At 50.9% G+C, this 127,888-nt stretch overlaps 27 protein-coding genes across 27 annotated transcripts; 16 read left to right on the forward strand and 11 right to left on the reverse strand.

The window, feature by feature from the left end:
- Positions 1–462: 462 nt before the first annotated feature.
- UCRPA7_8723 (putative l-aminoadipate-semialdehyde dehydrogenase protein) lies at positions 463–1,673 on the forward strand (the record flags this gene model as incomplete). The annotated part of the gene is made up of 3 exons (XM_007921234.1): positions 463–506; positions 563–1,574; positions 1,641–1,673. The coding sequence occupies 3 exons, from the start codon at positions 463–465 to the stop codon at positions 1,671–1,673; spliced, it is 1,089 nt and encodes a 362-aa protein (XP_007919425.1).
- A 1,967-nt stretch (positions 1,674–3,640) lies between these two features.
- UCRPA7_8724 (putative mfs transporter protein) lies at positions 3,641–4,654 on the forward strand (the record flags this gene model as incomplete). Its single annotated transcript, XM_007921235.1, has 3 exons — positions 3,641–3,736; positions 3,797–4,278; positions 4,336–4,654. The coding sequence occupies 3 exons, from the start codon at positions 3,641–3,643 to the stop codon at positions 4,652–4,654; spliced, it is 897 nt and encodes a 298-aa protein (XP_007919426.1).
- A 5,039-nt stretch (positions 4,655–9,693) lies between these two features.
- On the forward strand, positions 9,694–10,223 carry UCRPA7_8725 (putative transcription factor cmr1 protein; the record flags this gene model as incomplete). The annotated part of the gene is made up of 2 exons (XM_007921236.1): positions 9,694–10,002; positions 10,053–10,223. 2 exons carry the CDS (start codon positions 9,694–9,696, stop codon positions 10,221–10,223), a joined length of 480 nt encoding a protein of 159 aa, XP_007919427.1.
- Positions 10,224–12,459: 2,236 nt separating this feature from the next.
- Positions 12,460–13,596, forward strand: UCRPA7_8726 (putative linalool dehydratase-isomerase precursor protein; the record flags this gene model as incomplete). Its single annotated transcript, XM_007921237.1, has 3 exons — positions 12,460–12,601; positions 12,695–13,251; positions 13,315–13,596. The coding sequence occupies 3 exons, from the start codon at positions 12,460–12,462 to the stop codon at positions 13,594–13,596; spliced, it is 981 nt and encodes a 326-aa protein (XP_007919428.1).
- A 26,110-nt stretch (positions 13,597–39,706) lies between these two features.
- UCRPA7_8727 (putative outer membrane autotransporter protein) lies at positions 39,707–41,551 on the reverse strand (the record flags this gene model as incomplete). The annotated part of the gene is made up of 4 exons (XM_007921238.1): positions 39,707–39,822; positions 39,872–40,102; positions 40,167–41,109; positions 41,273–41,551. The coding sequence occupies 4 exons, from the start codon at positions 41,549–41,551 to the stop codon at positions 39,707–39,709; spliced, it is 1,569 nt and encodes a 522-aa protein (XP_007919429.1).
- Positions 41,552–43,758: 2,207 nt separating this feature from the next.
- On the forward strand, positions 43,759–44,635 carry UCRPA7_8728 (putative glutathione s- protein; the record flags this gene model as incomplete). Its single annotated transcript, XM_007921239.1, has 3 exons — positions 43,759–43,801; positions 43,882–44,321; positions 44,420–44,635. 3 exons carry the CDS (start codon positions 43,759–43,761, stop codon positions 44,633–44,635), a joined length of 699 nt encoding a protein of 232 aa, XP_007919430.1.
- An 862-nt stretch (positions 44,636–45,497) lies between these two features.
- On the forward strand, positions 45,498–46,799 carry UCRPA7_8729 (putative peroxisomal membrane protein pex16 protein; the record flags this gene model as incomplete). The annotated part of the gene is made up of 2 exons (XM_007921240.1): positions 45,498–45,696; positions 45,781–46,799. The coding sequence occupies 2 exons, from the start codon at positions 45,498–45,500 to the stop codon at positions 46,797–46,799; spliced, it is 1,218 nt and encodes a 405-aa protein (XP_007919431.1).
- Positions 46,800–49,196: 2,397 nt separating this feature from the next.
- Positions 49,197–50,407, reverse strand: UCRPA7_8730 (putative pyruvate dehydrogenase e1 component subunit beta protein; the record flags this gene model as incomplete). The annotated part of the gene is made up of 2 exons (XM_007921241.1): positions 49,197–49,955; positions 50,018–50,407. The coding sequence occupies 2 exons, from the start codon at positions 50,405–50,407 to the stop codon at positions 49,197–49,199; spliced, it is 1,149 nt and encodes a 382-aa protein (XP_007919432.1).
- A 1,318-nt stretch (positions 50,408–51,725) lies between these two features.
- UCRPA7_8731 (putative sterol 24-c-methyltransferase protein) lies at positions 51,726–53,160 on the reverse strand (the record flags this gene model as incomplete). The annotated part of the gene is made up of 4 exons (XM_007921242.1): positions 51,726–52,301; positions 52,426–52,747; positions 52,839–52,873; positions 52,957–53,160. The coding sequence occupies 4 exons, from the start codon at positions 53,158–53,160 to the stop codon at positions 51,726–51,728; spliced, it is 1,137 nt and encodes a 378-aa protein (XP_007919433.1).
- Positions 53,161–54,761: 1,601 nt separating this feature from the next.
- On the forward strand, positions 54,762–55,937 carry UCRPA7_8732 (putative pre-mrna splicing factor slt11 protein; the record flags this gene model as incomplete). The annotated part of the gene is made up of 1 exon (XM_007921243.1): positions 54,762–55,937. One exon carries the CDS (start codon positions 54,762–54,764, stop codon positions 55,935–55,937), a length of 1,176 nt encoding a protein of 391 aa, XP_007919434.1.
- A 410-nt stretch (positions 55,938–56,347) lies between these two features.
- On the reverse strand, positions 56,348–56,822 carry UCRPA7_8733 (zinc maintenance protein; the record flags this gene model as incomplete). Its single annotated transcript, XM_007921244.1, has 3 exons — positions 56,348–56,451; positions 56,529–56,705; positions 56,765–56,822. The coding sequence occupies 3 exons, from the start codon at positions 56,820–56,822 to the stop codon at positions 56,348–56,350; spliced, it is 339 nt and encodes a 112-aa protein (XP_007919435.1).
- Positions 56,823–58,204: 1,382 nt separating this feature from the next.
- On the forward strand, positions 58,205–58,981 carry UCRPA7_8734 (putative glycoside hydrolase family 61 protein; the record flags this gene model as incomplete). Its single annotated transcript, XM_007921245.1, has 1 exon — positions 58,205–58,981. The coding sequence occupies one exon, from the start codon at positions 58,205–58,207 to the stop codon at positions 58,979–58,981; it is 777 nt and encodes a 258-aa protein (XP_007919436.1).
- Positions 58,982–60,730: 1,749 nt separating this feature from the next.
- On the forward strand, positions 60,731–61,164 carry UCRPA7_8735 (putative gcn5-related n-acetyltransferase protein; the record flags this gene model as incomplete). The annotated part of the gene is made up of 2 exons (XM_007921246.1): positions 60,731–60,797; positions 60,911–61,164. 2 exons carry the CDS (start codon positions 60,731–60,733, stop codon positions 61,162–61,164), a joined length of 321 nt encoding a protein of 106 aa, XP_007919437.1.
- Positions 61,165–61,421: 257 nt separating this feature from the next.
- Positions 61,422–62,548, reverse strand: UCRPA7_8736 (putative -dimethylguanosine trna methyltransferase protein; the record flags this gene model as incomplete). The annotated part of the gene is made up of 2 exons (XM_007921247.1): positions 61,422–62,248; positions 62,326–62,548. 2 exons carry the CDS (start codon positions 62,546–62,548, stop codon positions 61,422–61,424), a joined length of 1,050 nt encoding a protein of 349 aa, XP_007919438.1.
- A 592-nt stretch (positions 62,549–63,140) lies between these two features.
- UCRPA7_8737 (putative c2h2 type zinc finger containing protein) lies at positions 63,141–63,728 on the forward strand (the record flags this gene model as incomplete). The annotated part of the gene is made up of 2 exons (XM_007921248.1): positions 63,141–63,149; positions 63,213–63,728. The coding sequence occupies 2 exons, from the start codon at positions 63,141–63,143 to the stop codon at positions 63,726–63,728; spliced, it is 525 nt and encodes a 174-aa protein (XP_007919439.1).
- Positions 63,729–63,922: 194 nt separating this feature from the next.
- On the reverse strand, positions 63,923–66,231 carry UCRPA7_8738 (putative fungal specific transcription factor domain protein; the record flags this gene model as incomplete). The annotated part of the gene is made up of 5 exons (XM_007921249.1): positions 63,923–64,373; positions 64,444–65,138; positions 65,208–65,416; positions 65,589–66,043; positions 66,206–66,231. 5 exons carry the CDS (start codon positions 66,229–66,231, stop codon positions 63,923–63,925), a joined length of 1,836 nt encoding a protein of 611 aa, XP_007919440.1.
- A 12,290-nt stretch (positions 66,232–78,521) lies between these two features.
- On the forward strand, positions 78,522–79,646 carry UCRPA7_8739 (putative swirm domain-containing protein; the record flags this gene model as incomplete). The annotated part of the gene is made up of 1 exon (XM_007921250.1): positions 78,522–79,646. One exon carries the CDS (start codon positions 78,522–78,524, stop codon positions 79,644–79,646), a length of 1,125 nt encoding a protein of 374 aa, XP_007919441.1.
- A 2,192-nt stretch (positions 79,647–81,838) lies between these two features.
- On the reverse strand, positions 81,839–82,903 carry UCRPA7_8740 (putative short chain dehydrogenase reductase family protein; the record flags this gene model as incomplete). The annotated part of the gene is made up of 3 exons (XM_007921251.1): positions 81,839–82,609; positions 82,703–82,740; positions 82,813–82,903. 3 exons carry the CDS (start codon positions 82,901–82,903, stop codon positions 81,839–81,841), a joined length of 900 nt encoding a protein of 299 aa, XP_007919442.1.
- Positions 82,904–86,725: 3,822 nt separating this feature from the next.
- Positions 86,726–87,782, forward strand: UCRPA7_8741 (putative short chain oxidoreductase dehydrogenase protein; the record flags this gene model as incomplete). Its single annotated transcript, XM_007921252.1, has 4 exons — positions 86,726–86,730; positions 86,793–87,149; positions 87,200–87,247; positions 87,335–87,782. 4 exons carry the CDS (start codon positions 86,726–86,728, stop codon positions 87,780–87,782), a joined length of 858 nt encoding a protein of 285 aa, XP_007919443.1.
- Positions 87,783–89,386: 1,604 nt separating this feature from the next.
- On the reverse strand, positions 89,387–90,168 carry UCRPA7_8742 (putative nadh-ubiquinone oxidoreductase 21 kda subunit protein; the record flags this gene model as incomplete). Its single annotated transcript, XM_007921253.1, has 4 exons — positions 89,387–89,667; positions 89,767–89,972; positions 90,031–90,047; positions 90,109–90,168. The coding sequence occupies 4 exons, from the start codon at positions 90,166–90,168 to the stop codon at positions 89,387–89,389; spliced, it is 564 nt and encodes a 187-aa protein (XP_007919444.1).
- Positions 90,169–92,209: 2,041 nt separating this feature from the next.
- UCRPA7_8743 (putative antiviral helicase ski2 protein) lies at positions 92,210–96,208 on the forward strand (the record flags this gene model as incomplete). The annotated part of the gene is made up of 3 exons (XM_007921254.1): positions 92,210–92,427; positions 92,501–95,462; positions 95,528–96,208. 3 exons carry the CDS (start codon positions 92,210–92,212, stop codon positions 96,206–96,208), a joined length of 3,861 nt encoding a protein of 1,286 aa, XP_007919445.1.
- A 468-nt stretch (positions 96,209–96,676) lies between these two features.
- UCRPA7_8744 (putative snf7 family protein) lies at positions 96,677–97,572 on the reverse strand (the record flags this gene model as incomplete). The annotated part of the gene is made up of 4 exons (XM_007921255.1): positions 96,677–96,961; positions 97,028–97,243; positions 97,338–97,415; positions 97,522–97,572. 4 exons carry the CDS (start codon positions 97,570–97,572, stop codon positions 96,677–96,679), a joined length of 630 nt encoding a protein of 209 aa, XP_007919446.1.
- Positions 97,573–102,376: 4,804 nt separating this feature from the next.
- On the forward strand, positions 102,377–103,772 carry UCRPA7_8745 (putative transcriptional activator hac1 protein; the record flags this gene model as incomplete). Its single annotated transcript, XM_007921256.1, has 3 exons — positions 102,377–102,693; positions 102,753–103,300; positions 103,378–103,772. 3 exons carry the CDS (start codon positions 102,377–102,379, stop codon positions 103,770–103,772), a joined length of 1,260 nt encoding a protein of 419 aa, XP_007919447.1.
- An 888-nt stretch (positions 103,773–104,660) lies between these two features.
- Positions 104,661–106,073, forward strand: UCRPA7_8746 (hypothetical protein; the record flags this gene model as incomplete). The annotated part of the gene is made up of 2 exons (XM_007921257.1): positions 104,661–104,954; positions 105,030–106,073. 2 exons carry the CDS (start codon positions 104,661–104,663, stop codon positions 106,071–106,073), a joined length of 1,338 nt encoding a protein of 445 aa, XP_007919448.1.
- An 849-nt stretch (positions 106,074–106,922) lies between these two features.
- Positions 106,923–107,676, forward strand: UCRPA7_8747 (hypothetical protein; the record flags this gene model as incomplete). The annotated part of the gene is made up of 2 exons (XM_007921258.1): positions 106,923–106,934; positions 107,011–107,676. The coding sequence occupies 2 exons, from the start codon at positions 106,923–106,925 to the stop codon at positions 107,674–107,676; spliced, it is 678 nt and encodes a 225-aa protein (XP_007919449.1).
- A 4,435-nt stretch (positions 107,677–112,111) lies between these two features.
- UCRPA7_8748 (putative alpha-tubulin protein) lies at positions 112,112–113,801 on the reverse strand (the record flags this gene model as incomplete). Its single annotated transcript, XM_007921259.1, has 5 exons — positions 112,112–112,603; positions 112,997–113,118; positions 113,478–113,587; positions 113,642–113,716; positions 113,785–113,801. 5 exons carry the CDS (start codon positions 113,799–113,801, stop codon positions 112,112–112,114), a joined length of 816 nt encoding a protein of 271 aa, XP_007919450.1.
- A 1,736-nt stretch (positions 113,802–115,537) lies between these two features.
- UCRPA7_8749 (hypothetical protein) lies at positions 115,538–116,172 on the reverse strand (the record flags this gene model as incomplete). Its single annotated transcript, XM_007921260.1, has 2 exons — positions 115,538–115,869; positions 116,097–116,172. The coding sequence occupies 2 exons, from the start codon at positions 116,170–116,172 to the stop codon at positions 115,538–115,540; spliced, it is 408 nt and encodes a 135-aa protein (XP_007919451.1).
- Between the last annotated feature and the right edge of the window lie 11,716 nt (positions 116,173–127,888).

Raw genomic sequence — 127,888 nt, forward strand, 5'->3', positions numbered from 1 at the left:
CCAGATCAGTCGACATGGACTCGAATTTCAACACAGGCAATACGGTTTGAAAGGCAGGTGGAGCTCGTGAACGAGGAAGACACAGTCGCCTTCATAGTTCACTCGTCCGGTAGTACTGGTCTCCCGAAACCTATTTACCAGACACACCGACAATGTCTTGGTAACTACGCTACCGGCAATGGAATGAGGGCTTTCGTAACACTGCCTCTATTTCATAATCATGGTCTTTCCACCATGTTCCGCGGCATCGCGGCCGGCAAGTGTACCATGATCTACAACGCAAATCTACCGTTAACAAATAAGAATCTTGTTACGGCGATGAGCAGAACCAACTTCGAAAGTTTTCACTGTGTCCCATACGCATTGAAAGTTCTGGCAGAGACTAGCGACGGAGTAGAACAGCTGGCAAAAGCGACCTTGGTACTTTTTGGAGGCAGCAGTTGCCCCGATGAGCTAGGAGATATGCTGGTGGAAAGAGGTGTGAACCTCGTATCTCATTATGGCGCGTGAGTGTGGATATATCTCCCTTCTTTTTGATCATTAGGAGCTAACAAAGTCCAAGGACGGAGATGGGCCAGCTCATGACCTCGTTGAGAGACCCTGAGAAAGACAAAGCTTGGAACTACGTTCGTCCTCTGGCGAAAGTTAAGCCATATTTATTATTCGATGAGATCTCCACTGGCACATTTGAGCTGGTAGTCCTTGACGGCTTACCCACCAAAACAATCGCCAATTCCGATGACCCGCCGAAGTCCTACCGCACTCGAGACACCTTTGTGAAGCATCCCTACATTACCGATGCATGGAAATACCTTGGCCGTCTTGACGACCGCATCACATTATTCAATGGCGAAAAGGTCCTTCCTGTTCCCTATGAGCATCACATCAGAAAGCACGATATGGTGCACGATTGTCTGGTGTTTGGTGTGGGTCGAGCGTTCCCCGGCTTACTCCTCTTTCCAAGCGTTCATGCGACCAACAAAACTTCTGAAGAAATCCTGGACATCGTATGGCCGACAATACAAGAAGCGAATGAAAAGGCCGAGAAGTTTGGTCATGTGTCCCGTGAGATGGTCAAGATCCTGCCCCTGGGTACAGAACATCCTCGCACAGATAAAGGAACCATCATTAGAGCTGCATCCTATGAGCACTTCAAGGATGTCATTGAAGACGTGTACAGGCAATTTGAAACAGTCAAAAATGCTAGTCGCTTAGCATTGGACGTCCCAGAACTTCAAGAATACCTGTTCAAACTCCTGTCTGAGCGAATCGGAGTTAAAGGTCTTGATCTTCAAAAAGACTTCTTTGTTGCTGGTATGGACAGCTTACAGGCAATCATCGCTCGTGCTAGCCTAGTTCGAGAGCTAGACCTTGGTAAGCAAGAACTAGGCCATCAAGTTGTGTTCGAGTATCCCAGTGTATCGCAACTAGCCGAGTACCTATTCTCGCTGCGCATGGGGTCAGTGCGGCAAGAAAAGAGCGAGGAGGAAGTCATGGAAGAATTGGTAGACAAATATACCATGAACTTCGGATCCTTCAAGAGAGGAACGAAGATTCCAGATGGCGAGGTAGTTGTAAGTTGCACCTTCTGGCGTCGGAGTCTCTTTTACTCACCAGCAAAATTACACAGGTTCTGACAGGCGCGACGGGTTCCCTTGGTGCTCACATCTTAAGCCGTCTTATTCACCTTCCTCATGTTCGTCACGTTTACTGTCTTGTCCGCGCTTCGTCTCCAGAGAATGCCCAAGAACGTGTTTTCAAATCTCTTGCTGCTCGAGGTCTTACGCCACATCATAGCCAATCACATACACAGATAATTTCGTCCCTGGTGAAACAAGGACTGTCTCCATATCATCACACTGCTAACTTCACGGCGCTGCCTGCCGACCTGAGTTTTCCCGATCTTGGACTTGGCAAGGATATCTTTGGTGCTCTACAGGAGACAGTGACTTGCGTTATTCACTCTGCTTGGGCCGTCAACTTCACGTTGAATGTGCGGAGCTTTGAGGCTCAGCACATCATTGGTGTCCGTCATCTCCTGGATCTCTGCCTGTCCGTCCCTTTCAGCCGTCCAGCACGTTTTCAATTCATCTCTTCTATCTCTGCTGCCGCGGGCACACCCATGCCTGCTACCATAAAGGAGGCACTCGTTGAGAATCCTAGCCATGCACAAAGTATGGGGTACGCTCGCAGTAAGTGGGTGGCTGAGCATATTATCTGTGCAGCTGCCGCGTCTACTGGGATAGAGGCACGGGTATTACGCTCAGGACAGATTATCGGAGATTCGGCGAAAGGTCTTTGGAATCCTACCGAGGCAATCCCGCTCATGATTCAGACAGCGCGAACACTGGGTGCATTACCTGCGCTTGACGAAACTCCATCATGGCTACCCGTTGATAAGTGTGCACAAGCTGTGCTCGAACTGAGTGGGTTAGCTGCATTGGGACAGCAAGTCACAGGATACTTCCAGGTACAAGATGAACCTGACATTGTGTATCACCTGGTCAACCCAAAAACGGCAAGTTGGAATAAAGAGATCCTGCCCGCCTTGACCGCAGCAGGTCTCCATTTTGAGATTATTGGACAGCGTGAGTGGGTACAACGACTGCGGGACGGGGAGCAGGACCCTCGAAAGAACCCTACGGTGAAGCTGCTAGATTTCTTTGCAGACAAGTACGACAATGATAGGCCAGGGCGTAGTGGCTTAGTCTTCGAAACCCAGAAGACGGAAGAGAGAAGCGAGACAGTTGCACGCGGCTATGATGTAGTTGCAAGCGGATTAATTTCTCGATGTGTTGCCGCTTGGATGGAAGAATGGGCGTAGACACAGGATACGAAAAACGGCTGAGGGTTACGCGGTAGAGAATGACCTTGATGTGATAGTTCATCATCTCCATTTACCTAGTAAGGGTCTCTACTGTCATCGCGTACAACTTTGTTAAATAATACGTCTTGAAGCCTTAGTCGGCATGTTACCGAGTTTTCCCCTCAGTGTCTATGTACCAAAGAGCCTAGAACTCGTATAGATATCACTTGCAAACTGCACTTACGATCTATTCAGCAACCCTATTCTTGAGGACAAGCGGAGTTCACGTAGCCTGCTAAATGACTGGATCGATTTGTTCAAGCCTATGTCTTCCTAAAATCAATGACAATCCCGTGGTACTACTCCAGTAGATGTGAGCACGTTATCCTGTACTCTACTTGGAATGGATGAGCCAATGGTTACGAAGTTGAAGGGCGAGCTGACTACTCTGTTTACTTTTCCGATCCGACAGACTCGTACCTACCGGTTGCCGGAGTCAAATTGCACTGAAGTCCTTCCCCGCTCTGGTTGTATCGGAAATGCACCCTGCTTTGCCAAGGCGTATTACCAAATATGGCGGGTCCTTACCCCATGGGGTCACCAGTGCCTGTCAGATTGTCTTTAATAAATTCAACGGCGCCCATTCGAGTCAACCGACATTCCTATCCATTGACATTTTAATTGAGCAAGCGCCCTGCTGAAAAGTAACCACCGCTTGGAAATTCCTTGACTATCAATATGGCAACTCAGCATGGTCCAACGCCCACGGCAGTGGTTGACAAGGATCAGACTTTGCATATCGAAGCACAGTGTGATAGTCATCAAAAGCTTGCCATGCCAGAAATTGAGAAAGTGGACCACTTCGGTGCCCACACCAAAACAGATCCCAAAGAGATCGCTCTTGTGCGGAAGCTTGATATCTACATGCTGGTAAGTCTCCTAGAAATCGGCTTGCCATGTGTCCGCTCGCTGATTCTCATATTCTCGTAGCCAATCCTCTGGCTGATGTATTTTTTCAATTTCCTTGACCGCAACGCTATGGTGAATGGCAAATTGAGCTCCTTGACGAAAGATCTCAACCTCAAAGGCACTGAATACAATACTTGTGTCTCCATTCTTTTCGTCGGCTACCTCTGCGGCCAGGTTCCTTCGAACATGATTCTGAATCGCGTCCGACCATCCCTATACATGGCCGGTTTTTGTATGGCTTGGTCCATCGTTTCTCTTCTGACTTACAAAGCGCATGATTACAAGACAATGGTAATCTGCAGGTTCCTCCTCGGGATAACCGAAGCCCCTTTCTACCCTGGAGCGCTGTACATGATTTCCATGTTTTACACTCGAAAGGAGGTTGCCACGCGCATGTCCATCTTCTACACCGGAAACATGTTGGCGAGTGCTTTCTCTGGTTTGATTGCCGCTGGAGTCTTCGCCGGATTGGACGGCAACCGAGGTTTAGCGGGATGGCAATGGTCAGTGCAATTCAAGGGACATGCATATGTGGTGCCGAGCTGACACAGAGACCTTAGGCTCTTCATCATTCAAGGCGCTCTTTCTATCTTTGTTGCTGGTGTTGCCTTCTTCACGCTTCCAGATAGCCCTCTTCAGACGCGATGGCTGACTCCTGAAGAGCGTCAGCTCGCCCACAATCGTATCTTCTCCGATACTACAGACCGACGAGAAGGCACTAGCGTCATCAAGGGGCTTCGCGAAGCTGCTGCTGACTGGCGAACATGGGTTTTCTGCCTTATGGACAACCTCCACCTATCGGCCAATGGTTTCAAAAATTTCCTACCGTCTGTCATGAAGACTTTGGGATACAACACTACGATCACACTAGCCTTGTAAGCAAGATTTGGAGTGCAACCATTCCTTCTATAGTCGTGCTTTCAGCTTCTAATCCAAACTCATAGAACTTGTCCTCCGTATATTGTTGCCAGCGTTGCCTCTATAGTTGTTTCGTGGTCATCTGGTCGGTATAACGAACGCACTTGGCATATAACCATAAGTAAAGCAATCGCCATTGCAGGGTTCGTCATGTCTTGTGCAACTCTCAATGTCCCAGTACGTTTCGTTGGGATCGTTTTGTTCGTCGGGGCCACTTATGGAGTAAACAATATCATCCTTGGCTGGACAGCCAGCGTCATCGGCCAGACGGATGAGAAAAAGGCCGTAGCCATTGCTATGTGCAACACCTTCGGCAATCTGGCCAGCGTTTACACTCCATACCTCTGGCCGGACAGTGATGCGCCACGTTATCTCTCGCCAATGATGGCAAGCGTGGGATTTTCGGCTGGCGTGGTTATCTGCGCGTGGGTGATGCGACTATCACTTCAAAAAAGGAACAAGAAGATTCGGGAAGAGAACTTTGAGGCGACAAATTTCTACGTCTATTAGCAAACTTCTTGAGTTGAGAAGTCACGACTTGCTTCCAGTATGTAAGGCAATAATACGGCAGCTCTGAGGGAATGTGGATTTTTAAAGTATAACTCAATTGGAAGTCTGCAACGAAATTGACAAACAAAAGTCTCCAACATAGCTAGTAATAAGTTTTGATCAGTTCTAGTACAAAGAGAATCTCAGTACTAGCTTACTAGCAATAACCCACACGGTCTACTCCACTACAAGCCTCGGCACGCGAACATCCACTTGGGCACCCCTACAGGCTACGGCCAAAAGGAGGCTCCTCTAGTGCAATCCGAGCGGTGAAACCTGGGGAATGAGCTAAGATTCCCCAGCCAAGTGACAAGCCTAGCAAGCCTAGGTAGCTCGGGCGCCTTTATAAACCCGTCACTCCGCTGTGCCCCTGCGACTTTTCGTGAACTGCCACCCCAAGTTCTCGAGCAGCTCATTATTACCCCTGCTTAGGTGCATGTGGGACAGGGGCAAAGCCGTAAGCCTACTTGTCTAGCAATTCAGATATTTCATGTTGAGAGGTATTGCGGGAGTTCACCAAACTCGTCATTACCGTTGGAATGCCCTTAGAAAAGAATAAGTCGCCGCGGCACCCGCCAAAGAGAAAGGCAGACTCCGGCCCTGATAACACGAATCGTAAGAGGGCACAGAACCGGACGTCTCAGCAATGCCTGCGCGAGAAGAATTTGGCATATGTGCGCAGCCTTGAAGACACTGTTCAGCTCCTTCAGTCCGCTATCGCCAGCGACAATGATGACACCGAAGGCCAGCAAGACCGGTATACGAAGCTCCTCGAAGCACACCTAAAGCAGATGAAAGAGAATCAAGCATTGCGGGACGCACTCCTCCGTCTTCGAAAGAAGCTTTTGAGCTTCAGCAACGCCGCCGCTGCTGCCGCTGGTACGACACGAGAGCCCCTCTTTTGTACTCCTCGTTTTGCCGCTTTCATACTAAGCATACACGGTAACTAGACGATGAAATATTCAGCTCTATACTTGGGCGTGGATCCGAAGGGGCCGATGATAGCCCTCGTGGGGATCTGCAGGCTCATCCCGAGGCCTCATCATCCCAGTCGCAATCGCGCTATCAGGGTGATGTGGAAGATCAGCCAACCAGCACCGAACCCTCTGGAGTAATTTCGGGTGTCCAAGACTCCGGATTGCAAGATACTTGCATCCATGAGCCACCTAGTGTGTCAACCTCGGTGTTCGAAGATGCGGCGACAGCACTGCTAGACTTCCACACGGTCGCTTCTCACGTCGACGACGATAGTAGCATACAAGCTATACTGTTTTCCGGACAAGCGAATTCAAGTGTACATACCATTTCAGCGCTTGATATGCTAATTCCATCCCCGGCGCAAACTATCGTAGGTAGCGAGCGGGTTGTTATCACGTCAGGCACGGTGTTCGGAACCAAACTCTTTAGCGCATGCCAGCAGCTCATAAGAAAAGCGAATCCTTCCTTGATATCAAGCCAGGAGTTGCGAAATGACTTTGGCAAGAGGCTCAGTCTAGCTGCTTGCCACTTGGCATCATGTTGCTGGGGACTAGAGTCATACATCTACGGCGTGGTGAGTATCACAAGCCTTCTGCATTTTGACTCCCTAATCGTGCATCACTAATCACATGATTGGAACAGAATGGAGCTCAATATATTGAGAAAGTTCTCAGCTGGCGGCTCGGCCTTGAGGCCAAAGACTGCGTCCCTTCACCTTTCAGGCCAACACCTTTGCAGTCAAATGACCTTCTTCATTCGTGGTTTATCGACCTTTTCAACTGGCCTGACATACGAGATCAGCTCTTGTTGGAGCAGCATCCTGTTGACTATGATATGCTCACAAAGGATATCATGCTTCACTCGGTCATCGACCAACCTCAACGGGGCGTTGCGGTCAGTGTAATTGACGTTTTCCAGAATCAGATCCTCCGCCGCAAGGCAACCTCTACCCAGAGCAATCCCGTTCGTAATTATCTCAACGACCCGTCCTGGATCTTGTTCGAAATTAGTTCCGAGCTTAGGAGTCTGTATCCTTATGATGGGGACCCTGTGGAACATGCTCTCATTGCAGAACTAGAACGAAGGATGCAAGCCCTACAACCGATGTATCGTAACGATCAAAGCATCTTAGTGCCGACTGATGTGGAGCTCTGCCCAAATGATGTCGCCACCTTTCTGGGACTTGATAATGTGGCTGAGTGGAAGCTGAGCAAGGAATTCGCGAGGAAGTATCCGTTCCTGGATTGTTCAACTGGTACGCTCTTCATTTCTCTCTAAGACGAATCCTCCCGATATTCTGTAAAACTGACAGTGTACTATGTGTAGCTTTATCTTCTTGTGATCTAGCACCTTCTGCGACAGTGTTCAGCTGGTAGCCACATGCGCGAACCCAGAATCGCGTGGAGTCTTGAGAGCGATGGAGCACTTCATATCGGAAATCATTCGAGATTCGGCATGAATGCCATTCGTCTGAATTAACCTAATATTCAGTCCTAGATCGGCTTTGGTTCTATCTAACGCCCTTTGTCTTATCCTCACAATTCCTCGACCTATTACACCAGCCGGGCTACTCGAAGAAATGCTATCATTGTCGCTCTTTGAATGTTTTAGGGTAACAGCTCTGGTAGTATCCTCCTTGACCCCGATCTCAAGTGTTTTCTTTGTCTAACAGATTCCTGGAAGTATTAGTCTCTGTCTGTATTAAGCTGGCCTAGTCGTCATAGAAGCAGCCAGCTATCTCTCGTCATTAAACTCGGACAATTTCGCTACATTGTCCCGAGGCTTGAGATCAGTGAAGGCCCCTGCGGCAGAGTCTTGTAAGAGAACACGAATCCAGTCTGGCAGAGTCCTGACAAGAGTCGACAGTCCCACCGAGGCCGGCACAACAAGGTTCTGCGCGCGGCCGCTCTTGAGGATGCCTTCGATAGTCTCAGCAAGATATTGAGGTGTCAGTGAGGCCATGCCTGGCACGCTCTGTATACCATTAAACATGGCAGTCTGGACGTGGCTCGGGCTGATGCATGATATCCTAACGGCAGGTGCTTTGTGAACATGTTTCAGTTCAGAGTGCAGCCCCTCGTAGATGCTTATAGCGGCTGCCTTACTGGAGCAGTAATCTGTCGCTCCAGCTGTAGCCATGTATCCAGTCTGCGAGGCCACTATCAGGAAGTGGCCATGATTATGCGACGCAAGGGACGGAAGGAAGGTTTTGGCTGTCCAAAGAAGCCCGAGCGTGTTGACACCGAAGGTTCTGTTGCGCAATCAGCATCGAATCCCTGTACTTTAGGATTGACATACACTTGGATATCTTTCTGCTCCGCCTTCAAGATGGGCTTTCCGCGGCAAATTCCTGCGTTGGCAACTATTATAGTTGGTTCGCCAACTTCTCTATGCCCTTTGTGTCAGATGCTGTTGCACACATCACAATTTTGTTCATTGCTGCTAACTCACCTTCGAATTTTGGCAGCAACGCCCTGGAGTTGTTCGTAGTCCATTAGGTTGCATTGATAGTAATGGATGTTCTTGGCTATAGCAGATGTCAGCACACTCGCAAGGAATCTGAGACAAAGGCATTTTACAAGCTGGATATGATAACGGAATCAAATCCAGGACAATGACAGTTGTCCCTCCCGCAGCAAGGCGTTTTACTGTTTCACCTCCAATACCCCCTGACCCACCAGTAACGAGGACGACCTCCTTGGACCAGTCAAAAACTGCCTTGGTCCCATGATTCAAAGCTCTGATGCTCAATATCCTGTTCAGAGAGTAGATGGCGAGGGCCGTACCAGAGGCTAAAGCTGCAGTACGAACCCATGGCTTAGAGTATTCTCCTTGAAGGAAAGAACCGGAGGTCGACAATATGGCGCAGGCTTTCGCAGCAAAGCGATCGGCAAGGTCTTTGGCGCCCATTTGTAATAAGAACGACTTAATTGCAATCATATGTGTTCATGAATTCTTTCCTAAGCACCATCTTCTACTAATCGTTATATAACATACATGTACATCACTAAGATCACCGAAGCTGCGATGACACCCACACTTCGTGTTCGAAGCCTCCACTTCGCGCGTGAAAAACACTGTGAGAGAAATCTGACAGACGCACATTAAGCGCCAACAATTAAGGATTGTGACACAAAGTCGTTTGAGGGACACTTCAATTTCTTCTAGCCGAAGGCACAAGTATGTATGACTTGGTTTACAAGCTTGCGCAGCCTCTGTGGGCCATGAGGCAGACCAATGTCAGAAATTCTCACACCTCCAAGAAAGACCCACATTTCAGAACAGCAAAGGCTCCCTACCCTGGGACCGTGTTTATAACTATACTGATATCTTTCCTTGATCTACACACAGCGTATCCTTACGTGCCTCTGACGTTGGAGTTCTCAGCCAACTAGGTTTGACTAAGTTAATCAATTTGTATGATGGCGGAACCGTAAGTCTGAATCCTCAATCAGCCTGATCAATATTCACAAATGAGTTTAACATTCTTCCTCTGCTCAAGGACAGTTATACAACGTTTCAATGAGTTAATCAAGACTGGAGGGGCTCTCAAAGAGTCCGAAGTCCAAGAGGTCTATGACCAACTTCCCCCAGTGTCGCCCGATGCTATGATTGGAAAGTGGAAGGGTGGAAGCTTCGACACTGGTCATCCAACTCACAAGCAGCTCACTAACTTCAAATGGGCTGGAAAGGACTTCCGTTCCGCGAATGATGTTGACCCTATCATGGGTTGGGATGAGAAAGGAGGGCGGACTTGGTTCTCCGACTATGGACATGCAAGCGTTAGTGAAAGCCTCATCCATTAAGTAGCAAGTCCTAACCCATATCGCAGCTCAGGGAAGTCAAATTTCGAGGAGTTGTATCCGCAGCTATGATTTACGATAAATTTCCTATCATTGACTCGTTCCGCCGCGTATCAGATGGAGTGGTGATGGGTGCTATGGACAACAAAGATCTACCGGACGCCGGCACATATTATTTCTATCTCACAAAGTTTGAGTAAACTCATACATGACAGACGACGTACGAGCGCTTAATTCCAAATTTTCAGGCGCTGTGCGAAAGTCAGTCAAAGAGATCAGATTAGTTGTATCAACAAATTCAAAAATGACTTACGGAGCCATACAGAGCAAGCTATCGGGAAAGGCATGCTCCAACCACCGTTGCTATCGCCAGAATACTGTCAAAGTCCTAAGGAATTGGACGGAAATCAGTTTAGTCCTCCGATTGTTAGTCGAGATAAAGTACAATGTCACTGTAAATTTGGTCAAATGGCCAAGCTGCCAGTTGAACTTTACCTCAAATCTACTGAAGGCTGTTGGAACATTGAATGTAAGAAACAACATTTACATGCACCCTTTGGTCCTCCTTTATCTTAAATTTGATATGTCTGTTTCCTGCATCGATAAAGTCAAGATCCTTTGTCACATAGTAATCACGGAGATTGAGCCAAAACTGACACCAACTTGGAATATGATGTAGTGGAAGTGGTAACAAACTGTCTTCCGTGGTATCAGCATCATCACTTTGACCGCGAATGTTTTGGAAAACCTATCCTAGGAGCTTTAAGCGTTTTTTTGAAATTGCAATCCTTGGTCAGTGACATAATAATATGACCTCTCAGGTTTTCAGATCAATAATCTGTGAGTTTGGTTTGGAGTTACCCACAGGCGCCGGATGTCAGATATTTCTGACAATCCTAATAGCATTAGATTTGCGATTGCTAGTCTACATCATCCCCGCATAATAAGGTCACCTCAATTTATGTAACCGTTTGAAATTCAGCGGAGTGACTTATGTTCCAGAAGCTACACAAGAGGTACGAGCCTACAGCTAGGCTCCGATGCTCCGGGATTAACGTTCTCCCAAACCTTTATTGCTCTCCATAAATAGCCTTGATTGTCACTGTCTACCCAGTTTCCAATCTGGGGTTTTAATATCTCGTATTACTGTTAGCTTCATAGCGAAATAAACGAGAGTATCGATGACGGAATGGGATTTCAAATCAACGACAAAGCGGATGGGATAAGTGTCTCCACCCGTGAGGAGACGTCAAAGCATGCTGGATCAGTGGGTATTAAAGGTATTGTTTTTTTGGCATGGTGCTTGCCGTGATCTTTTGAAGAATATGTTCTAATACTAACACTTCACTTACCCTAGGCCGATATGTTCGTGAGTTGATTCCACCGAACGTTGGTACAGGGCCACATCGCAAGAACGTTCAGGCCCTCGCGCTTATAGTCTGGTCCTTGGCCGCTCTCAGTGGTACATTGGCGTTCTTTCAACCATGGTTTAATATCAGCTCGAACAATAGGGCGGCAGCCTTGGGATTGGTCTTTCCGGGGGCGGGATTTTTCGCTAGCGCCAATGTCTTCGGAGTTGTGCTCCTCCTCCTGACCTGGGCGGCTATTCCACTCTCTCTATTTGCAGTAGGTGTGAGCGAGGTCACCGTGAGGCCACAACTAATGATTCATTATTATAGTGGTTTGGGGCCGGTGCTATTATTTTTCCTCTGCTCGTCTGGGGCCTGTCCGTCTTTGGTGCCTACGTCGTCACCGGAGATGTTGTGTCAGAGTCTGCGGGGTTCTTCGCTCCAGGCATACTATTCACTGTCTTTTTCTTCACGAATAGGTCTGCGGCCGCTGGAAGAATTACAGCTTTCAAGAAGCGCCTGCATAGAAATGAGTTCATACCTCAGCAGCTCGAGGAGATAGATCAAGAGGCTGCCAGAGCATCAATTCAGGAAGAAGAGGGAGAATTAGACCTCGAATCCCTTCGCAGGCTCCAATTTCTCTTCGACCAAGCTTTTCAGAATCTGGATGACTGGTCAGGCTTCACCAAAATTGACCAGTTCCAGACTTCGGCATTACGGTATCAGATCTACCAGATGATGTATTGCCTAGGACTGTACCAGGCAGGCTACGCACCAAATTGCCATGCCTATGTGAGCGAGGCGTTCCGTAAAGTAATTGAGAGATCACTTACGTCAACCGTGCTTAATTTTTGGAAATGGGAGCGGCTCGCTGGCAAATTTTCCTTGGACTGGGATCCTGTGCAGAAAGACAACATGTAAGCAACTTTCGAAGTTTATTTTCGCCTCTTTTAGCCATGTTTGGAGTAATAGAGACAAAGACACTGCCCCAATGTGGCCGGTCACTCCCGAGACATCTCTTTTTTCAAGCTTATTCCTGCTCTTCCACTGTCTTTATCAGGCATCTACTGACTCCAGACGTTGTAGCATGGTCACCGGCTTTTTATTGCAGGGTGTCATGCTCTACACAGCCAACACGGGCGACATGAGATACACTGAGCCAGAAAGCTTAGTCTTCAATATTGAGGACAAGCTAGCCTACAAGTATGCTGTTCAGGACCTTCAGGAGAGTTTGTTGAGGCAGTGGTCAGCCAGTCCATATTGCCTGATCCCCTGTGAGCCAAATTGGATCTATGTCATGTGCAACTTGCAGGGTATGACAGGGGCAGTTATCTATGACCGAGTCTTTGGAACGAGATCTACAGAGATCATCCTCCCCAGCTTTGAAGAGTCTCTCAATACGAACTTCACTGAGCCAAGTGGCAGCGTCTTGCCGATCCGTTCTGAGCTCACAGGCTTCACAATTCCTGGACTCTGCGGTGCTTCGGGCGACCTAGCAACCGTAATTATGGGTGCCGGACCGCTACGAAACCTGTCCCGCCGCCTCTGGGCTATTGTACGCAAGGAGAACGTTCGATTCGACCAGAAGACGGGAAGTCTATCACTCACTGGCTTGGTTGGTGCGGATGCAATCGATCAGGGTAATTATCGAGCAAACGAATACGCCATGTATCCGTATATCGCAATAGCTGCTGCAGAACACGGTGACGAACGCCTGAAAGAAGCTGCGATGCTGAAGTTTGAGCAAGCCTGGGGCCTCGTAACGACGTCAACAGGGGCTAAAAGTCTCGACTTGACTAAAGCCTCCACGCTGATGAATTACGCGGCTCTAACTGCGACTCTAATCCGTCCAGGGGGCTATGAGCGCATGGTCAAGAAAGTAAGATATTGTTTGGAGCTCCGCCAGACGTTGAACTTTGCTGATTGACCTTCATCACCACAGGGTCCATCCAACACAGCATTGAAGGGTCCGATTCTATCAGAGGTCCCATATCCAGGGGTTCTCGTTGCTAAGGCGAGATCGCACATGTCAACAGATCTTGAAATTGTCCTATATCCATCTGCGGATCCAGGAACCTTCAAGCTTGGCATATCTCGCCTGCAACCCGGAAAGTCCTACGCTTACGGAATGAAGACGCTTGTGGCTGATGGGGATGGTAATTTGTCTCTTGATATCTTGGTTGATGGCAGAACACACGTCCATCTCAAGCCTGTCACCATTTAAAGACATAGATATGACTTGAGAGAATAGACCAAATGAAAAAAGTAAATCCTTACAGCCATATTAGCGTGCATCCATCTCCATGTGTGTGATTATTGTGATGATGACTTAGTGGCTCATCCTGTGCGAATATCAATTACACGTATCTACAGCTTCGCTAAATAATCGTTATGTTACCAAAGCTGTGAACAGCATTCCTGGGCTTATTTAAATTTACTTGCTTCATTCACTAAATCTGGTCAATTCTCATGCTATTAAAAAGAACGAAGACACTGCTCAATGTCATCCCTATACTAGAACACAGCCTAACACATGTTTTTAGCGCTTGGTTAGAATGCCATGAAACAGAGGTGCGGGCGAAACTCACGAAGAAGGGGAATACTTCACCCCCAAGGCCCCCGATGTCCAGAGAAGGGCGACAGTGTTGTACATAACGGCCCAACAAAGATTCTGAAAGATAATATGTTCCATCCGACGCGACAGTCTTATGAGGAAGAGAGTCCTACTGAGCGTACCATCATCTGCCATATTGGCATTGAATATGTTGGGTGTCAGTGTTGCGTCGGAGATATTAAGCTCACTTGAGGAGAACATGTCTGGATCAGGCGCGAAAATACTGAAAGATGCTGATGCGAAGGATGGAATGTCATTCAGGTTGTCACCAACGAAAACTGTCGGCGTGCGTTGGCGAAATTTCTTGACAATAAGTGCCTTCTCCTGTGGTAGACAACCAGAGAAGACCATGCTGTTGTCAATACCGACTTGGCGCGACACAGCCATTGCTGATGCATGACTATCCCCAGTGACCATTCCAACTCTTATTCCACTTCGCTTGAGCCCTTGAATGGTTGTACTAGCATCTGGACGAATGCTGTCTTGGAGGATAAGTATGCCAGCTTGCGCTCCATCGATCGCCACAATGACGGTAGATGTGACGGCATTCCTAAGCTCAGTAGGAACCGCAGCTAGGCTAACATGGATGCCCAAGGATTCCATGTAGTGGCGATTTCCAATGGCTAACGCCACCGACCATGACTGTCGACCGGTGAACGCTGCAGTCCCGCGAACTCCGCGCCCAATTTCGTAGGAAATTTCGGTCACTTTAGCTGAATCAACGCTGAGCCCAGGCTCGAGGCTTTTCAAATGCTTGTCTGCTTCACGAGAAATAGCAAGCGCTACGGGATGCTGATAACCGTCTTCCAGCTGTCGAATCGCGCTCCACATCGAGGTATCCCAAGTATTATGCTCGATAACGTGTGAGACTTGCAAGATGCCATTTGTCAATGTGCCTGTCTTGTCAAATAGAATGACCCCGGCAGATGCGGCACTCTGTATTCGATTGTATCTTGTTGTAAGTCGCACGCCTCTTTTGGAGGCTCTGACTAGAATAATATTAATATTTAGGGTCAGAATGTCAGAGGTCTCTGTTCGTAATCACGAACCTGTAGCTAGTAATTTAACCGTCGGCAGACTGAGGCTAAGAGCACAAGGGCAAGCAGCGAGAAGCATGGCAGAGGCTCGACCTAGCATGTCTACCGAGCTTATGCTGGAAGCGTACCAGAGTTGCCCAACACACACCACGGTGGTAAGCAGCAGATAGATTGTGACAAAATGCTGGATGTGATTCCCGGGAGGGGCTTCCGGGAAGATAACCTCTGCATCAACAATTGAGTCCAGTATCTTGCCCAGTCGAGTAGAGCGTCCGCATGACTGGACTCTGACATTGAGCGTTCCATGTTCGACTCTGCTACCAGCAAATACAGTGTCGCCACAGCTTACAACCCGTGGAATGTTTGAGCCATTCATCCAAGCTTCAAGAACTGTAGTCTCATCTTGGCTCTCTACTACGCCATCACCTGGAATTTGATCCCCCTGAAGGATAACGACACGATCGCCGGGAGAAAGCATGTTTATGGGAACTTCGGTCACACTCGTTGAGTCTTTCTCGCAGAGCACAGAAGCAGTTGATGGAATGAGTTTGATCAAGGGTAATCCGAAATCAAAACTTCGCTGAGACACAATAGCTTTGAGGAGTCGGCCACCAAGCACCGAGGTAGAAATGATTGGGATTGCACCCAAAGCCGAATTACAGAGTCCATGATAAATTGTTCCATGGCCTATGGAATGTGTTATTACACTCTGAAGCAAAGACGAGAGGATACCGAGGGATCCCAGGGTCGACATATTGGGCTTCCGGCCGTTCCAGATCAAGTGGCAGGTCTCAAGGTGCAACCTCGCGCCAGCTATGAGGCTAAGTGCAACCATAAAGAATATCGTCGAGTCAATAGAAATGTTCCCCTTTGGTGGTGCCAGGAGCGGAGATAAATATCTCGCGACTGAGATTGTGAGAGAGGAAAAGGCTGACAAGGTGAATGCTCGCTGCCAAATCTTGACCTGTCTCTCACGGGCGCCGACCGACTCCTGAATTACGGTGAAGGCTTCGCCCCACCCATTAGGTTCTGCTGTTAGGGAAGGCGAGGCTTCATACCCGGCAGAACGAATAGTGTCAATTATTGCCTGTAGAGAAACTGTTTCGTTGTATATGACGTGTGCACGAAGCAGGGCTAGAGATATCGATATGTGTGTTATCCCAGGGATGGTCTTAACGAGTATTTGAATGTCTGTCACGCAAGAGCCGCACGTGAGCCCTCCTAAGCTCAAAACAGCAGCTTCGCTATGTTGTTTGGACAAGACTGAATATTTGCAGGCCGAAAATTGTAAATCGTTCGTGGCGAGCGCCTCTTCCCCCTTTTCTGGTCGTCGAAGTACATCGAGCAACTGCTCGCGCATTCCTAAAAAGCGAAAAACAAGGTAAGCGGCAGCGGCACAACAAGCCATTATCCATTTTTGATGCTGGAAGCTGGTGTTTCAGGTGGCAACCTGGCTGTCTTCCTCTTTTGCATTTCCTCATCACTGCGGAGATGCGATCGCCTTGTAGCGCCACAGTTGACGGCCTAGTGCCTTAGTCACACTCGGAGCTGATCACATGGCAATGTCGGAGAGGTCTACATTCGCCAAGGTGACTGGATATTTCTGACTGTATTATTTCTGACATAGCTGGAAGCTGCTCGAGTTAAGTGGAGCTAAATAAAATAGGAGGCAGAAAATGGTGAGGGTGAGAAGAAACCTCACTAAGGGTGGTTAAGTGGACCTTCTACCTAATCGGGGTTTGGTGGCTTGGGGCAGGATTCAGTATATACTAAATAGATGATATACTTAGTCCTTGAAGATTATGCCACCAATCCCTTCCATGCAACGTGATGTAACAAAAAACGAAGTTGTGGCGGTTTTTGTATCGAGAAGTACGCTCGTCAGTTAACTCTCTCTGGCAAGCCAAGATGTGGTGATGTGATGATATGAGTTGAGAAATGAGCCGCGTGTTAATATTGAGAAATTAACATAACAAGCCAAGTTAATGTCAAATGGGATGCGTGGTAAGAGAACCAGAAGCATCGTGTTGAATTTACGCACGCACACTTTAGTCTAGATGGTGTATCCGGTTGGGCATGAGACGGGCTGTTCTCCAATTCAGTCTTTCTGTCGTCACATCCAGTTGTCTGGGTGGGGAATCCTGCCCCAGATCTCATCGGCTCGGATAAGCAAGCCGGCATCTGAGTTTGTCCACAGCGTCAATTTATGTTAGCCACTTCGCTTCTCCTACTTCAGAGCCGCGCACACCCATAATATTTTGTTTGGCACTGTCTCAGAAGACTAGGTATAGAAATGTCGTCAAAGAGAGTATTCAGCCTCAACAATGGCTACAGCATCCCCGCTGTCGGACTCGGGACGTGGGTGAGTCTCATGCTGTCCCGTGCGTGAGAACAACCTCAATGACGGTCAATGATTCTTTAGCAATCTGCACCCAATGAGGTTGCCCTGGCTGTTGAATTTGCACTGAAGCATGGTTACCGTCACATCGACGCGGCTATGGCCTATGACAATGAGGAGGAAGTTGGGGCAGGAATCAAAGCATCTGGGGTGGCACGCAGCGAGATCTTTCTGACTTCAAAGCTATGGAATACACACCACAAGGGCGAAGATGTCGAGCAAGCTGTCAACACATCTCTTGCAGCTCTAGGAACAGACTACCTAGACTTGTATTTGATTCACTGGCCAGTTGCCTTTAAAAAGTCTGATCAAGAGTCTCTACGATTTCCAATTGACAAGCGGGATGGTGGAATACATGTCATCGACGTTCCAATTGAGGAGACTTGGAAAGCGATGGAGTCTCTCGTGGATCAAGGGAAGATTCGCAGCATCGGAGTCAGTAACTTCACCCGAGAGAGGGTCGAAGAGATACTCAAATTGTGAGCGATTCCTCCCTCTTTCCAAATTGAGCATATCGATCAAGTCTGACAAGGGCTGAACTATGTAAGCGCACGAATCAAGCCCGCTGTGAATCAGATCGAGGCTCATCCATACCTCCAACAACTAGAGTTGCTGGAGTGGTGTAAGGGACAGGGAATTGTGGTCACGGCGTATAGCCCGTCTGGAAACAATATTTATGGTCTTCCGAAAGCCGTCGATGATCCGGAGGTTATATCAATCGCAGGAGAGCTTGGCAAAAATCCTACGCAAGTCCTGATTCAATGGGCAGTTCAGCGAGGGACAGTCGTGTTACCCAAGTCTGTAACACCGTCTCGCATTGCAGAAAACTTCGAAGACTTTACACTGCCTCCGGAAATGTTCGGGCGAATCAATGCATTGGAGAAGAACCATCGTTATAATATGCCTATTCGCTTGGGGGTGGACATTTTTGGGGAGCACGATAGTGAGACCTTAAAGAAGGCGCGACAGGATTGGATTGCGGCACAAAAGTAGAATCACCACTATCAGCAAAAGAGTTTAATATCGAATTCAAATTTGGAGGACCAAAAACACCCCCTCCCTACAAGACCTTCAGAAAGACCAAGAATTATATGCTAAAGTGAATGCCAAAGAAACCAACCCCTGATATGACTCACCTCCTGTTGTTGACACTTGCAGAGAGCGTGTCAAAGAAAATAGTCATGTAGGCAGCTCCTGCATCTCCCCTGCATGCCTATTCTATAGACCGGTCTCTTCGATAGAAAAGCGATGATGAGAAGCAAAGAACTTGGGCATTTCGGATAACGCTCCGCACATTACGGGCTGGACCCCACACCACCCCAGAACTACAACTGCCCCCGCGTCCATCCAAGGCGCTTATCCGACTTTTAATATATGAGGGGCATCCCCACGTTTTTCCGACAGGCACCTGTTTTCCGACCACACTGCACTACAACACAGAGAGAGACACATACAGGCGCTCGCACACCTCTGCAGTCTCGAGCGACATGGAGAGCGGCCATGTTAATACGGGCCAGGGGGAATGGCACAGGGCGGTAGATGAACGGGGTCTTCATCAACAAACTGGAAAGCGACGGAAGCCTCGAGTTCGGGCGAGCAGAGCATGTGACAGATGTAAATCGTGAGTTATTACCCCTATCTGTGTGATTGGTCGCGACTCCACATGTTAGATTTTCTGACTGAAATATTCCCAGGCGGAAGACTCGTTGTTCAGGCAAGTATCCATGCAGTGCTTGTGCTCGTCTTCGACTTGCCTGTAAATACACCGCCCTATACCGCCGTGGTCGTTTGCCATCAATTGAGATGGACAACGGAGAGCAGCACGCCGTACGCGCAGAACAAGATCCGGCCAATTCGGACGTACTTGGGGATTCGGAAAATGCCTCGATCCATCGGCCCCGGGACTACATGCCTAGCCCAATATCCATTGAGAACCGAAACAACGCTGTTGACCCCATTGCCGGGGTTGAGGGCTTGCCCCGAGGCTCCTCCCGCAACTCTCCGGAGCCAACGCAGACAGATGAGCAGGGCCACTATGTTGGCCCGGCGTCGGGTGCATCCTTTATGCTCAGGATACAGAGAAAACTTCAGCAGCAGCGACCAGCTAGTAGCATTTCAGGTACCTCCGTTTTTACCTTTGGGGACCTACCCCTGCCTGAGTCTGACCCTCGTTTTTTAATACTTCCGCCGAAAGAAGAGGCAGATGCATTGCTGTGTAGGTACTTCGAGTTTGCTTCCGCAACACACAGGTATCTCCACCGGCCAACTGTCGAAGCATGGCTGGAGGAACTCTATGTGCGACAAAGAACAAAGCGAAATGAGATGATAAGGAGTCGATTGGCTGTGCTGTTCATGGTGTTTGCCGTGGCAGAAACCTTCCCAAATTACAGATCTGGGCAGATTGATCCAGCCCCAAGGTCAGCAAAGACACAATGTTACGAGTATATCCAACTAAAGTATCTTACAAGTGCTCGTTACTTCTCTGCAGCTGAAGATCAATTAGCGTGTGAGAAGGGTGCCATTTCTCTCACGAGTGTACAGGCCAGATTAATGCAATGTTTTTATTTGCTCTCGCATTCTAGGATCAACCACTGCTGGAGCCTGTTTGGTACTGTCGGCCATTTGATGCTTGCGCTGGGCATCCACCGCAAGTCTCGAGTAGATCCGAACTGTAATGTCGACTGTGTAGATCTCGAATGTCGCAAGCGCACGTTTTGGTGCGCCTATAGCTTGGACACTTACCTCAGTGCGGCCCTCGGCCGGCCTCGTTCTTTCCACGATGAAGATATCGATCAGGAAATGCCTCTCTGTCTGGATGATTCTGATCTTATCCGAGGGCAACTGACATCCCTGCCGCAAGGTCATGATCGACGCTCCATGATGTCTGGCGCCGTGGCGCACATCAGGATCTCGCGCATCGTTGCTAATATCCTGCGGGAACTTTACGGCATTCACCGTATATCTACGGAGGACCGACTACGGATCGCACATAAGTACAATGACGAACTTGAAACATGGCGGAAAGATGTTTCATATCTCGTGCACGCAAATGGTGTTGATTCATCACTTCTTCAACCTATTTTTCTCCGCCAGAGAAACGTACTCGTCCTAGCTCACTGGCATGCTAAAATCCTCATCCATCGCCCGTTCCTGCTTAGTAACTTCGCTGACCTTGCAAATATCGGCACCGCCCACCGTGAGAGACCAGCAGAAGATAAAGCGGGAGTCGTATCGGACCATGTGCAGCGTTGCGTGGAAGCGGCCATGAATATTGTGGGTAGATTTGACGAATTAAGCACGAGCGGGCAGCTCTATGGGACGTTCTGGGTAAGATACCGCCACGATTTCCAGAGAGGCTTGTTAAATAGCTGATTTTCCACTTAGTTTTCCCACTACTTTGCGTTTTGTGCCGTGGTGATATTATATGTATATGCTATCCGGCAGAGTCAAGTTCCTGCAGAAGCATCTTTACGCGCATCCCAAGCCGCCACAAAATGTCAGGCACAAATCTCAAGCATTGCTACTCCCGGATCCCTTCCCGAAAGATATAGTGTTGTTCTACAGGAGTTGCAGTTGGAACTACTCCGCCACGACATGAATCTTGAGTCATCCGCATCCCAACAAACGGACAACGAGGTCACGGCATCCCAGTCATCGATGATCGGCGAGAATATGACATTGGGAACAGACCGCAGTAATGACAGTGGTGTTATGGCATTCGATTATAGTCTGGCTGCAGGAAATGCTGGGCTCTCTGTCAATGATGGGAGCTTAGAGCTTTCCAATGCAAGCCCGACAAGCTCGATCGCTCATATCACTGGCTGGGACAAATTTGATTCATTCGTGGGTCTTTTCCAGGTTGCGATGCATTGATAGATGAAAGTGATAAGGCTAACGGCGTTCTAGGTAATGAGTGGCATGGGTCAGATAGACTATGTGCTCGAGAATAGCAGCTCAGAAGATTGGGGCTTGCCGATGAGCAATAGTGTTTCTAGTTAAAATACGCCCTCGTGGTGTTTCAATAAGATACGTAAGAAAAAATAGATCCTCGAGGTAAGATGAGATGTTTCGCCGTCGAGCGATTGCTGTACTATCCGTTTAGGAAATTATTCTCACCCGGGAATGATGCTTTAACGCCGCATATAACACCAAAGTACTGGCCGACGCGAGATTTCTCTTGTTATCATTGGGTGAGCAAGTCGTACAGGCTTATTCTGGGAGATTCTTGCAGCCCGAAAGAGCATAAAGCGTAAGCCACGGACTCTCGCTTCGAGCCGTACTTGTTGATGTCATTCGGCTTTCTCGGGGCTAGCGAGTAAGCGCGAGCCCACCACCCTTGCTGCCTTATGTTATTGTGATGATTAACCATTATTAAGGCAATCTTTTTGTCTTACCTTGCCATGCCCATGAACATTATTTATTCGAGCGCTTGGCATCGAATGTGCATTCCGCTGCTCACAGCATTTATCAATCAACTCACAACGTTGTGGCTCCTTGTGACTACATAGTTAAGGCTGCTGATACAACATTTTAGAAGTAGCGATTTTTCGACCAACGCGACTTCTCCAAGGCATGGCCACATCTCAGTCTGAGCAGGCAACTCTCCGAGAGGAGAGCGACATCGACGGGGACAGAATAACCCGTCCATATGAAAGCGATGTAGAGCACGAGAAGGCTAGAATCGATAATCCTCAAAATGATTTTTCGGCGGATGAAAAGGATGCAGCCAGCGATCGCGGCCAGGTAGCTGGTGCCGTGGCGGATCATACTAAGACGCCACCCACAGCACCAGGGCCTCCGATGCCTGGAGGAACGCCACCCGACGGAGGTCTACAAGCTTGGATGCAAGTGGCTGGTGCATTCATGTAAGTGAATTGCGATGCGGCACAGCCAGGTTCAAATGTGACGACACGAAGCTGAGTGTACTTTCAAGGTTGTTTTTCAACACGTGGGGTATTCTAAATAGTAAGTTCGCCGATGTATAGAGTACAATCTTGTGTCCATCTCTTTGACCACTTATTTCAGCATTCGGTGTCTACCAGACTTATTATGAATCTGGCGAACTGTTCGATGCCTCGTCATCAGACATATCCTGGATTGGCTCATTGCAGGCCTTTTGTCTCGTAGCCACCGGAATCATTGCAGGGCCCCTATATGATCGTGGTTATTTCCGCATTCAGCTTATAGTTGGCACCTTTCTGATTGTCTTCGGGCATATGTAAGCAACTCTCGATCCGCCTTTTCACCTTTCATGGTCATATTTCGAATTTTGGAGACAAACGCAGTCCAAATTTGGACAGGTGCTATTAGGGCCTACTTTTATGGTCTATCGTCGCGTTTTCGTCGGATGTCTTCAAGTACTGACGACAAATGTTGTAGGATGCTGAGTCTCTGTCATGAACTCTGGCAAGCCATCCTAGCCCAAGGCTTCTGCATCGGTCTTGGTGGAGGCTGCTTGTTCCTTCCCGCTGTTGCTATTCTTCCAACCTATTTCCGCAAGCGTCTTGGTCTAGCAGTTGGCGTGGCCGCGTCAGGAAGTTCACTTGGCGGTGTCATATATCCGATCATGTTCTACAAGCTCATCGGGGAGGTAGGATTCGGCTGGGGGGTACGCATCCTAGGCTTCATGGCTTTGGCCACGCAAATGATACCACTCGCATTCATGAGAATGCGATTCAAGCCCCCAAAGGCACGCCAAGCCATCGATCTCACTGCTTTCAGGGATGGGCCGTATACTTTTTTCGTTTTTGGGTGCATTCTTGGCTTTGTAAGAAATCCTCATTTTATCTGCCCTCCCCGGGGCTATGTTTTGGATACTCAAACAAACGCCTTATTCCTGACCGGCCTGCTGTGTGCAACATTTGTGGCCAAGGACTTTCCCTTTTAATCATTATGATGAAAAGACAATTGCTGACTTTAATACTCATAGATCGGTCTTTACGTTGGCTTGTTCTACATATCCTACTTTTCCCAAGCTACTAGTATCACTGATGCGAGCTTGTCATTCTACCTAGTACCAATACTTAATGCTGCCTCGTGCTTTGGTCGAACGGTGCCAAATTGGGTATCAGACAAGACTGGGCCTCTTAACATGCTTATTCCAGGTAAGACGCGAGAACACGAAGTATCATTTTGTAGCTAACATTTCCAGGGGCTATGGTGTGCGGTGTCCTCGTGCTATGCCTCATTGCAACACATACTGTTGGTGGAATAGTTATTGTGGCTTTACTATTTGGTTTCTTCTCTGGTGTTTTTATTGCGCTACCTTCGGTAATTGTCGTCGCTTTGACCAAAGACAAATCAAAGATTGGCACGAGAATAGGGATGGCCTTTGCTTTCGTTGGAGCAGGTGTGCTTGCGGGCGGTCCGGGTGGAGGAGGTATTCTTGGCACAGATTCACAGGATCTACACTGGAATCCAATGTGGATATATGGAGGTGTCTGCTTCTTGGCTTCTTTCGTAGTTTTCGCAATTCTGCGAGTTTGGATTGCGGGGCCTAGAATAACGACAAAAGTGTAATGGAGGCGGGATAGTTTGGGGGGAGGGGCAGATTTGGAGGCCTGTCCGCAATTTTCTCGCTCCATATTGGTCATGGCGTTATTTGAGATGTTTGTTGTTCTATTCGCGTGAATCTCTGATATGTGAACTTTCACACACGTATCTATTGTGTCTAAAGAAGCATATGAGAAAGTAAGACATGGCGTAACGGTTCGACTATGGCTCGTCATACGGACTGAACAATTCATGTGACAATGGTCGTTCTTGTTGCTATGTTCATCGATACGAATCATAGAAGACAATAATACATGAAATACCGCCTTATGTTGGGAGCATCGTCGTGTCATAGGTGGTGGAACTAATGCGAACGGTATTGTAGTACAGTAATATTGAGAGAGAGTATTGAGATTGATAGTGTAGTGCATGGGTTACAGCGCAAATAGACACTCTTTTCTCAACTCTTTAGTGTTTCAAATGCGGCTGGTGTTCAAATATTCCCATTTTGACTTCTTGGCTATTGTTATCTACCTATTATTGAATGAAATGAACGCCTTCTAGCGTAGTCAGAGGACTTACGAGCTCAATACATGTGTGCTGACGACATAGGGTTGCGGTCGGAGGATTCGAGTGGGTCATACCCGGGTTGTTCCATTCGCTTGCTCGGAAGCCTTTTCCCACGTTACAAAAGGAGCCGAGCAAAATCTTCTTGATATAGTTGCTTTCTGCACTGAAACCCTTTCACTAACTAGATTCCAAGAGTGACTGATTATCGCAGCATTTTTGGTACTGGATGGCATAGCTTCTATTAAGTCTCGAATTTTAGAAGCTTTCGTGTCGAAGGGAATGCGGTATTCATAAAGACGGTCCTCCCGTGCGATATTTGTCGCAGTCCGCTGATTACTATTTTCTTTAAATATTCCGGCGACAAGTGATGTTAGCACACACGAGATAGGAAACAGGTTGACGGCATCATGTTCACCAAGTGTACTTGGGACAATACCTTTGGTCCCGTTGTTCAGGGCTGTCGTAGTGACTTTGATTTCACAATGACGTTTGAAAGAATTATATTCTCCATAACACCAGCATGTGCTTTCGTCGCAGGATCGCTACTACGGGTCACCATCATCATTCGGCGTAGCAAAGAGAGCCATAATAGATATCCCGTCTTACTGACGGCAAAACTGGTGCGGTACCCAGATATCTGAGTTTTACGACTTGGACTCGGAAATAACTAACAAGTCTAGGTTCATTGGGCAGCGTATTCTGTTTTATCTCTTTTGCTGCTTGTTCTGGTAGCAGTCCAACCTACACACCCACTCCTTTTGGTAGCTTCGACGGCTATAGTCTTCTGTTCGAGTCTTTGTTTTTCTCTCCTGTCTTTTATCGAACACCAACGGGTGCGCCGGCCTTCTGCCATTCTTTGCAGCTTTCTATTGTTCACACTGTTATTCGATGTGGTCCAGACACGAAGCTTATGGTTATCAGCTATCAGTTCAGTGGAGATTTTGTTTTGCCGGGTGTTCAGCAGTTGTTTAGCTATTAAGGCTGTCCTTCTATTCCTAGAGTCACATCCCAAAGGTGTTATAGAAACCCACCGGCGTGAGAGTCCCGAAGTGGCGGCGGGGATATTCAATCTTGGCTGTTTTGTCTGGCTCGGTCCTCTATTTAAAGCTGGCAACAGAACACGCCTCTTTTTGGACGACTTGTTCCCACTGCCTTGGGCGTTATCGACAGAAGCTGTTCAAGACCGGTTACCCAGGCATCTTCAGCGCTCGAATAGTCAGAGATCCCGAGTGTGGCTGCTGAAAGCTTTGGGTAAAGCATTGAGAACATCTCTAATTTTCCCAATTGTGCCACGTTTGGCCCTCATAGGTTTCAAGTTCTGTCAGCCCTTTTTCATATTTAGTCTTTTGGATTATCTGTCACGGGACAATGCTCCGAAAAATCACGGATATGGCCTAATTGGCGCAGCGATACTGATTTATATCGGCATCGCTGGGTCCACCTCTTTCTACTGGTATTTCCACGAGCAGACCCTTTGCATGACACGCGCAATCCTTGCTGCAGATATCTATCGAAAAACAACAGAGATCCCGTGGTCTGCTGCCAGTGACTCAGCATCACTCACTCTGATGAGCACGGATGTTGAGCGAATCAGATACGGATTTCTCAACCTGCACGAATTCTGGGCTAATGCAATTGAAGTCGCCATAGCATCGTGGTTACTCTATAGGCATCTTGGAGCAGCCATGATAGCACCTCTTGTTGTTGTCATCTGTTGTGTCACTGGCGGAGCGATTACAAATCGTTATACGAAGATACGCCAGAAGACATGGATGACCAAAATTCAGAAAAGAGTCGGATTGACCGCGGAAGCTATCTCGAACATGAAACTTCTCAAAATGTCTGGTCTGGCCCCGGCGACCGGTTCAATAATTCAGTCAATGAGAATTGATGAACTCCACTCTGCCTCGAGATATAGATTAGTATATGTCATTGTTATGGGCTTCGGCTATGCCCCCACAGCTCTATGCTCTGTCATGACATTCGCTGTGACCGCGAGGACACTTGACGTTGCTACAATATTCACCTCTCTTTCGTACCTGCTCTTGCTTGCAGATCCCCTTGGTTACATCTTTCAGAACACGCCTCATCTCATAGCCGCTTTGGCATGTCTCGAAAGGATTCAGGTATTTCTGGAGCAGGAGTCCCAGAATGACTATCGTATATTCAATCATTTAGAAGCAGGACAACACAGTGCTTGTCGATTGGATGAAGGGGGCAAGGAGTGCTCGACGGTGGCCAGTATAACTCGTGGAAGTTTTGGGTGGACACTAGGCAATTCAGTCCTAAATAACGTCAACATGATGGTCCCAGCGTCCGGCTTGACCATGGTTGTGGGGCCAGTGGCATCGGGAAAGTCGACTCTGTGCAATGTCTTACTTGGGACTATCCCGGTATCACAAGGAGAGGTCAGCATAAATCTGGGGTGCGCGAGCCGGAACATTGCATATTGTGACCAAAACCCCTATCTGTGGAACGCGACGATTCGAGATAACATCATTGGCTTCTCGCCGTTCCACGACAAAAGGTACCACGAGGTTCTTGAGGCAACAGCTTTGTTACCTGACTTTGGTCTTCTCCCGCACGGTGATCTCACGCAAGCTTGGAGTAGCAGCAGCACCCTCAGCGGTGGGCAGAGGCAGAGGGTCTCACTTGCAAGAGCGTTATATGCAGATGCTGGCCTGCTGATACTCGATGAAATTCTCAGTGGGCTTGACACAGAAACCGAATCTCAAGTGTTCCTTCGTATGTTTGGACCGGACGGGTTACTACGACGTCGAAGAACGCCAGCAGTGCTATGTACACACTCAGCTCGCTGGCTCCCCTTCGCCGAACACATTGTTTCTCTGCAGAATGGCAGCGTCTTGGAGCAAGGCAAGTTTGAGGACTTATCAACAACTATCCAGGATCAAGAAAAGGTCGGTATCATGAGATCGGAGTTGCAAGATTTGATGCCAGCCGTTGATATACAAGGAGGATCAAAGCACCAACTGGAACCACATAGCACCCTTACGACACAAATCATGGAAAGCTATGTCGACGAGGAGCAAAGGATGACCGGGGACTCTACCGTATACAAACACTACCTTAGCAGTCTTGGCAGGAAGTCAGTGCTAGCTGTCGTTGTATTTGGCTTGGGATGGGGTTTCTTTTATAACTTCGCCAACATCTGGCTGAAATTCTGGTCAGAAGACGTCAGCTCTGCACGACCATCTCGGCCGAACGGGTTCTATATAGGACTTTACGGGTTATTTCAAATCGCATTCCTCCTGTCTATGATACTTTGTTTCCTGGTCTGCTACCGAAATGGAATCTCAAATTCGGGAGCTCTGCTCCACCAACGAATTCTCAGCACCGTTATCAAGGCACCTCTGAGCTTCTTCACGAAGACTGATACTGGAGCCGTTGTCAATCTCTTTTCTCAGGATATGGCACTTATCGACAACGAACTTCCTATTGCAGTGGCCAATTTAGCGCTCGACACGTGCAATGCCCTTGGAATGGCTGCCGTCATCGCAACCGCATCTCCTTACCTTGCTATCACTTATATTCCAATGATATCCGGCTTGTACTTCCTCCAGAAAGTTTATCTCCGAACATCAAGACAATTGCGCCTTCTAGATCTCGAGGCCAAATCTCCGCTATAGTAAGTTTTGATGAACTGTTACCCCATCCCCGCATACCACAATCAAGATCGAGCAGAAATTAGCATTGAGCAAAGCTAACAAGGACAAGCACTCACTACCTCAATACAGTCAGAGGTCTGGTGACTGTGCGTGCATTTGGATGGGAACAGAATGGTATTGACGAAAACGACCGGCTTGTGAACATCTCTCAAGTGCCAACATATCTGCTTGCAATGATTCAACGCGGATTGATGTTTGTGTTGCAACTTGGTGTGGCACTCCTCGCAACCTGTGTAGTAGTTCTCGCAACGCAGCTTCGGACTAGCTCGGCCTTGACAGGCGCAAGTTTGGTCACGCTTATGACGTTTGGCGACGTACTCAACTACATCATCCGGTGGTGGACACAAATTGAAACTTCTATCGGTGCTGTTGGTCGATTGAAGGGTTTCTGTGAGAAAGTGGCACCGGAGAGCTTGGGTGACGAAGACGCTACACCCGCAAAAGGGTGGCCATTTCGCGGTGGTATCGAGATTGATAGAGTCTCGGCTTCTTACGTGTACGCCTTTGTGTTTTCCTCTCTAGCGACCTTCCACTGTGTTAATAACCATATTCAGTGTTATCGAGAGTTCGAACGAGGTGACTTCCGGCATTTACGACGACGATACAGTGGCTCCAGCCCTGGCCCTGAAGAACATATCCCTGTCAATTAGAGCTGGCGAAAAGTTGGCTATATGTGGGCGTACTGGAAGGCAAGTCCAATGCCATAGTTTTGTCGCCACTAGCATCAACCTCATTGTTCTCTCTTTCCATCGTCTTTGCAGACCAAGCGTATCAGTAAGCACCAACATAGTCATTAGGCTAATCATCGCTTCCAGTGGGAAATCTTCAGTTGTTCTGCTTCTCTTACGGCTCCTGGAGCCATTACCATCTTGCCGTGAGAGCATAACCATTGATGGCATGTCACTACATAAAATCAATCACTCTACGCTACGGGACAGGCTCATAACAATTCCTCAGGAGCCAAGTTTCCTTCCAGATGGAACATCCTTTTACTCCAATATTGACCCTTATAGTTTGTCGGATGGGCAAGAGTGCGCAAGCGTGCTGGAAATTGTAGGGCTCTGGACTGTAGTGCAGCGTCAGGGAGGGTTACAGGCAGGCCTCTTTTCCAGTTTCTTGTCGCAAGGACAGAAGCAGCTGTTCAGTTTAGCTAGAGCTGTGCTTAAGCGTCGGGTCCGGACAAAGGACCAGATACTTGTCAGCAGCAAGTCAAGGGAAAACATTATATCAGGAGGCATCCTCCTCGTTGATGAAGTGAGCTCAAGTGTAGATGATGTTACAGAGCGGACGATCCAAACAGTCATACAGCGAGAATTCGAGGGCTACACGGTAGTAATGGTGAGCCACCGCCTTGAAATGGTGAAGGAATTCGATACGTTGGTAGTGATGGACAATGGGAGTGTGATAGAGACTGGTCGTCCGGAAGAGCTCTTACGCAGGGAAGGGGGTGCATTCCACAGGGTCCGGTCGTTAAGCGCGAGTCAAAATCAAGATTCTGACAACGCCAAATAAGCGAGATAGACAAATTCTAATGAGGGCCCAAAATCATCTCCAACCAGTCGAGTTTCAGTGTTCTTCATGGAAGAATTGTATTGATGCATACCCTTGCTTAACCACTAGTATTATACCAATCTGGAACTTCAAATGGACCTTAAAACATCTGCGACTGTGAAGTCTGACTGTGTGTTGGAATTGACGACAAGAAAGAAAGCAGTCTGAAGGTCCCTCAGAAGGCTGGTGGCGATCTCTTTGTCGATGAAGCGTGCATCGTAGTAAACGGTCCATTTGATCTCGTCGCCGTCGGTGTCGATATTGATGCCGAAAGGATCATCGCACATTGAGTGTGACACGCAGAATTCAAGATCCAATTTTTGAGCAAGCGACTTAAGTGGCTGGATGTTGATATTCATGTTGATGGCATGTGGAACAATCGGCTTTATTTCGTCAAGCTCTCGGAGCTCCAGCCATCCGAGGTGCTCAAAGGATAGCTTCTGATTCTGAAACAATTGGCAAATCTGTAGAAGCTCGTTTACAGTTTGTCTCTTCTCAATACGAATACGTACGGGAAGAAACAAAGTAGTAGGGCCAATCTAATGTCAAAGTTAGCGACGTTTCCTACGAGAGATACACCTTTCTAGAAGACTATATGATCGTTCATGTCATACGGATAGGTACGTACGAGGTCTTGGATGCCCTCCACTGGTAGATTCCTCCCGGAACGATCCGAGTAAAGGACCACGTCTCCACATCCAAGCTTGGCTGCAATGGCAAGGCCAGCCGCAACTTCCATCAAAGTCGCCGTAGTTACCCCTGGTATGCGCAGACCTGGCGTTTTTGTAGTAGCCGAAATCTCTACGATGTCCAAATCAAAAAGCTTCACGTCCGGAGGGAATGAAACCAGAGGTTTTGTAGCGGACCCAGCAAGATAAGACGTCCAGAACTTGAGAGCGGCTGATTTCTCTTCCCCGGTGATATAGCCAATGAAACGGCTCATTGTTGGTCGAGGCGGACTTGGTAGTAATTCGCTAGAATAGTGCTGTTTGAGCTCTTCAAAGAGCATACCCAAAGAGAAAGCATCATATATAGCGTGTTGCATAGTCAGAACGAAGAACCGATCACTGGAGCCTTGCTGATCTATGATGGCCAGTCGCAAAAGCTCATCACCAAAGCTCATAATTCGAGACTTATCCTTCTCCAAGAACTCCTGTAGTCTTTCCCCATGTTCCCATCTTGAAGGTATCACGCCTCTCTTGATGACAACCTGAAATATACCAGTGGCAGAGAGAATCAGACGTGTACGGAGCGATTGATGGCGATCGATAGCAGCGTCCCAGACAGCACGAAACCGGCCTAGATCCACAGACTGCGGCAGCCTGTATACCTGTTGTGATTGCCAATGCCACGGCCCGGCAATATCTCTTCGGTACTCCGGATATCCGGTGACATAGTGCAACTGCATTGCAGAACAAGGGTAAATGTCTTCTAGATTCTCATTGGAAGTTCGACATTGAAGCATGGCATCTTGTCGTAGCATATCGACATCTGCTCTTGGTAGAAGGGAGAAAGGTGGAAGCTCACCCACTGTACCCGTCTTCGTAGCTACATTGCCAAGTTGCGCCAGTGTGGGAGCGCTAACTATCCCAGACACAGTCAGTATCATCCCGTGTTGTCGGGCGACTGACACGAGACGCATAGCCAACAAGCTGTCTCCTCCCATTTGAAAGAAGTTGTCTTGCAGGCTCACCGTCGAGGTATCAAAATCAAAGGTCTCAGCGCAGATACTGATCAGTTTTATCTCGTTTTCGGTGAGCTCTTGATTCACAGTGCCGTTCTTCACCGTGGTTTGCCCAGTAGCACTAATGAATCCAGAGAGAATCTTGGCTGACAAGGGTGTAACAATTTGACGTAGCTGTTTCCGGTCTATTTTCTTCGAGACAGTGTAAGGGAAATTTCGCATGGGCACCCATACTGACGGGACGGCGTATGTGGGTAGATCCAACTTCATTCTCGATTCAAGTCTCCGTACTAAGGCCGAGAAGCAAGTTCGATCAGCATCTGAGGTCCTCAGAGCCGGTACCTCTTGGTCCTCCCAATCCAAAAACCCGTATGACCTCGAGTTGGCGAACTGAATAGAAAGGAATGCAACAAGCTGCTTGTGAGACAAGCCAGCAAAGTTGACCCCTTCAACCACAAGTTGTTGAATTCTAATACCGTCTATCGTCAACAGACATGCTGTCAGTCTCTTTTCAACTTCCTCCAGTTCGAGTCTTTGCCCCCGAATTTTGACCTGATTGTCGATTCTGCCAGCATAACAAACGATGCCATCCTCTAGATAACTTGCCAGGTCTCCTGTCCGGTACAATCGACCGTTATACGAGTTGCCACCTGTTGGCATCCATGCTGGTCTTTCGATAAATTGTTTTTCAGTTTTTTGGACGTCACCAAGATATCCTCGGCCGACCACTGGACCTTCAATTACGAGCTCTCCTATCTCGCCAATACCCGCGAGTTGGCTGTAGTCACCTTGTTTCAAAATCCATCCTCGACACCCTGTCGGCCGTCCAATCTCCCCAGGGACCACTTCATGTGAGGAACAATCCGTCATAAAGCAGATTACACAGCACTCCGTAGGCCCATATACCAAAATCAAAGTTACCCTGGTCGCCCACTTATCAATCAGTGTGCTTGGGACGCTCTCTCCACCCAGGATTAATGTTCTTAAAGTCGGGAGTTTCTCCAAGTCAAGAATGCTTGCGAGAGATGGGGTTATTTTGACTGAGTTTACACCCATTCTGCACATAGCATCAACCAAGTCGTTATCTCGTTCCCAATCCGAGGGTATGCAGACGGTCCCACCGTAGATCAGGGTTGGGAAAATGTCAGAGATAAACGCATCGAACGCGTACGAGGCAAACTGTAGAGCTCGGCGATTACTGTCGCAACCCATTTGTTCTCCTGCGTAGACGCATGTAGTGGCAAGCTGAGAGTGTTCGATGACGACACCCTTGGGGTTACCTGTGGATCCTGATGTGAATATGAGGTATGCAGCATTGCTTGGCTCCAATGAGCGTTTTGGGCTGTTTCCCAGGATACGTCGTTGCAATCCGCCAAAGATACGCGCATCCACAACGAGTTGTCGCTCTACCAAGCCGTTGCAAACCTCAAGCCCTTTAGGAGAAGTGAGGGCAAATTTAGCCCCTATTTGGTCGATGATTGCCTTGATGCGACCAATTGGCTGAGCTATGTCCAACATAAGGAAAGCTCCGCCGGCCTTCATGACTCCGAGCATACTAACCACAGCCCATAGTGACTTTTCAAAAAACAGCGGAACTATGACTTCTGCTTGAATTCCTTCCGCCAAGAGAGAATCCGCCAGCTCAGATGAGAGGTTGTTCAGTGCGTTGTAGGTAAGAGTTCCATCCCATGAGCACACAGCCTGCGACTCTGGATGCAGCTTGGACTGGGTGTCTATGAGGTTGTGAACGAACAGTGTGATTGTTTTGGGGACTTCGGGATACCAATCGAGAATACTATCGAGAGCTGCTGTGCTGTTCGTTCCGTCGCACGCCATCATACCAAAGCGTGGGCTATACTTTCCTACGCCAAAAGGAATGAAGTACGGTTGCATAAAACTTTAGGTAACTTTCTATGGGTCAGAGTAGGATACATGACTACCATATATAATGCCTTTGCGCCATAATTGCCATTTTCGGCTTGGCAATGGTCCGACGAAGCGAGCCTGCCAATCATGGCTGCTCGTTACTTGTAAATCTACAACGTTACCGATCCAGTTGTAGGATGACCCATCTTTTGCAAAGCAATCACATCAATGGAAGGCAACAGAAGGAATAGTTTTTGTAAGCATGTATGAGCTAATGAAGCTGAGGGCTTTTAACTAGAGACTTGCTATTTTCGCTATAGTTAATCAAGCTACGTGCGTTGCAACTCAACGGACGCGTTTCATATAGACTGGGATTTCACCCACAAAATCGATTCAAAATCAGAAACCAACTATACCACTATAGTTATAGATTTTCTAATATATCATTATTATAATAATACAGTCTGATGTCACACAAAGCCTGATGAAGTAAACACCTGTAGGCGTTCTCCCTCTCCTTAGGCGTCTGAGAACACAGCGCCAATCAAGCACAGGAAATCCATCCAACACTTCAAATGGATGCGCATTCTTGACCTTCCACAGTCCTAATGATCCATGTTGTAGCCCAACGATCCGTCATTCATAGTCGGAGAACCCGCCGGGAATTCGAAATTTCCTTAGTGTCCTAGCCGCCTTTGCCTGCCCTAGATGTTTCTTAGGCACTGGGGCATCCGGCTGTCTCAACTGAGCTTGAGGCACCCGAGTCATGTTATCTCGACTTGGAAGTGAAGTTACGATCCCACCGCGTTTTCGCATGGGCGGAACTAGATGGCGTGGAGTAGTGAGACCGGCTCCGTTAAAACATTTGACAAGCATCTGTGCGGCAGACGCGCGCTCCTCCGGGTTGATTTTCGCCATTTCGCGAATTTGGAACATAATTTCACTGGATGCAAGACGTAAAACGTTGTCTCGAGCTTCGCCAAGGCTTCTAAATGTTGCCGATGTCCTACGGTATCCTTGAACGTCGAGTGTCCACAGCATCGTGACAAAAAGCGACCAGACATCAACCTTGTGTGTTTGCTTACCTCCGTCAATCATTTCGGGTGCCATGTAGAGTGGGCTGCCAGCATAAGTTATTGCTAGATTCTCGCGATGACAAAAGCCCAAGTCCCCCAGCTGGAAGTGATATTGGCCTTGACGTGTGACATAGAGAATGTTTGCTGGTTTTAGATCTCGATGGATGAGTTCTGCTGCCGAAAGGAAGTCGGTCGCTTTGAGCATATGATGACAGACAATCGAAGAAAGGTCTTCGATAGGGACAGAGCACCCTTGCTCCACCAATGACTCTAGCGTTCCGTCCTTTAACCCCATAATGATCACTGGTTTGGGGAGGTCCCAATCTTGTGATCCTAGATACTCCACAATGTGTTCCTAGCAGTACTGTTAGTCCTCACTGTCGACAGAATCGGAAGCTAACTCACATGGCTGATGCTGGAGTGGATCTCGATCTCACGCTTCACGGCCATCCATTCTTTCTGCGTTGCTGAGCCGACCGACCACTTCAAGATCTTAACTGCGATAAGCTGGCCCGTATCCACGTTAACAGCTTTATACACTTCTGCAGACTGTCCAGCCCCGATTCTATCGCCTATTGTCTCATATCTTATTCTTTGCAGGCGCGATCCTGCTGTATTGATTCTGGTCATCACTCCAGTCGGCAGGACCGTGTCGGTGTCATCGACCGTTCGTGCGAAACGGGCATTCTCTGCGAGGGCAGTTTTCTCCCTCGTCTTCACCCACTCCTTCGTTGTATCAATGTTTGTATGCCAAACCAGCTCGAATTGTATGAGATCCCGGTATACACCACCTATACCAATGATGGTGTTGAGTTTCGGCTGCACGACAACTTTACGAGGACGTCCGTACACGAATGGCGTGGCACCTTCGCCGAAGACCTGACATGTCTGGCTATGTGATCTGTCATAGAACATGACGACTTTGGTCTCATTGTCGATCTCGAACGAGCACTGAATTCTGGAAATGTTGCGGCCTTCTATCGTGATGTCGCCATGACGGCCCAACGTTGCCAGGGTTGCATGGTCTCCCGAAATGGAGCGGGTATGGCCGATATCGAGAACAATTTCGTTCTCCAATTGTGAGACAAGGTGCTTGTTGCATGGGTGCTGGACAACGGCTTTGGCTGGGTCAGTTATGGGAAAGAGAGAAAACAAGGCTAGCGGGTGAGGAGACATATGCTTGAATGACACACTCTAGTGAATGCGAAGGGGAATGTGCCTTAAGGCGGAAAGAAACAAGTATGGAATGACGCTGAGCCGGTAGAAGCAAGTAAGCAGCTTCCTGTGACTGGCGACATCTTTCATTTTATTGACGACCTGCGGTGGTTTACGGCCGTTGAACTGCACCTTCAATTAGGCCATCGAGAGGGGCCGGCTGCTGAGCTCTGTCGACTGAGCTTTGTTGAGTTAGAGGACGGAGAAAGCTGAGCCAAGTGATCCTCTGTCGTGAGGCGGAGAAAAAGCCGATCCTTTGTCATGAGTCGCAAAAAAAGTGATTCTTTATCGTGAGTCGCAAGGGATGGTGCATCTGCCAGCCAATCGTTTGGCCTCACTGGTGTGTTTTGCTACCTCACTCATCTCCACGCTCCAAAGAAACAAAGAAACACACGGTAGCACTTCCAAGGCGTCGGAACACGCCCTGCCTTCATTTCTACTGTTTTCACTTCGACAGTCTTCCGTTTTGTTTTTCACATTCGACCCATCTGACTGATTTTAATCTACTATTTTGCCGGCATGGTTCTAGCATTCGACCTACTGAGGGTTGATGCAGCTCTTGCAGCTCTCGTCGAAAATCCAGAGCGACTCAATATTGACAGAGAGCGCTTCAACAAACCCCCCCCTTCTTGGCGATTTCTATCACTTACCTCAACCGCCTCCCAGCCAACACCACAGGACGAGGAGCAGCAGCGGCTGGCCGATTGGAAATGGAAGCTTGTCCGAGAGCAGCGCGAATCATGGCCTAGAGAACAATTCGAGGCCCAAGCCATGGAAGAACACAATCGAATCTTTACGCCGCTCTGGAGTGACCAAGTTTTTGATAGCCAAACCTATAAGATCGCCAAAGAGACAATCAAGAAGCGCTGGGTTAAGCAGGGTATCTGGGATGATAGGTGGACTTCAGAGTGCCCCGGTCTGTACCGTCATACGGCTCGGTGGATGCATGAGAAACGGCTGGAACCTGAGCCCGACCCAGAGGCAGGTGTTGGGTCACCTCTATTCTCCTTTTCTGCGGAAAGGATAGAGAGACAACCGCGAAGGCCGAAGACTGATGAGGAGATAAGGCTGATTGCGGAGCGACATGCTGCGCGAGCGCGCGAACGGGATGCATCGCGCCCCTTTCATCAGTTTATCTATCAGGTGTCCAAAGAGCGCGAAAAGATCGAAGATGAGATGAAACTTCATGAACGGGCAGCACCTGGCGTGTCCGATCCTGGTCTGCCAGTCGGTGATTCGGTCCAACCACCACAGAACGAATCGAACACCCAAGGGGCCACGGTCGCGACCCCTCACGACATCAATACGATGGCCTACGAGAGAGTGAAGGAAATTTGGTTAAAAAGAGGGATTTGGTATAAAAAATGGGGTATCTTGCCCGGCATGTCATGGAAGCATGAGCTATACATTGGGGATCTATGTCGCGAAGAGATGGGCGATGACTTCGCTCGACTTCCAGCAGACGCATTTCAAGGTTTCCTTCACCCCTGTGAGGTTACCATATCGGAGAGCCCCACTGAGTTGAACCAACCATCCAGAACTCCGAGTGTTTCCCCACCTCCCGCAGCCTTCTCAGGTGTAAACATATTCAGATTCAGATTTCCTTCGTCTGAGAGAGAGTCATCTCCAGCAGATACACTTGCTAGACTCTCAAACGGCAACACAGAACACACCCTTTCTTTGTCAAATTCACAAGACCACCACACAACGAACGAAGGAGAACACCCCCCTCCACCTCGGCAGAGGCGGCAGCGAGGCAACAGAACTTCGGTCGCCAATAAGGAGCAGGGGCAGGAGACGGTGGCAGTCCCTACGCTTAGCCCACTCCGTCCATCGAGGATTTCAAAGAATCGCACGAAGGTCACGTCTGCCTCTTCACAACGACGGAACTTATCGACATTGCTATCCGAGGCTCAGCGATCTTCTGATAGATTAGAGGTTCCCGCAAACCCTCCTCAGACTTCTCCTGTACCGGTTCGAAGAAGTGAACGTCTGCAGAAGGCTAAGCTCAAGACGGCTGGTAAGATATCTGGCAGCGCTACTGCGGGATCATGTGTTAGTGGCTCACGGGCAAGACCGAGGCGGATGCGTACTGGCCAAAAGACGGAGGCTTTTGCAAAGCCTCAGGGGGTGTCTAAAACCAGGCCCAAGACAGCAAGACGTAAGACAAGATAGCGCTGCTGCGGCAGCTCCCAAGTTCAGTCTATATTTGTATTATATCGATGGGGGAACCCAGCTGAGTGATTAGACATTTGTATTGAGGTTTAAAGAAGACATTGGTGGAATATTATTCCGAGTCTAGCTTGAGGTTCGTAACGTGCCATAAGTAGAAGAAAGCATGAGTAGGTGGGGACGAGAGTCACAACGGCGCCGAGTGTCTCGCGCTAAACCAGCAGAGCGCTCCTCTACCCGTAAAAGGGTTCAGTGTCAGCAGAACGTTTTGCTTACTTCTTTCTTCGAAGAAGATTGACAATACCATGTTGTAGGCATGGGCGGTCCCTTGACCTTGCTACTTTAACACCATACCCATGCTCTGACTGAAATCTGGCAGGTGGAGGAAGAAGACCGCTGTGTGTGTAGGACGGCGAAAGCGGCGTCAAAAGCCAGCGGATTTGGTGGCACAAGTCGTGACACTTTGCTTTTAGCTATTACCAGTATATCAAGCTATACTACTTCAACTGAAGATCTCTTGGTATACCATTATATCCTTTCCAAACATAAAGCTAAGGTGACAGAGAAGTATATTTCCAGCCGTAACCTTTGTCAAGGAGGCTTACTAACGAAGCTTATCTATTTCCTTAAACACTAGCCTATACGAGAACGGCTTGAACGCTGAGACACAAGGTGTTGTTATTTCTCTATAATCTATTAGTAGTGGTGTAAACACGGCGTGGGATAGCCCGATGACACACCGCAAATGGTAATTGTCTTTTCAGTGATCCACCTAGGTGACTGAGTCACACAAAACCCGATGAAGTACCCACCTAGGTAAATATAATAACCTTAAACGTCTAGACAACAACGGATTTCCATGTTTCCCAAACTAACTAACCCCTGGAGTCTTACTATCTAAGACATTCAAGCCCACGACCAAGGCTAGTGACTGATGATGGCGACACTAGGACAATCTATTAAATCAAGACTTCGCGCTCTTCCTAGTCTACGTGGGCCTTTTGCTGAGACTTGCTGGGACGCACCACCGCCGACACCGCAACAGGCATTTCAAATCTGGCTCGACGATGCCATTGCCAATGATGTCGAAGAGCCACATGCCATGACCCTTTCCACAGTCGACGAGCACGGTTGTCCGGACGCTCGCGTCCTCATCTTGAAGAACGTAGACGAGCGGGGCTGGCACTTTGCGATCAAGGCGGACAGCCCCAAGGGCCGGCAGATCGCCGCCAATGCACAGGTAGCGCTCACGATCTACTGGTCACAGCTTGGCCGGCAGATCCGCATTCGAGGGACGGCAGTGGCGCTCTCGGAAGCTGAGTGTGCTGCGGATTTCAAAGCACGGCCGCTCGGATCGAAGGTGAGCGCCATTGCGTCGCAGCAAAGCGAAGTACTGCGTACATCAGACGAGTTGCGTGATAGTTTGGTTGATGCCCAGGCTTTCTTGGATGGCCAGCCAGATTACGTAGCACCGGGTTGGGTTGTATACGCTGTCTTGCCAAATAGCGCTGAATTCTGGCAGGGAGCAACAGATCGTTTACACAAGAGACTGCGATATAGCGGTATGACACAGGAAGGGGTGTGGCAAACACAGAATCTCTGGCCGTAATCTATACGAGCCTCAACAACAGATCGGTCGTCTATAGACAAATCCGTTGAGCCATGAGCATGTTACCTAGTAGTCACTATGCGACTTTCCAGACGACCAACGAAAGCAGTCGTCCGTGAGCCATGTAGTTAACTTGAATTTCTGATTGGCGTCGATCGTAGGGGCTGAGACATTTCATTGGAATACGATGCCCTGTGGGTTGTTCGAAATTTGCCGAGCAAGTCGGCGATTTAGGATGAAGCAAAACAAGCTTCAATATAATTCTACATGTAAATATTTATCATCGTCGGCGAGCAGTAGTGGATCTCATGATAGAACAAAATCTAGCTCGAATAACACCGGAGAAGCACAAAGTGAGCTATGTCTAGGCGACAAGGGGCTTACTGCCCTTGGGCAGCGTCACCTTGAAGACGAGAACTTGGTGATCCAGGTTGAACCCGGAGGCATCCTGATACTGCAGCTTACCACCGTTCATATAGCCTAGAGAGTCAGTATACGTTTGTTCGAGCCATCTTTCACGGGAACTTACCATTTTGTGTGATGAAATCATTATCTGACGCCGAAAACAGGAGATACTCATCATTGGCGCCATCCTCTCCGTCGACTGGGACAAGCGCGATGCTTTCCCATTTCTCGTTCAGGAGCCCGGCATCCTGGTCACCGCCGTTGTGGAGTCCGAAGCGGTTCAGCTCTGAGTTGATGTTGAAGTCGAGGAAGGGGCATACTGTAGCCGCGACCACGTCTGAATTGACCACACCCTCTGCAAGGATCACGGGTTAGTTACCGGACAAGGGGCCGGCTAAGATCACGGGCATGGCACTTACTAGAGGATGCAATGGAGGTGTTGAATGCGTCATGACTGGCGCCCATGACATTTGTCGCACTGGAAATGTCAAAGATGTCAATATGGCGATACACCGAAGTTGAATCGTCCTGTCCACGGCCAACGCTTGAGTCGCGGGGGAGGAACAGAAACTGCGAGTCGCTAATGAAGTGTACCTCGGATTGTGCGGCCACCCGAGTTTTTCCAGCGGCGTTGGTGAAAGTCGGCAGGGGCACCACCCACTCGCCGGCGTAGACGGGGCCGGCATCGTCTGCTGCACAGCCATCGTCTCCCTCTAGATCGTACTTCAAGAACCGGACGGGAATGCGTGTAGATGAGCTGGAACCGCCTTCCTGCTCAGCAGCTGACTGAAGCAGAACGTAAAGTGACTTTCCGTCTGGGCTCATGGTGAGGCCTTCAAATCCCTGGTTATTTTGCCTGCCCTGCGTCGGGTCGGCAGGGGTCGGCTCCAGGTCGGGGTCGTAACGGGGAGGGCTATCGGCAGAAAAGCTGACTTCGCCTTGCCTTAATGGGAGGATTGCATCCGGAGGCCGGATGGCTGCGGTCATCTGCCCACTGCTGCTGAAATGGTAGAGATACGGGCCGTACTCGTCACTGACCCAGAAGCTCCCGTCGTCGGCAATGGTGAGCCCCTCCGAATCGACGCTGATAGCTCTGCCACCGGGTCCCTCTCCCCCGAAGCCATCACCCTCGTACGTAGCCGTTGGCAGGACTGGAAATCCCGGATACTCGAGGCCGCCGGTCTGGTCGGGGTCCAGACCAGTGCAGTAGGTTCCGTCGGGACCAGTGAACAGAATGGTATCCAGATACTCCAGCTGCAGATTTGGAGAGGCAGGGGTTGCAGCAGTAGCACTTCCCTTAGGCGTGAACTTTATGGAGAACTTGTGCAGTCTAGGAATGAAATTTATAGTACCCTCCGTATTCTGGATTTTGCAGTTAGTAATTGTATTTGAAGGATAATTAAAGAGCAAAAAGGGACCTCGATAGATGTGTATCGAGTATGATTTTTCGACTCCGTGGTGTGTTTTGGCCTCCGGCGATTCAAATGCGGCGTAATAGGGAAAGATGAATTCCAGAACTGCTTACCCAGCCGCGATCCGGCAAACCCCAGAGGATACCCTCGTAACCACACCCGCTCTTTTTCCAAGACTTGATGCTTATGCTCGAGCCAATGCTGAGGGTATCGCCGTATTTGTCCCGGAAGTCACTCGGGACGAAGCCGTAGCCCGCAAGCTTGTCGTAGCTATAGCTGTTGCCGTTGCATGTTGTAGAGAAGACGGCTTGGGTGTTGTTCGACACTGGGGCTGCGAGAGCCCCGAGCGCGTTGAACACAATCGCCGCGGCGTAGACGATCTTAGCTACCATGATGATGAGCCCGCACGACTTATCAAGACGCTACTTGGCAATAAGACGGACCCCTCACTCAGTAGGAACTATCCCCAGGTCCTCCTCCAAGGTAGGTAGCATTGGCAAGGGGATGGGGGACCCTTAAGTATACGCGATGTATCCCAGTGTTTCTCAGCCGCTTAGCCTGTTCCTCTCCATACTGAGCTGTGCTACCGAATCTTCTTCCATCTAGAAGCACGAGCCAGACAAAATCAGACCAGGCTAGCCGCTGTATGCAGGTGGACGATGATGTTTAGGTGCAGACGGACAATCAGATAGTGTAAATGCAGATCGGGAATAAGCATGTCTTTTGCAGGCATGTTTTGTTCTGCTCGGCATGGGTGGTCCAACACGTGGTGGTGGGCGAATCAGCGATTGGAGTGTGCAAGATGCGGCGGGTGGGGCGGGATGCTCGTGGCTCGTGGATCTGGCGAAGCTGAAGCCATCCCCAGTTGTGCTGCGCCGTAGGCGATCACCACCTAAGCCTATGATGCTTGCTGATGCTGCATGTGCTGGGACCTAGAATCCCCGTCTCGGTGGCCAGATCCGGACAGAAGAGCTGCACCAGCGCCAGCACCATCATCATCGTCAATCAGACCAGCACGTGCCCGCTTCCTGTAATAAGCCCCCCCAAAGAGCCAAGCCTACTCTGGTTCTGTTACTGTCAAAACTCGGCAAGCAACAAGCCCGTCGAAGGACCCAGCAGTGTGCTGACAGAGAAGAAGCAATAGGGATGTAGAAGACCACGTGCGCCTACCAAGGATGATGCGTCTTATTTCATTTTTCTCATGCTTATTAGTAGGTTAGGCAGTCAATCCGTCTATGAAGACAGGTCCCCATTGCTCCTTCGTGCTCGAGTAGTTCTCATTATCTATCTAGACTAGAGGCATCTAGAGGTAGAGACTATTACTTTCTCCGAGATCTCGGTCTTGACCTTCAAGGCCATGTGCTCGGCGCTAGACGTGGCTGTCATACTCAACACAGTGATTGAATTGTTCTTTGGAGGATAAACGGGTTGCATGAGTGCGTGACTACACACCTACTGCCCGCTGACGGTGATGCAATTGTTCCAAATCGAAGACAGGCAAGTATGTGTTCAAGTCTACGTTACCGAGTTGAATCTTGGCCTAGCCCAGAGTAGATTGAGGTCGAGTTAAACATCCCCGAGACAGTCAATGGGGGAAGGAAGAAGACGAGCAAGAAGTGAAAGATCGAGAAGGGGGAAAGGAAAAAAAAGTTCTATGTAGAGGCTTTGCTTAGTCTGAGCTGCCACGGGCATGACTATCCACCTGGGCAGGCATATCTGTTGATAGACCAGGGGTAGCCAGCCGGTACGCGCCCGGAAGGATTGCGGAGAGGCGCATACGGAAGGAATCCCACCGCCGCAAGATGCTGACAACCCTTGGGTCGGCCGACTGTAACTCGGACTATGGAAACCGAATCCGGGCCCGGCCCAACGCCGAAGCTACAAAACTCACGATCTTGACCGGAATGGGGTTTGCTCGGCTGGTGAGCAAAAAGTAGTGATAGCATCAATGATGGCGCGCCGACAACCGGCGGATTGCACCCGCGGGGGTTCTCGGGGATAAGAGGGGGGCCTTTTGGTTTCCTATCCATCAGTATCGAGGCCCTACACAAAGACCTACACACCCAGGTCTAAGACCAGCGGCGGACCAACAGATAATAGCTACATAGGCAAGGAGAAATGCCTGAGCGAGCGAATGAGAGAGCTGTCCTTATCGAGGCGGGCATCGTCATATGGCGGCTGGAGCACCGCATCGCTCGCAAGACGCGGGGGTGATGTCCACCATCCACCTTACCGCATCGGTTGAATAGCCTAAGTCGGCCCCCGGATGGTGCAATCATGGCCGCATCGTTTGTGGGAGGGGCTCCGGGTCTGGGGTTGGCCGGTGGCCGTCAACATTATTAATACAAACACAGTGTAGACGCCTCGATAAAGTTTGAGAGACGAGTATTGTCTGCCTGCGTTTCTCATTCACATATATACTCTCACATATCGAGATCAAAATAGTCCACCAAACGCCAATTCCGTTCATACGTTACATACGTTTGCTTCATCCAAAGACGTGCTAGCAACAGTACGCTTTACTGTACAAAGTTTACAACCTTGACGCATAGCTTGGCACCTTCGCCGGCATATCTTATCTAAACTTAGATATTCAAGTATGGCTCCAGCTATCAAGTTGTACACCAACCATAGATGCCCCTGTAAGTCTTCTCTGCGTCAGGACCAAGATATTGGTCAGATGGTTAGCTGGCGTCTTACTTCCTGCTAATAATTCATACAGGGGCACACAGGGCACACATTGTCCTAGCAGAACTAGGGCTTCAGTACGAAGAGGAGATCATCGACCTGGATACCCCTCGTACACCGGCGTACCTAAGAGTCAATCCTCGGGGCTTGGTCCCGTCGCTATCCTTTGACGGTGAGGTTATTACCGAGTCTGCTATTGTAGCGCAGTTTCTCGCCGACACCTATCCGTCGACCCTGGTGCCATCAACGGCGGATGCTGGCGGACCGCTCACTCGCGCAAGAATTGCCTTCTTCGTAGACGCCTGGTTCTCCAAGGTCAACGGCCTCTACACCAAGAGTCTGTATGCTTACTCGGTCGAAGAGTCCGAGACCTTCGCCAAGGATGTCGTAGCCGCCATCATCAAGGAGGTTGAGCCCCTGCTCGCCAACGCGGGCCCCTTTTTTGGCGGCAGCGAGAAGCTTACGCTGGCCGAGGTGAGTTGTTCTGCTTGCATGCATTTGAGCTGAGCGAGTTCTCGAACTCGCCGATATACAGCGGATAGAACGGGGCGACTAATTCCAATCAAAAATAGGCACTGACTGGGCCATTTGTTCTACGGCTCTTCACATTCGCCAAGCACGGCCTCCTGCCGGAGAGTCTCTCCAAGTCGCTCGAGCAGTCGGCGCCCAATTTCCACAAGTGGGGACAAGCCGTCAGCCAGCATCCCAGTGTTCTCTCCATCTTCAAGGAGGATGTCATCGTGGGGACGGCCCAGAAGAGAATCGCCAAAATTAGGGGCCAAACATGACTCAGCTGAGCCAGTTGACGCCGTGGAATGCACCGGGCCTCAAGAGTGTTGGCGTTGAGCGAGAGCAAAGATTCAGGAGTATGTAGCAAACACAGACAGTAAAATTATGTATTCCAAGAGGGTTTTTCGCTATATACCTTTGCTCGTATTTATATTTCAGAGAAGAATCATGTAATACTTGTCTGTGGGGTGAGAAGTGCTTAATGGCGTCGCCGAGATCCCAGCTGGTTAACGCTTGCGTTCGTGCATCCATCCCCTTAGTGGCAGACCAAACTCTACCCACTCTCCCTGACCAACCAGGTTGTAGTGATGAATTGTTTTGAACGGACTCTCTAATTATGATGCTTGCATTAGACGAAATACGTGAAGAGCCAATTGTTATCTCAGGCAGGTACCACAATATTGTATTGTACATAGCGTACACTGGCCAGGTATCTGGTTTGGTAGGTAGTGGGCATGTTAGTGCAGATGCAATCGGAGGTGGGTGGCTGGGGTGGTACCTAGTCAAGTTGGTTTACATAAGGCATGAGGGACACTCTTGGGCCGAGGCTCTCTGTCGGGCCAAATGCTTAATTGGCGATCGCCAGAGCTGACGCGCGCATTCACTTCTCACCACATCATCGTTACTCCTACCAACATCTGTACTACTAAACAACGTCTGCGGCCTCATCACTGCAATTCTTCGTAACTGCTTGTTTGGTCTATCGTCACAGCGGCACTGTTCCCTTTGATCGTCGCGTCATGCGATTGATGACTGCTACGCAGGAGTCGCTCTGAGAGTTGGGCACGCATCACAACCCCGAATCCTCTTCCTGTCTGGGTCTCAACTGGACGTCGACTTCAACACTCCTTCTTCTCTCCAATGTCGTTACCGGCAGACGTGCATCGCGGGACCTCTTCATCGTCTCCATCGTGGTCCAAGAATCCCGCTGCAAGCGTTCGCAATGCGCTCGCCCTGCCGCCCAAGTGGGTGCACATGTACGATGACTTCATCACCAAGAATGCCGGTCAGGTCTCCCAAATAGAATCTGCCCTCAGGTCGCTGACCTACATCATACCCGGTATGTACCATGCTGCGTCGCGCTGCACGATGTTCACCTGCTGCGCGGTTGCCCTTCAAAAAGCAGATACTGACTTCCTTGCAGGACGCTTCCGCGATGCCGAAATCGCCTCCGAGACCGTTCACTCCGGAGTCCAGCTCCTCTCTCTATACCACGATACCCTTTTGCTGCGCGCCATTAGCGGTTCCAAGTCTCCCGCTTCCGCGCGAAGCCCTTCGCCTCACAACCGTTACACCCGGTTTTGGACCCAGAAGAGCGCGCTGTACCGACGGGTCGCCATGGTCCTGCAGATCGTACAGTACACCGAGTTGCTCTGTGAAATGGCTGCCAAGCGACGTGGTGAACGTATTCGTTGGAGGGTCGTGATGCTTATCGAGGCCGTAAAGGCTCTCTGCCGTCTGCTGCTTCTGCGCATCACCCGCTCGCGCCCTCTCGTGACGCCCGCCCTTCCCGAGCGGGAGCCTGTGCCCGAGGATGTGAAAGATGCCGATGATGACGACGCTGACTCGGGCGTTTTCTTGGATGGCGATGAAGACTCCGCGTCTAATGGTGCACATGGAACAGAGAACCATGATTCTGCGACAAACGGCCATCTCAGGTCGGCCAACGATAAGGAATGGACCATGCCGAGGACGGGCATGCCACTGCCGTCGCTTCCCAACCCGGCCGATATCAGCGGTTACCTCCTCAGCCGCGTGCTGACGGCAGACGACATCAAGCCCGCAACCAGACTTCTCAATTCTCTGCGCGGATCTGCCCAGGCCGCCGAAATCCTTCACATCCTTGCGCCGCTTGTCTACGTCATTGCCCTCGCCCGTGCCAAGAACAAGAAGTCTTGGACGCCATGGCTCATCGGCCTGAGCATCGAGCTCGCAGCCCGCCAGTTGCGAGACCGCGGATTGCGGACAACGGCCCTCGAGCGGGACGAATGGAGCAAGAGAGGCTGGTCCTTGGGATGGTGGACCATGAGGGGCGCAGCTTATGAGAACTTCACCAAAGGCCTTGTCGGAGGAGTAAGGCGGAGAATGCCGAGCTTGGTAGCAGGCATTCTTGAGGACTATGAGTATCTGTGGGAGAATTATTACTTCAGTACTAGTTCCTGAGCTTGGTGAGCCTACGAACCCACCGGGGATTATACTGTATCAACACTTTGGTTCGGCCTTGAGTTTGCTGGCTGAAAGCGGGCATCTGTTCTCGTATTTGGTTTATGGCAGCCGATTGACTAATGATAAAGAAGAGGGAGGCTGGAGGCAGTCGGACCACATAAGGATGCCAATGCTTCCGCAGATGTATGCCACTGTTCGTGCTTGCATGCCCAGCGAACAGGATGGCAGTTATGAGTTGAGCCGGTGCAGCATCGTTGTGCCTATCCCCAAGTAACAAACACATATGTTTGATCGGCTTGGTATAAAAAAACATGGCTTACTCGTGAACGGGCAACAAGCAGGATGCTTGAGCATAGAAGCCCAATGTATTCTGCTAGGACATGCAAGAGCAGTGATGCAGAGCGACACCGTCGCGATATTTGGATAGTATATAATATCATCACGACTGCGGATACCAGGAAACATGATGTGCTGCCGTTTGCGTTCGAGAGGTGGTGAGTGATGTGGCCCACTGTGGCCATGAGGTGGTTCGAAAGGGAAGGAAGAGAAGCCAGTGATCGAATTATGGATAAAATACAGGCCTTTTTCTCGACTTGGACGGCCACACTCTGCAAACAGAAAGGAAATGCTTGACATAGCAACGCTGCCTGCTATTCTGGTGCCTTCTTTCTCGATACTGACATCCGATCTTTGCACTACACGACGAGCGCGCGTGTTTCCCGCTGCTGCCAACCAAAAGTGCCAGATTTGTTTGATACTCAGACCGTCCTCAGTTATTATTGCCCCCTTTTCCCAGATAACGCGTAGGGCAACACCCGCGTTTCTCACATCCCCCCAAGGTAGGTTGACCTTCCAATACAAGCAAGGCTCCTGAATATAGGTCACTCGCTGAACCCACCACATAGGATCGTCTGGACAGTCCAAGCACTGCATGCCATCGAGACCACTAGAGCTTCATTATGAAGATGAACTCACCTCCAATGTCATCCGCTAATGGCAATGAGCTCCTGCCAATCGCACGATATGCAGAAGCTGACACCAACCCTTTTCCCGAGGTCATGATAGCCTCTGCTCCTGAGCCTCGTACGACATTGAGCGCGCCCCTGCAGCCTGACAACATAGATGCCTTGCACGGAATCTCTGCGGACACGCCGCCGCCGCTAACGAAATGGGAGAAAGTGAAGGACTGGGCAGCTTTGCACAAGTACTGGCTGTTTGCTGCCGGCGTGATCCTTCTCCTCTCCCTGATTGCTACGATCGTTGCCGTGGCCGTTGTCAGTCAACATTCAAATACAGAGCACACCAGGTAGGTTGAGACTGATGCGGTCGTGAGCCGGAAACGCTCGCTCCAAAAAAATAAATAATATATTAATTATAGTGTTACCAGCTCTGCGAAGACATCCTCAATAACTCTATCTACCACGGCCATCGTCACGTCCTCTACCACTCTCAGACCGTCATCTACTTCTTCAACTGCTTCAACCTCAGCTGTAAGGCCTCGTATTTTCCTCGAGAAGAAACGACGCGATGCTGACACTCGTGCTCCAGACCCCTAGCATAGCGGCGTGCAACCCAGCCAAGTTCATAGCAAAGGTGAACTGGATGGGCATCTCAGGCGTGGCCGGCGGCTGGAAGTTTAACATCAACGGCAGCGCCAACGCCCAGGAGTGCTGCATGAAGTGCTTCACGCAGGTGGAGGAGGGGTGCAACGCATGGGCGTTCATGCCGGCCCGGGGGTTCACTTCGACGGCCTGCAACGTCATATTCGGGTGGCCGTCGGGAGTGCACATGGACCATGCCTGTCCCCGTGGCCATGCCGATGTCCGCATTGCTCGAGGCGACGATCCTTCGTATGCTGGCGGCGCAGGCCCATGTGGCCGGATTGTATGGTGAAAAGGAGTAGGGAGGCCCCATCAGCTGCGCAGTATGCCCAGAATTAGGAGGGTTGTATGGGATACGAGAGTTTGTCCCCTGATCTCGATGCGGGAAGTCGTTGGTAGATTAACGAAGATCATATTCTCCCAGTCTTTCGTCTGAGACCGTGTGCGATCAGTAGATGGGAAATATGACCAATTTGTGAAGAATAAGCAACGAAGTTATGTAAACACTATATGGACAACTGGAGCACGAGGATCAAGCAGGAGAGTGGAGCACTAGTCAAAAAGTATGGCTGTTTATATATCACAAAGCAGCATATAGAAGTACAGTTTCCTAATTGCCCCGTCTATCAGTTCGTCTTACGCTCAGACAGCCATATAGCCTGAACCTCGTTTCAATATGCAATGGCCCAGCTTCTAATCGTAGCGTGGCCCATCCTCTGCTTCTCTGTGCTCGGGCGATTCTCGCGATTGTTCATTAAGCTTCCACATCTCTCTCCTTCCCGTCTACCAGCACTTACAGGCGCAGGAGCTTAGCGGCGTGCTGCTCGATCAGGGCTTCTGTGGGGAAGCTCATCTCTTCGAGCTTCTGCGCATAGGGAGTGGGGACGTCGGCGCCGGTGACACGCTGAGCAGGGGCATCAAGGTAGTCAAAGGCATACTCCATGGTCAGGGCCAGGATCTCAGCGCTGACACCGTATGCGGGGAAACCAGACTCCACGGCCATGAGGCGGTGCGTCTTCTTGACGGACTTGATGATAGACTCAATGTCGAGGGGCTTGACAGATCGCAGGTTGATGACCTCAACCTCGACGCCGTACTTCTTCTTGAGGTTCTCTGCGGCGACCAAGCTCTGGCCGACACAGCGAGAGAGGGAGACCATTGTGAGATCCTTTCCGGCGCGCTCAATCTTGGCCTTGCCGAAGGGAATGACCCAGTCGTCCTTCTGTGCAGCCTCGGACATGGGGAAAGTCTGACCGTACAACAGCTCGTTCTCGAGCACGACGACCGGGTTGGGGTCGCGGATGGCAGCCTTTAGTAGACCCTTGGCGTCCTCAGCGCTCCAGGGAGACACTACCTTCAGACCAGGAACACTTCCGTACCACGCGCTATAGTCCTGAGAGTGCTGGGCCGCGACACCGGAGGCGAAACCGTTGGGTCCTCGGAAGGTGATGTTGCAGGGCTGGATGCCACCGGACATGTACAGGGTCTTGGCCGCCGAGTTAACGATCTGATCGATGGCCTGCATGGCGAAGTTGAAGGTCATGAATTCACACTGCAGGGAGGTCACGTTAGCATATCGCAGGAGAACAAGAACATCAGTCCAGATGAACGTACGACAGGGTGCAGTCCGCTCAGAGCAGCGCCGACAGCCAGACCGCAGAAACCACTCTCGGTGATGGGCGTGTCAATGACCCTCCTGTCACCAAATCGATCTAGCAGCCCCTTGGTGACCTTGTACGCGCCGTTGTACTGGGCAACCTCCTCGCCTAGAACGAAGACCTTGTCGTTGGCCTCGAGCTCCTCGGCAAGAGCCTCATTCAGAGCATCTCGCACCGTGTAATCTTTAGAGCCGGAAGCAGAGGCAGCGTATGTCCTCGCCTGGGCGGCGAAGGCGGTGGCAGGTCGAACTTGTGAGGCGCATAGTGAGGGCAGGGTTGAGGTTCGCGATGCAGGAGCTCTGACGGATGCGGCCAGGCGAGCGGCCGGTCGGAGGTAGCGGGACATGGCGACGGTGAGGTGCCGTAATTAGATCAAAGGTGAGATGGCTAGCTTCGAGAGGTTGAGGCGGACGACTATCTCCTGGCAGGCCGATCAATCAGCTCAATTCAACCCCGACAACGAAGCTGGTGATAGCGACGATCAATTGGGGGATACGGACAACCCCAAGAAAGCACAGGATTTCCTAGACGGTGCACAAAGGATGGGCGGGCGGACTGACTGACTGACTGACTGACTGCAGAATTGAAGCAGACGAAACTGCGCTGGGCAGATCGAGAGTCGAATTGATGGTGATGGGGAGGTTTGGGGGTGGATCGTCACAACCTTGAAGAGCGCGAAGAGGAGGGATGAAGCCGGAAGACGGAGGCTGTCAACGTTTTGGAGGGAATTTTTTCTCGCTCATTCACACTCCGGCGGCAGCGCGCGGCCAACAACGGGTGTTAGGGGGTCCACGGCTGCTAGCTAAGGTAAGCTGCTGCTGCTTGCTGGAGCTCAACGGATTGGAGGTGGCTCGCCCACACCTACAGCGAGCAAAGCCAGGTGCACCTTAATTAGCGGTTGATTAGGTAAGTTCCCATCTCCAGTCCGTTGGGCGGCCAATTCTCGAGCTCTAGACCCAATATCGTTAGTCTCTTGACTCTGCATCCCGACTGGCGGAGCATTTCAATTATGTAGGTCTTCCTCATGGAATGATTGAATAAACCTTCATCGAGATGGGCATTTTCCTCCTTCCTGCGCTAGCATGTCATGGCAGGAAGGAATAGATAGACAGTACGATTACGATGAAACATTGCTTGTGCTTCTGTCAACGTGATAGAGCCCATCACTGATGTCGAAGTTAATATCTGCTTAGGTATTGGATGCTTCATCGCAGGGGTACGTCAAGACAATTAACTGTTGAAGCAATAAAACATATATTCACATCGATCCACTATGGATCTGCTCTCTCAAGTGTTGCTGCAAGAGGCACTCAAACGCTAGCTTCTGTTCCTTGCTCATGATAAAAGACATTACGATGATCTATGTAGGTAACTGTCTGTAGTATACACACGGAAGAAAGATGACGCTGCGAGCTGCTGACTGGTCTGTGAACTCGAGGCGCACAGCAGGCTGCAACGCTTGCCCGTCGACTCAAGCAGTTATTAAAAAATGCTACATTTTTTGTTCCCCCTTCTAGAGCTGCACGCCCAGCCCCGAATGCCACGCCTTCATTAGATCGCCTCAGGGCGTGTCGTGTCTAATGCCTCTAGACCCAATAGGAAAGAGATCTGTTGTGCAATATTATATAGGTGGCGGTGCGCCTCAATCACCGTACGCGACCTCCCTAGTTGAGCGGCTTCCGGCCGACCATCAGGTACATCGGTGTGAACAGGTTCTGCCGTGCACCGGCGACCAGGCCGTCGGCTCCCGTGCTGAGCGCATCTGCCGTCTTCTTGGTGCCAGCCGGGGCCAGGCCGATCCACTCCATCAGTCCCGCGAAGCCGTGGGTGAAGATTCGGGCGGTGTGCGTCATGCGCACAATGGTGAAGAAGTCGCCTACTGACTGCATGTACTTCATCTCGCCAGCAATGGGCCAGTACCACGGCATGGGGTCGGGGCGCTGTGCTAGGTCCTCATGACGGATGAGCTCAAAGCCAACGGCCTTCATGGCGTCCAAAGCCTCCGAGATCTTGACCATATTTGAGATGCCGTTGCCGAGCTCGATAGCCAGGCGGATCTCACGGTGCTCGGGGTTCTCCTTGTCATAGGCATCCGTCATCAGCCACTCATACACACCAAAGGTACCGCCGGGCTTCAAAACGCGGAAGATTTGGCCATAGACGCCCTCCAGGCTGGGCGCGTGGACCGTCGCCTCAATCGCATAGACGGCATCAAAGGTCTCGTCGGGGAACGACATTTGCTATCACGCCATTGTCAGTATTTCTTACACTCACACTCCCATGTCTTGTATTCAGTCTTGTCGGCGCAAATATGCGAAGAAAGAGGCAAAGTGCACCAGGACAAGATGAGGCAGTCAAACGTACCATAAAGTCTCCCTTGACGAACTTCAGCTGGTTAGACAGCTTCTCCCTGGCAGCGTGGTGCGTGGCACGGTCGATCTGGTAGTCGTTGTTGTTCAGGCCGGTGATGTGTGCGCCAGTGAACTTGGCGATCTCTCGAGCCGGTCCACCAATGCCGCAGCCAACGTCGAGGACCTTCATACCCTCCTCAATGCCGATGCAGTGGGCGAGGTAGTGCTCGTGGCGGGCCATGGCCTGGTAGAAGGACTCGCCGACCGAGTAGCGGCAGAAGTGGAAGGACTGGCCCCAGGCGAACTCGTAGATGTCTGTCGCAAGGTTATAGTAGCTGGGAGAAGAGCGATATGTTAGCAAGGCAATTCTTCGCACCCAACTACTTCAGACAGACTGCAGAGAATAGGATATCACAAGCCACATACTGTCTAGTCAGAGTTGCGTACTCCTTAGTGCGTGACTGTAAAGCGGAGAGGGTCAGCCAACTTGATTCTGTTGTGCCCAATGGCTTGGGAGGGGGAAAAGGGGGTGTAAGGGATTTACCTCTCTGTCGGCATCGGTCTCGTTGAGGGCCTTCTTGTTGTCGAAGTGCTTGAAGTACTCGTCGACGGCAGCCTTCTTGGCATCCCTATCCTTGAACAGAATGGTAGAGACACCGGCAGCCTGCCCAGCGGTCTTGCCGTGCATGGCCTTGTTGAAAGCGGCATCACGCTGGTGATCCTCCTTTTCGAGATTTGCCTTGGCCATTTTGGGGGGATTGACACGGTAGTTGAGAAGCGAGTAGGACGAGGGTCGATTAGTTGAGCAACCGAGAAGGATCGCGGCAGGACGAAGAGGGCAATTGGGTGGAAGAAGTCAGTGTTGAACGTGTGATGTGTGAAGGAGAGAGTAGGAAAAAGAGCGGTGTTATGTTCGGGATGGAGGTCCTCCCCAGGATAGGGAGGTACCTCCTGGGCTAAGTGTGCAGGTACCTGGCGGCCCATGTGGGCTGGTGGTGTGTGGGCGGTACCTCGACATGGCCACTTTTTTTTTCTTTGGCCTCCCGTCTACATGTACGAATACGCGGCGGCCCTCCCCTCAGGCAATTAATTGGACAATTGGACTACCTCTACGGCAACGCATATGCGACCTCCATATGTACCTAGCCAGTTCCATCCCTAGTCCAGGGAACCTCATCTCAACTTGAGATACCCAAGTTAAGGAGGCTTCATTACTTCAGGTTATCAAGTGGGCATCCATGGCCGCCCTGCAGGTGGTTCGAGGCACAGCAACAATAGCATCAGCAAGCCCTTTTGTTATTTATTTGTTTGCCGCCTCCCCTTCAGCAGCATGATGGTGTCGGGATCCAAGAACTCGCTCAGAGAAGTACAGAAAGGGTCCAATCGTTTGTCTGCCTTATCTTCCCTATCTCATCTGAGTTTAGTGCAGTTAAAAGGCCTGAAATGAGGTGTGGACGTGTTTTCCTCCCAGCAATCCGGGTGGTCAGCAGTGGCAGAAATGCAACCCTGAATGCCACATGCAGAGCTCGCGGTTACGATTACGGCACAGAACTGCGCTAAGATCTGTCTTCCAAACCCGAATACGAACGAAGCGAATCAAATACCAGATCGCTCACGTCCTGCCTGTACTTCCAGTGTTTGGTGAGGTGTGTAGAAGCGGCAAAGACTCAACAAATTGGACTGTTGATCATATAGCCAAATCTGTTTGTGAAGGAAACCTATGAATTGAAACAAGTTCTCAAATCATGAGTCCATACTTCCAAATCTATCACCATAGCCCAGGTGCTATTAGCAAATCCCATCCTTAGATTTTACGGTCGGGAAAGAAATCTACCTAAGGAATGAATTAGATGTTCTGCTAGCTAAAGAACTGGTATTTGGTTATTGCTTACATGTTGACTACTTCTTGCATTGGCATATGTCTTCTTACTCAAGTATCATTAATACCAAGCTTAATAGTAGTTGGTTTAGGTTTCTTGACCACCAAAGGTACCCTACCATAAAGCACCTGCAGCTTCTGAGATAGAGGTGCACGATTAGAAATCAAGCCACACTTCTTCGCAGCGCCACACTTCGCAACGCCACTTCCCATTTTTTGGTTATGTATGGGCTGATCGATGAGACTGCCGACAGCAAAAGTAGAAGTAAAGTAAAAGTAGTTGCACCCCACCAGCACCACTCTCACCAACAACTTCTGCAAGGAACCGACAGCCAGGAATCACTCACCGCGATATCCCGATCTCTCTGATCCTCAGATTCACTCGATCACGGTCGCTAGACCTTGGCCGTCAGCTTCCCCGACCCTGATCGACTTGAACACCCCTCCTCGACGACAGAGCTCTAGGCATAATGCCGCCCCAGATTAAACAAGACCTCAACCGGTCGGGCTGGGAGTCAACCGACTTTCCCTCCGTCTGCGAGAACTGCCTTCCCGAGAACCCCTACGTCAAGATGCTCAAGGAGGACTACGGCGCCGAGTGCAAGCTCTGCACCCGCCCCTTCACCGTCTTCAGCTGGGCCGCCGACCGCGCCCACGGCCGCAAGAAGCGCACAAACATCTGCCTGACCTGCGCCCGCCTCAAGAACTGCTGCCAGTGCTGCATGCTCGACCTCTCCTTCGGCCTGCCCATCGTCGTCAGGGACGCCGCCCTCAAGATGGTCGCGCCCGGTCCCACTTCCGAGATCAACAGGGAGTACTTCGCGCAGAACAACGAAAAGGCCATCGAGGAGGGCAGCGGCGGTGTCGAGGAGTACCAGAAGACCGACGAGAAGGCCCGTGAGCTGCTGAGGAGGCTGGCCACGAGCAAGCCGTACTTCAGGAAAGGCAGGGCGGTAGACGGTGACGGGGCCTCTGCATCTGGTGGCGGCAGCGGCAGCGGTGGGAGCAGCGGTGGGAACCCAGCAGTCGGCGCAGGTATTGGTGGCCCCGGTCCTATCCGCACGCGGGACTCGAGAGCTGCTGGTGCAGTTGGTGCAAGGCCGGGCGGTGCAAGCCGCAAAGGAGGGGCCTTTCCCAGCACGGCGCAGCTCCCACCGTCTCCGAAGGACTGGCTGCCGCCGGCTGACAAGAACATCATGTCCTTGTTCGTGACAGGCATCGAGGACGACCTCCCCGAACATAAGATCCGCGATTTCTTCAAGGCGCACGGCAAGATCAAGTCGCTGGTCTGCTCACACATGTCCCATTGCGCATTTGTCAACTACGAAACACGAGAAGCCGCGGAGAAGGCTGCTGCTGCTTGCCAGGGACGAGCCGTCATCGCTGGCTGCCCACTTAGAGTGAGGTGGAGTATGCCCAAGGCTGTTGGGACGATGGACCGCGAGGAGCGAGCCGAGATGCTGAGAGATGGGCGGTCAGCGTTCCCCGAGGCCAGGAAAGCGAGGGGCGGTCCGAATGCGATCGCGGGCGGTAGCAGTGCAGGAGCACTTCCGGCACCGGGAGGGCAGGGGGATCTGGCTGCTTTGTCCGTCGCCGCACCACCAGGAGCTGCCGATGTGCAGTATGCTAGTTTAGCTGGAAACTGATAGGACGAAGATAAAAGTGGCACATTTCATGGTTGGCGTTACGGAGTTTTACACATTGGAGGACAATCATAGATATTCCCCTTGGGCAATGCTTTAGCATCAGGAACAACGGCGTGGTCTTGAGCATGACGGTTTTGGTCTGCCGTGGTCCGGTATTGTACAATTAGTGAAGGGGTATCTTAGTTATTTATACACTGCGGCTCGCCCCCTGATCGAATACATGTATCGTGCTCCACTTTTGCAGCCGGCAATCATACAGTAGCGCTCCGTCTTTGACTCCTCCTTGAGGCATCGCCAGTGTTCTGTCGCCCAAGTCCTGTGGCGCCTCGATAATTCCATGCGCAATAGCGCTATGTTCTCCTCTTCAATTCGGTGCAGGAGGCCTGTCCGGCTCCGTAGGAGCTGGTCTCTCACCTGTCGGTACACTTCTTGCCATCAATCTTGATCGTTTTGCCACCACCGACTTTAATTGTGTCATTGTCTCCTCGTTCGGTCTCGTCGTGAATTCGTAGGCCTACGCCCGGGAGAAACGCAACCGTTAGCACATGCAAGCCCTAGCAATAATCACAGAGAGGTGAATCCTGAACTTACGATACAGGTCTTCGCCTTCCTTCTTGCCTTGGACAACGTTGGACTTCAAGAAGGCGGCAACTTCCTGGGCATGCTGGATGGCTGCGGCGGTGGAGGGATCGGATGATGGCAGGGAGGCCTTTTCGCGGAAGCCGCCGCGTATCTGCTGTCGCGCGGCATCGAGGACCCGAGTGTCACCTGTCGCAAGTTCAGTCAGCATGAGAACTGCCTCGGGGTTGGGGATTGAGCGTGTGCACCTTCGAAGGCAATGCGGGCGGCTCGCAGGAGATGCCGGTAGGCAGTCAGTGCAGACATGACGGAGATTCTGATAGTATCAGCAGCCGAGCAACTGAATTGGCAGTGTTCGCCCGAAGCTGGTTGTGTCGGGTTGAAGGCAATGATCACGGGCAATTTTTGGTCTTGATCTCGGCGGCGCAAAATGTCTTTCGGCTGCGGATAGGCATAGTATGACGGTGTATTTCCCATTGGTTCGGGCACTGCCGGTGCTGAGTCTAAGCTTTCCCTGCAGGTGAAGTGGAGCCGTGCTTGACTTACAAATGTAGGTATCTTAACTCATCTCGATTTCACCTCACTCGAGGTTCCTGTTAGATCATGACAAATGATACACGGTACCCAAGCCATGTTTCTGCGGTTCCTTAACTCAGCTTCAATTGGCTTGCTTGGTGTGATCCTGAGCAGTAACGCGGTGACAGCGTTCCAATGATCCGGAGCCTCATCCCAGTTGCAGCTCTTGACTCAATCTGCTCCGCTTGATGTCGGTGGTGTGTAAGAGTTGTGGTTCCTTAGCGACCTCAAGGCCTTGCTTTGCAGCCCTGTAGTCGTCGATTCTTGGCATCATCCAAGCCCCGTCGTCGCCACATGGTTGTGCTTGGCTTAACGACTGTTCACTTCCATGCCGCGTTTATCCAGACAGCCTGGATCATGCGAGCCCCTTGGACGCCGTTCTCACTGTCTACAACTAGATAATATCAGACCTGCTATACCCTTACCGTTATACACGAGACCTGCATCTGCCACTCTTTCGGCCAGCAGACCAACCACTCATCCTAGCAACTGTGAGGAGGCAACTCTACTTGGCTCGCCCCGGCCTCGCCGCGGGTATAGCCCTTGATCTACTATTATTCACAGGATCTGAACTCCCAATACCTACGTGCCTCTCTTCATCGCATTGCTTACCTTATTCAAAGCTGCCTTAAATCAAACCATTAAGTCCCATACTCATCAAATCACTCTGATTTGACCCTTGGTCTGGGTACATGCCAACTCTATGTCCGCCACCGTTCTAGGAGGCGGACCATCCCCTTGCTCTTATTTCCCTTTAGCAGATTAAAATTAAAGAGGTAAGCACTACGGCAGCACGAGAACCGAGTTTAATGTGTCTGTTGCAACAATCACCGTCATACCGACGAAATGCCGAGACAATTGTCAGTAGTTGATGGCCCGTGATATAGAAAGCCAAGCTCCAAAGAGCTTGGCCATTGTCCAATGCCGGCTTTGTTTTTTGGAAGAGTATAAATCCTTTAGAAGTCACAGTCTTCAGTACCGGCTGTTTTGCCCTCGTTTTGTGCTCAAGTTGTGATATCTCCCCTTATCTTGGATACCTGGCTATAGCTCCATCTTTTTGTCATTGTTCCAAAATTCCAGTCACAAAGAAGCCGCGAGACAAATCGCCTGGCATGAAGTCCATCACCGCAATTGGTTTGCTCTCGCTGCTACCGTTGGTCGCCAGCCACGGTGCTGTCACCAGCTACACGATAGGCGGTACGGCCTACCCTGGCTATGATGGATTTGCACCTTCAACGTCACCCAAAACGATCCAAAGACAATGGAGCGACTACAATCCTACAATGACGGTGACAGACTCAAAGATGCGATGCAACGGCGGCACGTCGGCATCCATGACTGCCTCCATCAAGGCAGGGGAGAACATCACGGCCAATTACAAGCAGTGGACACACCAACAAGGGCCCGTGATGGTCTGGATGTTCAAATGTGCTGGCGAGTTTGCCGGCTGTGACGGTTCAGGCAAAGGCTGGTTCAAGATCGATCAGATGGGCATGTGGGGTGGCCAGCTCAACTCCAACAACTGGGGCACTGCTATGGTCTACAAGAACCTCAAGTGGTCGTCCAAGATCCCGTCCAACCTCACACCGGGCAACTACCTGATTCGCCATGAGCTCTTGGCCCTCCACCAGGCCAATACTCCTCAGTTCTACGCCGAGTGTGCACAACTCGCCGTGACTGGGTCTGGTAGCACGCTTCCCAGTGCTGACTACCTGTACTCTATCCCGGGCTATGCACCACAGAGTGATCCGGGTATTACTGTAAGCTCCCCTGAAACATATAAATCTCATGGCTATGTCTCACTTCTACCGCTTCAGGTCGATGTTTATTCAAGCAAGGCCACAACCTACACATGTCCCGGCGGCAACATCTTCCCAGGCTTTACATAAGCGGCGGAGGCTTGGGAATATGCGCTGTATTTCTCAAGTTTCTCGAATTTTTGAAATCACTGGGGCATTTAGTGCGAATTGAAGATTAATACTGGGACCAATACCAGTACAAGTGGCTATATACTCATGATGACTTTTTGCTACATAGACATATGCAAACACTATATTTCTTGATTTTCCTTGAGGTTGTCCAAGCATCTCACAATATGGCGATTATGCGAACTTCGAGTGTACATGATCATTTTTGTGACTTGAAATCGTAGTTGATGGAGTTTGATGATTATTCCTCATGGTACTGTTTTCACTTTGTCGACTCGCCGAGCTGCTAGTGGCTACGGATCTCTAGACCATTGCCTTCGCGGGGGGATTCGCCTTGGCTTGTAACCAAAGCTATACATCAAGCCATGTCATGGGTTCTAAGATAGATATAAACCCATCTTCCCCTAATAGCACGACCAACATGACATCATGCGAAGTGATTCATGCCATCCACCCTATTTATTAGATCTGACCCATAAAATAACTCTGAAAGAAAAAAATACGACAAAGACTTCCAAGCTCTAATCCGCCGCCGCGAGCTCAAGCATTTTGTTGGAGCTTTTCTCCGCGGCTATGTCATCAATGACTTGAGACTATACCATGTATCATCGCTCTGCAACCAGACACCGTGTCCAATCCATAACAACCTTCCGGATATGCAAGTTGAAACTTGATACCATCGACTGTTGCCTAATATCGAAAGCTAGCTTGGACACTCAGGCTGTCTGCCAGAAGCCTAACTTGCGTGTCCCAGCCGCTTCATAGGATCTTATTCACCGCCTCGTCGGGACTTAGCTTCAAGTCTGACCTGATCATAGCGGCATGAACCGTGATAACGATAGATTCGTGCATATTTCGTGATGTCAGTGACTCATCATCTATCAAGGGATTTTGTGCATATATTGAAGAAGTTGTAAGGTGTCCTGAATAGCGCTGTAAGTAGTCGGTATTGCTAAGCAGCCAGCCCCACTTGAAGGCTCAACTCTCGAAGACTTTGGCCACATATCCCTGCAACTCAGATCCTCCAAAACACAACCTCGCCGAGGTATGGCATGCCTAAGAAGCCGCGATAAGGGATGGCATACTAGCCACGGCTTTAGAGCATGAAGTGCTCAACCCGTTTTGCAGCGCTGTATCGCCTGTCATTTGGTCCGACAGGAATATAAGAGTCTTCGACAACCCACAGCAACAGAGTCCGAAGAAGACTCAGGCAACTCGCTCGGATCCGAGTTGAAGAGAAAAGCAACAGATCTACCTCAACGCGTTTAGAGTTCTTCCTACCTTATATTATTAGAATTGTCAACGCTTCACTGCCCATTCACTATGCCCCAATACCAGCTCAGGGCCTGCACGGTCGAAGACGCCCATGCGCTGGCACGGAACAATATGTCGGCCTTCTGGACCGACGAGAACTGGGTTCTGATCTGGAAAAGCCACAGGACTTTAGAACAGGTCATTGACATATCGTCAAAAAGACAGGCTCGAAACCTGCTTCGCGACCGGGTGATCCTTCGCCACCAGGCAGCTGTGGACACTGAAACTGGGAAGATTGTCGGCTACGCTCGATGGAAACTCCCGCCTGGATATGTAACAGTTCAGGGAACGAATGAACCGCAATGGCCAGAAGCACAAGTACCAGACGTCAGCGAAGCCGAGAGGGAGGAATTCAGCAAGCTCGCTGAGTCGGCAGACTGGTGTCCCAGTAGTCATATGGATGCACTTGACGAACCTGTTACCAAGATCAAGAGGGAGCTGCTGGCCAAGAAAGACTATATCGGTAAGTTGTGAAAGTCCTTCGGATACTGCCTGAAGACAGGGCGGCAAGCATAGCTGGAGTCATGCGTGAATACTGCCAATGACTTGATGCTGACCGTAGCTACCGTGCACCAGTCCTGGATTATCTCGCCGTTCACCCGGACAATAAGGGCAAAGGTATTGGAACGATGCTTGTTCAGAGCGGGCTGAGACAGGCTGAAAAGATGGGAATCGACGTCTTCGTGCTTGCTTTTCCGCAGGGCAAGCCCGTGTACAACAAACTTGGGTTCAAGATGCTGGACCAGCTCGAGCAAGATGACACTCCATATGGCGGCCAGGGACTATACGGGACATACTTCATGGAGTACGAAGTGAATAGAGGAGACTAAGGCTCGGAGGCTCACGCCCAATTACAACGAGCCTTCAATATAGTTGACGCTGGCTGCATTCTACAGGCAGCATATTGTGACTGGAGCACGGGACTAATATAATTCACATTAATCTGGACTTGCAAAGTAACAAGGACTTATTAGTATTTTCCTGCTATGCTTATACGCTGATGAGGCCGAGCACTTATGTAATGTCGCACAATAGCTGATCTAACCTGATGGAACATTACCCCTTGGCCGATTCAACTCATAAAGTCTCATAGACCGACCGTAGAATACAGGCCATCATACACGTCTCCAAGCCAGCCCTGCATCAGGCCACCTCTCGCGACGACGCCCAGTCCACCGGCAGCCCAGACCACGGTGGCGGCGGTTGCGGCACCGTGGATGCCCAGCCACATCCGCCTCCTCCTTTTCCTGATCTTCTTGTCGACAGCCGAGTTCCCCGTTGCGTGCCCACTCTTGAGGTCCACCTTCCAACCGGCACGCTGCGCAAGGCCAAGCCACTTGGCCCAGCCCCATATCATATGGCCGCAGCTAAGGGACAGAAGCCCAGTGTAGGCCAGCCACGACACGGCTGAGTGCCTGGCGAAACCATGTGAAACATAGGCCAGGCCGATATTGGCGCTGTCCCCTTCGACAGCTAGTGGAAGGCCGCGGTTCATGAAGATGTGGGCGCCGAGGAACAGGGCCAGTCCGTACCCAGACGCAGATATGTAGCTGAGATGCGGCCATATTCTCAGTCCGGACCGAGGTGAGCTTGTCCCTGAGGAGCCGGCATGGGACGCATGTGTCTTTGAGTGATGTAAGGGCAAGACCCCTGGAGTTGCGCCGCCATAACGACGGAGGTTCTGAGACCGCCTGATCAGGCGCAAAGCAACGCCCGAAGCGACATGTGCGATGATGGGGAGGCCCACGAGCAACGGCTCGGTCAGAGAGGTCTGGTATATCTCACGGGCGAGTAGGAGGTAGGACTCGGAGGCGGGGACCGAGCGGGTGAAGAGCGGTATCAAGGAGGTGTTGGCGAGATGGATGGTTGTGAATATGGACAGAGAATACGTCGAGTACTTCTGGATACGGCTCACTGCGACAGCACAATAGACCATGTTAGCGAAGCAATTCTAACCAGCCAGTCGTGAGCATGCACGGAAATGGACGTACAATAGTACACAGCTCCGTGGCCGCTTCCGCTGAGGCCCAGCGAGGCAGTACTGGTGGCCTTGACGGTGGGCGCACGCTGGTCCTCGGCTGCGTCTTCGGGGAGAGGAGGAAGGTCCTTATCGGTGGCCGGCGGCGTTTCTATGGGCTCTGGTTCCAACTGCAAGAGCGATATGAATGTCTCCTGGGAAGCCTTGGGGCTGAGGGAGCTGGATCCGGCGTCCATTGCCCCTGTCCATGTAACTCTTTCGCCAATCGCGCCCAGGGAGGGAGTTGAAACGCTCGATCGATGACCCTGTGCGTCGGTCGGCGATGCGTCCAGCGATGCAATTGAGAATGCTCCTTACGTAGGTGAAGCCAGGCAGGGCGTTGTCGTCCAGGGATATCGGCAGTGGTGCGTTTAGAGACTAGGTACTGAGGAAGTGAAGCGATTCACTCCAACCAGCTCTCAAGGTGTTAAGGGAGCTTTCAAGGTTAGGCCAGAAGCTTCCGGGGCCGGGGGTCTGGGACAGTCTCAACGCAATGCGGTGGGGATTAGCCTTGTTTTACACCCCACTTCTAGGGGTCCCGCCTGAAGCGTGGAGGTCAGCATTTTCAAGTGCATGCTATTCGTCCACCGTATTGGAGCTCAGGCATGCTACGCACCCACCAAAGCCTAAAGGTGCATCATCAACTTCGTGCCTCCGGATCCACATCTCCCATACACTACCGGTACCATATCTACCGAACTTTGTAGGCCTCGTCACTACGCACAAGACAAGACAATACAAGACAAGACAAATCACTTTCCCAGGCGAGCCAGTGCATTAGATAGAAACATGCCCCCAGTAAGTCATTCCCCGCGTTCAGGCTCCTGTCTGGCCACAGCCTAACCGCCATCCTTGCTGCAGCGACACCAGACCCTTCCACCGGCGCAGACGTCCTCGGCGCGCGAGGCGCTGCAGTCCTTCTACTGCCAGCTGTGTCAGAAGGGCTACTCGCGCATGAATGACTACGAAGCCCACCTCAGCTCCTACGACCACAGCCACAAGCAGCGCCTCAAGGACATGAAGGCCATGGTCCGCGACCCCAACGCCGCCGCCCGCGCCCGCAAGGCAGAGGCCAAGGCCGACGGCGTCATCAGCATCAAGATTGGGGAAGGCGGCCCGGGCGCAGGCGGTGCTGCCCCCGGCGGCGGCGCGGGGTTCAAGAAGGGCGGCTTCAAGAAGTCGGGCTTCAAGTCTGCGTTTGTGGCTGTTGATGGGGATGACGCCGAAGTTGTCGCTCCAGGACCCGAGAAGAAGGAAGCTCGGATCAGAGACGAACTACGGGACAAGGAAACACCAGTGGTGCATAGCAGCCTGGTCGAGAGCGATACTGAGGATGAAGGCTACGAGGTATACGATCCGAGATACCCAACTGATTGAGCGGTACTTTGCAACGATTCTCGACATCTGCCGCCACCCCGGACATCGACAAGGCTGGCTCTTCAAGGGGCATCAATGCCTCCTACTACGGTGGCGCTGCGAAGCGACAGTCATTACACGGGACTTCACATTCATGCTCATGCTTGGACAACACAGCCTTGCGCCGTTGAAATTAGGGCCGAGAGGCCTTCGATTTATACCCCACTCGTCCATACAGTGGGATTAAACTGCGACAGGTCTTCTTCCAGCAGATTGACCATGTACCGATTACCTGAGAACCAATCACCCAATTGCGCCGTCTGGTTGACCGCGGCTGCCGGCGGCACAGCCGCGTCAATACCCGCAGTTTGGCCGTTCTCATCCACCGGCATGAAGCCAAGGGCGCTGAGATAGACATCAAACTCATTTCCGATCGGCGCCATATCTTGGTCCTGCTGCCCCTTCGCTTCTACATATAAAAGCGCAACGTTGTAAAGGACCTGGAAGAGTCGATGAAGCTTTTCGACACCCTCCGAGACCTCACATGTGGGTTGTAATGAGGCTATGAACTCTTTGAGGCGGTGGAGGTCATCGACATTGTTGGATGTTTCAATTATGTGGCAGAAGATTACAATAAAGGGGACAAACGGAGCATACAGAATGGTCCTAGAGGCGGCAGTGTTAGATTTCTTGTCCACAGGGAGGGGAGGAAGGGCTGTCCAGGGTGGATACTCACCAGTGAATGTAGGAGGCGGCGACCCATGAGTTCGTGCCCATCAGTCTCATACAGTCCTGGTGCGTTTGCATGGCCGCCCGCGCCGTGCCGATACATTCGGGACTGAAAGTCCCCGGGAAGCCTCCCACCGAGGGGATCGCCCGATAGACCAGAGTTAACGAGGAAAGGAAAGACACTTCATCCGATTTCATGACCATCTCGGTCACTGTGGCCTTTGAAGTGTCCAGATTAGCGGACGCCTCGGTCCGTATTATTGCAGCTTCGTTAGCAATCCTCTTCAACTCTTCTGCCAGTACCTGTGCGGACTCTATACGTTCATTGACAGGCCGTGATAATGATCCCGGGCTGTAAAGCTGTGCATATATCCGACCCTGGATCTCTGCATGGCCAATCCAGAGTTGAAGGATTTGCTTCCAGAAGTCAGGCGCATTGACTTTGCCGATCTTTCGAGGTAGTGTTATATCGAAGTCCTGGATGATAGGAGCCCTTCCTAATCGCAGTGCCAAGCCTCGATCGAGCATGTAGGTGAACCAGAATAGAATGGCCTTCTTGTCATTCACGCCCATCTCTCCGCTCGCATTGTTGGTTGCCATCGGGATGGCTCGGTGATACCCTAGGGCTTGACACAATTGAGCGGCAGTCGTATTTAATTGCCAAGCCAATGATGGCCGCGAGACCTCTATTGCGTATGATGCCTGTTGTAAAGTCAATTACAGAACGCAACGAATGAAACCGAGGCAAAGAGGGAAAGTGAAGGGACATACTCCAAGTAGCAGCGCCTCAATATTCTCCATGCTTGCAGCCATGAAAAGATTGAGATTCGCAAGACCCGTCTCCACATTGTCCCGACACAGCTCGTAGTAGTTTGTGTACTCGTGGACGGCGGCATCGCTTTCCGCGAGGACTGCTTTCTCCTGGAACAAGTAGTATAGGCCGGCATTGACGATGATGAAAGTGGCCTGCGAGAAATCTTCTAACGCAAAATAGACCTGTCGACATGCCTCTGCAAAGTTCTCTACTGCCATGAAACAGCATACAGATATGAGGGTAAACGTGCCTGGTGGTGTTTCTGCGTGACAGTGAGTATAATTGTCATGTGTGAATTCTCAAGCTAAGCCGGAGAGGATCTAATGTCATGTATATACCTTTGATCTCTCGTAGCACCGGGATGACGGCTTGTAGAGGAGGCATGGGCAGCTCCCGGAAGTTGCCCTTTGGCAGAGGCTTCTGGTTTGCAAAGCGGACCTCGTGAGATATCGAGGCCTTGTTCTGCATGCCTACAATTTGCTGAAGTGAGTTTAATGCTGCTTGCATGTTGGGACTTAGATCACGCAGCGAGGTACGCTCGACGGCGTGCTCAAGAAACTCGCTTGCAAAGACGGTGTGAGCAGTGAGAGAAGAGTTTCCCTCAAAGGCCGAGTCGAGCTCGTCTCGGTCATACGCCGTGCTTGAGGTGTCCCCGGCTACTGATGGCGTCAACCCAGCTGCGGCGGGAGGCTCATGGAGAGGGAGATCAGAGCCCCTCTGGATGCCAGTGGTGCTGAGATTTCGAAGAAGCTGCTCGATGCCGCCGAGTCGCTCTTCGATCTGGTCAATCTTCCTTTCACTATCGTCAACGTACAAGTTAGAATTGGATGATCTTCAAAGCCCAGATGAGCAGGACGATCACACTCGATCGACATGACATACTATTGAGTGGAGATGAGAACCCTCTGCCGGGCCTCCTTCGGCTTCTGGCCGGCGCCCGTGGAACTACACAGACGTTGCGCGATCCGGCAATTGGAGCATGGTGACTCTTTGTCGCAGCGAATCTGGCCCGTCTTGATTAGCGCTCCGGGCCCCGATGCGTCCGGGCCGACCGGGCCAGGATTAGGAAAAGAAAGAACGGGGACGTAGTCATGGAGTTAGACATGTCTGGACTTACTTTACGGATACGGCATTGGTCACACTATAGCCAGTTCAATCTCAATGTCAGACTTCAGCTCATTCCAAGTGCTGCAGGTGAGAAATGCGGGAGGGAGGGATCATGCGTACCGCCCGGATGACGCCGTTGTTCAGGGCGTCTCCAGCATCACTGCTCCTGTGAGAGTCCCTGTCTCGGTCTCTGTCCCTGTCTGCTGGCATGTCTTGGTCTTGAGTGGCTGGCTGAACTAAGAGAAGAGGGCTGAGATGGCCAAGATGACCCGCGGATGACCCGAAGCGACCGAGCTGTCTCTTCGTCTGTCTGGTGGACTGGATTGGATGTGGTGTCTGATGGATAGACAAATAGACAGAATGGGCGGATGCAAGGCAGAGATAATCTGGGGAAAGCGGAGTACTGTACAGCACAGTCCGTATCGGTTACCCAATGCCCTGGACGAGGTCGTGTAAGTCCTCCTAGGTGTGCTTGCTCCTTTGCCGTTGACTAACACACGCACTCTGTACGGTAGATGTCCTGGGCGATTCCGTTCGGCATCCGCGGAGGCCGTTTTTGCAAGCGTTTCCTCAACTTGTGCTCAGCAATTTCCTGACCAATCTATGGTGGGGGCCTCTTATTGCTTGCCCGATTAGGGAGCAATCACTCCTGCAGAGAACGACAGGGAGTAGTACTGCTTTCGACGGACCGAGTTATCTTGGATGTCGTTGGATACCTAGGTATCTTGCTTGGATGAGGTAGGTTTAAGTTAACGTTATCGAGCGTCTCTCAGCCTTATCCGCCTGGAGGGTCCCGCTCGCCGGCTGTCCTGCAGGTGGAAAGCTTCTGGCTCCACAGGTGGCGCCCGCCCCACCTTAGGACCACTGGAGCGTGTTCCACTAACAATTTACCTATCAAGTGTCTTGACTGTAGCTTCAATTGTTCTATGGTAGCGTAATCGCATCTCGAAGCCGAGTTCTTGATTTGACTGTCTAGCGACGCCTCATCCCCAAGAATTTCTCCCTTGGACAGACAAGGGTTGGTTCAGAAGCTGGACACATATAGTCTCCTGATGCCTCAATCTTTCTGGGCATAGTCCCCCGAAACTTGCTGCGACCGCATCACGATGCGCTCCGTAAAGCGCCGCAGTCCCGGCGACTCGGACCCCAGCGTTGCTGCAACATCTTCAGCCGCCGCTCCCCCAGCCAAGAGGCTGCGTACTCGAGGTCCTGCGTCCCACAGCTCGTCGACACACTCATCCGTCGGTCGTCGCTCAATATCGCGGCGGACGGGACAAGACCTCCTCTCACCGCTTTCCGACGAGCTCCTTGTTCGAATTCTCGCCTTCCTACCGCTCCAACATCTTCTTGCCGTCGCCCCCGTTTCCAGCCGGTTTCACCGTCTATCCGAAGACTCGCAGCTATGGAAAGCTCTATACTACGCACGTTTCGTGCTGCCACGCGCTATGCGCATCCCCGGATTCCGCGACAGCTACGGCGGCAGCGGTGGCCAACAGAGTGATAGGAGTCATAAGCTTCATTACATGGGGAGACGGACCCTGTGGGCGGATGGAAGGAGGGGCGGGTTGGTCCATGAGAGAAAGTCGACACCTGCCGACGAAGCGAGCGACGAAGCGAGGCTCAACCCGACTAGAGACCCGAGACACGAAAGAGTCGATTGGAAGAAGCAGTACAAGCTGAGACACAATTGGGCTCGTGGCAAGTGCGCCGTGGAAGAGCTCAAGCTTTCCTTGGACGATAACCTCGTTGAGCGTAACGGGGGGGTTAAGCTGTTGGTAAAGGTGATCGAGGGCCTAGCTGTCACCGTTGACAGGCTGGGAGGCTTGCGAGCGTGGGATCTCAAGACCAGAGCTCTCGTGGCGCAGAGGAATATCCACGCTGGGGGTGACGCCGTTTCACCGAGCTGCATAGCTATTGATGACCAGCACTTGGGGTGCAATGCTGTAGACATTGCTGTCGGCTTTGTTGATGGGAGTTTTGGTGTTTGGAGGCTAAACACGTCAAAAAAGCACATTTGGCTACGGTACCGTCACGAAAAGAGCAGCAACGGACAACTACTTGCCATGGCATACTCGAGTCCCTTTCTGCTGACAGCTACAGAAGCGGTTCTCATATCTCTCTACACCTTCGATGTGGAAGGCATACGTATGGCTGATCAGAATCTTCGAAGTGAGACCGTTTCAGAAGACGATACAGATGGTACTTTGACAAGCGGTTCAAGAGATGGCTGGGATGAAGATTTACCTTTGAGCAGTACAAAATCTGAAAAGGAAAGTGCATCTTCAGCCCTTGCGAGTCCCTATCTTCTTACATCTCTCAAATCGCATACCTCTAAACCTCCGTTGGCTTTGTCGATTAGAAGAACGGCAAACACGACGATAGCATCTATTGCATACACGTTCGAAACTCGCCAGGGTTATTCCATAGGTATACAGGACTTGCATATCCGACCTCCTGCTGCCGGGTCCGCAGCGGCCCCTGAGATCATGGCAACTAGGCTCGCTTACACTTTACCCGTGAGCACCGGACCATCCTCTCAAGTACCGATTACGCCTCCCCGAACACCGTTTCGGTCGCAGATGATAGATGCGGAAGTCACCGGGTCATCAAGCGCGGGTCCTGACTTCCAACACGATGCAGGACCTACATCTTTGTGTTATACACATCCATATGTGCTTGCCACCCTACCGGACAATACCTTGATACTACACATGTGCACTTCTAATGCCTCCTCTCTCTCGCTTTCGCCGGGCATCAGGCTTTGGGGGCATACATCTGGCATAAGTGATGCTGAGATCACATCAAGGGGCAGGGCGGTCAGTGTCAGTACCAAGGGCGAAGAGATGCGGGTCTGGGAGCTGGAAGGGCGATCTTCGGCTGTTCAGAGCCGGAGTGTCGAGATCAAACCTGAAGCTCCTGGGGCAGCTTCAGGAGCTGAAACTACACTCGGTGCGGTGCCTCGTGTAAATGATTGGGAAGAACGACGAAATTGGGTGGGGTTCGATGACGAGATGGTCATCGTTCTTAAAGAATCCGAGGCTGGTGGTAACAGCTTAATGGTGTACGATTTCACATGATGCTTAATACCTATGGTCAGGTTCAAAGCTTCTATCTATCGCCGCGATCATGTCTTTGGCATCACACTTGAGCAATACATCGAGCAGGTCAAATCATGAAATCGACACTTTTGACGAGCTCCGTGTTGGATCAACATGCATCTGCATATGACTCTCCAGAAGTTCAGGTATATTTGAGATCTGGCTAGTTCTTGGACCCCGGGGCAAGACCATTATACTTCTCAGCATGACTGAGCTCAACGTGGAGCGCTTGGCCTGTGGACTATTCATATGAAGGAAGCCGCGTGGTTCTAAATATACTCAACATAGGATTGCCGTTCAACTACAAGGCTTTACGGGGTATTCATTCGAGGGAGGACATTTGTTCTGCATCCCAACCTCATTATAGCATTGGCTGCGATCCTGACCCCTTTGATTGAGCCCAGTTATTCGCTACTGGCTGGTCAATAGGCCGCGTGGAGGGCTGCTGTTCTACAGCAGATTTTGAGAATGCGCAGAGAACAGGAGAAACAAGGACCTACGACAACGAGCGCAAAGGATGCGCAGCATGGATGCGGGTTCCCGTGAAGTGATGCGACGCCTCGGGAGGATGCGGCCCCCCTTGGGATCGGTTCCAAATTTGGCAGCCAGCTGGACATGTGTGCTGCCCGAGGAGGGATAGTTTAGGCGAGCAGCCAGAGCGGGAAGAGAACAGGAGAGCGACGCCACGCAAGATGCGCGTACGACTAATCAACCTACTGTAGATAGGTAATCCAGATGCCAGATACCAGATGCCCTGCATGGATGCGCAAGCCACCATCCAGCCATGGCCGAAATGGATCGTCCGTCCCTGCTAAATCGTTGAAGCGAGAGAGCCGCCCGCTCTCGGACTTTTTGTGATCTCTCAAACCAGGTATTGAAGCTTCTCATACAAGGGCCTCCTACTGCTAAGTCTGCCAGCACAACCTCCTTGCATAACTTTCTCCCTGCTTGCTTAACATTAGAGTCTGTACCGCCTGCTCTGGTGACCCGTGCGGAAGAGTGTTCAATGGTCCAATTGTCGACAGTTCCTTAGCGCTGGCATGTGGAGGTATCAATCTTGATTTGGCTGCCCTGGGCTACATTGGTCGAGACGGCGCTTCCATTATCGTGTTGGGAGTGATACCCATACCTACTGTTGGGATAAGGTAACCCCTCCTTCAATTGATTGTCCGGTCTTGATGGAGGGGTAATGTATCCATCTTTTCAGAGAGGTAGCCCACCTCGAAGGAGGGGTGATAACGGGCAGATAAGCCAGCCCGCTCATACGAGACGAGACGACACCACGCCCGACGCTCGTAGAAACTCATTGACACCAGGACGACCATCCGTATCCCACAAAGGTGCACACAACTTGGGCATCATGAAGGAGGGGTAACTCAAGACACCATCGGCCGGGTCCATCAGGACCCCATCATGGCCCGCTTCGGGCATTGAGCTGGTGGGTATCTGCGTAGGGCGCAAGGCAGTGTGTTATGCATCACAGATACAGATACAGATATGTACATGCAGACATACAGACATGGATGGATGGATAGACACGGGTAGAGGTGGTTCATTTATCGTCGAGCCGTTAGCAGTAGAAAGAGGATAGACATTTGAGAAACTTGCTTGCCAGAAGAGACATCGCATTGCATCCTGAGCATGTGAGAGAGACAGGGAAGCTTATGGGGGACGATAACAGAGCACGACCACCTGGACACCCCCAATAGCCATCTTATCTTTATCCTCATCCCCATCTTGTCTCAGCACAGGCATCACGAGAGCGTGAGGCATGATGCTTGCTGAGAACGTCATCTGCGCCGTTCGAGGTCCACCTGCACATGGGAGAAGGACGCCCCCCACGACGATGTGCGTGCCACGCTAGGGCGGTGATGGTTCACGAGGCATCGCCGTTGGCGGAAGTGTTACAACAGCAAACATCAAGTGAGGTGGGCATGAGAGACACTTGTAGGCGAGCCCCCATCCCATCCACTTCCAGTGTGTGCTGTGTATACATACTCTCCGTTGTCTCCGAGCTTACGCCGTCCACTGCTGCCACCAGAGGTGTCATGTGCATGGATGTTGGCACAGTGTAGACAGTCTGATATCCTCACCCGACCTTATTCTCACCAGTATCGAGACTACCAGGTAGATGTGCACTTGCTTAGAGTATGTGAGATGCCTACTACAGTACAATTATCGCATGTAAGGGTGGGTGGTGCTGTGTTGGTGGAGTGGAAAGGGGGTGCGGCGGGACGCTTCCTCCCATCTCATGCCCACCCACCCATCATCCACCCACTCCCGCCAACTCTAGCGCTCCTTGCGTGACCATTGGGTGCTGGATAAGCCAACATTCTAGCGTGGTGTGTGAACTCTAGCCCCAATTGCGCATTCGTCGTTGATGATGAGAATAAATGCCTTTGTGCTTGTCATGATTTGAGGTTTTCCAAGGGCTGAGCTGGCTGAATTGACTTTGGGCGGACGGCGCCTGGCCGTCAGACTCACTGCCTGCGGCTGATCCCTGCGTCGCTTTCGCGGGTCCGAATTGATGCCCCAATGGATTACGACAAAGGAGCCGTACTGAACTGTCTAGGCGAGGATAGCTCAGGGCAGCTTCTCGGAATTGGTCAATCAGGTGCTTTGTCTGTCCTCGTTCTGCGCACTTGATCCAGTGAAGCTAAAATAGACGGAAACGCCTAGCAAGGACCATGAGGAGAGGAAAAGACGGTGTATCTCTTTGTACAACAGACTCAATGGGGCAGAAAAGAAGCCCAAATCCCCTGTTAGCCTAGAGATTTGAATTACCATTACCGACGAAGTTGGTGGAGCAGGACCATTCGGCATGTTCCCACTAACACACGAGCCATTGGTAGATTTAAGCTGCGGAAGAGCCTCCGATGGCGAAACCCCTCCTCAAGGGCAAAGACATTTGCGATTCATAGCGGGGTCCATTTGATCGTCTAGCAAAGGCAGTCTAATTTCACGACAAGGCAAGCAGACTTTGGCTAAATGTAGAGAGCGATTGGCGGTGAAGGGCAGAGGAAGGCCCTTGTTGAGGATGTGAGATGATGCAACTGTAGAGTCGTAGGCTTACTTCTTGGTCGTAGCTGGAAGGCCTCATTGCAGGTTGCGAGGGCTGGCTGATAGTTGCCGCGCCGTTTACCTATCAATTGGAATGGAGTGCATACATGCACACAAATACACACACAAAGAGCATCGCCTCAGGTCCTGCCCCATGTGTATAAGTGAAATCTACCACGAACGAAAGCACTCGCCGTCCTGCCTGGCTAATTCTAGGACTATGTCTAGAGTCTCTCGAAAAGGCAGCCTAGCTCTTCCGCTAGTGCCTGCAGTTGCAATGCATCGTGCCTCTAGTTCAGAGGGCTGGAGTTGAGAGTTGCTTCCTGGTTGTAGTGTACAGTGTAGGCAGTCTCGACTCCGCCTGAAGAGCTTGGCAGAGGAGCCATTGACGATGGCTGAGGAGGGAGACCGATGCAATGTCGAGCCGGATGGGTCGGTCTACCTGTGTCTAGGGATCCGCAGGGGGAACTGAGTCGAATTGAGTCTTGGACTATCGTCGGGGCAAGAGTCGTCCTAAATCCGCCTTCTGGCGAGCGTCGTCATATCGCCTCGGAAGGACTGGATGATTGATTACCGACCTTGAGTAGGTGGACAGTGAGATTTGGATGGATGGAAGACGGAGATAAAGACGGGCGTCCCTTGGGCGGCGGATGGACGGTAGAAAGAGATGCCGCAGATGCCGTTTCTTGTTCGCATCATCATCCTCTGAGGCTGACGGTGCTGACCTGAGCAGTCTACAATGAGTACGAAGTGGACGAGAGCGAGGCGGGATGGGGTTTATCATTAGACCGGCTGGAATTAGTGCCCTAGGTACATGTAGGTAAGGCAAATATACTACCTAGGTAGGTATGATGGAGGTAAGAACAAAGGAGAGATCGGTAGAAATCCGCCAGGTTGGATTTGTGATCAAAGAACCTGGAACTCCACTGAATGCGCATCCCCAGGGCAGCCCGGCAGGTACCTTACAGTGCTGCAAGCAGGAGAGATCCGTACCGGTACATCGTCTCTGCTTCGAGGTACCAGGAAGGGAAGGAACCTTCTAGGTTGGAAGAAACCCTGGAAGGACACGGACACTCTTATCGATAAAAGCGACGATCTGGCTAAACTGGAAGGGGCCTCCCAAGTGTTTCATTTCATGCGACTGCCGTTGAAATGACAGGTCCAGAAGAAACGAAGGCACGGGTTTCTTTGTTGGCGGGCGGGCGTGTCGTGTGTCGTGTGTCGTGTCGCACATCCATCCATCAACAAACGGGTCCATCCGCTCCCCTCTTCTTTCAACCTACTATTGTATGTCCTGCGCATCTTGGACTACCTGGTGTTCGACAGTCCATCGACTCTCTCCGGCTCCATTCTGGACTTGTGGTTACCTGAACACCTGTGTACACATACAGCCACCCTCCTACTGATCCAATGCGAGGCGTGCCCATTTTATCTCTCTTGTCTTATTCGCGGTTGTCCAGAGGTCTGGAGGTATCATCCCCAGTATCCCAGATCCGCGCATTTTTGGAAACCTTCCATTGGAGGAAGGTATGAGTCACACCTGCCCAGGTGCGACGACAACGACGACGACGAACCTTAGCTCCTCAATTCGCGACGTCTGGGGGCTGCTGCTGGCCCGCTGGGCTCCATCCAAGTTTCCTACGTACGCAGTACATGGACCGGGAGCCTTTCCAATCCAATGCATTCTGTTGCACCAGGGCCGTCTTGATTCGCCAATTCCGCCTCTGCCTCACCCAGTGAGTCCTGCACTGTACCCAGGCACGTATGATGAGCCTTACTCCTCTGTACTAACAACTAGTATAGGCAGGCTTTCCTTGGTTTCAAATTCCATGCTTCTCTGAGCTTGCGCGATCAATTTCCCTTCTCCTTGTGCCAGCCACCAGTGCGGCGCCAGGTGGCGATGCAGTTTGGCCGCTGGCCTTGCTGTTGCACCTAGGCTAGCTAGGTAAGCTCTACTGTTTTCGCGACGCCGCGCGGGGCGCGCCTTGGTGAGTTGTCCACATCCCCATGTCTTTGTCCTCCTCATTCATTCACCAGCCGTCTCTTTGTTGCCCCTCTTTGCCCGACTTTTCTCCAGCAAGTCAACTCTTCCAATGGTCCTCATTCTTTGAGATAAGATGAGACGCCAATTGATGTCAATTGATGCAGATGGGCCTCTGTAGCACACAATTGATGTCAATTGGCTACCTACACATCCCCAGATACCTTCCTTGAACATGTGCCTTGCCTACCTTGTCTCTCGATCGCCTTTCGCTTCTCTTGATTTTGGCCTCGTTCTGACTGGAGCCTTGAGCAGGGGAGGACGCCGTATGCTCCAATCTATCTAGGTATCTACCGTCCTATGTACCTGCCTGCCAGCAGGTAGCGCAACTATTCCGGGGTCGGGGCTGAAGCGGCAAGTCGGATGTGAAGCTGTCCATTTGCTCTACCTTGGAATTGCTCGCGCCCCGTATCCGAAGTGTTTAATTGCACACTTTATTGTAGATACAGGTCTCCTTTGGTCGTATCAGCTCCTCCAATTGGCACCATTGTCCGCCAGAAACTACACACGAAGCTTATTGTCGGCTTCCTTCGGCCACCAGCTGCTCAGGTGTTGGTCGACTTCCCGGTCCTGTCCTCCCACAGTTGCCCATTCTCAGCCAACAAGGAAAGCCCTTTCTCTGGCATTTTCACTCGCATGGCGGTCAATGCGATACTGGTCATGCCCATCTTGACTGAACTAGCTCCCCAAACAACCCCGTCGGAAATAGACTTACGGGAGTGGCGCGTTGGCATCTGGCTTCCACATTTCTTGACGAGAGATCGCCTGCCCCGTCTTTGTGTCTCCCATTGCAGTCTGCCTATCTAATCCCAAGACAATTGCAATTGGACGCCAAACAATGTTTCCATTGCTGTCCGCCTTCGACAGCCTGGCCTCACGCTACGATATACCGCCCTCTGCCGGTACTCTCATGGGGTTCATGGGGGCTCCGCAGTCTGCCTGACAAGTGGCCGGGTCTTTTCTCCACAGACAGACAGAAGTGCACATTCGGGCGCGGAGCAGGGCCATTGGTATTCATCAATAATGGATTGACCCATAGGGGCAAAGCCAGGTGGCTATCGAGAGGATAGACAATCGCGTGCACAATCAAGTGTGGCCTGCTTGCTTTCCTGGCTCCGGTAAGCGGCCTGTCTCGTCGACCTCGAATGCCAGTCAAATCTCTACTACACCTTGGCCGTGCTCGGACTTCCGTCATACAACTCAGGCAGGTAGCCTCGCCAATTGGCCTCAATGAGCCAGCCTTGAAGTCAATCTTTGGCTATGAGTCTGTGACTAACACGCCGTGGATTCATCCGAGTCAATTCTTCAAGTGAGGTAGGGACAGTGACCGTTTCGCAAACAAACGTGCACATGGGAACTAGGGCCAGGCACACCAAGATGCACAATCCACTACTGTAATGAACGGTCTGGATGAGTCACGTTGTCTCCTTAGCCTTTTGTGGGCGAGGTCGAAGCAGCGATACACTGGGGCGCTGCTAATTTAGGTGCCTCAAGCCGTCGATAGTGAGTGCGGCGCAAACATTCAGACACAACAGATACGCAATGGAAGTATCGCCTCGGCGGGATCAAGTACCCATTGGCGCGGGGTACGGTCGGTACCTTGGGAGCGGGGATACATCCAGATACCATGCGTACATGATGCTTCCAGTGCCACCTCAGCAACGACGACCTCCATTTACAGGCTACTTGGACCTTGGAAGCGCTGGCTAATTAGCAGGTTGCAGTGATCGCTTCGGCGATTGAGGGTACCTGCGGATACCTTTGGGTACGGAGGGTGTTTTATGCCTGATGGACCGGGGTGGTGGATTGGGTTTGGGTCAAGGTTGGGAGCGGATGACTGGGAGTTGGCCAACTGACCCAAAGTGACCAGCGCAGGAGCAGGGGTGGCGCAGCCTTGGGATGCGACTAAGAACGACCTGAATGACTCCCTCGCTCCCCTCACTCCAATAGCCCACCCCACCCGTGTAAGTGCCCAGTTTCTCGCTAACTATCCCCCCTCTCACTTCTCGCTGCCCTCCTGGCCACACCCCACACCCAAAGACACAACACAGACATGAGCGGACTTAGAAACACCTCAGCCGTCTTTCACTCGTCTGTCCATTGCGACACACGATACACGTCCCGGACTTAACAGCACTGGAGGCGACTGTGCACCCCCAAAGCCAAGTCCTACGGGCTCCTCCAGGTATCCTCGCTACCCTGCCTAGTGGAGGGCGCGCGGCGTGTATCGTGTGTGTCGTGTCTTTTCTTGATTCCTCGTGTTAGTCGGTACTTCCAAGTCAGTACGTGTGTGTGCAACTGTGCAAGTGCATCCACGACACACGCACACACATCCTCTCACACGACCTCGAAGTGCCTACCCTACCACCTCCAGTTATGATCACGGGGGCACTCTCCAGCACTCAGTACCTAGTGCCAGTTGATTGTCCCGTCTGTCACTTCAGTAGGTAGGTGTCCGACTAACGCGCCTTACCGTACCTACCTACCTACTAATCATGCCTATTTGATGCGTAAGTAAGACCTGCCTGGGTGGTAGGTTTTGGGGGGGTGTGGGTGGTGAATGGCATTATTGTAATTGTTATTATTGGGAAGAAGGAAGGAAGGGTCCTACCTGGCCACACAATGCCCACTCCCTCCATTCGATCATTCATTCATTCAGTGATTCAATCATTGATTCAATTCATCCAGTATTACATACAGTACAGTGCCCCATACATTTCATTCACCACCACCACCACCATTATGAGGCGGCGGGTAGGAGGGTAGGTAGGCTAGGTTGGTGGGCAGGTGCCTTCCTCTCTGTCTCTTCACTTTGTCTCCCTCCTTCCCCTTCTTCTCGTTTCCCTCCATCGCTCTTTCTTACTTTCCCATATACACTCTTGAGAAGAGAGGCAGGTACATTGTACTGTTCTGTACTGTACCTTCTTTTCTCCAGGCGCCCGATTTCCGCCTGTGCCTGCCTTCTTCTAGACGCTGCCTCCCTCTCTCTCTTCTTATTTCCTCCTCCTCTCTGCCGCCCTCTTCCCTCTTCTCTTACTCTCCCTCCGTTTCGCTGCCTTCTCTTTCTTTCCTTTTCCCTCTTCAGCTGCGCGACCGAGAGAAAGCAAACTTGCACCGCTGCTGTTGCTGACAATTCCGTCATTTGTCGGATTTAAAGTAACAACACAATTGCGCGGCCTCTTCGGTTTCGCCACTCCTTCCACTGCCTTCTCTGGCCATTTATTTATTCTGGCGCTATCCCCACGCCTCACCTCGCGGGGCCCTTTTATCTACCCTACATTACTTAACCGGACTCGCTCCTCTCCCCCCAGCGACGCCCGCGCGCAACAAATTCAAAGTCGCAGTCATTCGACAATTGGTGGCAATCAGGAGGACAACAGTAAAGTCCGAGATCCAGCTGCCTATTCTATTGCTCAGAGCAGGAGAGGAGTCATAGCAGCCTTGCAGTCAATAGGAAGGGTCAATTGATTCTCCACTGGCGCCCAATCGACCGCCAGGCTTGTTGTACTGTACCTTGCCTACTGTTACCAACTGTGCAGTACCGCCCACCCTCCTCCCCCCCTTCCTGACAAACCACCACCGCACCTCACTTATATCTTGCCCTGAAACGATCAATTCCTCGTTTCTTCCCAACTTCTACTTGTGCCACCCAGCAATCACGGCAATTTAACTCCGGAAAATCCATCCTTTCCTCGTCGCGATCGCGGTTTCTTCGAGTTTCCGCAACTTCTGTGAAGGCGCCGCCGTCGTCGTCAATTGGCACTGCTGCCTGCACCTCGCCACCTTGCGCGCGCACCGCCAAATAGTTATAAACGTCAACCTCCGCCATGGCTGACAAACCGGCACAACCTAGCGCCATTCAACAACAAACTGCGTTTGACAACGGTCCTGCGCTCCATTCCTTCTTGCGACCCGAATCCTCTGCGTCTTCATATCTTGCGACGCCAACGACCGAGTCCAGAGTGATGGGCGCCCCTCCAGCAACGATGGCCTTGGAGTCTAAGAAGCCGCTTGATATTAGCAATCTGATGTCGCCGCCAGAGCCTGCTCCGTTTGACAACTTCCACCAAGGACAGGGACCGTCAACGCCAGTCCGAGGGTCAATTTCAGTCAATGAGCAGAGATCTTTTCCTCGTGCTCCCCTCTCCCCTCCCGTATCTCCTTTCACCAAGCCCAGCAACACCATTGACCCGTCGCCGACAATTCATGTCGCCATTAAGGATCCTATTTTGTACCCTAGCAGCGACTCGGTGTCAAGCCCGCCGCAGCCGCCACTCTTCGCGGAGGAGGACAATCCGATCGAGGCACGGCGGGTGGTGGACGAGCACGTTGCTGCACGGCCTGCCGCTCTCTTTTTAGAACACGCACCACCGAAACGAGAGGATTATGTCCTGGCTCTGTACTTTAAGTCTGAGGTCATGAAGAAGTATCTGGAGAACCCTCGCGGATGGCTAAGAAGAGAGCGCGAACTTCTGCTGGCCGATCGCAAGGCCAGCGCCAAGGCGAAGTTGCATCCAATTCTGCCAGCAAAACCACAGGTTATTCGAGTGGCCAATTCGAGAATCAGCAAGCCAGAGAGAATCGTATCTAGCACCAAGAGCCCGCACGTCAAGACAGCCAAGCCACCACGGCCAATCCGGGTGAACCCACAGCCGAGCAAGCCTTCCCGGAGAGTCAGCGCGACCCCTGAGCCTCGCAACCGCCCCGTTGCACCGAATCGCGAGGACAAGGACTACAATTCTCTGCCTGACTACTGCCCGCCTCTCAGCTCTTTGCCTAACAAGCCGAATAGCCTGAAGGTCGACTGGAAGGGTAATGCGCTGGATCTTAGCAAGGATCCTTGTGCACACTTACTTCACCCTGACGAGATACTTCTTGCCGCCGGGCTTCGGCTTGACTGCGCCACCTATCTGACAAGCAAGCGACGGATCTTTGTTCGACGCCTAGAATGCTACCGCATCGGAAAAGAGTTCCGCAAGACAGATGCACAGCAGGCTTGCAAGATTGACGTCAACAAAGCGTCGAAGCTTTGGACAGCGTATGACAAGGTCGGCTGGTTGAACAAGGAGTGGATGCGGCGCTTTGCGTGAGGCATTGCCTCTGTCCTGCCACTTGCGATGGCCATCCGGCATGGCTCATCGCCACCTCTGGCTTACGGTCAGGTAACTCCATCCCACAACTCTACTCATGACATCACGCATTGAACGGGATTGCGATCCTTACGAATTTCTCTCTTCCCTCTCACGCTCAGCATGGATCTGTTAGGCTTTCGGATTTTCCTCTTGGACTGGATTGATGATTATAGCCATCAGATTGGCCTCTCAACGATTGGGCTCCCTTCCACTTCTGGTTTGGGACAGCGATTCGCCCCATCGGCTTCTTCGTGTTTTTTCTATCGGATCTTGTTTCTCGCGCGGCATCACATCACGGACAGTTTTGCTTCGATAAACACAGCATTAGGGACTTTCACAACTAAATGATACCCGGAGTGCAACACCCAGACCATCTCACATGTTCCCCGTCACTCCACTCCACAGCACTTATTCTCTCCCCCCTGCATTATTACCACGGTTGGTTTAGGACGGCCTCAGGCTTGTTGGTTTTTGGTTTTGCGTTTCCTAGATGATGTCGTACCATTGTTTCCGGCCAAGGCTGGCGATTCTGGACAGAATGCGTCCCGTCTCGAGAGGGCGGTGGCAAGGACATGTTTCTCTGCATGTAACGGCGGCGTTCATTATGCTCCTCATGACTGAGGGCAGAGAGAATGGACCTGTTTTTTTTCTATTTACTGATTTATCATACCCCATCGATACATTACCTCCCCTTTGTGGAGGAGGTCAAGGAACAAAGGTTTCTACAGCCCCGACAGTATTGCGCTAAGTTTCATTTGTCGCTGGACTTTTTGCACCCAATGGGAGGATGGTTGGTTGTCTGATCTAGTTGACCTTCCCCGTCAAGGGACGTCTCTGATCTATAGGATACTTCACTTCATGTCTCCGTTACATCTGCGGAGAACTCCACAGGCCAATTCTCAAAGGCAAGGCGGGCAGGCTGCTTGCAGCTGCTGCGCGACCAGTGGCGGTGGATTCTTTAGGCAGCTTAGTACGGCATGACTGCCCGCAGATGAACGAATTTACACAAATGATTATTGTCAATTACACAAATTAATGCGTTCCCTCTTAGATTCTTATGTGATGTGAAGAGTACTGCAACAGACCAGATCTTGACTCGGTTGAAAAAGCTCTTGTGGATTTCAGCGCTCCGCAGCAATTGGTAAGCAGCAGCAACAAGCAACCCTGTCGGGCTCGTCAATCGGGAGATGAATCGATCATCGATCCCAATTGCAGCACCAGCACCAGCAGCAGCCGCCGTCGTCATGATCATGGATCCCTGGCGGTGCCTGCTTTAGCGTGCGTGGATCGACTCGACGGCCCGCCTGCCAGCTGCCCGCCTTAAACCACTTCTGGTGCAGCGCCCGCGCCCGGCGGGTTAAGCTTTTTTTTTTTCTCGCTCGGTCGTGGGTAAGGGGCGCTCAAGGTTGCCTTGCCTAGCTTGCCTTACGTACCAGCCTGAAAGTACCGTACCGTACCGTACCACACCGTCGGACGCACCCAGCTGCAGCGGGGCAAAGGCAAGCCACAATCTGGGGTTGAGGGAGGTGCCCCGAGCGTCCCCTGTTCGGTCGGTCGGTCGATCTCTCGAATTTGATCGCTTGGTATTTTTGAGCATGTGAAGAGCCGTCAAATAGGGTTGAGATGAACATTTTGTCAATTGGAATTGAGTGCGATCCAAACCGACGTTACTTGTGTAATCATTGCGGGAGTGAAGCGCCGCACAACAGTCAATCACTGCATCGCATCGGCAGCTTCCAACACAGAAATTGTAACTCCTTACCGGCTACAACTAATAACATGACAAATCCTTATAAATTTGATTAAAATAATATGATCGCATTCTTTTGCCCATAATCATCCTTTTTAAGTACATCATTTGTGTTGACTGCTTTTTTGGCTGGGTGGATGCCTGCCCATGTTGATCCTCGACGCCCCGGCAAACTCAGCCGTTTCTCAGCTTCAATGATCTTTAGAACTCCAAGCCTGGTACAAATACACAGTTTCTCTGAGTTGCTGACAAGTGATAATTTCGGGTCATATAGCGAATTTTTCAGACCATTGAAGGCCTCGATAGCCATCGTGCCTGCCAGCAACTCAACCACGGTGAAGTGTCGTACCCAGCATGAAGACACGATACCTCTAATGAGCCAAGTCGAAGAGAATGTGCTTTAAAGACCTGCAGCCAATGTATAGCCGCCGTCGACAGCAAAGGTCTGCCCGTTCAAATATTGATTTGCAACACAGAAGAGCACCGCCTGGGCCATATCCTCGTCTCGTCCTGGTCGTGCGGCGGGGACCTTCTCGGCGTACTTCTCCTTGGGGATATGGCTCTTCTGATACTCGTCGCTTTCTCCGGCAGTCATCTCAGATGGGAACACGCCCGGTGCAATGGAGTTAACCCGGATCTTGTGCCCGTTGGCGGCGATCTCGGCAGCCAGCAATCTCGTGACGTGGATGGCGGCGCCTTTGCTGGCGTTGTATGCAAAGTGGTGCTGGGCTGACTTGACCATGCCGCTGATTGAGCTGATATTTATGACTGTGCCAGACCAGCCCTTGTGAAGCTCGGAAGACTTTTGCAAGAGAGGGAGAAAAGCGGCAGTGGTGAAGAAGATGGAGGCGACGTTGGTCCTATAGGGGTCAACCCAGTCGTCAAACGTTGCCTTGTCGGTATCGAACAGATTTTGCTTCATCTCAGTGGCCGAGTCAGACTCGGTGGTGAGGCTGGCGCTGCTGATGCCGGCATTGTTGATCAAGACGCACAGGCACTTCTCGCGAGACTCGATCTCCTTGACCAGCTTGGCGATTGACTCTTTTGATGTGACGTCGGCTGTGATCGGGATGATCTCGCCGTCAATGTCCTGGCCGTAAGTTTTGACCACATTGTCGAGCTTCTCGGCGGTTCGACCGGTGATGTATACCTTAGCACCGTTGACGGCAAGCTTCAAGGCGCGAAGTCAGCATTTGAATTCGGCGGGAAGATACAAGTGGTGTAGGAATGGTTGTCAATTTGTAAATGCCAAGGGGCCACTCACAGCTTGCGTCGCCATGAGGCCGATTCCAGTTCCTCCGCCTACATGCAAAACGGATTGTTAGCTTTGGTGCGAAACCAGAGGATGGTCGAGTGGCAAAGGATTTGACTGACCCGTCACAAGAGCGACACGGCCCTTCAAATCGAAGAGGCTTTGGCGATGAAATTCATCATGGCTCGCTGCGGCAACGCTCTTGGTAGCCATGGTGCGATATTTGGGTTGGGAGAGCTGTGACCGAAGTAGTTGAAGGCGGGTGATGGGAGAAGATGGCGCAGGTGGGTTTTCGAGGGCGGATAATTGTCGAGATACAGCGATGCTACCTCGATTTATTTGTTGTGTGTGAAGAGATTTCCTGAGGATGGCGGTGGTGTTGGTGCTATAAGACAAAACCCAGCGTGAGGATCCTGACAAGAGCATGACGTCTATGAGTGCGCCAAAATGGAAGGTGGCGGGGAAGAAAAGGCAGGAACAGGCAAGTAAGAAGTGACCAAGTGTCTAAGCGGCTGGCTACCTAAGAAAGATGCGGAAAACGATGCAGGGGAGAGCCTTTCAAAGGGTGTTTTCAAGCGAGGTAAATTGGTAGACTTTGTCTAGTTAATCCCCATTAGATGGATGACCTTGGGAAGGTGTCACGTCGTGATACGGCTGGACAGATATGCAAATAACCTACCGTATCTCGTTGGAGACCAATTGATTTCTCCCTTCATTACAGTAGCTGTTATAATGACAATCTGCAAGAAACTAATATCTCGCAGCTCGAACATCAAATTACATCACATTAACTGTGAATGGAAGACATCAGCAGTCATGATGTCAGATCAACGTTGGAGGGACATCCCCAGGGTGCCCCGCCGTCCGTCTGACCCGGGGATTCAGCTCCGGCGGTGGGGTTGGGCTATGGCCAGGGCCAGGGCCGATCTCCTCCCTTTTACACCACCCTTCGATCTTCGTTCAAAAGATTCGATTGTCAAAATTCTTGGTAGGCAACTCACATGCATAGTCAGAGATTCTATTCATATTCCTGCTATTGGAAAGGGTTTGATGATTTGAAAAATCAATTCTTTAGTTGACCGATCGCGTTGCCAGCACCTGGACATGCACACGCTTTGGCCTTGCATTAGTTTAGTCTATGAGCTTTAAACAATAGGAAACATCTTCAAGTTCCGGCCTTTCAGAAACTGCCTCACGTAGTCTCTTAGGCTGTTCCGCTTAGCAAGAGCGTTACGAACCTGGACAATCTTGGACAGGATGCTCCTGAACTCGGGTGCGTCTCGCTCTGCGAGAATCAACAGTTGGCGTATCAGAACTCTCCATGCCTCCACCTTGTTGACATCATTATCATTTTTCAGATAACTAAGAGAAATATACCAAGCGCCGGACCGCTGAGCAAACTCCAGCTCTGTCTCCCGATCATCTGCGGGGAAGAGGTCCCTGCATGAAAGTCTGAAGCTGCTGAATGTCAACAGCTGCATATATCAGACGGAATAACCAACGTTCCCGACTAGTCACGTCATCCGGTATGCTGGCTTTGACCCTGGGTGTCTCGAGATGCTTGGTTTTGTTCTCGTCGAGCTTCAAGGCCTGCTTTGCCACCGAGGAGTGAGTTGTAACAGGTCGGTGAACCGGGCCCTGTTGTCGTTCAGTCAGAGAAAATATCTAGAGGACAATTGGTTCCACTGTGACGAAGAGAATGGTCAGCTTCTGCAGGAAGTCCATACTGTATCCCTTGACTGGAAGAGCGAACCTCAAGCCACTTGTTTCCTTTGGTTCTCGGATGTCCCACGATTCTGATCTTGCAGCGCGTGCTTGTCGTGCTTGTCCAGCAGCAGAAGAGACTCAATCAGTGATGTAAGAACGTAGAAATGATGAGACATACCTGTAGCATGCAGCAGACAGGTCACACAGGTCAAGCTTTCTCAGGTCAAATTCCAACTTGCTAAGGTCCAGAAGAGCAATAATAGTACGCCGGAGTGGCTGTCCGTCCTGATAATAAAGAGGATCACCATCTGCATTACGACGAATATGCTGCAGAGTTCGACTGAGGAGATGAACGCCCTGAGACAGCCGGCAGAACTTGCCCATAAGAAGACTCGACATGTCGCATACGCGAATAGCCCTGCCAGGAGTCAAATGCTGGTATACATGCTAGTGAAATACGCCAAGATAAATGGTTGTCATACGCACTCCTTTATCGAAATCATCATCTTCAACTGGCAGGTAAGTCTCAGTTTCAGGGTCTTCTGTTGCCGGAGCGCGTGATGGGTCGTTCAAGGCTATAAATCTAGTAAAAGTCAGAATCCTTATCTTGCGTCCTGTTCACGATGCACGAATCTGTCAAGGATAAGTATGCTCCACCACATCCTCCTTCGCTCTTCTAATGCATCTACTGAAAACAGGCTAGACTCAGATGGCGAACATTTTAGGTCTCGGTCGATTCCTAATACAACACCGTGCCGTGCACAAGATCCGATCGACAAGTATGCAGCGGGATATATGGCATGTCCCAATTCTCACAAAGTCGAAATGATTCCCGCTTGGAGAATAGATATTGACATGAACCCTTCCACTTCGAGCTCGTAATAGAAGAGTTTTACAATTTTGTAAAGTTTGAGATCGAAATTGTTTGCGCATGAAGTGGCAAGTTTCATGGACGCTACTAGGAGGTACAGTTCAAGTTTTCGTTGAGATAAAGGATTCAGAAGGCGTCGATAGAATTGCCACTTCAGGGCGATAGGGAACCAGTTGTGGACTTGAGCAAAGTACAACTCTGCAATTTGACGGACATTGCCTAGGTCTCCAACTACATCTAGTATATACTGTGGGATCGTAATATTTGGCGGAGGTAGTTCTAGATGAGTGGCTTGAAAGACTCCTGGAGCAATGAAGAAGGTGGCAGGGAATCTATCGTGTGCATGAATTTGTTGGACCGTAATACTACTCGTCGAAGGGACCTGAAACTCCGACGAAAAGATTATAGTCACTGATCAAAGGGCTTCGTGTATCGAGCCTACCTTTTTTTTATTTTCCGTTGTTTTCGTCCCTTTAGATATTGACACTGCAATTCCTTTCTGAAATCATGTGTCAGAAGTCAATCCTAGGCAAAGACGAAGTACTCATGGGAAAAGTAATTTCGAGATGTTTCGCTAGCAAATGAACAAATCGGAGTTCATGAAAGGTCTTGAGACCATGAAAACTAGAGCACCGCATAAGACCTCACCTTTGGCATAAATCGCGAATAAGATATGACCTATCGCATCGTCTCTTGTGTCTTCGGCATGTCAGACAAGAAAGAGCCGTTTGTAATTCTGATTCTGTCATTTTTGAGGCGGTGATGAGTTATTGGTCTGCTCTATATGGACTTTCCGGCCAGACTGTCTGGATGCGGGAAATCGCAGTTTGATGCGGTGATACATGTCAAAATAATCTCCATGAGGCCGACGACAGTGCCGCACAGGTGAAGGAGGACCAACTAGACCTGTTTGGGGCGGAGTTAGATGGACTTCCGAGAGTACTGGTATGTTGCGGGGTGCGCCATATTGCCGAATGTCCGCAAATGTGGCTTGTCTAGCGAGTTGAAAAGCTTCGATTTGACATGACTTGAAATGGAAATGTTAGGCGATCCGAGCTCAGAACCCAATTCACACTCTCTCTTAGGAGGATTATCTGCATGCCGCAGCCTCGTGAGGTTTGTTAAAGCAAAGGGAAATATCAAGGCCGCGTGTTTAGCACACTTACCAATACTGTGACCTATAAGACCGTTGATCACTAATAAGTCGAAATGGGAGAAACGTTGGGACGGTGTGGCGGACCTGATCCTTCCCAGAGAATCGCCGATCCGCACTTACATTTGATAGGGTTAACTTTGTTGCGTCTAATCCTTCAGCATTTCCCCGAGATTCACCAGCGACACCCCCGAGAGGCCGACCCTCCGCTGAGTTGTGCGCTCCGGCCAATGGTGTAATATCAAGCCTGCGATGCTTATTAAGTCCAAGTAGCTGAATGCCAGCCATACCAGCCAGGTTGTCAATGACGTATGGTGTAACAAACACGATTGAGTTTAATAGCATATAAGGTTGAGATAAATCCCGTTCAGCATTGCTTTGAATCAAGATGAGTTTTACAAATTCTTCTCAATTTACAAGTTGCACTATACTGTAATTATGACATCGCCTATTTGGTTCATCACTGGTGTCTCGAGTGGCTTCGGCCAGATCCTTGCACAACGTGTTCTACAGGAGGGGCATCGCCTCATTGGTTCGGTTCGTGATAGAAATAAGCCAGGTGTAAAAGAGCTCGAGGCTCAGGGAGCCAAAATCGTGGAGTTCGATACCACTGCTCCACAGCAAGTCATCATCGACAATGTCAAGTCTGTGATCCAGATATATGGCCATGTTGATATTCTTGTGAACAATGCTGCCTATGCAGCTATTGGTGTCTTGGAAGGATTTTCGTAAGTAGTTACCATGCCCATCCGGCTGAACTCAGACTGACTATCCTCAGAGATGATGAAGTGACCAAACAATTCGCAACTAACGTCTTTGGTCCATTGTATGTAATTCAAGGCGTGTTGCCCAGCATGAGAAGCCGCAGATCCGGTACCATTGTCAACATAAGCAGCTTTGCGGGACAATATAGCGGAGCGGCTGATGGCTTGTACGCAGCGAGCAAGTTTGCGCTTGAAGGGTTAACAGAATCACTGAGTGCTGAAACGTCTGAATTCGGAATTACATGGCTGATGCCAGAATTCGGAGCATTCCGAACAAATCTCCTGGGCAAAGACGCCCGTGGAACTCACGCAAAGGGACTGCCTCCTGGATATGAAGGCTCGGCGGCCGAAAAGGCTGTTCTCGAGTTCTATTCATGGGATAAGAAACAACCTGGTGACCCTGTTAAAGGTGTCGAGCGGTTATTCAATGTCATCACTGGGTCTGGTTCAGAAAAAATCGCCCAACTGAAAGGCAAAGTGTTGCGTGTTGCCATAGGGAAGGACTCTGTGGGGGTGATAGCTGGAAAGATCGACAGTCTCAAGCATGACTTGGAGTTGGCTGATGAACTAGAGGAGGCTGAGAGTACTGCCATTTAGTTCTTCGAGGCCGAGGTTGATGAGTAACGACTTTAACGACTTGCTATTGAGATTGCTTGATTTTTTACTTGATCGCTTTGATTCCCAGTTATTTCTAAATGATACACAGTGGTTTCTCGGTAAGATCAGTTCTTAACATAATCCACCCAGCTGATCAAAAGCGATGTCCATGCAAAAATTGTGACTAGCTAACACTTCACTGTCCTCACATCTCGTACATCTCCTGTCTAGCTTACGTTTTATTTAATTATCAATGTATGACAGGCATTAGAAGCTCCTGACCATTTTGTCTCACATGGATTAATCTTTTTGGGTGTAACCTGGTCCCTTTTTCATAGTAAATATTTTAGGAGGCGCCTCCATGATGCCCTCCGCAGTTATGATACCGAACACCTCTGCAAACTTCGTGCCCTGCCTGTGCTTCTCGAAGGCCGCTTGATTTTCATACCTAGACCTGTAAGCTCTACTATTTGCAACGAGTGAAGGACCAGAGGCATACTTCTCCAAGAAAATGATCATCGGCTCAAGGTTTGCACCTTGGGTTGTATAGCTTTGGTATGACAAAGCACCTGGTTCCGTTGCTTTCACATGATCGCACAATGCAGAGAACAGCTCCATGGCCTATCCGGTTGCATCAGCACAGCATATAGCAGTCAACCGATAATTGACTTACTCTGTCCACCTTGTCTGCTTTGGGATATAATATGGCCCCGATTTCGATTACCTCTGACATCTTGAACAGTCTGAGCGCCCGTTTTGTTCCCTAAAGAAATTGAAATGAGAATGAGGATTCGCAACAAATAGTGCTAATGATAAGTGCCTGCGGGAAGATTCCAGCTCGACAAGAAGGGCGCAACGACCTATTTATACTACTGAGAAAGTCCCGAGACTTATGTTTTGCTAGGCTCCATAGGTGGCGTGGTGGACAGCTGAGCTGTACCAGCCATTCTTGAACATGGCCGGAGCGCATGGCTTTGTGGTTTCCGAAGGCTCGGATCATGTGCAAATGGTAACATTTGATGACAAGATGACAGTAATACTGCGGTTTGCAGTCGCATCCGCGCAACCGGCGGTGTTTGCTTGTGGCGGAGAATCCGCTGAGTCCGAACGAGCCTCCCATGAGCATCGCCGACGGCGATAGGCCAGATGGGCACCACCAGAAAGAGCTTCACAAGCAAGCAGCTTGCAACTCCCAAATTGCCCTCAACTCACTGGCAATGATGATACCCTCCTAGCCGCTCGTAAAGTAGGGAAGTTGAGAGATGGCTCAGCTTGTCGAAAACACTCCAAGAGAGTCGCCAACCAATACTGAATAAGAATATTATACACGAAGACATGACCTTGATTATTCACACGGATCTGCAGAAATCAAAAGCGCCCTTGACTATCCGATCACGTATTGAGGATCGGTACAGACATTGCTTTTCACGGATGGCCCAGGTGTGTCCCGGCGGGAATGCATCCGTCGCGCCGATTCCGACGTCGACATACTTTATCAATTCAACATGGCTCTTTGAGCCGAAAGATCTAGGATGACCAGACTTATGTACAATGCAGGCGTACGATGCCAGCAGCTCCACCCCCATCGTGACCTATTTCCTGTCTCATTGTCCCTTGGCTGCCCTTTCCGCCTCGAGCTCCCGCTCTGCTTGTTGATAGTACTTGGCAGTGTCGACGCCGTGTTGATTGTGGTTGACAAAGTTGAACCATGGCATCACGGCCATGAACAGGGCTGAGTATCTAGACTGTCTCGCGGCCACACCCTGCATATTTGGCGTCAATTGGCTGTTTCCGTAGATTGGCTCTCCAGCCTTGACTTTGGCGACCATCTCTTTCATGTCCATCTCGACCTCGCGCGCGTTCTCAGACATGCCGTAGAATCGTACTGTGTGATGCACCGTTAGCTGTTGATCAACAATGTCAAGGACAAGGGGTTGTCGTGCGACATGGAGCACATCCCAGTGCCCGGTTGGACGTTACGCACAAATTGACCTCTGGTAGAAGTATAGGAATCCACCCGCCACACCGATAAAGCCCCCTAGTCGCATGGCCTGAGCAAATCCTCCTCTTCCGACGTGTGAAGGCGCGAATTTCTCCATGGCGAGGAGAAGACCAGGGCCTGCGGCGGCGGCAACGGCGCCATGGGCGTAGTCGGATGGCCGAGCATACCGGATTACTCGCTTAAAGTGCCTGTATATCATTGAGTCAGAAGATTCGTCGCGGAAGGTCAATTCGGGAGTAGACGTACGGGTCATTGTCGATGAGCTGCAATCGGCATTAGCGAACGGACGGAGGTTTGTAGGGAGTCAATGGCATCGAAACTTACCGGATAGTCGGTCTTGGCGACCTTGCTCGGTATGTAAGTTTGCGACGGTGTGCTGGCCATGGTTTGGGGTGGCCTTCGGCTGTTGCTGAGCTCGACAGGACCTCTTCTCCAGTGTGATGATCGAGATGGAGTTGCTCGCGGAAATCGACCTTGAAAAGTGAGTGCCTCAGGCTACTCTGTAGGAGGATTAGTTTCGGAGAGCTGGGATTGGTGTGAAGCGTGCACGGGCCATCTAGGTGGGCATCCTTGCCTTGGGTGGGCCGAGGTGTAAGTGCAGGTCCAGGGTGCTTTAGCCAGGAGACGCGCCAGTGATCTTGAGACGCGTCTAAGTTGTATCGACCTTTTAGGCACATCTCTGTCCTGCCTGTCCCGCTCAGCGATTCACCTGTAATTGAGCATACAAAAGAGCGTCGGCTCTAGCAGACTATTTATAACATTGCAGTGTATTCCTTGCTCCAGTGTCAGGGATGCCTTCGAAGACAGATACCCAGAGAGGCGGTGCGAAGCGGCCGGTGCTTGACGAACTGGAGAACTACTTCCTCGATGGAGATCTCGAAGACGATCCGTTTGGCTCCCCAAATGCCAATGAAGCAAGAAATAAGCGGCAAGATTCGGAGGGTTTGGGAATTGATGAGGCCGTCTCGGTGCAGAAACGTGCTCGGGAACCTCGAGTGAAGTTGGACGAAACACGGTCAGGCTGCTTCCTCGCATCTGCATGCTCGACCCGTACTAACCACCGTGCTGCAGATTGCTCTCAGAGAATGGAATTACCAAACTGCGACGGCGTGCTGGAGGTCTCAAATTGAAGGGCAAAGGGCATGAGGTAGGTCGATACGACGCTCATTTGGGTCACTCAACTTATACCTTTAGTTCTCTGATGCTGCACGACTTCTATCGTTCTACCAGCTCTGGCTGGACGACCTGTTCCCCAAGGCTAAATTTCTCGATGCGCTGGCAATGGTGGAGAAGGTTGGTCACAAAAAGAATATGCACAAGGCTCGCATGGATTGGATCAACGAGGGGAAACCTACTAGTGGTGACGATACCTTGCAGGAGACGGATCATGTTCCTCAGCCAGCGACCATTGAAGCAGCGCAAAGCTCTATAAATGGCCAAGGGCATAGTCGTACAACACCCGGGATCGATGATCTGTTCGATGAAGAGGATATTTACAACGCAACGCCACAAAGGGCAGGGCAGACGAAGAACACAGGAAGTCACGTAGCAGCCACTGGGGGAGGACCGCCGGACGAGGACGACCTTGATGCGCTTATGGCTGAAGCGGAAGCCTACGAGCAGGCCCAGTCTGAGAGAGTTGCATCTACAAGTCGACCACCAACAAGTATATTTGGATCAGCACCGCAAAAGAGCGCTTCATCAGCAATATCACGAGTGGAGGATGGTGAAGATGATCTCGATGCCCTGATGGCAGAAGCAGAGGCGAATGAACCGGGGCCATCAAAAGCAAGTACTGTAGCGAGACAAAGTATCTTTGGTGATGGGAGATTACACGGAAACTCGGCGAGTACTGGCGAGGACGAGCTCGATGCTTTGATGGCTGAAGAAGCGGACAAGTCTGCGACTGCGAAGTCGCACCCGCCGGCAACAACATTTGAGGATGAGGAAGAGGCTATGGCCGAGATGGATGGACTTTGGTGATGATTCGTGTGATTTGACACGGTTATGATTTACGGATCTTGTAATGATGGGATTATTATCAAGGCGTTACATGACAGAGTTCTAGAAAGACAGCCGTCACTGGATAGGGGGCGCTGTAACATTCGAGGTACCCAAGAACTAGCCTATTCTAGGTGAAAACATGGAAGCATTGAAGAGGCAAAGCTTTCGCCGTCCGCAATACGCGTGCCGACCTCTGGTGTCAGTAAAAGCTGTAAATATCCTTGCCGTGGTGTTGGGTGTCATACATTGGCGTGTGTGTGCAGTGAAGCTAGAGACATTCAAGCATTTGGTGGGGTTGAAATTGTCCTGCGACGGTACCTAGCACCGCGAAAACTCCAACGTCATTACCGCCTTACTAGGACCATTTTCCATCCATCCGCCAATGCTGCTCTCATGATCGCCCTGCAACGGCACCACCACGATGGCAGACAATCTAGCGGAAGCCCTGCACAGGCTTCACCTGGCTAGCAACACGGGGTCAGCGGCAACCGAGGGTGAAAATACCGACAACATTCTCTCACAGCAAGCTCCTCGCTCCAGCCGCAGACAGGACCCCGCGGCGCTCAAGACCGAGCTCGAGAAGAAATACCTATCGCCCTCGACTGCCTTCTCCACCGAATGGCTCAATCGACTGCAGCAGTAAGCCCTCATGAGATAGTTTAGAGAATGAAAATTGTTCTATGTTGCAACTAACCACAACATTGCCTGCTAGACGTTGGGATTGCCCTGTCGATTACACCGAGCTCTTCAAGGTAGCGCCGACCCAAACCCGGACCGTGACACGCTTCTTGCGACAAGGCCTTGAGGGAAGAGTCACCGGCTACAAAAACGTCACAGTTCCTGCGAATAGTGCTACCGCCAAGAACTCGACATCCTTTCTGCGCAAACCTGCTTCCCGAGCTGATTTCGTGCGAGGAGCTGCCGGTTTCTTCCCGTTCGCGCCTGGAGGACTGGAAGGTATTGAGGCCACCGCGGCGCTAGAGGACCAAGTACTCAGGGGAACCGGTGATGATGGTGGCGGCTCGGCCAACAAACTCGAGAGGGTCATCAGACTCGGTGCCGAGGGAGGCCTGCTTGAGGTCGCGCCTGGTCTGTCAAGGGGCATAGACTTTTCCAAGAAGAAGAGCAAGGCTAGCGAAGACGAGGCAAAGGCGATCGAGGAAGAGCTTGATCAGGAGCCCGAGCAGCTACCGGAACGTGCCGAGACCGACCATGCGGCCTTGGAAGATGGGACCGATGAGTCGGAGGCCGAAGACGAGGATGAAGACATTGATGCCATATTGCCCGTTGAGTTTCCAGCCCTGGAGCCACATGGAGCCCTTGCTGCTTCCAGTGCTAGGAAAGCTGGCCGCGAGTGGGCTCACATGGTCGACATTAAGCGGGAGATACCCAATTTCGACGAGCTGGTACCAAACCCAGCCAGGGAATGGCCTTTTGAGCTGGACATTTTTCAAAAAGAAGCCATCTACCATCTTGAGAGCGGTGACTCTGTATTTGTGGCAGCTCACACGTCTGCTGGAAAAACTGTCGTGGCCGAGTATGCCATTGCATTAGCTGCAAAGCATATGACCAAGGCAATCTACACCTCGCCAATCAAGGCGCTGAGCAATCAGAAGTTCCGCGACTTCCGGCAGACTTTCGAGGATGTTGGTATTCTTACCGGAGATGTTCAGATCAATCCTGAGGCCAGCTGTCTAATCATGACCACTGAGATCTTGCGAAGCATGCTGTACAGAGGGGCGGATCTTATTCGAGACGTGGAGTTTGTCATTTTTGATGAGGTCCACTATGTCAACGACTTCGAACGAGGAGTTGTGTGGGAGGAGGTCATCATTATGCTGCCCGATTATGTGTCCCTCATTTTGCTGTCTGCGACGGTGCCAAATACTCACGAGTTCGCCTCATGGGTTGGCCGGACGAAGCAGAAGGATATTTATGTCATTTCAACGCCAAAACGACCAGTTCCCTTGGAACATTACCTCTGGGCGAACAAGAACATCTACAAGATCGTAGACTCCGGAAAGAAGTTCATAGAGAAGGGCTGGAAGGAGGCCAACAACGCGCTGCAAGGGAGAGAAAAGACAAAAGCTCCAGAGGCAGCCGCCAATACTCGAGGAGGAGGCAATCAGCGTGGTGGGCAACGAGGAAATAATCAACGAGGCGGCCAACAAAGAGGAGGTGGCGGTCGAGGTGGAGGACAGCAAAGAGGCAGGGGCGGCCCTCCTCGCGCAAGTCATAACCCAGGCCATATGGGCCGTGTTGGTCGGCCTGGTGGCTTTACTTCAGCAGCCCAAGACAAGAATCTGTGGGTGCACTTGGTGCAATATCTCAAGAAGTCCAGCCTTCTTCCGGCCTGTATCTTTGTATTCTCAAAGAAGCGTGTCGAAGAAAATGCCGATGCCTTGAGCAACCAGGACTTTTGTACCAGCAGCGAGAAGAGTGCCATCCACATGGTCATCGAGAAGTCGGTGGCACGACTCAAGCCAGAAGATCGGGCTCTGCCACAGATTATTAGGCTGAGGGAGCTCTTGTCGCGCGGCATCGCTGTCCATCATGGTGGCCTGCTTCCCATTGTCAAAGAGCTAGTAGAGATCCTCTTCGCTCAGACGCTTGTGAAGGTTCTGTTTGCTACAGAGACCTTTGCAATGGGCCTGAACTTGCCCACTAGAACGGTTGTGTTTTCTGGGTATAGAAAGCATGATGGACATTCCTTCCGGGATCTCCTACCAGGTGAATACACTCAGATGGCCGGACGAGCTGGTCGCCGTGGCCTTGATACTGTTGGGTCTGTTATCATTGTGCCGCCAGGCGGAGACGAGGCGCCACCTGTCGTAGATCTACAGAAGATGATATTAGGGGAGCCTTCGAAGCTCCGATCACAGTTCCGTCTGACATACAACATGATTCTCAACCTATTGAGAGTTGAAGCTCTCAAGATTGAGGAAATGATCAAGCGCAGCTTTTCAGAACATGCTACACAGCAATTGTTGCCTGAGCATGAAAAGGCTGTAAAAGTATCCGAAGCCGATCTCGCAAAAATTAAACGAGATTCGTGTGAGATTTGCGATGTCCACATGGACGAATGCCACCAGGCTTCGCAAGACTACAAACAACTGACAGAAGAGCTCTACAAGGGCTTGTTGAACAACCCTATTGGCCGAAAGATGTTTACACCTGGCAGACTTATTGTTTACAACAAAGACGGTGTGCGAACATCTGGCGTCCTCTTGGCTGAGGGAGTGAGTGTCAAGGGGACAGCGACCACTGGCCCGACCGTGCATGTCCTTGAGATCAGGACACAGAGGGAGACTCGTGACTCGACAGATCTGCTTCCGTTCGTGCCTACGTTCCGCGGACTTCTGACTCCACTTCCTCAAGCAAAGAAGCATATCCACGTGAAGACTCTTCATGTACCTTTGGCGGATATTGAGTTGTTGACGACACACCTAACGAAGGGTGTCCTACCGGACATCTTCCAGGGTGGCGACTCTCATCAGAAAGCAAAAGAAAAATTGCATACCATTTGCAAATCTTGGACTGCTGATATCTGGGACGAGATGGACCTGAGCAAGATAAAGAGCCTCCAATTACAGGAAATCATTGGCAAGCGCAAACAAGCAGAGATTACGGCCTCTAGTTCCGAGGCTGTATCGTGCAAGCATTTCATCAAGCACGTAAGTCGGCTACTTATCTCGTCTTATGTAATTGCGCCCGACGTCACATGCTAATGATTTGATAGTTTGCTATGTGTCATGACCAATGGCTCATTAAGGAGCACATCACTCAGCTACGCCAGTCTCTGTCCGACCAGAACCTGCAGCTTTTGCCTGACTACGAGCAACGAATCGAGGTTCTAAAGGACTTGGGTTTCATTGACGAGAGCTCACGTATACAGCTTAAAGGCAAAGTTGCCTGCGAGATCCATTCAGGAGATGAGCTTGTCTTGACGGAACTCATCCTCGACAATGTCCTCGCTGACTACGAACCCGCCGAGATTGCTGCGCTCCTTTCGGCCTTCGTTTTCCAGGAGAAGACCGATTCGGTGCCCAATTTGACAGGCAATCTCCAGCGAGGTATGGGAACGATCATCGAGATCAGTGAGAAGGTGAACGAGGTGCAGACAAGACACCAGGTGATTCAGTCCTCTGAGGAATCGAACGATTTTGTGTCGCGGCCACGGTTCGGTCTTATGGAAGTGGTCTACGAATGGGCACGTGGCATGTCGTTCAAGAACATCACCGATCTGACTGATGTGCTGGAGGGCACAATTGTGCGGACTATCACCCGCTTGGACGAGACGTGCCGTGAGGTGAAGAACGCGGCAAGGATCATTGGCGATCCGGAGCTGTACCAGAAGATGCAGACGGCGCAGGAGATGATCAAGAGAGACATCACCGCTGTTGCTAGTCTCTACATGTAGGAACGAGCAGGGTGGCATTGATATGAGCATGTTGGGCCTTCCCTAATTACTGCTGTATCAGAATTGAAAGTGCCCTGGAGGAGCTTATGAGAGACGACATGATAGCATAGCATGAGTATGAGGCACTGTATGCATTTACGGTAAAGAAAAAGCATAGATGGATAGACAAATTATCCCAATGTAGGAATCACCAGGAAAGTTTTGCAAGAATCAAGGTATCCAGTAACTATTGCTTTCGCTAGTGTAAAGTGAAGGGTGGCCTGGTGAGAGGTCTCTATGAACAGCTTGTGAACTCAGCCATTACCTGAAGGCACTGGATGGACGCACTGCTAGTGGGCTCGACGAGAGCCGAGTATGATCATACTATGAAAATGAAAAGTCCCAAACGCCCAAGTACGCCAGACATTCTCCCAGGGCACAAGTGAGGCCGGCCCCAACCATCGACCTTTGCATCCAGGACCTATGCACTCAAGCCCTCAACGCCCTCAGGCGCTGCTGCAATGCATCTTCCTCCTCAGCAGTCGGCTCATTCGTAGCCGTCTCCTTGACGGGCTCCACCTTTGATGTCGACGCTGAAGCCAGCTCCTGTGACAGCTCAACCCCGGCGTCGTCGGCCAGCTTGCCTAGCAGCTCGTGAACCGCATCCTCGGAGACCTGCACCGACGTAGATGTTGTCATGGCGTCCTGGTAGATGCTGTTGGACATGGCATACTCTTCGTTTTGGTTCTTGAATTGCTCGAGCGTAACGAGGGTCTATCGAAGCAGGCAACGCGATTAGTACTTAGATATCATGACACGGAAATCGCAGACAGGTCATACCTTCTCGGGGTTCATGTTCTTCTGGGCCCTGTTCATCGTCCTCGAGGACTGCGCCATCATGTTCGTCATGCGGTTCATGGCGTTGTTGGCCTGGATCTGGGCTACGGAGAGCTCGGCCATGTCGGCAGCCTGGTCCATCTGCTGGGCGATGGCCTGCTTGGCCAGCAGCATGCGCGCCTTCTGGTATGCTTGTTGCGTCTCGCCCTTCTTGAGCAGCTATATCCACACAATGTCAGCCTGTTGTTTCCGAGCGGTGTTTGTTGTATAGGAGGAGCGAGAGGCGCATGAGTCGTTGGACAGGGAGACGGACCGTTTGTATCTGCTTCTTCAGCTCGTTGTCCGCCTTTGCGGCCTTCTGAGCCTCTCGACGGGCTTGCTTCGCATTGAACTATAGTCACAAACCTCGTTAGCTCCGCATAACGGTAGACAGAGGCGCAATCGGGGAGGCGATGTCCTCTTCGCGATAAGGAAGAGTGACAGGAGATGCGGCTTACCCTCGCCTGGAACTCAGTCTGCATGTCCCTCGCCATCTGTCGTTGCGACATCTTTGCGGACTTGGTGCGAGCGACGAAAACGAATGGGAGAGTCGGTAGTGTGTAGGTTGAAGATATTGCAATGTGGCGATGATATTGGAAGAGGCTCAAGGCATATGATCACCAAGGCTGGCCGTGAGCATGGTGGTGGTCTAGGCTCCCCCGCCTGACACGGGCACTCTTGGGCAGGTCGAGCCGCTTGGCGGGACGGTCTTCAATGGTGGGGCCACTGAGCCACAGATGACGCAGTTTGCGCCTCGGAAAGCCACACGCTCGTTACAGCACCCTTCGAAGAGTCCTGGGCGAAGGGTGAATTGAAGGCAAGCAATTACTATTTGAACATCTCGTCGCCCGCCTCAACATAGGTATTCCTTGAAGGGAATATAATAGAGTAATATCCACTGCTTTATCGTTACACTGTATGAGCTACAGTGATATGAGACTTTGCCTTCGATCCTGCCTGTCAAAACAAATTTACATCTATACCTAACATTGAGGGGGAAGTAACAGGACAAGAAGCGGTAGCTTTGTTGTTCATGTTGCTGCTAATTCGCCATATGGTTGTCTTTCCTATTAGCTCATTCGAGGCCGCTCATGATCTTTGACTTAGCTAAAGATTTCTCCTGCTGCTTGGTGGTAGGAAATCCGCCTTATAGGGGATGCTTCAAGACCCCTAAAGCTGCTGAAATACAGAAAATCAAGCGGTGGTACTTTCGCTTCGGTGATTGCAAACATGGGGAACTTGCCACCACAGCCAGTAACATCTTACTTGGTTCGAGTTCCATGCGAACTCTTGCGTACAGTACGCGTACGCAGTGATGCAAACCCCATACCTTGACAAGACAACGACTTTCTGTCACGATGAGCTGTTGGCTGGAACAGGTCTTCCCTTTCAGGAGAGACAGGGGCAGCTGCTGAAGAGCGCCCCCAGCCAAAGCCCCTGAACCCCGCAGAGATGTGACGGAAGCGAGCCCTCGATCCCTGGAAGCGATCTCGGAAAATGGCATGGAGAGCGTCTGTGCGACGGCGAGATCTTGCCTCATTCGACGGAGCGGTTTTGCGGCTCTGAAACAATCGACATGCACATCGAAAAGGGGGGATTTCAATAGTTCGTTGTGTTCGTCAGAGACTACGCTGGTCGACACAGCCCTAATGTGAGGGAGTCTGGGCACTTTGCCCACAAAGATGGGCATCTATGACGCTGTATTTGTTGTAGGTACAGTAGTAAACTATGCGGATCACCAGGAGCCATTTCTCCACCGTTCTCTTGCTTGAGCGCAGAACCGAGTTGATCGTCGTCTTCAAACAAGTCCATCTTGCGCTATGTGTTCCGGCAAAGATGCCATTCTCTTCAAGGTGCTCTAGTCTTGGGAAATAGAGCTGCGGGAAGGACAAAGGCGGACCTAGACGTGGTTCTAGGCTCTACGGGGTCTCAGATAGCCGTTGACAGGATTGTTTGTCGAACAACCCAAGCACCCATGGATGTGAGACTCGCAGAGTACCAGCCCGAGCAGCCGTGCCAGCTAAGTGCTGAGGCCAAGGCGTGCATCAAGGGCGAGAGGTGGCGTTCAAATTCCGACTAATATTGGACATTGAGGGGAACATACTACAGACGGTGGGAGAGGATACACAACCTCGAAACAATCCAATTGGAAGTCTACCCTTTTCAGCTCCCGAACGGGGGACCGCTCAAAAGGGGAGTGTGCGGCTGTGATTCCCGAAGCTACTGCACTGCTCCAAGGGGACAAGCAATGGCGGAGGAATCGGCATCTCAGCTTCCAGCTAATAATGTCGGCAGGGTTGAGACGAAATGCACGCTTGGAGTTTACGGAGGTAGACACATGGGCTCCGGATCTTCCATTGCTTATTAGAGGGGGTAATCGTTGCAGAATCTTGATAATGCTCAGAATCCAGATTTGGTGTGCTGGCAAAACATGTTAACGCCATCCGAACCGAAGCCAGTTGCCTCAAACCACTCATCTCCCGCCTTCAACGAGAGGCGAAGAAACTGGAATACTGGGGATGCAATCTAGAATTCTGCGTATCCCGGTAGACTCGATGCATTTCATCCGCGTAAAGTGCCGGCTCTTGTTCCGCAATCCGGCTGGTGCAGGTGGATTGTGGTTCATACGTGACCGCCCGGGGCTCATGCCGTCCGGGGTATATCAGGCTGTATCCTCTTGTCCGCATGAGCATTAAATTTTCGAGATAGAGTGTCGCCGAAACGAGGGCTGGGGAAGCTCAAACGCCCGCCGGAGCAACAGCGCCTGGGCCAATATTGTGTTTGGAATGAAATGTCTGGATCTTGTGAAGCTGATGGAAGCTCGAAGAAAGCGACCCACCTGGATGCACGGAACAGCAAATGTGTGTGCTCTGGTGGCTCTGTGGTTTGCGAGCGGCCAAGGCTGTGGAGAAACTTACGCTTCGCTTGACTGCCGGCGGGTTTCGCTTTAGCTAGCATGCATTGCCCTTCCCGTGTCCCATTCCATTCCATCGAGGTGCTTGGCCTGGATGATTTCTCAAGGTAGGATTGCTGGTATCTGGGCGTGCTGGGTTGCCTATTGAGGAAGTCGGGTAATATCACGCCTATACTGTAGGGCAAATAGGTTCGCGGGCATGATTGTCACGCATTTGGCAAGGTGACTCTTCAAAGCTACCCAAGCCGCTCAAAGTGGCATCTCGATGCAGACATCAGGACAATCAAAATCAGCTTATGGAGCGCATGATATCGTATCGGTCTCCTGCAGAAGGAGACGAGAAAGGGGGAAATCCCATTGTCATGGTCTACATAGTACGAGTGAATCGCCTATTGTCGATGCATAACGTCAGCGAGAGGACAGTAGCGGCGTGCTAAGTTTAGAGCTGAAAGGACCGGTTGGCGCACACTCAGAAGTCAGCACGTAGTGCGAGCCCGCAATGATTCCGCCGATCTACGAGAGCATCATCAAGCACCAGCGCCGTGGAGCGCAGAAGATGGGCGTCAGCAAGCAGCGAGCACAGCCGCCATATCGCCGCCATGGCACCGCAGACCCGCTGCTCTGAGTGGCCCGATCTGTCGTGATTGTCTGCAACTCCCAGCTACATGTACCTATGATGATACAGGACTTCTGCCTTTTTGCGATGGGCTGATATGCGATATGCTACCTGCAAAGCCAAGAGAGGAGGAGCACGACTGGGAAAAGGGAGGAAGGTCTTCAATCCAACGTGGGCTGGCCATCTATCGGTATCGGTATCTCGCTATTCTCCTCTCCTCCCTTTGCAAGACTGGCGAGACTGGGCTCGCCCGTGCATGTAACATTGGCTGAGGCACCTCCAAAATGCATACCACTCATCCACAACACCTACCAAAATGGTTAAACACCCAGACTCGCTAAAGTCGCTGGGACGGGTTCATCTGTGGGAAACATGGATAGTTAGTTGCAATGTGCTATGGTATTCTTAGCGTAAAAGTCAGGTATGCGCTGTTACGTACCTCGAGACGCTTAGCTGCTTCGTAACTCTGAGAAGGTGGAGAAGCATTACGGAGGCACAGGACGACCGGGAGGAGGGGAGGTACCTCCAGCTGCAGCTACGCAATCAAGGCAGTATGCAATTCTCCCTTGTGGACAGTCCCTAGGAACCTCCTGAGCCTCCCTCGCCAGACAAAGCAAAGTGCAGACAAGCAAGGGAATAGATCAAGATTACTCAAGTCTCTTGCTGATCTACAGATGGGCAGCCTGACCTGCGACAACACAAAGCTATTCCAGGCACTCCGACGATCTCAAGCAGAAGGATTGGTTTGTTGGAAGATAATACTAATAATACATCAAAACACTGTACAATAAAACCAATATCTGTGTGTGTGTCTCGTACTGCAGCAGGCCGGCGACACGTTTCTTACGAGTCCGAGTACCTAGGTAGGCAGGCTACCTACCAAGTACCCTAATAAAAGGGGGGCGGCAGACCTTGGCTTGCTTCTGGAGGGTACAAGCAACTGTGGGGCTATTTACTTTTACGGAAGGGACGCCAGGGGCAGAGAGAACGAGAAAGAGCGACGGGGGCTTTGGGGGCGTGGAGTGGACTGTTGAGTCTTGACAAGGGGGGGCAAAATCAGGGGAGCCCCTTCCGAGTTCCCTCTTTTTGACTTTCCTCGTTCGGAGCTGCAATTTGGGCTTTTGCGCTCCCACGTTCCACCAGCACCATCCCGCCTGCCATTCCCCCACCAATCACGTTGCCACATGCCAGGAGAGCGCAGGATGTACCTGGTGGCTGCCTGAGGCTGTCAGCCCCTTGGGACTCTTGGGACAAACGTGTCCTCAAGATAAAAGAGGCCACATCGCCCACACACAGCACCGCAGGCCAGGCTCCCGTTGTTCCTGGCATCAGATCATCAACCCCCTCCAATACCAGGCACCATTCACTGCAAAGGTAGTCAGTCTACTGCTATCACATTGAGTTGGCCACCGTGTCTTCATCGTCAAAGCAGCCAACCACACCGCCTGCCACTCTCTGCCGCCCACCAAACGGCCTTGACCGTGACTCATTGGCCTGAGTCGTCATCGCACTCTTCGCATTATGCACCGCCGCTAGTCCTGTGCCTTTCAGCGTATTTGTATTGAGGAACTAGGACGGCACCTCTTTACTGCTGTAACGCGGCTACTCTCTTCACCTCTTCTGTCTGCAAGTTAATTCTGCTGCTGAGCTACTATCACATCTTCTCGCCACACCTGCGAGACGACTGTAGCACCGCTTCAAACCTGCACCCGCAGTCTGGTTCAAGAGACATCCGCAACAAAGTCCTCCTTCACCCCTTCGTTTCCGTGTCTTCCCAGCGACAATGGATTCTTGGAGCAGCCAAACCGCCTCTCCCGACATCAAGTTCGAGAACTCGCCAGCCGAGTCCTTCCTGTCGGCTCCCGGCGACATGTACCCATCCCTTTTCGGCACGCCCGCGTCTACCACAATGAATCCCTTGGAGATCATGACACCCCAGTCATTCCCCGAGGACAAGACATCCGATGTGGCCGGTCTGACCATGTCCGCCGCCTCAACCCCAGCTCCTGAAGATGCACCAACCGGTGACAAGAAGCAGAGCAAGAAGCGCAAGTCGTGGGGTCAAGTCCTTCCAGAGCCCAAGACCAACCTGCCTCCGAGGTATGTAGAATTCCATTCAAGTCAGCGCGTGTTTGTATCTCATGCTAATCTTCTTGCAGGAAGCGAGCCAAGACGGACGACGAGAAGGAGCAGCGCCGAGTCGAGCGCGTCCTCCGCAACCGTCGCGCTGCCCAGTCTTCCCGAGAGCGAAAGCGCCTTGAGGTCGAGGCGCTGGAGAAGCGAAACAAGGAGCTAGAGACTGCTCTTTTGCACGCTCAAAAGACAAACCTGATGTTGGCCGAACAGTTGAATAAGTTTCGACGAGACTCCGGAGTGGCTTCCTCAGCCTTTGACTCCTTCCGGCCCAACCCAATCACATTCTCACAGGAACTGTTTGGCTCACAAGATGGCCACGGCTCCGCAGCGGACCAGAACAAGCCGTCCCTGATGGACGAGCTTCTGATGTCCGCCCAGTCAAACAACACAGTCAACCCCGCCTCTCTCTCCCCGGCCCTCAGCCCTGTCCCTGAGGAGGAGACTGGTGAGGACTTGGAAGATGACGAGCCAGCGACGACAGCGACGCCTGCCGCCGAGGCTGCTGCGATTGAGAACATTTCCCCCGACGTGACACAACATCCTGCTGAGGTGTTGTGCTCTGGCCTGCAGTGTCAGTCGGCGGAAATGCCGCAATCGTGGCTGGCCTCGCAGCAACCGCTGCACCCGGCGCTAGCTCTGTACTTGCAGCTCCAATTGCTGCTGACTTCCACCTCAACGATCCTTTCAGTCTGTCAGCGGCCATTGACGCAGATAGCTATGTCCTTGAAAGCGGGCTTCTCTCTTCCCCCAACTCGTCCGATTTTGAATACGATCATCTGGCTGGTGACGCAGCCTTCCCCTTCCCGCCTACGGCGGCAACGAACAACAACTTCGACCTCTTCGACATCAATGAATTCCTCAACAACGACGAAGCGACAACCGCACCAGTCTCATCTGGCAGCGGCCTCGCAGCCAACAACCAGCCCTCTCCGGTCCACGAATCTGAGGCTCAAATCACTCCGGAAGATCTTAACCTGCAGCCCCGTCTTGGCGCGTCCGCTTATGGATGCGACGATGGAGGTATTGCGGTTGGTGTCATCTGAAGGACGTGAGTTTGACCGGATCGTCGACGGAGAGAAGGCCGGGAGTTCGGCAGCGGCAGCGCCTGATCTACAGGGCCGGTGGCTGAACGGAGCCAAGTTGCCGTCTAAGGAGGTCTTGCTCACATTATTGTGGGCACTCAAAGTCGAAGAGAAGAGGTTACAAATAAGGGAAAGACTTGTTACTCCTATCCCGTCGGGACCCGGAAAAACAAACAGCGTCCTACAGACAACGACACCAGACAACCAGAAATATGTATTAAAAGTAGTAGCGAAAAGGGGCTTCGAGGAGCAGCATCAAGGCCAGGGTATTCCCTGCGGGAAACGGCGTCGATCTAGGTTGTGATTTATTTTTGGGGTAAACGTCATGTCCACAGGACACAACGAGGCGTCCTGGCATGTAGCAAAGCTCATGTAACTGTGGTTGTACTACTAGTACTATCTATCTACGATGGAAAAAATGAAACTCTGATGACAATCTAAACAACTTCGTGTCTTGTGAAGAATGCTCTATGTGCTTGTGTGTCCATGAAAGCCAGGGTTCAGTGATAGCTGCGATGATTGAAGATCTGCGCTGAAATGATCCCGGATGGGGCTTGGATGAATGTCGAAGATACCTTGGATGGTAATTGTGATAGGGGCTGCTTTCTCATAGGCTTTTGATCTCTGAGAAATATCTTACTTGGGTAGACTGAACCCCCTACACCTGGGCAGCGATGGAGGAGGTGGACAAGTCTACAAGTGAGCCTGATTGGCTGATGGCCGTAAAGTGGAGCAAAATGTTAAGCAATGGGCTTTCGCGGGGCAGTTAAAAAAAAAGATCCAAAAAATCTCCCGTTCAGAAAATACAACGATAAGGCGTTCATTGCAATTCTGCCACGCTACGCTGCAATGGCAACCGCAACTCTTGTCGCTCAGCCACTGCCGGCCTTGCCTTCTGGCTGGTCGGCAGACAAGGACTTCAAGGCCATCGGCAAGGTCACCGCTGCCACCCAGAGGAGCCTGGAACCGATAGGCCCTCACTTCCTCGCCCATGCCCGCCGAGCCAGACATAAGCGAACATTCTCTGAGGATGATCGGATTCAGGCACAGGAAAGCGCCAAGAAGGTTGAGGATGAGGACGATGGCGAGATCAGCGAGCCGGAGGACCCAATGATGTTGCAGCGTGAGGCCAAGGACTGGAAGGTAAGCCGTCACGGACAACCAGCAGCCGCCGATTGTTGTAGTGACTTTTACTAACGTGTGATTCCTCATCTCTAGGAGCAAGATCACTACCAGGTTCTGGGTCTGTCGAGATATCGATACAAGGCCACTGAGGACCAGATCAAGCGTGCTCACAGAAAGAAGGTCCTGAAGCATCATCCCGACAAGAAGGCTGCCACTGGCCGCGCCGAGGACGACAATTTCTTCAAGTGCATCCAGAAGGCTACCGAGGTCCTGCTCGACCCCGTCAAGCGCCGCCAGTACGACTCCGTCGACGAGGCAGCTGACGTCGAGCCGCCGACCAAGAAGCAGCTGGCCAAGGGCAACTACTACAAGCTCTGGGGCAACGTCTTCAAGGCCGAGGCCCGCTTCAGCAAGACGCACCCGGTGCCGTTGTTCGGCGATGACAAGTCGACAAAGGAGGACGTCGAGAACTTCTACAACTTCTGGTACAACTTTGACAGCTGGCGCTCTTTCGAGTACCTCGACGAGGACGTGCCGGACGACAACGAGAACCGTGACCAGAAGCGCCACATGGAGCGCAAGAACGCCAACGCTCGCAAGAAGAAGAAGGCCGAGGACAACGCCCGCCTCCGCAAGCTGCTCGACGACTGCTCCGCCGGCGACGAGCGCATCAAGCGCTTCCGCCAGGAGGCCAACGCCGCCAAGAACAAGAAGCGGCTCGACAAGGAGGCGGCCGAGAAGAAGGCCATCGAGGACTCCCGTCTGAAGAAGGAGGCCGAGGAGAAGGCGGCCAAGGAGGCCGAGGAGGCTGCCAAGGCCGACCGCGAGGCCAACAAGAAGGCAAAGGAGGCTGCCAAGAACGCCGTCAAGAAGAACAAGCGCGTGCTCAAGGGCTCGGTCAAGGACGCCAACTACTTTGCCTCGGGCGATGCCTCAGCCGCTACTATTGATGCGGTCTTGGGCGACGTCGAGCTGGTCCAGGGCAAGATTGACCCCGATGAGATTGCTGCTCTGGCTGGCAAGCTCAACGGCTTGAAGGTGGCAGACGAGATCAAGAATGTCTGGTCGGAGGAGGTCAAGCGCCTCGTTTCTGCTGGCAAGCTGAAGGAGGGAGACGCCAAGTCCCTTACAGCATAGACTTAGAAGTCCTTCAATTTGAGCTGTGGCGATTTGACATGTTTATTTCACAAGATAGACGCAGAATAGATAGCACACAACAATGAGCACGTTATCTACCTAAATCCACAGAATTACAGCCATGTGTGACTGACAGTCGATTCGAGAACAGAGTTTCCAACGAACAAATGCCATCCCATTACGAATTGACAATGCTGTGGTATCTACACATTTCACATGACAGCGTTAGCAGCTGTAGCTCGAATTTTGGATCGCATAGTAGTTGATATTGAGTGCTGCGCTGGCTGCCTAATGCCTGCCTAGGTAACCTGGGTCGGCATATTCCTTACACCATCTCAGGTGACATCGCGTGCGAGCAGCTCGCGTCCTGCCCTACCTTATCGTGGCATTCGCGTTCTGTCGTTCAATTGATTTACTGGCTTCCCCAAACGCCACCACAGACGATCTTATGCAAGCCATGTCTCCCAAGCGGCCCCTTCTGCCTAGAAAGCACAAGCTCAGTCAAGGGGAATCGACGGAGAGTTCACTAATCGGGAATGGGTCTCGCATCATGGCATTCTAGACAGTCAATACGTGAGGTAGGTTTAGGCTTGCAATCATCGTGGATATTGTCCTTGTTGCATTTCAATTCAACCAGTTGCCACATTCTCGATCCAGCCCAGAACTCACACATGATAAGACGGCCAGACTGTTGCCCCCGACTATAGTGTACGACGTACCCAGCAATTGCATATAAAACTCCAAGTTTAAGACTCTCGTCCTTCGTCAACTTGAGGAGCCATCAAACCATCCCACATAGCCAATTAGACGAACATTTCTATCGCTCTCATAACCGCTTATCAACTCGTCATGCCTGGAAAGGTCAGACTCCCTTCCGCTCTCGCCACATGAGAACAGTAACACTCTTCAGAATTTGTATTAACATGTCTCTCTTCAGATTGCAACCTACGATGAGTGGCTTACAGCCCGCAAGGCCCTTATCGAGAAGGAAAAGGAGCTCTTCCGCGCCACAAATGAGATCGCCGCCCAGCTTCGCGAGCTGCCCATGGTGAAAATCGACACGGAGTACACGTTCCGCACGGGCGCCGGCGAGACGCTGTCCCTCAAGGACCTCTTCGGCGACAAGAAGCAGCTCATCGTCTATCACTTCATGTTCGACCCGGCGTGGGCCGACGGCTGTGCTGGCTGCAGCTTCATGGCCGAACACTTCCCGCCCATTGCGCACTTGGCGTCGAAGGACACGGCGTTCTACGCCGTGTCGCGCGCATCGATTGAGAAGATTGAGGCGTACAAGAAGAGGCACGGCTGGACCTTCCCGTGGGTCTCGAGCGCCCGGGGCGACTTCAACCATGACTTCCACGTCAAGCAGGATGAGTGCGCGGAGCCAGAGGAAGCGAAGAAAGGGAGCAAGGACAAGGAGCAGCCCGGTATCAGCGTGTTCTTCCTCCAGGACGGCGAGGTGTTCTACACCTACTCGGCCTACTCTGTCGTCAAGTTGCTTGGGACGTTTACCATGTTGGATATGACGCCGCTAGGCAGACAGGTTGATCCAATCACTGGCCCTGCTGATTTTAGACGTCTTGGTGAATATGTTGAAGTTTAGTAGATATAATTTATATTATAATTCAGGTTAGAGATATTTAATAAATTAAAAGTTTAAGTTGTTTTATTAATTTTAGATAGTTATAGATATATAATAGGTGTATTGATAGTTGAATTACTGTTAGAAACCTATAACTGCTAGGCATTGTCTTTATATAGTCAGATTCAAGTCTATGAGTTTCTGCATTATTTACAATCTGCTGCAAGCAGGTGAAGAGATACGTCTCCAGCCTCGGCTGTCACACATTGCTTAGTATCATGCGATTGGACTGATGTAGTCTCCTAAGACTAAAACATCCCTCCACGACTCTATCTAGCCTAACAAAGAACGGCGCAAGAGAAGGATCGATCCACCACCAAGCCTCTTCATCCATGAATGAGCCCTGCCTAGATACCTAGATAGGTATCCTGATGCCATTTCCATCATCATGTCATCCCACAAAGTCACGCTCCAAGGCCCTACAGCCCCAGGTGCAGCAGTTTTTCTTAAAAGCTTCGCTGCAGCAAATTTGCGTCTCGTCACGCTCCCAATCATCCTACCGCATGGTATCAGCATCGGCCTCGGCCTCGACGACTCGCATCGCCTCAGAAAAAGGGGGTTCATGTATCAACTCACCGGATGACAGCAATTACATCTCCCTCCGTTGTCCGCATAGTCGTGCTCAGCCCACGCAGCACAGCACAAACGGCAGTCTGGCCAAGCAGCCGTGCTCATCTCGTGATCCAGGGTGAAGACCTCCGAGCCTTCAAAGTCCGCGGCGTTGCAGCCCGGAGGCGGAGGCAGCGTGAGCTGCTGCCACGTCCAATCGACGAGTTGCGCCACCAGGAGATGCAGCTCGAATCTGCACAGCATGTCCAGGCCACCGCGTCCACTCCCGCTCCCGCTCCCGCCCGTCGCACTCCCGGCGCCTAGTTCCTGCTGAAGAACGTCGTCGCCCTTGCTGAGCAGCCCCGCGACGGTGGCATTCATCGCGAGGGCGCCCTGGCCCAGCGTGAAGCGCTCGTCCGCCTCGCGCAGGGCGCCGATCGAGCCGGAGCGCATGTCGGCGACGAGGGACGCCAATGCCCGGGATACCTGTGTGCACACGCCCTGGTAGGTGTCGTTGAGCATCCCGTGCCCGACCTCGGCTAGCTTCTGTGACACTGGACTGGTTGTCGGGTCTAGGCCCCTGATCGACGGTTCGTGATAAGCCCATGGCCAAGATGGTGTTGTGCTCGGGAGGATCCAGTTTAGCAGGAGGAGCATGAACGATGTGACAGAGGCCCCGAGATCCGTCCATGTCCACGTCGTCTCGTCTGCGTCCGCGTCTGCGATGGGGAGTGCGCTTTCCCCGGCCTCAGTTCGACAAGCAGCTGGATATGACCCGTCCAGAATGTGCTTCGACGTCAGAGACAGGTCCGTTCTGTTCACAAGGATAAACTCGCGTATATCCATGTGGGTGCAGTTACTGGTGAAGCGAATAGAATTGTAAACTCGCTTGGGTAGACATTGACGATTGTTTTCGCAATGCATACCGTCGGCGTATGAAGCCTCGCTACATTGGAGGGAAAACGGCGGGTTGTCGATGAGAGGTGCACATTGCGGTCCGGAACATAACAACGACATGGACAGCCCATCCACCCCATTGCAGTAATGCGCGTCCAACGAGCTGCCAAGCGGGCCGGTGGTGTTATTATTTTCAATCAGCCCCAAAGCGGTCAACGTGCCCACAAGCTCTAGAAGTCTATTAGCCGACATATTGTCAATCAGGTGTGAAGACTCGCATCTGCTTGGACAGTGAGCCTGCGAAAGGGGCCGGTCACACTATTTAGATATATAAATTACAGACAGCACACCTACCACCGCCTATGCGAAGCCTCGAAGCAGCAAGCCCACCATACTTGCCTCTATTGAACAGGCGCCTTATCACTGTGTTCTTGACTTCGCAGGGGTCTGAGGGGAAAAAAGGACGGGAGCGAGGAGATTGTGCAGAGTCGACCCCCGTGCTGATTGGAACGTCGAGGGTTGGGGCTGAAATGGCGCTTACCAGCAGGGCAACTGACCCATGCAGTGCGGTTGGGCTTTCAAAGGGCAAACCTACGCTGGCTTGACACTATCAATAAGCTTAACTGAATCTGATCGGGTGCGGGGATTTGGCACCTTGACCCTGGTACTTCAATCAGGCATCTGTCGAATTTGATGGGCGAGCGAGCATGATCTCACCAGCAGGGTCGCTCGTGCCAGGAGAGAGCGGCAAGGCAGAGTCTGGCCTCTTGTCATGTCTGCTGAGGCTCAGGAACCAATGAGCAGAAGTTTACATCCTGCTTGGTCACGATGTTTCAGTCATAATATCTTCATATAACTAAGTATACTAGAATTAAGGGAATTCTATAGGGCTAGGAAAGCTAGAGCTCTACAGATAGAAGAGATTTGGAACTACTTAGAAATACCCAGTGGGAGATTTGGTTGAAGTGATGTAGGCTATAGACTTGGAGTTGGAACCTTGCGTTGTCAACCCATACACATGCCGCAGTGCCGAATCCACCAATTTTTCAGGACTCCGGCTTCACAGTGAAGCTCAGTGGCGAATAAATGGGGATAAAATCTTAGAGAATGTAACTTTCGTGTACTATAACAGTCTTGCGAGAGAACTCGATGGCATTCCATGAAGATTCATTTGCTAGTAAGCCTTGACGGTCTTGCTAACCGACACAGCCCTCTACTCCTAGCAAGTGAATTTGAATTCGGCAGACTTGGCTCTATTGGCTTAATACTCGTTTGACAACTTGCTTTCCAACTTATTATTGTGATATATTGGGGTGGCATCTTAGGTAGGTAGAGAAAGACGGTTTGTTGTAAGAGGTACGAGATATCGTGACGTCAGTTGATCGCCGACTTCTTAGCGTCGAAGCCTTTCATCATCCGTGCATCACATATAAACAACACTTTCAACTTGGGAGTAAATGCTCTACCAAATAACTCCACGATCGCCATTACCGGAATACAACACGGCTCTCAACTCTTTCTCTGTCAAGATTCCTTCAATGTCATAAGCACCATGCCTCTTCATCTAACGGGCAGTTGTACCTGTAAGACCATCCAATACTCTGTTGACCTGGACTCGCTGGATTCTGCTCGAACGTCCCTCTGTCATTGCTCGAGCTGCAAAAAAGCCTTCGGTACCAACTATGGGCTCACAACCAAGGTCCGCCATGACGACTACCTACTTGCTTATTTATATCATTAACCAACCTTTTCGAAGATCCCACTTGACAGGTTTAAATATGAGAATGGGAAACCGAAGCTATTCAAACAGGAAAACGGCGTGATCAGAGAGTTCTGCGACAACTGTGGGTCATTTCTATGCGAGTACGGAGTAAGGATATCGAAACAAGCATAGAAACAACGCACGTGCTTACTGCAAGTAGGAGCAAGCAGCCGATAAGTTTCGCTATATTACTTGGGGTACGTTCGATGACCCTGAGAAGCTTCCGCCGAAGGGAGAGTTCTTCTGTAAGGACAGAGCCAGCTGGATGCCCGAGGTGCCAGGTTTGTCTCTCATCTGTGCGTGTTGTCAAGATTTCCAATTGATACCTGTTAGATGTATTCCATAAGCAAGAGATCAAAGAGTGATATGTTGATTGTGGGATGGAAAATTCCATGCCTCAATGGAAAGTTAAGTGAAATCTGAAACTTGCTATGTATAGTATCACCAAATGAAACGCTGAAGTTGAAGACTTTTCGAAGTGACAAAACTGGTGATATATCTGTATGAGCTAGGCGTATCAGCATCTTACTATTTGACTAAATTCACATGGTTGTAGGAAGAAATTAACTACATTGCCATTGAACAGCTCCCGCGGTCCCACTTGGAGGTGTGGTTGGTGCGGTTGCAGGGTGCAGCCTGGACCGTTGGGCGTGAGCAGGCAGTGGGTGCGGCTCAATTAGGGGGGCGGCGGGTGTGTTGTACCATCCGCCCCCACAAGCCATTACATTCCACCTCACTTTAAATACAAAGGCATTTGCAGGACAACGGAAGTACAGAGTGCATTCTATAGTTTATGCCATCAGTATCTGGAGAAGGAAAGCATGATCATACAACCCCCCTCCATTGAGGCTCATGTCTCAGGACCCGTGGCCATCCACCCCAGTTCCTCCTCTCCGGTATCCACATGTTCATTGTGTTCTCCAGTCTTGTTTATAACAATATGTGTCTGAGCAGTGACTCGCGTCTCTCGCGTGCCCAGACACATCCTAATAGGTCGTCTGGTCTAAGTCTAGTAAATGATGTGGACTACGCATACCGTGGCCAAGCAACGGCCAAGCAAATCAGTCATTCAGTCGTCAAAGGTGTCCATGATAATGGTGTGATATCCATGAGGTTCTGACAAAGTGTGGTCCGCATCTACTGGACCAAGTGCCAACACCTCATTGTATCGCCGGACGACGCGCAGCATTATCTCGGCTCTCTGGAGCTCCTCGACGAGGTATCCTCTGTCGCCGTTGCGTGACGAACAGCATTTTCCAGAGCACCCAGCTGTTTTTTTCTCTCGTCATGAGCTTGGCCGGCAGTGCGAAGCGTGCATCTGGCTGTCTCAACGCTTGTCTCTGCAGTTGCGCATGCAACGGCGAGGCTCTCGCGGTATGCCTTGTCGACCTCGTTCATATCTCCTGCGTAAAACAGCTTCGAGTAGGCCTGCAGCTTCTTCTCGGCATTCTCGTATTGAGCGATCGCAGTGGCAAGACCATCTTCCAAGGCCTGGCGAGCACCGACACCTGACACTGCGAATATTGTCGGGGCGGTTGTCCTTGCCTCCTCCGCTTTGGTCTGGGCTTCGACGAGAGAGGTGTGGGCATCTGCGGCCTTGGTTCGTAACGCTTTAACTTTGCCGCTGACCTGGCCAATGGCTACACTTGTGGTGTCCTTGAACTTGTTGAGAGATGAGTCCTACTCATCACGGACCTAGTAGGGGGATAGTGAATTAGCATCATCATCGTATGACAGAGTGATTGCGTTTAGCTGCAGAAGCGGGTAGACAGCCAAAGTGGAGAGTCCGCCTACATTCTGAGTGAGGAAGCTTCCAAAATCAAGGTGAGAAGCTTCGGCCGGGGCTAGAACTGTAATTCCGGCCGAGGTGCGACGTCTCTTCAGGCGTTGATTCAAAGGCTCCGATGCTAGTCGGGGGTTTGCTGGTTCTAGTTGTGATCCTTGGGGAGTTGGCAGGCTTATTTGCCGTGTCCCTGGAACAAGGAGATGGCGTATTAGCAAGAGTATATCAGAGGAAGGTAAAGCGCAGGTAGGGGCCCGTTGGATCACTTGCAAACGTCGTCTGTCCTGTACATACCGTTCTGGCCGTTTTGCGGCCCGTGAGGAGACGCCATCGAATCTGGTCTTGACGGTGAGGTTGGAATCGTCGGTGATGATGATGGTGACGGTGACGGTGACGGTGATTGCGATGGTACCTGGAAGCTTGCAGACTGCAGCCTGTTCTCCTGGAACTTTGACAGTAAGGTAGGACTCGTCAGGATTGCTACGATCTGTGCCTCTCGTGCTCTTGCGTACCTCAACACCAGAACACGCAACACATTGCGAGCGATGATCAATGAAGAGGTGATATTATGCCTCCTATGAAGTGGGCAGACACATTCTCTCCAACCAAAGCCCATGCAGACGCGTACCCAGGACACAGCCCGAAGCGAGCGTAATACTCAGCCATCAATATCATTATCTCCAACCGGGAAATCCCCCGCAGCCTCTCATAATCCCACGCTTGGAAGCACCCCAAGCCCGCTCGCCTCGGAGAACTTGTCTTTCCCCATACCCTCGTCAAGCTGCCAGTGAACGAAGGCACGCTTGGAGTGCATGAGATTGAACTTGGTGGACAGAGCAGACCAGGCCTCTGCCATGGCAGTGGTGTCGGACAGCATGCAGCTATATCACAAACTCAGTATTCATTTAACAACGATTAGGTTTGGATCGACTTACACAGCACGGTTGATCTTGGAAAGATCGCTGTTGAGGATGCTGCGAGGAGGCTCGAAGCAGATATCGGGCTTGAAGCTGGTCGGGACATGGCCAGGGACAGGGACAGCTATAGGGATGTCAGCCGCGAGCAACCCGCGAGGCACCCGCACATTATTGCCATGGTGTTGGTAGGATGTACAGACTTGTAAGATGCTTGTCCACGCCACGAATTCACTTGATCCATCTGGTGGTCTAGCGATGGGTCACTTACATCTCGTTCCTTGAGCTTGAAGCCAAGCGGGCCACCATCAACGGCGGCGGCGGAAAGAGGGACCACCTAATGGGTCCCGCGGCCGTGGCCGTGGCCATCGGCGCTGAGCTGGAGACATAGGAGCTCTGACTATCCGGTTGAAGATGTCACGGGCTTGGAAGCTCTGGCTGGGATTAAGAAAGACAAGGAGTAGGTTTGCTTGTTGGTTTGGTTTCGAGAAAACAAGAAGAAGAGAGAGAGAGAGGAGGTAAGTTAACCTAGTGGCGGTATGTGCTGTTACCAACCTAGGGGAGGTATGCATCTAGGTAAGGTAGGTAGTTATCCAAGGGCAGCATCCATATGGGATACAAAATACACCTGCAAGCTTTGGTACCCTGCCCAGCGCAGCTGCCCAACTAACTGCATTGCATATTGCACAGACTGCCTGACAGGACAGACCTGCACTGTGTCATGTCAGTCTACCGGCTTCGAATCAACATATGCTCAGTCGACGCAGCTACCAGAAACTCAAGCTACATTTCGCTGCTCCGCCGGTTACTGCGAACATTTGCCTTTGTTGTGGCAGCAGCGCAGAAGCCAAAACGGCGACAGACATTGCCACATTCCGCGGCCCACCATTCTCCGGGAAGTTACAGCCTACAGGCTTGATGTACCTCGCTCGTTTGGACTTCAAGTCTCTCTGGAGATCAATCTGCTCCAATTATTTGGATCTCTGCTGCCGCTGGACTCGTTGTGTCTGCAGATGATAAGACACCTCTAGTGTCGGCAGCGGGCGTGAGGTCAGCAGAAGCAGAGAGAAAGCATGAGGGAAACGAGTATACTTGACACTAGCCTAGGGAAGAGCGAGAGAGAGGTGTAAGCTTGAGTAGGGAGTCAGCCAGCGACCTGGATCGGCTTCTAAGCAGGTGATTGGTTAAAAGTCCACCAATTGAATAGAAACCTGTAGAAACTAGGATACTTGAGTACTGCGGCTTCGACTACGAGAAAACAACAAAAGAAAAAAAAGAAAGGAGGGAGGGGAAGGGTGGTGGTAAGGAATATTGATTGAGAACAACCTCCATCTTGATGTGGATGGCACGGCCAAACGACCGAGGAAAGCGTAGGATCAATTTAGGCGGGAACAAAAAGGTCGAAGAGCAATGGGATTTGCGTAGTAGGCGATATCCCACCCGCCTCATGGAGGTTCTCATCAAATCAATAGACAGAAGTCCCACNNNACTGGCTCGGCATCGATTTTCAGCTCGAGACAGACGTAGCTGATCTGTGTGAACTGCGGACCAACTGTGCAGATGTATTGGATGTATAACTTAGTGAACTAACTCCCACCCTGTCACACCAGCCCGCCTACTGGAGCTTATCAAGTCCATCATTGCTCCTCAAGACCTCAACTCCTTCTCTATCCCTCTTCAATCACGCTAAGGTCGTGTCGGTGCTGTGATGCCACGGCGAGGAGAGGCACGAGTGGACGACAGGCGGATGGACGGACTGACGGACGGACTGTTCGGATTTTCCGTTTTGAATGTTACACTCTGTTGTCGACGCATTATTAGCCATGATTCTCCTACATCAAATGCACATGTCACGGAGGCGACCGAATATGGATCAATGCAGAGGAGAAGGGGTACATACAAGATCCACTGGCAACGTCAGTGTTTGACACCGGAGAGCCGGAAAGCGAGGCCCACGGCGACCACAGACGCGCTGACGGACGCACCTAAGTAGAGGGCAAACCGTCCACATGCCTGAGCCTTGGTAGCCACTGCTTCGGCCATGGCGCCGGCGTTTTGGCCCTGCGTGTTGACAAGTTGTGCGCGAGCATCGACAATGCGCGCTTCGGCATCGAGATGGCGTGCTTGGGCATCGACAAGGCGTGCTTGGGCATCGATGACGGCGGCTACCGCCTCCTCCTGGTTTGCGCCCAGAGCCGCCGGATTCTCGAGGCGCAGGGTGGTCAAGGTGCCGGCGTCGGGGCCGGAGACTGTAAGGTCACCTGCCAGCTGGGAGCCATCGCCTTTCTAAGGCTTGGTGCCAACCAGCTTGGCGAGGCGTTCGATTGCGTCGGTGACTGAAGATGGGGAAACGGAGTCAGAGAAGGGGAAACAGAATGAATTTTTTAGGTGGGAAAAGAGGCGCCAGGAAGGTGGGGGGGCGATGGAGTACCAGATAAATCAGGTTCCATACCGTACCGTACCATACAATACATACCTATGGGGATTGCCGTCAGGACCTGTCCAAAGACCTGCTGGCGATTGGTGGTGGTTCCGTTTGCTTCTGGATCCATGGCGATTGTCGGGAGCTCGGTATGGAGCAACGTGAAACGGCGATGGTAGGCAGGAGTGTGGTCCTGGGAAGGAACAGCAACGCTGAAACGGCAGAGAATCATCATGATGGCGGATCTCTCCCTAGAGGGGAAAGGAAAGTGGGCCTCTTAGGGAAATAATTCTGACTCTGATGAGCAGATGGTTTTCACCGCGATCGAGCGAGCGCGGGTGGACTGCGGCCAGCCTGGGCAGTCTGCGATTTTTCCTGAGGATGGCGATGGGGGTTGCAGGCGCCTGGCTGTCTATTTGATGACGAGTTGTTCACACGATAGCGAACAACAAAGGAGAGGAGAGATTTATCGGTCAGTCGCGGTGTATTGGTGGTGAGTGCGTTGCGCCATAGGGAGAAAAAAGACAGAACAAATGAAGTTGTGAAGGAAAAAGGAAGAGAAAGAACGTCATTACTTCTGTGCTGCGTCATCTTTGTTTATCTGGGGCCTGAGGGGCCCGTGCGCTTATCGATTGCCCCTGATAGATCATAGACCTGAGGAGGTTCGACTAGGAGAAGTTCACGTTGAAGGTACGCAGGAGTTCCTTTGGGCTCTGCCAAGGATCAGCACGAGGGAACAGTGAGCAACGGAGGAAGGGTTTAGTTACAATAGATGCTATTGAACGGACTTCGATGGCTGACCAGTATTAGACTGGAGGAAGTCCAGCAGAGGTGGCTTGACAAAGGGCGTTGAATACAAAATATACCTTACATACGACGAATTGCAAGATGCCATCTCCAAACAGCTAGTACACATTAATTTCGCCCAACAGGCCCGGCAACCGCGGGTCTCGATATTCCTTGCCCAGTTAGCTGCGGCTGTTGTTTTGAACCTGCAATGGTGTGATGCACTCTTGGCCCCCATTGGCTTGAGGCAGACTAAGAAGTTTTGACACCTACCGCGGAAACAGCGAAAACAGTTCCGCCCGAGCCGCGGAGAAGACACTTGGGCGGCACAATCAGCTAGCTACCTGGACGACGGCGATGCTCAGTGGCAGGCTCGGGGACGATAATACGAGCTGCATCTGGAGCGAACTTGATTACGCCGTGGCAGCCCGCCAACAACAAGAAAAGAGCTACTACAAGTCCCAGGGCAGCCCTAGAGGTGTCGATAAGGTGGTCGTCGTTCTCACCATGGCAGTCTGCCGCACGATGAGGGGAATTGGGGTTTGACTTGCGTCAGGCATCACATTAGTCTTTGGGTTTCTCATCATGTCATGCTCTTCACCCGAAGAGCGATCCTAGTTCGCATATTGCTATGCTCCCACAAGTCCAGGCGGAATGCTCGGTAACATTAACAAAGGCAGCAGAGATCAGTGTCAGTCTTGACCGGTTGCTGCCATATCCATCGTGATTTTCGACACTCACGCATCGAGTCGTGACGAAAAACCAGTGTTTGTATTCCGTCACGAGCATGCCTTGCTTGGTTTATACTCCAACTCCTATACCACGAATCCAATAGGCGAGGGAGAGCGACGAGATTAAGCAAGCGATGGCGGCAAAGCAGGCAACGATAAAGGGGCTATCGGCAGTGGTCCCCAAAACCTAGGGATCTCAACCCTGTTTAGTTTCATCCGACAAGCATTCATCGTATGAAGCTACACGGAAAGAGGACGGAAAGAGGACAGAAACGGACGCGCCACAGAACCCCAAGGCAGCCAGTACAACCACCCAGACGAGCCAAGAGGAAAGACACAAACAGTAGATTTTGATCGTATTATCGGGAATAATGGCAGGGGAAGACTGAAGTGCTGGCTCTGCTAAGTGACTCGACGCAAAGTGGAGAAGCCCTTGTACCTTGGCGCTCCAGCAGCACTCGATCGCCAGATGATCGACTGTCGCCATCCTGGCACCGGCATACCCGAATTCCATATCATCAGGCAATCCCCGGGCCGCCTGAGTGGACAAGATAAGTGTGGCTAGGTAGCGCCATGGAATTCATGGTTGCCTTTTCGGGAGACGAGTCATGATCTGATTGGCTTATTTGCATCAGCATTAGCACCGGAAAGCCCCCCCCTGGGACCGATGTACATGTACAGTGCATTTCAGCCAGTGCGAATTCACTTAGGAAGTTCCAACAGAAGACGCCAATCCAGCACAATACAGACAAACAAACAGCTATACCCCTCGTGTTAAGGAAGAAAAGTGTCCTTCCTGGGGTAACTTTCGAACTAAAGACGCACTCTTGCAATGCTTTCTTTCTGCAAATTCGCTGTCTCAATTAGTGGGCTTCTTTTGTCTCTGCTCCGACTCGGCAAACAGTCCCCACGGACCCCAGCCGACAGTATGAAGGCTCACACAAACAGCACGCTGCTAGAACCTCTGAGCTCCTCGATCACACATATTCTCCGTATAAGCGGAGCAGCGGGTGCCTCCGTTGGAATCCTCGATGGCTCAACTGGAGCAACGCATGTTGCTGGCTATGGCTACCGAGATGTAGCTGCAGGTCTCCCGCCCAATGAGCATACTGTCTATCACTTGGCATCGCTGTCCAAAAGCTTCACCGCCATCGCGATTTCTCTGCTAGTTGCGGACGGCAAACTGTCATATCAGGACCGTATGTGCGATATTCTACCTACATTCCACCACGCGGATGTAGTCATTGCATCTCAGAGCACCCTCCTCGATTTCTTGTCCCACCGAACGGGTCTCGCAACCAAGAATGCCTTGTGGCAACAAGATGGGCATGAGCTCCTGCGCGAACAGACCGGTACTGTGACGATGGTATCATACCTCGAGGTCATTGAACCATTGGGGTCTCGTTGGATCTATAATAACTGGGGCTATGATATTTTGTCTCAGGTCGTCGCGGCTGCATCTGGCAAGCCTTGGGCGACCTTCGTGTCTGAGCGGATCCTGAGGCCGTTAAACTTGCAAAAAATAACAACAGATATTCATCCTCCGGAGAAGAATTGGGCCCAAGGCTACATGCCGGCTCCGAACTGCGAGATGACTAACGTTGGACGTCCTGTCATTGCCGGTGGAACCGTCCAGCAGGGCGCTAACGCGGTGAAGAGTACCGTCAGTGATCTTTTAGGCTACTATAAAGCCATCTCAGATGCTTGGACGTCAGAAACCTCCCCTGGCACCGCGGCCAATTCGACTGGTACTACCACACCATTGAGAAATATCCAAGAATTGCTCAAACGACATATCCCCTTGGATCCGGATGCCAGCCCCAAGATCGGCGGACAATGGTACGGGGCTGGATGGGCACTTGCTGACCTACCGGCACCGCTCGGATGTATAGGCACCAATGGCATGTTTGTGCCATCAATGCCGATTGTAGGTCGTGGCTGCAACAACCACAGCGTTGATGGTGGTAGAAAAACTCGAGTTTGGTATCACAATGGGAGCTTGGTCGGTTTTTTCAGCTCTGTTCATGTCTTGCCAGAGAGTGGTACCATCATCGTCGTGCTCGTCAATTCAATCCCGAAAAATGACTGTGCTGATTGGATAGGCCAGCTGCTTGTGGAGGAGATGTTGCAGTGTTCCGAACGAAATGATTATGAGACTCTAGCACGTGAGAGCGCTGCTGCTTATGACGGCATGTGCAAGCAACTGCAGGATGATCTGAACGAGTCCAAGTCTGAAGGGGCCATTAGCCGGCCACTCCCAGAGTACTCTGGCAAATACTTCAACAAGTTGGGAAATTGGTTCATCGAAGTCACACATCATGATGGAAAGCTACAGTTCTCATTCCAGGGGCGGTCAACTCAAACACACAAACTGGTATTACATGGCAACGACACCTTCAGCTGGCCCTTGACAGAAGCTCAATCCCGAACCCGGGGCAGATGGCCCTACTTGGACGTGCCGACCTACCTTTTTCATTTTGAATTCGATGAGCATGGAAAGGTTTCAACTCTTCGTTGGGAACATGATCCCGACGTTCCTGGTGGAGAAACCTTCATCAAAAGAGATGGAATTTCAGAGCCCGAGCAAGGTCGTGCAGAATTCTAGTATCTTTTCATAAGGATAGGTCTATAGACTCTATGGTATTCAAAGTCTTGTTTAGTTTAGTAACGTAAGTTTATGTAGATTTCCTACACCAAGAGCAAGCAACCGTTCTTGGTAACGATGATTCTTGGTTGCTCTTAGTAAAGTGAGAGGTTTCTACCAGTTTGCGTCACCTCATGTTCCATGTACCAGTACAACCAGGTTGCTTCTCGTGGCGCCAACAATGGAAGACGAAACCCGATTTGCCATGTGCCGGCCAATCAAGAGGCTCATACGGAGATAGTTGCATTTTCTCGAGTGCGGTAAGTCATCACTAAAGCCACAACTTGCAGAAGAAGGCTCGGATGGGTCAGCATTTCCGCACCTTAGCAAGCGCCCTTCCTTTGCCGTGTCGGATCACGGCCCTTTTCTGCAGCGCCTTCTCCTTTCCCACACAAACACACTGGGTATGCAGTAACAACGCTTCTCACCATGGCATCATCCACAGCTGAATTGAAAGCTTCCTGGAGTGACCTGGTCAATAAGCATCAAATTGACCTGGACCATGCTAGTCCACTAGCACCTAACAACTTTTCTCCCTTAACCTATGATGCATTAAAATCTTCTATTGAGGACTTACGAAGTAAGTTCTGTCAAAGAAACATACTTCGGGGCTTCGAAGCAATCGACAAGACTCTCGTCCTGGTAGAGTCTTTCTCCGTCGCCTTAAGCCTTGTCTCGCAAAATGAAACATCCGGTATGATGATATTAGGCTCACTGAAGCTTGTGATGGAGGTAAGATAATTTATCTGATGATCTCGATAATTTTTACGAACTCCTTAGCCTTCTGCTTTACTATGATGCTCACGTTACAGTGTGTTCGACTGTATTCTAATGACGCCGAACCGACTCTCCACTTGATTGTGCGCATGAACGCCGTCCTTCCGTCCTGTCATCGTGGGCTAAAGTCATCCGAAGCAGTTCATTCTGCTTTGAAAAAGCTGTTCACAGAGTACATCAATAGTTGCAAAAACATAGTCAAAGATAGTAAGTGTTCAGTTCAATGCGCAGTTGTCTGTTATCTCAATTCAACGCTGCCAATCCAGGCGATTGTATCAGAGCGCTGACTTCAAGGATAAATTGATCAGGAAGTTTTACGAAAAAGATATCCTCTTCAAAGCTTAAAAAGCCTCTAGAGTCTGCTACAAGAAACATTGACAAATACGGGAAGCAGTTCCTGAATGTCGTTGGGCTCGCTGAGCCGGAGCTCGCCACCGGTTTTGACACGTCGAATACACGAGCCTATGAAAATCCATCTATTCCCGTCGAACCGACTTACATAGACGAAAGCTCTAAAGCACGCTCGAATCGCCGTAATTCTACCGTGAATCTGAGGAGCAATCCATCGTTCGTAGGCAGAACTGCAGAGCTCCAGGAGATTCATAAGTATTTTATGAGTCACAATGCCGAGAAGACTTGGCTTGCGTGGCCATCCACGGCCTAGGAGGGCAAGGAAAAACACAGTTGGCTCTTGCATACCACTGGAACTATCGCGATACTTATAGCGCGACATTTTGGATCAAAGCCGAAACGCGTGAACAGATTGACGCCTCGTACCACACGATTGCAAAGAAACTGCGATAAGTCGGCTTGTTAGAAAACTCCCATTCGCCAGGCGGAGACTTGGGTGGGGAAGTCGACCAACCCCGTGAGTGGTTTGAAGGAACGAGTGAGTCTAGAGAATACTAATAGTACTGCGCCGTTTCTGGCTGACCCTTCGAAAGACCTTAAGTGGCTCTTGATCTTCGATAATCTCGAAGACGCACGTTTGCTCGATACCTATCTTCCTGTCAATATGATTGTTGTCGGGTCCATTATCATTACCACACGGCACGCGCACATAGATCGAATCACTCAGGACTATAAGAAGCTGGAACTACAACCATTACCGACTGAAGACGGTTCTTCCCTATTCTTTGGAATTCTGGACCGCCCTGCTAGAGATGAAGAGGAGGAAAGTACAGTGAAAGAGACCTGTGATTGGGTCGGGGGCCTCCCACTTGCTCTTGTGACGGTCGCGGGCTATTCACGACGTTCTGACGCATCCGCATCTAAGATACTCGCGAGTCTAAAACGGACTTCACTAATTTGGCAAAGCTCTATCGAAGCTACTCGCAACTACGACAAAACATTGGCGACCGTTTTCGACCTAGCTTTGAGAAACATCAGCGAGGATTCGCGACATCTTCTGAATATCTTGGCATTTCTGAGCCCTGATGGTATTCCTGAAGCACTTTTGAAGCAGACGCACTCCATGACATCAATGCGGTTCTTGAATGATGAAAATATGTCCGTCATCCCTGTTATGTTGGGTATATTTAACCTTTGTGCCAAAATAGATATCTTCATATTCTCAGCGATCTAGGTCTTCGCCAATTGATCAAGAAGCAAGTCCAGCCAGATGGTACTTACCTCCAGATCCACCGATCCTTGCTCTCCAGAAATGCAGACGTTCATGCTGAGGGAGTTATTCACGAGAGCGTATTGCAAATGGCCTGTAAGAGAGGTCACGCCGACATCGCCGAGCGATTATTCCAAGCGGGTGCTGTCTATGACTTCCTATATGAGAACTCGTTCACTTCCGATATAAAAAGAATTTGAAGACCAAGCCATTAACAAAGGGCAATGCAATAAGACATCAAGATCTCCCACCCCAGAGAACAAGGCAGATGCCAGCCTAATCCGAAGGCTGTGGGTGTCCAGTATGTTGGCTGGACAGGTATCCGCCATCGAGCCTGCTTCAGGTTGATATCGACGCACAAGCGCTAGAAACACTATTGCAATACACGATCCAGAAGATGCGCGCAGAGAACCCTGCTCCTCAGTAGAATTATATTGAGGTATGGCACGCTTTACCAGCACAATTTCAAACAGGACTTACCTTCAAGTTCGGACAGAGAAGCACAGCCCATGCCGATGTGTCTTTGTATTATGTCTTCCCTATGTGTTTTTCGACTTGGCAGTACCACCAGTTTCGGAGGCCCTGGGATTGATCTCCTCATCCTTGAACGATTCAGAGCACAGTTTGGGGCGTATTTCACCAGAAAGTGTTGATTCTGGAGCCTCATTACGATCATTTTCGACGAATTGGTACCTTAAATGTTGATCTCAACTCTAGTCCATTCGGTTGGTGTGCTGTCATATATGTCCTTCATGGACAAAGAAGGCTCGATACTGGATAAACTCACAGTTACGCCTGGATGTAGACAATGGATAGACGGGGAACATGGAAGAGACATTTATGCTAGAGTAATGCTGGATCGAAGCCTGAGGCATTTTCGCCGTCAAATTCTCCAGTTGTGGGTTCATAGAGTGTAGAGTTGTGGGCACAAAACCTATACCATAGAGGTCAGTGTTTCTGGTGCCACTGAGATCAAATATGTAAAATAGCAAAGATGTTCCTAGTGCCACTATAATCACGTGTTGAGCAGTTGGCGATAGCCTCGATGGCAGCAGCCTGGAGACTACCTAGGTATTGATTCGAGTTTCATGCATTCGACTTCTCGAATTTGACAGTGTCAGTTCCGAGAGCAAGTCGATATGTTCTGAGTGCCAGAATTCTCAAGTTCTGAGAATAGAACTAGAACATAGTCAATATGTGACGGATCTCATAGGCTACATAACGCGGAGCTCCCTTCGTAGGTAGTAGTAGTGTGTAAATCAGTGTTATGTAGGTCTCTAAGATGCGAGCGCCGTAGGCCGCCTACGAGGTGCTATATATAGTGCTATCAGGCCAGAACAACCCTATCCGTTGTCACACAATATTTGCCATGGTAAGGTGAAATAAGCTCTAACCTGTACTCTACCGTAGATGAAACCTATAAATCTGCACTGCCACCTTCGCCTCGCTCAAGGCTCAATGGACACCAATGCATTGCTGCGAAACCCGGCGGCAATTGAAACAGAACACTGCGGGGTCCCAGGACTGTCGCGTGCCAGGCCGCTATATGGGTAGGTTGTTCTCTAAGCGCCGAGCTGCTCACCCAAGGACAAAAGCCTTCTTGTGGCACGACTCGAAATTCTTCACCATCATTGTGTTGCTCGGGTCTATTTGGCACTCACAATGGCATCAAGCTCAAAGGTAACGCATCGTCGACTCATCAAGAAGTACAACATTTACTTTGATCCTCCTCTCGCGATTCCATTTCAGTACCCAACGAGTTGGTCGGAGACTCGTAGGAGCATCGTAAACCATATTCAGAGTCTAGGGAAGGAGCAATATGCCGATTATCATGAAAGCATTCATTGTGACTCTCTTCATCGTCCATGGAGAGAACAAGTGCTGCGTCGCGCAAAACATACGGCGCAGCTAGCTAATAGATGCCTCGCTGACCGCAAAAACGAACCCGGCTGGAGATTTACGGTAGAAGAAGAAGTCATGGCCAGAATGTCCGTTGAAGTGGCTTGGTGAGTATTGATCGAATTTCTGTCTGGCTTATTTATGACTGATTTTGACCTGTTCACCTGAAGTTCGAGATGTCGGGGCCGACTATGGCGATCTGAACGGGAAGTTGACGCTGGAAACACCATTGAGGAGGCTGCGAAACGGCTACAACAGCGTCAAATGCATCGAGTGCCTTGCCTATGTAATCCTAATGAGCTCATGGGAGACGACATGTAAGTCCTAGGTTCCCCGTACTTTCAAAGATGATTACTAAGATGAACGCGAGAAGTGAGCCAGGAATCAATCCTCTGTTCGATTGCCAAATAGATGAAGCCATAGTTTACCCTCCAATGCTTCAGTCCCAGTTGTCGAGGCGCGAAGAGAGACCGGATAGAGTGTACGGACTGCGGCAAACAAGGAAGCTGGAGCGCATTCTTGGTCTGCCAGACAAAAGACCCTCTGCAAATGGCCAGTGCATCAGCGACACCATCAGAAGCCATCCATTCCGAGAAGATATGGAACCTGTTCTTTTCCCTTTTCTCATTCTCGAGGCGAAGTCTGAGAAGGGATCGGACTCCCTGAGCGATGCTGCAGATCAAACGGCGTTTTCGATAAGGGAATTACTAGAACTCCAAGAAGGTCTCAGAATCGCAGCTGGGGAAAGTCTTGATTGGGAGGCCGATCCTCTTGTATGGTTCTTGTCTTATAAAGGGGAGGAATGGAAGGTTTGCATTGCGTATATCGACACCCAAAAAGGTCACAAGAACTATGTAAGTCGCTCTAAGAGAAGATGGTGGATCCTAACCTGACCTAAGATCTATAGCGAGTTGTTGAGCTTTGGCGAGGCGCTATCAATACAAGGGACAATTCACTTCGTCTCTTACTGATAATCGACTACATCTTGGATTGGGCTCGTGACATCTACCGTGATACTATCATCCGGAGACTTAAGCGATTGGCCATTTCTGATACAAGAAGTACTGAATACCAGGACAGTGATGTTTTCTCTACAACAGACAGAGTCAGATTGTGGGCAGTCGCAGACGAAGAAAACCGTGGATTGGGGAGTTCCGAAGGGGAAATATCTGTGAAGGATGGCTTTCGTTCATTTGATACACGCCAGGGAGTGATTCGCGATATTCGCTATATCCAGAGCAAGTTCTTGGGTATCTTCATCACAAGTGAAAATCTGGAAACCGTTCTCAATTCAACAAATACACAGAACGAATCTCAAGCTCTGGCGTTGTCTCTTCTCGCTCGTCTACTCGAAGGTTGGAGAGTGAAAGAGGAAACCTTAGACGCACTCGAGTCTGACTGGACAGGCAGAGATCGAGGCCTCCAAACAAACCAACAACGGAATTTTCTGGTGGTTGTCACGGTCACTGCGTACCTAACGCCAGACTGGGAACAGACAAGAGAATTATGCTACCTTGCTGTGGAAGAAGGTGCCGTGGATGATCTCCTAAAACACGCTGGCCGAAGACTTGCCCAAGATCACACATTGTCTGACCTTCCATTTGTAGGCAAGGATGCCTTCAGCAGTAGCATATCGACTTTCCGCCACCAGTCCGCGAAGGAAAACTTGTTAGCTTGCATTTCTCGCATTTGCCTTTCTACAGGAATTCTGTCCGTACAAGACAACAAGCACAAAGATGCCTTCTCTGTGATTTCAGTGGAAAGATCCGACGAAGGGGCCAAAGTTCGAACTGATACTGTGCTTAAACTTGATGCTGCACTTAATAGAGATTTCATCCGGGGCATATACGATAGACACAAAATTGGCAGAAATGAGCCGTTTTGTCCCTTTTTACGGGCCTCGTCCATCCTTGATGAGCTAGGTCTACCCGGAGACTCATCGCCATCGCAACATGAGTCTCGATGGTTTAGAGGCTGGCCGGGACTCCCTGATATTGATGAGCACCGAGTTCTCGTTGCATATTCTAGTAACCCTATCACAGGATCTGCCGCTCCGAGGCTGTGTCTTTTTGTCACTGATCCAGCTGGTGTTCGCTCAAGTAGATCATATTTCAGGGATTTCTTGCAGTCTGAACCGCCTTGGCATTTTCGTGTTAGAAGATATGACAATAAGCGAGGATGGTCGAATGGCTGGAATCAAGACTTGAAAGAATCGGTAAAAACGGACAAATCAATTCTTCGTCAGCTCGGGGCCTTTGTGGAAGCTCTTCAGGAGCTCGATGCGGACAGACCTCGAGAAATGGATGATACCGATATCAACGAAACTGAACAGCTTTGGGCTCCTAAGCGACCTAACACGTTATGGGATGTCTTGCTCACTGATGGCCTTGAATTTATGTCAGAGGCAACAACAGCCTTTGATATATCTCAAAATCAGCGAGCCTCGACTGGTAGTGTTGAGAATTTTGGGAGGATTCGACAAATACATCGAGAGGACACTCCAAGACAGAGTCTAGGGCCTAAACCAAAAAGCAAACAACCTGAGTTCATGTATCCAGTGGAATCTGACAACCATAAAAACGGCAATAGGGATAGCAACATGGGCCTGTCTGCGTCAACAGTGCAAAATATGGTGGCACAATATCAACAACGGCAACCATCTCTCAGTATACCTCATCCTCCCGTGGTAGGGAAGGAAGAAGCTTTACCCACTCATTTTGCGTCTTCCTGGAGCCAGCCGATTGTGATAGATGACGATCCGGGACCGTCCTGTCCGGTGTCGAGTAAACGCTGCACAAATTCAGAGACGCAAAATCCATTTATGTTATCGACAAAACGGCAGCGTATAAGCCCTCCACAAGAGGTCAATTCTGCTGTTGCCGGATTACAAGGTTTGTATATGGATGACGACACGGTTGCGAAATTGCTTGCCGATGGATTTTTCACTGATATGGAATGTAACTTGGCTGCGAACACATTTTAAAGGCTATTTGAAGATGTGGAGACAGACAACGACGATGTCCTGGATGTCACAGAGTACGTCGGCCCATAGGTGAGGGCATTAGTGGATCTTGAGTTGCCCTAGTCAGGAGAGATATGGGTGGAGTGCCGGCTGTCAGGACGTGCAGAATCTGCCACCAAATACCATGGTCTAGATGAGGCGGTAGGGTAGTCTCAGTAAGAAAATGAGTGGTAACGATAATGATTCAGGCGTTATCGTCAGCGAAGCCGAACGATGTAGGCCAGTAGGACAGACACTTGACGGGAACCCCGACGTTTATAACACGAGGGCGGAGAACATTAGGCACGTATTATTCTAGATGTTGCATGATCTTGGGGATGTCGTTTCCGTATAACTCGATCCGAATAGATCTTAGATAATAAAATC

Source organism: Phaeoacremonium minimum (assembly GCF_000392275.1).
Source record: "Phaeoacremonium minimum UCRPA7 unplaced genomic scaffold PA7_03_scaffold_607, whole genome shotgun sequence".
NCBI lineage: Eukaryota > Fungi > Ascomycota > Sordariomycetes > Togniniales > Togniniaceae > Phaeoacremonium > Phaeoacremonium minimum.